The sequence below is a fragment of the Tamandua tetradactyla genome, chromosome 12 (assembly GCF_023851605.1).
Source record: "Tamandua tetradactyla isolate mTamTet1 chromosome 12, mTamTet1.pri, whole genome shotgun sequence".
NCBI classification, from domain to species: Eukaryota; Metazoa; Chordata; class Mammalia; order Pilosa; family Myrmecophagidae; genus Tamandua; species Tamandua tetradactyla.
In genome coordinates, this window is record NC_135338.1 from 35,393,246 (window position 1) to 35,537,424 (window position 144,179).

At 39.9% G+C, this 144,179-nt stretch overlaps 1 protein-coding gene and 1 long non-coding RNA gene across 10 annotated transcripts; both read left to right on the plus strand.

The window, feature by feature from the left end:
- Positions 1-10,586: 10,586 nt before the first annotated feature.
- LOC143651301 (uncharacterized) lies at positions 10,587-13,846 on the plus strand. The gene is made up of 4 exons (XR_013159956.1): positions 10,587-10,842; positions 11,573-11,720; positions 12,648-12,870; positions 13,642-13,846. It is a non-coding gene; the product is annotated as an uncharacterized LOC143651301 (long non-coding RNA).
- A 24,775-nt stretch (positions 13,847-38,621) lies between these two features.
- On the plus strand, positions 38,622-95,016 carry GPATCH2L (G-patch domain containing 2 like). 9 transcript variants are annotated; one of them, XR_013160373.1, is made up of 11 exons: positions 38,622-38,749; positions 40,947-41,618; positions 56,437-56,501; positions 61,048-61,224; positions 62,650-62,729; positions 65,421-65,488; positions 66,441-66,495; positions 68,388-68,473; positions 77,011-77,069; positions 78,276-78,402; positions 80,337-80,431. XR_013160373.1 is itself a non-coding variant. In XM_077123135.1 (10 exons), the coding sequence occupies exons 2-10, from the start codon at positions 40,957-40,959 to the stop codon at positions 94,775-94,777; spliced, it is 1,449 nt and encodes a 482-aa protein (XP_076979250.1). In that variant the 5' UTR covers positions 38,622-38,749; positions 40,947-40,956; the 3' UTR covers positions 94,778-95,016. The 9 variants fall into 9 exon arrangements, 7 of the variants coding, with proteins under 7 accessions (XP_076979250.1, XP_076979257.1, XP_076979255.1 ...); XM_077123135.1 differs by lacking the exons at positions 77,011-77,069; positions 78,276-78,402 and adding an exon at positions 94,617-95,016; XM_077123142.1 differs by lacking the exon at positions 78,276-78,402.
- Positions 95,017-144,179: the final 49,163 nt, after the last annotated feature.

Sequence of the window (144,179 nt, forward strand, 5' to 3'; positions counted from 1 at the left end):
GGCTCACCACTTTGAGGCTAAAAGTCCAAAGATGTCAGCAAAGCGATTCCTTTTCCCTGAAAATGGTGGCATTCTAGAAATCCTTGGGTCCTTAGCTTTTCTGTCACATGGCAGTGCAAATGGCAGTGTTGTCTCCTTTCTTTTCCAGCTTCCATTGACTTCCAGCTTCTCCTCCCTGTGATTTTTTCTCACCATTACTGAATTTCTTCTGCTTCTAAAGGGACTCTAGTAATCTGAATTAGGACCCATCTTGGTTCAGTTGGCCACACTTTAGAAGAACATCTTCAAATGTCCTATTTAAAGGTTCACACTCACAGACATGGATTAAGAATAAGAACATGTTTTTCTGGGATACATAGTTCAGCCTAGTACACATGTCTGCTCCATTGTCAGTGACATCCTGATGGTGGCTTGCTGGCAATGAATCTCTGCCTCTGTCATGTGGCCATCAACTTCTTTACTCTGTGGTTTCCACTCCTGTGTCCAAATCTCCTTTACTTATAAGGACTCCAGTCATACTGGATTAAGGCCCACCCTGATTCAATTTGGCTTCATCTTAGGCTCTTCGAAGATCCTATGAACAAATGAATTCACATCCATTGGTTTAGGGGTTAGCACTTGAGTATGTCTTTGAGGGGTCATGATTCACTCTACCACAGACCGCATGGGTGGGAAGTAGCTAAGCCAGGACTCTATCCCAGATCTTTGGAATTGAAATTTTATGTTCCTCCCTGCTTGATCTTCCCCCACCTGCATCTGTGCAGTCTCAGGACCAGGTGTGGGGTCAGCAGGCCCAACCCCTCTACCTTCCCCAAAACCTTGACTTTCTGAGCTAGGAGGGTATGCATAATGAGGACTGAAAAGGGAAAATTAGGTCTTGAGTTGAAGGGCATGGAATGACTGAGTGACAGTACAGGACTCTCTTTGTGGATTTGGAGATCCCTGAGCCCCCATGTTGCACTTTTTTCTTAGGAGAAAATAAAGGTGTGTGTAAAGGGCACAAACCTCTTTTAAGATCAAAAGCACAGCAGGGAACACATTTCCATGTCTGCTCACAACAGACCCATGACCACACTGGCTGAGTAGAGAGTGGCCCAGGTGACACCTGAGACAGCCCTTCCCCAGACACAGAGCAGCCAGCCCAGCTCAGCCCCTAGGAGGATGGTCCTCAGCGACCATTGGGGACCTCAGCAGTTTCCTGGGGTCCAAGAAAGACCAGAGAATGCAGACTGGACAACTCGATTGTGCCATTTCCACCAGCCCCTTCTAGCATGGGTCCCACAGTTAGTTGGCAAAAGAAAGAGTCAAACTTAGGCTAGTTTCTCATCCCCTAAATTTCCGAAAGTTTGGAGGGGTATCCCACCCCACCCCAGCCTCTCCCTGGTCACCTGCCTGGACCATCTGAAGCAACCCTACTTAGTCCCAGACACACTACTCATTTGCTACACCTGCGTTCTGCTTGGCCCTTGCAATTGAATCTTGACACCTGCTCCGTTCACTGGGCTTGGGAAAAAGGGCCAAAGTGCTGATATTTGGGAATGCTGGTGGTTAGGACAGTCTCCCTTCTCCTGGAAGATGAGGGAGAGAGAAATGGGCTGCCAGTAGCACCATAGGGTTTGCAGATAGAGTAGGGTTGGCCCTATGCAGACCAAACGGAAGACTTGCAAGGAGCACAGGGACCCAGCTCGCTGGGGAAGACCCAGCCCGAACCAACCAGCTCATGGAACCAACTTGTTCTCGCCCTTCAAAAAGCCCTGGTCTGGGGGCGGGTAATGGCAGAGTTCTCACCTGCCATGCCGGAGACCCGGGTTTGATTCCCGGTGCCTGCCTATGTGAAAAAAAAAAAAAGCACATTGACTAAAAACAAAACAAAACAAGCCCTGGTCTTCCAGTCTGAACTCTTGGGTACTAAACTCAATCTTGCCCTTTAATTATTGGGGTTTTTTTTGGGGGGGGAGGTGCATGGGCCAAGAATTGAACCCGGGTCTCCTGAATGGCAGGCAAGCATTCTACCACTAAACCACCTGTGCACACTTACCCTCTAATTAACTGTGTGACCTTGGGCCCTTTCCTTAACTTCTCTGAGCTTCAGTGTCATTATTATAAATAATCATTTACAAGTAATTCTGTGGCAGTGAGAATCAATAATGATATAATACATATGAATAAATATAGACTATAAAGTGCTGTGGAAGTGGAGGGTGGGTCTAAGCTTTTGCCTCATATTTTCCCTCTTCTGCCCCATCTACCAGCCAGCAGATGAAGTGTCACCTGGCAAGAGGTGGGCCTGTGGCCTGAGTGCGTATAGCAGGTATTACACTTGTTTTCCCACAGCCCGTTCCCCTCCTTTTCTTGAGATGCAGGAAGATTATATTTATTTACCTCCATGAGGTTGGACAAGATGCTGTCTAACTTATTATTAATACATTATTATTACTAACTTAATTCTGTGCAATGGCCATGGGCAAAAGTGCTACATGTTGCTTCTAGGCTGGAGCATTTATATGCTGATGTGAGACCCTGTTGGTGATCATAGAGATCTGGTGGAGATGGGGCTCTCTCGGCCTGAGGCTCTGGGTAACCTCAGCTGAACAGAGCCTCCTTGCCAACTTACACCGGGCGCAGAGTTTGGGCAAGAAATGTTTTAAGCCGCTGAGGTTTGGAGGCTGTTTGTTACCATAGTGTAACTAGAGTCATCTAACTGATATAGTACTCCACCAGCAAAGCTGCTCAACGTGGGGCTCAGAGGCTCAAAATCACATGGAGCAGGCTTGTTAAAAATGCAATCTCAGGTCCCACGCCAGTGGCTGAGGATATGAATGCCCATGGATGGGGCACAGAATCTGCACTTCTAACTAGAATCACTGTATCTTCCAAGGTAGCAGGCACAGATCCCAGGCCATGGAGGCGGTGAGGGGCGGCCTCTGCTCCCTCCTTCTCCTCTGCCCCCTCAGAAGCAATAGGAGCAGGCCTGCCCTGGGTGTAGCCTGGGTTCCTCAGCTGCTGGGCTCAGCTCAGCGTGGCCCTAGCCCTCCACCCTTTCCCCACTGCCTTCTCCTCCTACCTCTCAATCCAGCAAATCCCCTGGGCCCCAGGCTGGGGGAAGGGCCCCCAGAGTGGTTTTGGAGCGAGAGCAATAGAAACCCTGTGTGATGGATTGAAGGAGACGAGACCATTCCCAGCTGATGTTTGACGTGCGGTAGCAGTGACAGGCGGCGATGTTTGTGCTCTGAACCTGAGATCTCAGCTAATGGGAAAGATTGAGGGGTCCGGAATGAGACGTGTCATGTGCCGCAGCCCCGCGGGCAGAGATGCTGCTGCAGAGAATAGCATAGATTGCGGCTTCCTGCAGGAAGGGCTGGGCGACAGTCCTGCCCCAGCCCCTGTGCACAGGTGGAGAATGTCCCAGGCTGTTGGGAGCTGAGCTTATCTAGAGCTCTAGGCTGCCCCTTTCTCTGCCCGTGACCATGGGATCAAGGCCGGGCCAAGGAGCCGGAGGGGGAGTGATAGACAAGAGCATCTCTCCACCGGCACCCTGAGTGCCCAGTACAGGCACACACCTGATACAGTGCCCAAGTGAGGGGAAGCCCCCAGGTGGGGGTGGAGGAGGTGGAGACAGTGTTGAGGGCCCAGAATAGCCTATAAATAAGGTCCTCCCAATCTTAGTCTTCTCTCACCCCCAAGGAAGAGTCAGATGGTCTTCCAGGGAGGGAGGAGATGGGAAAGAATCAAAAGCTCAGCATCACTTCCTTCATCCCTTCACTTTCTCTCACTTCACTGCAATCACTATCACTTCTTTCTTGGTTTTGAAAAGCTATCCTGCCCTGGGCTCAAATTCCAATGCTGCTTATGTTAACAGCTTTTTTAGCCTTACTCATTTTTGTTTTAAATGAACTAAGATTACCAGGGGTGGGTGCGTAAGTAAAAGATTAAAAAGAACGTGTCAATGTAAAGATGCTCAATTTCATTACTCACCGGGAAAATGCAAAGCAAAGCCACAGTATCAGCCACCAAAATGAAAAAGATGGAAAATATTAAGTGCTGGTGAAGACACGGAGCAAGCAGAAATATCATACACTGCTGGTGAAAGCGTATTGATAGAACCACTTCGGAAAATTGTTTGTCAGCTTCCCTAAAGCTGAACATACGATTCAGTAATTCCACTTATAGGAACATACCTCTCAGAAATGCATACACATGTACCCAAAAGACATCTACGAGAATATTCATCACCTGTTAGGAGGTTGATGTGAGCCCATCTCTCCCATTGAGCAGCCTTGTTTTTAAGCAACAGCTTTCATGCACACCAGGCAAGTGGCCTTGGCTGGTCACACCTCAGGCTCATGAGGCCAAGTTCACGCACCTGCTACCTCCAAGGACAGTGTGTGGTGGTCGAGAGCTTGGACCGTGGGGCTGGACAATCTGGGTGTGAATCCTGGTGCTATTATTTACTATCCGTGGGGCCTGAGGAAACGTGTTTAACTTGCCTCCATTCCTTTATAAAGTGGAGCTTGTGATAGGATGGACGGCGGTGGGAGGTGGTTAGACGAAATATGCTCAGAGAAGCTTTGAAATTGCTGATTTTACTCATATTTTACCCTATCTCCCCAGCTTCAGAGGCTGCCCAGCTTAGATTGAGATGAGTGAGGTGGGTTGAATTGTACCCCCCCCCCCCCCCCCCCCCAGAATTCATGTCCGCCTGAACCTTAGAATATGACCTTATTCGGAAACAGATCCTAGCAAATGTAACTGCTTAAGATGAGGTCATACTGGGTTAGAGTGGTCCTAAATCTGATGACTAGCATCCTTATAAGAAGGCCACATGAAGATACTCGGGGAAAATGGCCAGTGGGTGGCAGAGGTCGTGACACTTCTACAAGCCAAGGAACACCAAGTGTTGATGGCAACCACCAGAAGCCAAGAGAAGCCAGGAAGGAGCCTTCCCAAGAGCCCTCGGCAGGAGCAGGGCCCCTCTGACACCTTGACTTTGGACTTCTATCCTCCAGAACTATGGGAGAAAAAATTAAAGTCGTCAACTGTGGGGTGATTTGTTACGGCAGCCCTAGCAAACAAATACACAAGACTAGTCCCTGGTTTTCAGGGTTTTATTTATTTCCAAATGATAGAACCATTTGACAAATTATTTTGTGTGGCACCAGTTTCGGGATGGGAAAGCAGAGTTGCCCTGATTGCAGCCGGGCCTGAGCCTGCAGCCCAGCCCTCCCCGCACAGCACATGCACACGCACACACACACATGTGCACATGCGCACACACACACACTTTCTCCCTGCCTCCCCACTGCCTCCTTAGATGGAACTTCTGAGTTCCATGGGATGGAGTTTGAAGCACTGCTTTGTGGAGAGGCCTCTCCTCTTGGAGAATCCTGGAGGGGCCTCTGGGGTCACTGTGAACAAGAAAATTCCACGTGTGGAAACATCTGCTGGGCTCTGCAGACTGGGAGGGCAGGGTCTCAGCTGGTGAGGCCTAAATGTAACCAAGAGCAGGCCTGTTGGGGCCTGAAGGAAGGTGTGGGATCTCCCCATGTCCCTTTGTCTCGCCTTCTCTCGGGACTTCACAAAAACACCTTTACCTTCTATTTTATATTTTTTAATTAGTGAAGTTGTAGATTTACAGAAAAATCATGCAGAATTTAGAGTTCCCATATACCCTCCCTATGATTAACACCTTGCATTAGTGTCAAACATTTGTCCCAACTGATGAAAGAATAACATTATAATTGTACTATTAACTATAGTCCATGGTTTACATTAGGGTTCCCTGTTGTGATGTAACTTCCTATGATTTGTTATTTTGTTTTTAAATTTTCATTCTAATAATATCTATATGCAACCTAAAGTCTCTCTTTTTAAGTACATTCAAATATATAATTCAGTGCTGTTAATTATATTTGCAACGATGTGCTACCTCACCACCTTATTTCTTTAAAGGAAACATAACTCAAAAAGCAAAGTCCCTGGGTCGGCTGCTTGAACTGAGGACAGTGTATTTGTTTCCACTACTGTAACTGAGCCAGCTAGAGGAAGGGGTTTGTCAGATGTGAGTGAGTGGATGTGTGGGTGTGTGCATACGCACATGCTATGCATGTGTATTTCTGCATGTCTGTACATGTGTGTACATGCCTTGTGTGCAAGTGTGATCATTTGTGTGCACGTGTGCTTGTACCTGTTTGTGTGCATATGTGTAACTGAGCATGAATACGTGTGTTTGTGTGTGTATCTGTGTGCATGAGAATTCTCTGAAAGGTCCTCATGCAGCATTCTGTTCCCCTGCAAAACGTCCCCTTAATTCATTAACCCACTCAGTTATTCATTCACACATTCCTTCAACAAACTAAATAACTAACCGTAAAATGATGAATTATAATTTTTCAAATGCGATAGTGCCATGAGAGCATATAATAGGAATAATTGCTTGTTTTTTTATGAAGTCATAAGCCCATGGGGTCTTGCCAGGGACCTGTGTCTCCCTGACCTCAAATACTGTCAGATACATCATCCCTGGTGCCTGGAACTTCCCCAGGCAACTCAGCATGTGCTCTCTGAGCTCTGGATCCTTGCCTTCCACACGGATCCTTGCTCTAAAAGCCTGCGTCATTTGCACACTTGACCCCATTTCTCCTGCATACCTGTGGCCTGGGCCCCCAGTGAGGGCATAGCGGCACGCTGGACCCTTGCTTCTCTTGCTACTTTCTTTCCATATCAGTCATATATGGGTTCTATCTCAGAGTTTCTGTGTCAACTCCAGCTGTGCATGTGCGTGTGTACACTTGGATGGCTGTGTATAAATCCACTTGGATCTGAGCAGGTGTGTTTTTGGACGTGAGGTCTGGAGAGATACTGAGGAACCTTCTGGGAAGAGGCATGTGGATGTCCCTCTGAGCTGGGTCTGGGCATGGACCCTTGGCAGCCTGGCCCAGAATCCCTCACTGCCATGTCCTGCCAGTAATCACAGCAGATAAACTGCTCTAGTTGTGGGCTGCTGTCCCCGGCTGGCTGCCAGCCGTGCGGCCCCAGGCTGCGCCGTGGGAGTCCATTCATTTTAATAAGAGGTACACCCTGTGTTATTAAGAAGAGTGTTTATTACTGTCGCCACGCACTGACAGCAGCTTCCATCATCGTTAAACGGCAGATGGGGGGAGGGTAGGGGGGCTGCGCGCTGCAGCTTTTCAGAGGCCCTGGCCCAGCTGGTGAGGCTGGGAGGGACAGTCTCTCTCTCTCTTTCCCTTTCTTACCCCAGGACTGGGTGGCAATCCCTTTCCAAGCAAGAAGGGAACCATTCGGCTGAGCCTACCCTGCTCCGGGCCAGGGCAGGGCAGGCGGAGAAATGACCGCGGGAACTCCCATTGGCATCCAGATGCTGCTTCAGATAGAGAAAGGGACCCTTGAGTTTGGACCTGCTTGAACTAGGCAGGAGAGACCCTTTAGGCCAACAGCCTGACTCTTAGCACAGCGAAAGTCAAGGCAGACTTTGGATCTGCCTGCAATACTCTACACCACCGCCACCCCCACCCCCACCCTCGCCTGCCTGGGCTTTGCTTGACTGCACCTCGGAATCGGAATCCCATAGTTTTAGCTCAGTCTAAGGTAGCCCCACCCCCACCCCACCCTGCCACCTGTCACTCATCCCACCAGCTTCAGTCCTCACAGTCCTCTTCTCTGACTCCTGTCTCTCTCTCTCCACCCAGCTGATGGAAGCTCTGCATTGGGCAGAAATGAATTCAGTCATTGAATAACTCAGTTATTGAAATGAACCTCCCCATGTTCCTTACCCTTATCGTTCAGGAGGTTTGGGTGGACACATGTCAGATGGTAATAGTGAGACAATGGAGTAGAAGAAAGAGCATTTTGGTAGAAAAACAGAGGTTTCCAAACTTTCTCTGTTTGTAGTGTCTTCGCATCTCAGTAATTTTTTTCATGAAGCCCCTAAGTTAAAACAAACATCTAAAGGTACTGCTCATTACATGGTTAGGTGTAAATAACAGAGGTGTATATATGTCTTAACCGGTTAGCCATTTGAAAAGATAATCACATATATTTAAAGGAAAGATTAGTTTTATTTTATTGTTCATTCCAATTACATTCCTCTGGGATATGGATGCCCGCCGGGCAGTGCAGCTTCTCAGACCTTGGAATCAGATTGCACCCTGCTACCCTCATTTCCACTTCCACATTGATATTTATCACAGGAGCCACCAAAAACCTGGGCTCGCAAAGATTTGTTAACGATGAAAAGGCTGAAGCACATTCTAATGTTGAAATTGAACGACCCTAAGATGGTAGTATGCTGATGCCTAACAGATGTCAGGTATTGCTGTATTTGCCCAGAAATTTTAAAACATCCTACAGACCTCTCTGAGTGCTCCTGTGCCCTCAGGATACCTCGGCACACTGTTTGAAAACCACAGTGATTACAGATATGGGTTCAAGTCCCAGTTTGTTTGTTTGCTTGTTTGCATATTTACTTAACACACACTTTCATAGTACTGATATTGTGCCAGACCCTGTTCTAAGAGCTTAACAAATAGTTACTCATTTAATCATCATAACAACCTCATAAGACAGGAACTATTGGTATCATCATTTTATGAACAAAGACACTGTCAAGTCACTAACTGTGTGACCGTTGGTGCATTCTGCTTTCAGCACATGGACATGGACCTCATTTGATCTTAGGTGATCTTTACTAAGATCTTTAGGTCTCTGATTTCTCATGGCCAAATGAGAGGGTGGGACAAGATGAATTTATGGTTACTTCCAGTGCCAATATCTAGGCTATGAGGGGGTTAGATAAATACAATTTATGATCTTGCCATGAACACTGTGGCAGGCCCTGTCAATTGATCACCCAGCAGCCATCTCTTCACCATTTTTCTATGCACTACAGATATACCCTTGTATCCCCTGCAGCTTGGATCAGCCATGTGACCTATTTCTGGCTGATAGACGCAAGAAGGGGAAGCCTACTGGGGGACTTCTAGAAAATATATTTTACTTCCCAGTGATCTTTTCTCTGAAAGGATCAGAAAAGAGAATATATTGGTGCAGATCCTTCCCTCTTTCTTTGTGATTTGAAGAAAGGCCATGATGCCTGGAGCTGCAGCAACTATCTTGTGACTAGGAGTTACAAACCAACAGCTAAAGATGGCAGAACAGCATCTGAGTCCATCATATACAGTTGTGTTGCCAAACCAGCCCTATGACCTGTCACCACTGGATTCCTTTTTATGTGGGCTATACAAATCCTTACGATTAAGTCACTGTAGCTGAGTGTTTGTTACCTGTATGCCACAGCATTTTCAATTGATGCAGAAGTGTTCCTTTATAGCAAGAGGCCATGGTTTAGCTTGGTGAGAGATCTACGGAATGGTTCTGACCATAGGGCCTGAAGGAAACTGAATTTGCACTTCTTGATTGACTCATAACTTTGACCCCAAGGAGGGAGGCACTAATATGTCCCCATTTTTTTTTTTTCAGGAGCAGGCACTGGGAATTGAACCCGGGTCTCTTCCTGCTGAGCCACCGTGGCCCGCCCTGTCCCAAATTTCTTGACTGATATGATTGAAGGTCCTAAATAGTTTTAGAACAGAGGGTGCTTATCAAACAGATGGTTTTGGAACTCATGAAAACCTGTATGGTGATCCCAATAGGACAGCAATGGATATTGCAGCCAACCCCATTTTCCCTGTTTTGTAAGTTTGATGAAGGAAAGGCCAGAGATACAGAGTTTTTGCATTTCAAGGTATTTGATAAAACCTCCCACATTAGACATGATAACTGCTACAAAAATGTGGGTTGAATAATAGCACCATTTTAGCTCCTATCTCTTGATCTGTCAAGTATCAGTTTGGTTTGTATAGCGAATACTTTCATATCACTTACCATCTTTCAGGTGTTATTCTAAGATTTTTACAAATGTTAACCCTTTAATCATCCTAACAATCTTATGGGATCAGTATTATTATTCTCACCAAAAAGGGCTGATCACTGGATTGACGTCAGCCTAGATGGAGGGTCCATGTGGCAGGCCACAAGACTCTGTTTAAATTAAAAACTTGGATAGAAAATACATGTTCTTTTGACCACAGTTTAAGACTGCCAAAGCTATCATACGTAAAATGATTCCGACGAGCTCAAATGATAGAGTTAAAACTATCAAGCTGAAATTGAACAGAATTATAAATAAAACCATGCATCTTTGTTTTAAAAAAACACCAATATTCTGCTATAGCAGCTCAAGAAGGAAGACGGGTGGCTAAATGACAGTACATGTGATGAAAGGGGTGTGTTAGTTACCTGCAGGGGTAGGGACTGTCAAAACTGCAGCGTGGTCACCTAAGATCAAATGAGGTCCATGTCCGTGTGATGAAAGCAGAATGCACGGTGGGGAAAGCATGGCACCCACTCTTCACTGTTCACACCACACACGAGAGGGTGTCCTTCCCGAACTACACCCCACAGGGAAAGAGCAGCACACAAGAGGGTGGTCAGGGATAGCTGCCAGGAAGGGATGCATCCTGAAACCATGGCAACTGCAAAAGACAATGGTTGTTTTGGTCCCTCATCCATTCCCTCTTTTTCTGGAAATAGCACCATGCACCATGATTTCCCTTAGAGGATCCACCCCAACCCACTCTTCCTGACCACAGGGACTGGTTTGGAGGTGGACATGTGACCCAAGCCAAGCCAGAGAGAGCCCTTCCCAGTTATCGGGAAAGAGTGGCTGTGTCTCAGCTGTGCTTGCTGAGCTGGTGGCATTTAGGCTGGGTCTGCCAAGGGCTACTGAATCAGGGGAACTTGCCTGGGAATCAAGTCAGTGCAGAGGTAAGCAGGGCCAAGATCCAGGGACAGGCTCCTGAGAACCTCATTTGAACCCTTGGGTCCCACATTGCCTAAACCTAGATTTTTCCAGTTTCGTGAGCCAGTAAATTACTTTTGGGTTGGGTTTTTGTCATTTGTGAAAGAAAGAGTTCTGATTGGCTCAGCCATGGAACCTGATAGGCCTGACAAAGTGTCTTCAAGTTCTCAAAGTGAACAAAATCTCACAGAGGATGAGATTGTCCATTTGGATCTCTGAGAGTAGCAGAAGAAAAAATGGCAGGTGACATAATAATGACTAGAGCTGGGAGGAGATGAAATGCCTGGAAAGCCTGTGAAGCTGGAGAGAGGCAATAGAATTAGAGAAAGGCCTGCTAATTCTAATTTGATGAGACAAATACAGACCAAATAAAAGACCCCCTTGGGCCGCATTTAGCTTCTAGGCCCCAACTTGCAGCCTCTGGACTAGCTTCGGGGAGTAGGTAAATAAGGACGTGGAAACCAACTGGTGTCTTATTACTACATGTGTTTCAGAATTATCATCTCATCCAGACCCAGGGTCCACCCACAGGGATGTGTTGTCTAAGTCAGGGCTTCCAGATCATCAGAATTCTATTTCTTCTCAAGCCTTTGTGGGGGCAGTTTCCTTCAAGCCAATCAGTGAAGCTTAGAAAGGCCCTGATAAGTCCCGCACACAACCTGTGAGGTCATCCCCATCAAAGCCTTCTGTTTCCAGGTAACCATTCAACACATGGGAGATGCCGGGCCCTATGGCATCTTTCTAGAACTCAGGAAGAGTTCCTGGCCTGGCAACACTCCTGACCTCTCCACTGTCTGGAAGAAGCTCCTGACTGAGATCTTCAGAGGGCCCCATCCAAGGAAGGGTTAGGCCAGGGGTTGTGTGGCTTGAGGCTGGTTCTCCTCCTTTCTTTCCTCCCCTCATTGGGTGAAATAAACCAGCCTCAGAGCCAGGTGTCTGCGGTCTTGCTGCCCTCCCAGGGGACTTCGGGATAGACATGACATTGGGACTTGTGTGGAGTCTGCTGGCTTTGGCAAGGTTGATTGGGACCCACATGTCAGCCTGGGCTGCTTCCTCACCGCCGTAACTCTGCGCCAAATAACAAGACCACAGGAACCTGCTAGCGCAGGCTTGGGGAGCGCACTCCATTACTCTCTTTTATTCACTCAGGAGATTTATGTGGCCTATCTCCCTTCCCTTTGTCCACCTGCGAGGCCCTATAAGTCATGTCCCCAGGCTGACAGGTCACAGGGCTGGTGCTGCTGCTCTGTCAGAGTGAGTGATGCTGGGGGGTGATTAAAAGAGAGGAAGGGTGAGAGGTCAGCAGCAGACGGCATGATGGGAGTTTGGGATGTAATTATCACTCCCGTGACATACTGCTGGGTTCTTCTCCCCCTTCTTATAATAGATATACACACTCGGGTGCAGCTTGGAGCAAGGAGGAGGGCGGCGATGCTAAGGAGGGTGGGAAGGGCTTTGCTTAATGGGCCTCACAGGTGAGCTTAGAGCACCGGGTTGCTGAGAAGAATCTGGGGGTCCCTTTGGAAAGCAGCACCCTCCACATAGAGAGATGGCTCCCCAAAGCCTCCGCATAAATCCGGGAAGGGGAGGACTTGTTTATGTTGCTATTGTTAGTGGCTCTGAAGGGAGTTCAGGGGAGGGAACAGATCAAATAGGCTCCAGGGCAGCTGGAAAGAACCCTCCTAAAGTGTTCTAGGCTGAGTGTTCACTAAGTCGCCAGACAACTTGAGGCTTCCCACTGGTAACAGCACATTCTTGGCATTTGCCGTAGAGTCAAGGAACAAGGAGCTGCCTGGGGGTGGCCAGGAGATGTCAAGCCCTTCCTTGCTTAATAAGCTCTGTCTCACCTGCTCACCACCATGCCTGGAAATGTCACCAAGAGAGCTGCTCCTTTGGACAAACGTGCTGCCTCAAGAGGACCACTGTGGCAGCCTGGGAGGTGGGAGAGGGCAGGCCGAGGACTGACTGAGGCTTAGGAGCACGCTGGACCACAGGTTAGCACAGACCAGCACGGTCAGTCGGATCCTGCGGGTAAATTTTAATGGGAATTGGAAAAGGTGGGAAAGGGTTATTCTGAAAGTGGGGCTGGAAGGGTTCTAGGGAGACCAGGCCTTATACAGAGATAGGGTGCTGGGGGAAGGCTGTGGAAGACCTGACTGAGAATCTTGGCTGCACAGGGCTGGCCATGCTCCAAGTGTAGGGGAGTCACAGTTTCAAGATGGCGCCACCGTGGGTGGGGTAGATTGGTTACAAAATCACCCCTGATGAATCACGCCTGTCTGAATTCACACTTTGGTGTGGTTCCCTCCCATACAGAATCTGGCCTGGCCTTAGGGCTGCAGCAAAAGTGAGGTGGCTCAAGTTTCAGGTTGAGGTCTGAAGAGCCCTTACAGCTTCTACTTTTACTCTGTTAGAGTTCTGAGCCCCCATGTTAAGAAGTCTGGGTCATCCGGGCTCAGAGGTCATGTGGAGAGAAAGGGCCTGGAGGATGAAAGTCCATAAGGAAAGAAAAGTCCCAGTGTTCCAGTCATCCCAGCCGAGGCACCAGGCCCGAGAGTGAGGCCATCTGGGATCTTTCAGTCCAAATTGCAGCCACAGGCTAAGCCCGGCCAAACTACAGGGAGCAAGGATGAGCTGTCCCAGCTGAGTCCTGCCCAGCCAACTTGCAGAATCATAAGCAACAAAGTGGGTGTTGTTTTAAGCCACTTTGTTTTGGGATGTTTGCTCTGTAGTGATAAATAATGGGTTGTCATCTGTGATCCTAGAGCCACTCCTACCTCTGCTACTTGTTTCCTGCAAAGGCCCTCACCTGCCACCCAAGCAAAGACCCCTCACTGGAGCAGATGCACCTTGCACCAAATGGAATTCCCATGCGTGGCTTCCCAAGGTGGAGAGGTAGAAGTGGTCCACTTTGAGTGCAGGCACTTGCAACCTAGGCCAAGAAGATCTTTTCCAAAGAGGAGTATTTGATCAGTGGTGGGTTTAGAATTGCAAGCTCACTGTAATAATAAAAAGCAGACTGACTTTCATTCCATTTCATCATTATTTTTAAATTATTTGTAAGAAACTACCCCTTTACTGTCTGCACTGGGCAGACCATGCTCACTGCTCCACCCTTGGCACACCACTATCCTTATTTCTTCCTTCTGATGAGATGAGCTTTGAGAAGAGAGAATTGGAAAGAGGTCAAATCTCTTTCCTAGAGTTCCAAGGAAGGAGGACAGTAAGGTTTTTCTTGGCCTCTATTATATGCACAGGTTTTTGCGGGTGTTTGTGCATTTAATTCTCACGGGGACCCTGCCTACCTTTGGACGTAGGAGGACAGAGAGGCTGTCCTGGCTGGGAGATTTGCCTGAGTTCACAGACCTAGGATGTGCTGGACCTGGGGTTTGGACCCAAGGCTTTTGGATTCTGGCCTCCAGAACAGAGGATGGAGAGAAGAGTGGTTCGAGGGAGGAGGGTGCTGTCCGACAAAGGTTAGCGTAGTCTCTTCCTAAATGTCTGTCTGAGGATGCTGAGTTTTTTTCCCCCATTTTTACAGCTACCCCCAAAAAGTGAAATCTAGCTCCTCCCTGTCCCTTTTGCAACATCAGCATATGGTACACTGGTTAAGTGGTGGGGAGAGCATAAATCCTACCTCTACCCGTACTAGTGGTGTGATTTCAGACAACTTGTTCAGTCTCTCTTCGCCCCAGTTTCTTTTTCCATAAAATGGGATTAGCAGTAGTATTTACCCCATTAAAACTGCTGTGAGGCTCAAATGAGTCTCTCTTTCTATATACATAAAATGTAGACTCTGGCATATTTTTTAATCATTTAGTAAACACTAATATAGTACTATGGGCAGGCACTTTTCGCTAAGAACTTTCCAAGTAGAAATTATCACAATAACTCTGTAAGTTGAATATTTGTTACTTAGCCAATATGCAGGTTGAGTTACTCACTTAGGGTCACACAGCTAGAAAGTGGCAGAGTCAGGATTCAAACCCAGGTATGTCAGTCTCCCAAACATTTGCTTGATATCTATTCAGGGTTGTGCTCAGAAATGTCAGCTAATAATTTTAATCAGTTTTCCTTAATGAACTCTATGTGTTCTACCATCTACCACTCCACTTCTCTTCCACAGCAATTATACTAGGGACCCTTTGGTATTAGTAATTGCTAATTAAAAAGAAAAAGCAGAAAGGTAGAGGTACCACTTTTCACCGATCAAATTGGTAAAAATAAGAATGGGTGGTAACATTAGGTATGCCAAGTGTATGGGGAAATGGGTACTTTCATAAGCCGTTGGTGGAAATATAAATTGTAAAGCCTCTTTCAAAGGGCCATTAAAATTAAAACCATATGTTCCCTATGATCCAACAATGCTACTTCTTAGTGTCTATCCTAGAAAACCACAACCACCTGTACACAGGTGTCATGGCCAAGGATGTCAGCTGTCGCATGGTGACAGTGATAAGCTAGCAACAACCTAAGTGCCCCTCAGTAGGGGAATGACTATGCAAAGAAGAGGCCTGCATCTTGCCCCACCAACTGTGGGGCACTATGCACCAGTGAAAAGAACTAGGTAGGCTTTCCAAGATTTAGTGTTCATTCATTCACTTAGCCAACCAACAAATATCTACTATATTTGTTGTACTATATGAGCACCTACTGTGTGCCACGTGCTGTTCTACATCCTAGAACGGAGCAGGAAATAGTGCAAAAATTCTTGATCTCATGGGGTTTCTAGTCACTGGTGAGTAAAAAAGCAAGTTGTGGAACAACACATAGAGAAGCCATTTATGTAAAAATAAAACCACATGACTGAATAAGAATATTTATTTTTTAAGGGTGCACATCTGTGCATGTAAATACACAGAACAAGAACTGCAAGGTTGTACACCAAACCCATAACCGTGACAACCTCTGGGAGAGGGGGAGAAGACCAAGACCAAAGGTTGGTCAAAGCGGGCTTTAGTCTGATCAATAATGTAACCGAGAAATTAGGATTTAAGGGATGATTTTAATTGCTAAATCATTATACAGATATTCCTTTTTGCTTTCTGGGATACTGCAGTAGACAGAGGGAAATACATGAAATCTTTGAATTATATCCAGCTGCCTTGATTTCTGATAATGATTGTATAGCCTTTATCTTGTGCCCTTGTGACTGTAAAAACCTTGTGACTAATCTTCACTTGGACCCATTTATCCAGTTTTTCAACTTTAAAGTTTGTGATCACTAAAGACAGACCTTAATGTTTATTAATGAAGGGTCCTGAGTCAGTCCAGAGCTAACTCATGCCAAGTCCAAAGTTATCTTAATAACTGAAACTAGATCTCATAAAAATGGGCTTGCCTGACATGCACAGTAGCTTAGATTTTAACCTGCAAGTCACCTATACCTCATTTACAATACTAAAAATCACACCCACATCATTTTAAGGCTGCCATTTTCTTACATAGGTTCTGTGACAAAGCATGTAATCAATCTGCGCATGCTCAATAATTAGATCACCTCTAATTGTATCATCTGGGGCCACTGTGTGCATTGTCCTAAAACCTGCCCTTCTTTTAATTCTATAAAACTATCAGCATTCCTGCAGTTCAACAAAACAGATTTCGGACTGATAAGCCATCTGATCTCCTGCTATGTGCCTGGTAATAAACTTTTTCTCTCTTTGAAACCCTCCTATTTTAGGAACTTCTCATGTGAGGGCATCAGGCAAATCTGCTGCCTTTGGTATCAATAATGTTTCTTTTTTTTTTTTTTAACAATGATACTTTTTTTTTTTCTGGCATGAGCAGACACCAGGAATTGAACCTGTGTCTCCAGCACAGCAGACAAGAACTCTGCCACTGAGCCACCATTGCCTGCTCTGATAATTCATTTTTTTTTACTTTTATGATTGCAATTTAATTTTAAAATGGGAAGGGTGAATAAATTTCAGTGTGTGACTTTTTAATAGGGTTAGACCTTGACATTAGATAAACCTGAGTTAGAAACCCAGCTATTTATTGTGTGTCTTTGGCAAATTTTTATTTCTTTCAGACTCTCAAACTCTAGTTACTCATCTGTAACTAGAGTTACAGAGTTCACATCCCTCACTTTGCTGGACTGGTGTTCCCTGATCTGGGAATCCAAATTCATACTTCCCTGCCAGACCCCACCACACCACTTACCTCCCCCCAACTTCTCTCGCCTTAGGCACATGATTTCCTCTCCTTGAGCCTCTGATTTTCCTGTCCTTTCTGTTTGTGAATAGAGGGAACTCCATGTAGGTGCCAATATCCTCCAGCCAAAGATCATTAGGAATCCACCTGTAGTTGAGCAAAGTTGGGTTTCTGGACTTGTTGCAAAGAGGCAGAATTGAGGTCTGGAGGATCTCTCTCAAGAGGGGGATGTTAGAAATGATTTATTATAGGATTTGGGCTTCTGTTAGGTGATTTGGCAGGAGAGGGCTCAAGGGAATGAAATTTTGCTCTGGGCTGGATGCTGTCAGGAAGTGGGGGGATTCTATCATGGTGTATCTTAATGAATCTTATCTGGAAGGAGAGAAGAATAGGTCTAGGCAAAGGTGTAGCTGGTAAAGAAGCAGCAGTCATCGCAGTAGCCAGAATAAGAGGACAGTTGATCATTTGTGTTTTGGACAATGCTCGTGTTTTTGTCTGTGTTCCAACATGATCTTGAAGTGCTCTTGTCTTTGCCCTGATACATCACAAGTCATGGAGCGGCTTTGATGTGGGTGTTCTGTGAAATTGTTTACAACCAATAAGAGAGCAGCATGTGCTGCTGTGAGTGCCAGGCCAGCTTTCTGATGTCAGACGCTGCCTTTCTCTATCTCATGTGTGAACAACACTGAGGTCTGTCAAGGTATTTGCAGGGCCCTTGATCAAAGAAAAGAAAGAAACTGTACAATTGTGACGTCAAGGATGTTACATCTTTAGAGACCTCGGTCAAGAATCCGTCTCTTCCCTGTTCTTCCACCTTTGCCCAGGAAAATGCCAAGGGCCCATCATTCAAATGGTCCCCCAAAGTGACAGGGTATGGAAAGGTCAGGAATGTACACTCTTAGAAGGTGCATGCTCAGAAGGCCTGAAGTCGTAAGGTGTTCACACTTAAAATGGGGATGTGGGTGGGTGGATATGGGTTGAGATAGGAAATGTTCTCTGTTGAGAAGATGTGAAGCTTAATCCCAGCATGGCAGGGGAATGAATGAGGGTGGGGGAGTTAAGAAGGTCCTGCAGGGATGGACAGTAGTCCTAGAGTCAATGTATGCCAGTGCTGCAGAGACCATCTGGAGCAACAAGGGCAGAGCAGACTACTTTTAGCTGCAGAACTTTTTCTTCAAATGAGATTCTTCACAGAAGCCCAGTAGATAACACAGACAGAAGCGGAGCCACTGAAGTTGAATCAAGGGGTGAAGAATCTGGAGGTATCAGTGACCCCCAAGGCAACTCTGAGCCATGAAGATCTAAAATCCCTGGTCTTACCCAACCATTTCACTTTTTAGAAGGCTGGAAAGGGGTAATTTATTTGCCCAAGGATCTCCCACCCTCACCCCATGCACACCACCTCCTAGTTCTGGGTCTTCTATGGCCTGAGAGTCTTGCTTGCATCTTACGTAGGTCTTTTGTCCAATAAAATTTCTACTCTGACAAGCCTTCCCTTGACTATTATCAGCACAATGAATACTTCTGGGCTTCTGGAACTGTTTTATATCATGATCTGAGTGGAGGTTGCATGAGCCAGTGGAGTCGGCTCGTACTGGCTCATATTGGTTTACACCAGCTCATAAAAGCCAATCATGCATTTTTTCTCAATTCTGTGTTCAGTGACGTTATATCGGTGGTTTGAAGTTGGCCATGATAGGAGTATTTACACCATGGGAATTAGCAAAACCTATAATCAGGGCTATTTTTTTCCCATGAAGAGCAGATTTTTAAACACTTAGAAGCACACTGCTGGGTATATACACGTGTAAATATTCACTGAGTGGTACACTTCACTGTACGCATGCTATTCCTCAATAAAATGCCAGGGTTTTTCAGAGTTTCAGTTTCATGACTGCAACCTAAAATCATCTTGGTTACTGTCTGTCTTCTCCCTCTAAGTCCCACAAGGGCGGAGACTTTGTGTGCCTTGCACACCACTCAATAATTAGGGGTTCTGTGAAAAAGAAAAGGATTTCCTTGAGGATGATGTGGAAGGCATTTTTATCTGCCTAGGTTTATGCTACTGGGGGCCTGGGGCTCCCATGGGGGGTCCCGCCGTTCTAGCAGCCTAGAACAGTAAGGCTGGCATAGCTCCTCACGCCCATTACCCTGCAATATCTGGGGAAACACTTGTGTTCCTTTTTCATCCTTCTCCCACCCCCCGATAGACAGCATTAGCTATTGTTTCCTCTCTAACTCTTTGCCTGAACTTCTACAGTGCTTAGCCCTGTCAAATGGGGAGTGGGGCTGATGTCTGTTTCCCTTGCAAGACGAGAAGTTAAGAAGGTCAGAGTCTTACATGCCTCTGTATGGATAAGACTGTGGCCTGATACCCACCAGACCCTCAATAAAAGTCTATTGAACAAAGGAAGTGACTTTCAAGAGATGCAAGGGGACTAGATGTGGAGGAAGAATAAGCTGCCGAAACAGACAAGGTCACATATTGCTGAAACAGGGTGATGCTTCAGAAACAGGAAAGGCCAGTGTGGATTAGTACGTGGCCCTGCATGGTGGTGGAGGCCTGACCACGTAGCCTTTTGAGCTTGCCTCCACCTCTGGGGTCCCACAGTTCTGAAGCAGATGAGACAGCTGCGGATGTGAGCACGGGGCCAGAAACCTGGTGCATGTGCCTCCTGGGATCCTGCACAGACACCTCACTGCCTCCCACTGCCTCCCACTGCCTCCCACCCCCTCCCACCCCCTCCCACCCCCTCCCACCCCCTCCCACCCCTGCCCAATCTTCTAGACCCTGCAGGGTTCTCCAGGGTTGAGGCACTCTGCTCACTTCTCATCCTGGTCTCCTTTCAACAAGGGTTTCTAATCTTAGAAGACTCTCCTTGACTGGGAGGAGGTCGGTTGGTGGGGGGCTTTGGGGGTGCTGAAAGTGTTCTATTTCTCGTACCCGGTAATGTACACAGGGGTGGTTCTAGAAGTAAAAATATTACTGAGCTGTGCACCTGAGAATTACACATTTTGCATATTAAACAGCTCTAAAAACTTAAAAGGAACAAACCCTTCCCCTGTGGAGGAAGGTCTCTAGCTCTGGCAGGGGACCCTGAGCCAGGGGCCAGCAGGGAAGTAGGTGGCTCAGAGCCTGAGCTAGCTAGGGAGAGAGAGAAGACGCAGGAGATGGAGAAAGGAAAACCCTCTAAGTCTTCCCAGAAAAGACAAGAGCGTTTGTGCTGTTCGTTGAGCGTGGGAGGCGTCAGGCCAGGGGAAGGCACTGGGCATTGAAGAAGTCTTTGGGAATTCGGAGAGTGGAAAGGGATGGTCGGGTGGGAAACAGGTGGCCCACGCGAGCCGCCGGGCTGTGTCGGGTGCAGCGAGAGCGAGTGCGCGGATCGCTGCGCCGCCTCGGAGGAGGGAGGGAGGGGGCGGGCTGGGGAGGAGGGGAAGAGAAAGACAGCGTGACTGTGTCTGATCTACAGTGACGACTACCAATGTTAACTGTCACCTCTCATCTCCAAACTAAATCACACCTGGAATTGGAGGCGCCGAGGAGCTGATAGAGTCAACCTCGCAGAGGCGACAAGTCAATCAGCGCGGAGATGCGCGCAGAGACACTGGCTCCACGAGGCCCGGCGCCTTCATTCATTCTGGGATTTACACTTGTCACGCTGCTGACTGGGGGATGGGCAGGGGCAGGGTGGGCAGGAGGCTGGTCTCACTTCGGCTCCACTTAAAACGGAATGAGTGGCGGCTTCTCTGCCAGGGTACCCCAGGCTGGGTCCCTTGCTCTTGCTGGCCCTCCACTTTATCCCCTGGGACATTCCACAGAGTCAGTGGACTTCAGGTTCAAGAAGCAGGAGGACACTTAGCTGCAGGTCCAGCTGTGGGCAGATGAGAACAGATGGGTGGTCTCAGGGTGAGGGGTAATGCTCCCAAGCAACCTCTCTCACTCTGGGAGCAAGTGGAATTCTGGCCTTTGGACCAGGTCATGTGTTGCGATAGGGCAGCGGGACCTCATGGGAAGGAAGCGTTGGCTTTAAACCGACTACTTTGGAGCAATTCTATCAGCGGTCAAGTGAAATGGAAAAGCTCTTTATTTTTTCTTTCATTTCTTCCTTTACTCATTCAACAAATGGTTATTTGGTCAAGCTCAGCTTATTCACTGCAGAGCCCCCTACATCATTTCTTGCAGAAAGGGGAAATTAAGGTGTAAACTTTCAGGCTGCCATTTACTATTGTGGAATTAGTGAATGAACCCCTACCCCCATCCCTCCACTGCTGACCACACCATCATAACCTTCAGTGCAGTCATTTAGAAAGTGCTTTTTCACGTATAAACATAACTGCTAAGTGCCATGCCAAGGAAAACGCTAGAGATACAAATTCCAGATGGAGAGGAAAACACTGACTTTTCATTGCTGTTTAAACATTTATTTTATTTTTGTCACTATGAGAGTAACACAGCTCCATTTCAGAAAATGTGGTGCAATAAAGAAGGGGAGAAATATCCAAAGCCAAAATTAGCATTTTGATGTACTTCCTTCTAGTCTTTTTTCTCTATATATCTTAAAGATTTTTGTTCCCCTCAAAAGGCCTTAGCCGATGGCACATCCTGTGTTAATGGATGTGGACTTAGGCTGGAAGCTTCATTTTCTCCTCTGACCTCTGCTCAGAGTGGCCCCTGAGGACCAGCTTCATTCTGCCTTGCGCCCGGGCAAAGAAATTGTGATACAGGCAGATCAGCAGGCTGATCTCTTAATCCAGATTGGTGTAGTCATTTGAAACTGAAAGCAGCTCCTCTTTATGTTGCCTGCTTCTCAGCATTAGCTTCTCTTTGATGTAATTTTTGCTTCTGATGCTCTTTCTCTTCATGGGTTAGATTAGTGTGAAATTGCCCTAGCTTCTCCAGAGACTGCAGTGTTAAGCTTCAAATACTTGGTCCTTATTGGAAATCCTTAACCCACATCAGGGCAGAAAAGTGGCAGTGTTACTTGGGAGTTACTTGGGAGTGAGAGAGAGAGAGAGAGTGTGTGTGTGTGTGTGTGTGTGTGTGTGTGTGCATGGTTGGGTATGGGGCAAGAGGAGAGGAACACATGTTGGCATGCAGTGGGTGGGAAAGTTGAGTTTCTTCTCCATTTATTGACTGCTGAATATCTTCTCACCTTAATCTGGAGAAGGGGGTAGGAATGGGTTTTAGAGAACTTGAAAACTTGATAATGGAGAAGAAAGTCTGTTTAGTTTGCTGGACATGTGGTTGGAGCTGTCCAGGGACCTTGGTGCTGAAGGGAAGAAAGAAAGATGCTGGTGTTTGGAAACGTAACAGGGCAATGCTACATTCCTCTAGGTAGATAGCTGGCATTATGTCTGCTCCTGTGGCATGCCATCTTGTTCAAAAGTGACCCTGAAACACACACAAGACTCTGTTACCCACATTCTGAGAGGACTTGCAAGAGTGGGTCCTTCACCTGTCCTGTCCTCCTGTCTTGCCTACCTTCTCTATAACAAAGAAGAATGGCAACCTATAATTTGGCCATGCTTCTGGAAGCAGGTTCTCAACTGCAGGGGGCACTTGTTAGAGCCCCTGACTCAGCAGAAGTAAAGTTTTATGGTGACATTTTTTCCACAATGTTGTGCAACCAACATCACTATGTACTTCCAAAATATTTCAATCATCCCGAACAGAAATTCTGTTCCTATTAAGCAATAAGTCACTCTTCGTTCTCCCCATAGCCTGTGGCAACCTGAACTCTATTTCTTTCTCTATGAATTTGCCTAGTCTGGATATTTCATATAAATGGAGCCACACAATATTGGTCCTTTTGTGTCTGGCTTATATTATTTAGAATAAGATTTTCAAGGTTCATTCATGTTGTAGCATGTATCATAATTTCATTCCCTTTTATGGCTAAATCCACAAAAATGTATATGGCACTTTTTTTAATCTGCTCATCTGTTGATAGACACTTGGGTTGTTTCTACCTTTCGAGTGTTGTGCGTAATGCTGCTATGAATATTGCATACAAACATCTGTTTGAAACCTTGTTTTCAATTCTTTTGGGCGCATACCATCTCCCCACTTTTATGCAGAACCGAGTGGCTTCCTTCTGTGATTCAACAGAGGGAAGAGAGGTATTCCAGGTTTTAGATTGCACCTCCAAATTACTTCCCCAATAATACAACCTCAGACCCTCTGCCCCCAAATTCGGCTTGCTGCCCAGGGCTATCACTGGAGAACAGAAGCTGCCAGAGAGGGTCTGTCACCCAAATTGGCCCCTGCTGCATGATGGCTAGGGTGCCCTGGGGGAACTTCAGACTCTGAAAATCAGATTAGTTCCAGATGTTTCAAGCCTGTTCTCAGCCAACATATACTCTTCCCCAGCAATCCCATCCAAATTTCTTTGCCAGACTAGCCTTGGCCTTTACTGGTATCCTCTAGCTTCTGCCTTAGTTTCTTTTCCCACGATGCCCCATCCTCAGGCCTGCACCCTTTGCCATCCCCAGCCCCTATACTGGCCTGTGACTTTTCTTTCTCTCTCTTTCCCTTGGCCTGTTCTCAGTTCTGTATCCTCACTCTTGGTGGGTCCTCACCTCACTTGCGTCTTCTGCTTTGCCCCTTTGTTCCCCTAGCTTTGTCCTTACTGTCCTCATGCAGTGCCCCTGCCCAGTCTCTGGGTCGTGGTGCCGTCTCAGGAGGGCCTTGGCTCACTTTGGCTTAGCCTTGTGCCTTCTCGTGCTGGGCCCTCCTCTCCCTTTCTTGAGTCCGCAAATCACTCCTTCCAGTGTCAGCCGGCAAATTGGTTTATCCTCCCCCCAACCCGGCTTTCATTACCTTGCCGAAATGAAGCGATATCTCCTCGGCGGAGGCTTCCGTCCGTGCCGCCGCTGGCATAATAAATGAAGACAAAGTGCCGGCGGCATAGACCATCTCTCCCATCGCACCACCAGCCGCTGCCAGCTTCATTATTCGCTTAAGTTGCCGGAGAGAATTACTTAACCCTGACCCGTGTATTAGGGGCCTGTATTAATGCCGCGACAGGCGCCTCTTACGGCAGAGAACAATTTATTAGTGCCGAAACAGGCTGCTTTTCTCTGTCATTTTTCCAATCTGAGCTTTGAACACACATCATTAAACTTGTCTGACTCTCTCCCCTTCTCCATCATTCCTTTTTCATTTTTTTAAACAGAAAGCACCGTAGAGAATGGAGATTGTTCTGAAAATCTCCCAGTGCCTCTCCCTCTTTTTGCTCTCTCTCTTCTCCCTTTTCCTCTTTTCCTGTTTCCTACTCCTTCCTTGGCCTCTTTCTGGTGTTGGTCTCTTTGCTGCTTGCTCGCCTATTTTCAGAGATGGCCATGCAGTGGCTGAAGCACCCTGAGCCCTGGAGCAGTGGCTGGCCGAAGCCTGGGGAGTCGGTGATCAGGCTGCCCTGCTGCAGGGCAGTACACACAGCACGCTGGAGTCAGGCAGACCCAGGGTCAGTTTCTGGGTAGTCTCGCCTCCGGCTACCCACGTGGCTTTGTTCTCACTACCCGAGCTTAATCTGTAGCTTCTATGTCCTCTCTGGCTCCTGGCCTTGGCACATGTCCCTCTTTCTAACACCCACTGCTACCCAGAGCTACATAGAGTCATCCTCTGATGCCATGTTTGCTACTTCTCCCTGGTGACCATCTCCTGCCCTTTGAACGAACTTAGTTATGGACAGTTTCTTTGAGAGATGATATCTGGAAGCCAGAGTGAGGCATGGGGAAAAGGAGGCAGATAAGGAGGAAAAACCTGTAAGAGTGCAGTGTGGAGAGGGCTGCTGTAGGCAGTGGGGCTCGAGTCCACCAGGCACTCCCAAAAGGGTTGAGAATGCTGCTCGTAATTGTCCTTTTGGGGAACCTGGGGTATTTATCTAAGACTCCTCCCCCACCTCACTCCATTGATTAAGGGTCGCCCCGGGTGTATAAATTATCCCACAGTTCTTTACTGTGTTGGAGAAGAGAGGGCAGGCTGCTGAGTACCTTCTTTTTGGAGAAGGCCCTGGGGCAGAAAAGTGGAGAGAAACTGGAGATTTCTGGTTGAGGTGAGTTTGGTTAGGCTGGGGTCAGGTGGGACTGACCACCACAGCTAGGGCTGCAATCAGAGTTAGGTCTGGAGGATGTGAAGTAGGTCTCTAACCCCACACTGCCCACTTCCTCTCACTATCTCTTCCTCACAACCTCCACCTGCCACTGCCTTTAGCAGGTCTCAGCTCTGAAATCTCACATCTGACTAGGGGTTACATACACAAAATGGCTTCACAGACTGGGCAGGGACAAAAGCAAGTAAGATAGGGTGGAAGCAATAAGCAGAAAATGATGGTGACTGGTGAATCGGAGAGTAAAGATTATCTCCTAAAGACAGTCACAACATTTACAAAACACGTGCTCTTCGAGAAAACATGTGAGGCTAGAAAATTTGACCTGCAAACTATCAGTTTACATTGAGTCTTTAAAGGAGATATAACTTTTGCAAATTTTTTGCTCAATTTTTTGCATTCTTTCCAACTCCAGCTGATGGTTTTGGGGACTCTGGATGTGAATACCAGGGAGATGTGCCTATTTAAAGCTGTTACGTACCCCAGAAAAGCCATGTTTTTTTCCTGATCCAATTTTTGGGGGCAGACCCATTGTTTAGGGTGGAAACTTTGATTGGATTGTTTCCATGGAGATGTGACACACTCAATTGCAGGTGTGACCTTTTGATTAGATGGAGATGTGACTCCACCCATTCAAGGTGAGTCTTGATTAGTTTACTGGAGTCCTTTAAAAGGGGGGACATTTTGGAGGAAGCTCAGACACTTGGAGAACAGCTGCTTCTGAGCTGACAGAGATGCAGACATTTGGAGATGCCTGGAATGCCATCAGAGAGAGCAGATGCCTAGACACAGACATTTGGAGATGCAGAGCCCAGCGGATGTCACCTTGTGTCTTCCCATGAGATGCTAAGCAAGCCAGAGCCCAGAGTTGTGTCCCAGAAGAGCTAAGTGGAGGCCTACAGATGCTTAGAGAGGAAACGCTCTGGCATCAGAAGATGGAAGTAACAGAACCGGAACCAGGACCAGCAGGCATCAGCCACATACCTTCCCATGTGACAGACATCGGCCTTTCTCGACTCAAGGAATCTTTCTCTGTATGCCTTAGTTTGGATACTTTTATGGCCTTAGAACTGTAAACTTGTAACTTAATACATTCTTTTTTAAAAAGCCATTCCATTTCCTGTATATTGCATTCTGGCAGTGTTTAGCAAACTAATATAGGAGAAGAGCTGAAGAGGGAGAAAAGCAGGAACGCACATCTCAAAGGCCAGTGGCTTGCCCCCTGCCTAGTCCTCCCCAAATTCCCTGGGCCACCAGATCACTGCCACCCTCCCTCCTGCTTTGCTCAATAGCTCTTGAAAGTTCTCTAATCACCTCTCTGCTTCCTGCATTAATGAGCCTCTCATCTCACTGATGGCAATCAGAATATTTGCTTATGAAAGGGACACGGTTTAATAACACGACCGCTCCCTTCTGCCTCCTTCCTTCCTCTCCTCCCCCCTCCCCTTCCTTCGCCCTCCACACAATTCTCTCAATTAACGATAGGCAGAAATTAATTTTTCTCCTAGATCGAAACAATTGCAGGGAAGCGGATTGCCAGCGTCGCTTCAGATAGGGACCGCTCCCAGCTGAGCGGAGAGAAAGGAGAGAAGATGGAGAAGATATGCACAGCCCTATCTGCAGGCACAGGACAGAGTAATACAAATGTTATCCTTAGAAATGTACTTAAAGAGGATATGTTTATAATTCGGAGGGGATTTTCAGGGCTCCTGCCCTCCCTCTCTCTCCAAGACGCTCCATTTGACTCACTTCTGTATAGCAGAACCCAGAGTTTGTTAGGCATTTAGCTTCTGCTGCCTCAATGAGTGGAGCGGGCCTAGAGTGAGAAGGGAGATGGGATTAGCCGGTGGGGGAGGGGCGTCACGGCCATGGTCCAAGGGTCAACGCTACGGCCACCACACACAGACAGTGCTCATTTTGTGGCTAAACGTCCGGTGCCAGGGCTGAAGCTTATCTGCCACCTTTACCATCCTTTCTATGCCTGCCTGGACATTTTGCCTTGGATTTCCCTCCCGTCCCATTCCTCCGCTCAGGCAGAGGGGACATCTTAGAAGCAAGGATTATATCCTAGCAAAGCGGTTTTAAGAACCCAGACTCTGGAGCCAGACTGCCTGGGTTTGAATCTCAGCTTTGCTGCTTAGTAGCTGTGATCATAGGCAAGTTGCTTAACCTCTCTGCGCCTTGGATTTCTCAACTGTAAAATGGGGATCACACCTACCTCATAGGGTTGTTAATGAGGATTAAATGAATGAATATTTGTAAGTGCTGAGAACAGTACCTGGCACATAGAAAGTGCTATTAAAACGCTTGATAAAGAAGTAACTGACTATACCCCCCTCTGAGGCAGCCAGGAATTTGTTGATTGATTGACAGATTCATTCATTCAACAAGTATTTGTTGTACACTGGTCCCATGGAGGACACAGACATTTTAAAGAGGTGGTGATCTCCACAGTCGAGCTGTAAGCAGTCACAATGTAGACAGAATTCCCCATAATAATGGTGTGTGAAGAAATGCTATGGGGTTTCAGAGAGAGGAGGAGGAGGAGAAATTCAGCCAGGTCAGTCAAGGAAGGCTTCACAGAGGAGGTGGTGTCTAAGTTGAGTTTTGACAAGTGAAATTGGATTTTTATAGTTTGGGGAAAGTTGCTGCTGGGTAGAGGAAGCAGCAAGAAAGAGATAATCTTAATTGCAATGCCAACAGTTCAGGCAGGACAAATTGGGAAATTAGGATACGTGGGGGGGGGGTGTTGGGGGGATAAGAGCCCCTTCTGTGTCACTGGCCCCCACCCCACTCCAGCACCCCATCGCCTGTCTCTCAAAATCCAGGACATTTCTCAAAATCTGAGACAGATTGACTTCTCTCAGTGCCAGAGAGAAAGTTATCATTAGCAGAGAATTAAGAGTGATGAATAGTGCACTCCCCCTCTCAAGCGGCCCCCCGGCCTTATCTGGTGGTGAGGCCGAGCTGGACAATGCGGAGGGGTGGGAGGAGAAATCGAAGGAGAGGGAGAAAATGAAAACAATAAATACTAAGTTCAAGAAAAAAGGGAGCGCAGCGCTGTTCCCACTTGTTAGATTGAAGGCGCCTCTCCAGAGGGGGGAAGGCTCCAAATTGCTAATTAGCGCCTCTGAAAAGGCCTTGCTGTGATATGCGCGCCGCTGAAAGGCGGCTCTTAATGAAGTCGCGGCGAGCCCTCTTCGCTTTGACTGGCCTTCATCCCTCCTCCGAGCCCCGGGCCCGCCGGAACAATGAGGCGGGGAGCGCCCGCTCCCCCAGGCCTCGCCGGGACTGCCGGGGCAGCGCGCGCGGGGAGCGGCGCGGCGCCGGCGAAATGTGGAGGGGGAGATAAGGCCGAGCAGAGGGAAGAGGCTCACTCCCAGGGGCCCAGGGAAAATTTGCAGTTATTATGAAGGAGATGAGACAGATTAAAAGCCCTTGTGTTCGCCGCTCTGCCCCTTTATTTAGTGGCTTCATCTATGAGATGAAAGAAGTTGGAAATGACTTTCTCTGCTTGGAGCTGCAAGAAGCTTCATGGCACATTTCTTGACTTTATTCCTTCTTTTGTTTCTCTCTCCTTTGCCTTTAACCCCTGAAAGGCTTCCCTGTGAGCCCGTAGGTGCACGAGGCCGGGAAATAGGGACTGCCAGGGGCCTCCCACGCTGACCACTGGCAGCCAGACCTTGGGGGAGGGGTGTATGTGGCTCCGGCCCCGCCCTGGGGCAATGGCTGAGCTAGTGAGAGATGTAAGCTTGTCTTCCCCAGAGAGCTCTACGAGGAGGCTGGATGATCCATTACCCACTTGGATCAGGGGAATGCCCTGGGCCAATTCCAGAGCTGCAGCAGAGCTTGTGTTTAATTAAGCACGGGGAATTGGCAACCAGACCACCTGGCTTCATACCCAAACCCCACCATACGTTACCCGAGACCTTGGGTAACATTTAACATCTCTGTGCCTCAGTTTCCTATCTCTAAAATGGCAATGATGATAGCAATACTAATACCTTCTTTATAGGGTGGGGTAGACATTTCTCTGAGTTTTTCATGCCTCCTTGTCTCCACACCCTTTGTTAGTGCCTCTCCACACCAACTCTGGGCTTGGCCACAGCACTCGCTTTAGCCAATAGGAAAATTACAAACTTGGTACAAACAGAGGCTTGGAAAAGTGCTTGTGTGTTTTCTGCTTCCTTTCTTGGAATTCTACTGCAGACATAACATGCCAGGGCTAGCCTCTGGTCGTGAGAACATGCCTGTGCCATCCTGCTGGAGGCATGTGAGAGGTGTGTAGAAGAGAGTCAAGTTGTCTTGGACAAAGACATTCTAGAATGCTAGCTCCTAGTTGACTGCAGATGCATTAGCAAGCCCAGCCAAGATCAACCAACCCTTGTCAGATAGGCAGAACTTCCCAGCCAGTCTATGGACTAGTGAAAAATGAGAAGTGGATATTGTTTTAAGGGATTAAGTTTCGGGGTGGCTTGTTATGCAGCATTATTATGACAATATGTAACTGACAGACAAATTGGTGCCTGGAAGTTGGGTGTTGCCAAAACAAAACAAGATTTAAAAAACACAACCCTAACATATATGGCATTGGCTTTGGCACTGTAAAGTAAGTGGAGGCCAGAAAAGATGGTAAGGAAGCTACTATAGTAGCTGGAAAAAAGGTGACCTGTTATGTATGGTAAAATAATTGATAAAACTGCTGTCTGAGGTAATGCGGGTGTGGTAGTTAGGTTCAGGTGTCAACTTGGCCAGGTGAAGGTACCTAGTTCTGTTGCTGTGGCCATGAACCAATGATATGTGAAGCCCATCTGTTGTTGATTACATCTGCAGTCAGCTAGGAGGCGTGCCTGCTGCAATGAATGTTGTTGATTTAATTGACTGGAAGCTTAAATGAGAGAGCTCAATGTAGCACAGCTTAAGTAGCTCAGCATACCTCATCTCAGCGCTTGCAGCTCAGCCCAGGCCTTTGGAGATGCAGAAAGGAATCACCCCGGGGAAAGTTGTTGGAACCCAGAGGCCTGGAGAGAAGGCCAGAAGAGATCACACTATGCCTTTCCATGTAAGAAAGAACCTCAGTTGAAGGTTAGCTACCTTCCTCTGAAGAACAATATGTTTTAACGAAATAAATCCCCTTTTATTAAAAGCCAGTCCATCTCTGGTGTGTTGCATTCTGGCAACTAGCAAACTAGAACAGTGGGAGATAGAAAAAATATTTAATAAATGCATGGGATTGAGTAATGAGATTTACAGGTAGAATGTTGAAAGGATAGGCTGGCTCTTACTAACTGAATATGTTAAGGTACAAAAAAGAAAGAGATGAGCTAAAGCTGGAAATGACCAGTTTTTAGCAGAGTTTAGAGGAATTATAAATTTGGAGGGCCCAGAATTTGCTGATTAAGACTGTTCCTCATCCCCAGTCTCCCTAGGCAGGCTTTGTATTTTTCAAAGTAACACAAGGCCTGAAACTTTTGCTCCAGCATTAATGGAATAATAGGAGACAGGACTTACCCTCCAACTTTAAATGGCTGTAGGAATACAAAATTTTCAGCACCTAAAAACTAACATTTGCAATGTCTGAAAAAAAACGATAAAAAGATTACCAAGCACAAAGCAACAGGAAAATCCACACAGAATGTAATGAAAAGAATCAATTAATAGAAAAAGACCCAGAAATGACACAAATGACAGAATTACTAGACAAGGACATTGTACAGCGTTTATAGCTATATATCTTATGTTTAATAAGGTTCAGAAAAACATGAACATTTAAAGAGAGATATGGAAATTATAAAAAAGTCCCAAATCTAATGTTTATAAAAATTCAGTGTTTGAGATGAAAATATATTGGACGGGATTAATAGCAGAATACACATATCAGAAGAAACGATTAGTGACCTTGGTGACATAGCAAAAGAAACTATCCAAAATTAAAGAGAGAAAAAAGATCAAAACAAAACAAAAAAAGCAACTTAAAGTAGCCTCATATATATGTAACTTGGAGTCCAAGAAAGAGAAGTAAAGTGGGGGAAGAAAAGATATTTGAAGAAATAATAATTGGAAGTTTTCCAAAGTTGATGAAAAATTTAAAGTCACAGACCCAAGAAACTCAATGAATCCCAAGGACAATAAACATGATGAAATGACACTGACAATCATATCAAATTGCTTAAAACTAATAACAAAGAGAAACTCTTAAAAATAGCTAGAACATAAAGACACATTATATACAGAGGAAAAAAATATAACAATGACAGAAGTTTTGTCTCATAAATAATACAAGCCAGAAGACAGTGGGGGCAACATCTTTAAAGTACTAAAAGAAAAACCCTGTCTACCTAGGATTCTCTACCCAGCAAAAATATTTTTCAAAAATGAAGACAATATAAAGATTTTTTGAAACAAACCAAAGATGAAAGAATCATCACCAGTTCACCAGAACTACAGGAAATTTTAAAGAAAATACATCGAGCTGAAGGAAAGTTATACTATATAGAGATCTGGATTCTCACAAAAAGGGAATGAAAAGCACCAGAAAATTTAAGTATTTGTGAAACTATAATATATATATATATATATATATATATATATATATATATATTTAATTTCTTTAAATGATAGTTGACTAGTTAAAGCAAAAAAATATTATTGTGAGTTTTATGCCATATGTAGGCGCTGAATGTATGACAACAATAGCACAAAGACTGGAAGAGAGGAAATGGAAATATTCTGTTGTAAGCATCTTATACTAGGTATAAAGTGGTACAAAACTGCTGAAAAGTAGACAAAGATAAATCAAAGGTGTACAGTATATACCTTAAAGCAACCTCCAAAAATACAAAACAGAGATATAGCTAAGTTAACAAAGGAGACAAAATGAAATCATAAAAAACACTCAATCTAAAAGGAAGCAGACAAGAAAAAGGAAATAAGGACAGATGGGAAATAACAAAATAGCTTGATGGTTGATTATAACCTAACCATAAATAATCTCATTAAATGAAAAGTTCTAAACAACCCAATTAAAGGAAATTGTCAGATTTTAGATGAAAAGGCACAATATATGCTGCCTACAAGAAACACACTTGAAATTTAAAAGCAAAAGTAATTTAAATGTAAAAGGATGGAAGTGATATACTATGTTGTGTTAGGTTGAATAATCACTCTCAAAGACATCCTAATCCCTAGAACTTGTGCATATCACCTTACATAGCAAAAGAGACTTTACAGATGTGATTAATTTAATGATCTTGAAATAGGGAGATTCTCCCTGATTATCTGGATGGGCCCTAAATGCAATTATAAGAGTTCTTATAAAAGGGCGGCAGAGGGAGATTTGATCACAGAAGAAAGCAATAGGACCACTCAAACAAGATGCTATACTGTTGGCTTTGAAGATGGAGGAACGGGCCACAAGACAAGGGGTGCAAAGTATGCAGCTCTAGGAACTAGCAAAGGCAAGGAAATGGATTCTTCTCTAGAACCTCTGGAAGGGGTATGGCCCTGCCAACATCTCAATTTTGGCTCGGTGAAATGGATTTCAGACTTCTGACTCTACCCCTTGTTTGCTTCCATTGCCATCCACTAAAGAACAAGCTCATCCAAGCAGAGAGGGTGAGTGATCTATGCTGTTCCTTTAGACCCTCATTACCTGCCCTTATGGGTCCTGCATCTTGTGTGAGCCCCTCTCAACCACAGAACGCCAGCAATTTGTAATGCTAAACTTTCAGTGGAAGAATGATTTTTTACACCAAAGGGCAGAAGTTTGGGTACACATTTCACTGTCACTTCTATAAAGGTATTATAGAAAGGGGGACATGAGCAGAGGAGTTAGGAGTTTTGCTAGACAAAGAGGCAGCAGCATCTTTTGGTCCTCAGGGTGGGCAGCAAGATGAGGCGGTGGTGGTGGATGTGGGAGGGTGGCCGAAATAATGGGCAGGTGTAAAAGCTAGGATGGTCTCAGCTGTAAGTAGAAAAAAAAAACTTATGCCAAAGGTGCTTAAGTAATAAAGATATTTGTTATGTCACATAGCAGGAAGTTATGGATTAGATTCTTCAGTGTTTGCTTCAGGGCTTAGCAGTGTCATCAGGGATACGGGTGCTTTCTGTCTGTCTGCTCTACCATCCTCAGTGTCATCTCCATCCTCAAGTTGGTAGCAAGAAGGCCATGGCATTTCTAGATGTCACATCCAGACACAAAAACTTCCAGAAGAAGAGAGACTTTCTCTTTCTGAGACTCTAAGAGAGGAAACATCTCAGAAGGTGTCTCCAAAGCCCTCCCTGCATTTCTTCTTGGTTCATTATTGTGTCGTATGCCCATTCACAAAACAATCTGTGTGGAAAAAGGATTGGTCATCCCTCGAGATGGTAGGAAGGGTCAATATTCCCTGGCACATGGTCTGGTGGGGGAAGGTTCTGTTCGGAAGAAGAACGGGGAGGTTGCCTGGTAGGAAGCCAGTAGGTCCACCACAGTAGCAGCGGCAGAGAGAGGGAGAAGCAGGGTTAGATGAATCTAGCTTAGAGATAAAGTGCACAAGCTTTGGATGCAGAGGAGATGGGTTTTGGTCTTGGTTCCACTACTTACTAATCATATTTTCACCTATAACCTGGGGATGATGTAACACTGTAGTAGGCCGGATAATGGCCCCCTGGAATCTGTGGACATGTTAACTTCCCTGGCAATAGAGACACTAAGGTTAAGACCTTGGCATGGAGAGATTTTCCTGGATTACCGAGGATAGGTGATTAACCCTTTCTAACCACATGAGTCCTTATAAAAACAGAGACCCTTTCCCAGCAGTAGTCAGAGAGAGATGTAAGGACAGAGGAAGGGTAAGAGAAAGGCGATGTTGCTGGCACAGAAGATGGAGAGAGGGGTCACAACACAAGGAATGCAGGCAACTTCCCCTACAAGTTGGAAAAGATAAATGAAGCAGATTCTCCCCTAGAGCCTCCAGAAGGAACACGGCCCTGCCAACACCTCAATTTTAATCTGCTGAGACCCATGTCAGATTTCTGACCTCAGAACTGTAAGCTAATACATGCGATTTGTTTTAAGCCACTAAGTCTGTAGTAATTTGTTACAGCAGCAATATAAAACTAATACAAACCCCTAGGTCAAAACGATTATTGAGAGGATTACATGAAATAATTTTAAAGATCTCAGCATCATTTCTGGCCCATAGTAAGTCTTCAATAAATGCTACCTCAACAAAACCCCAGACTCAACAGGGTTGGGGAGGGTAAGGGCCTGAGAGGTGAGGCAAACTCGGCTGCCCATTCTGGACCAGGGAAAGTGTGGTCCCTGACGCAGTGTGTTCTGTAAGAGTTCTGTTTTTCTTACTGCTGCTGCCAAGGAGTACCTGGCAGGTCCCCCACCCCCAATCCCTGCTTCCAAAGAATTTTCCTATAAAAGAGAAGGTACCAGGTGTGCTGGTTCCAGGGAGGAGGCGAGTTGCTGAGTTAACTCATTTTCCAAGTACATGCTGATGTTTTCTGCCCTTCTTGGGGCACTACTTGATCAGTAATATATCTCCAACATTTGTTAGGTGTCAGCTGCTGGAAAAAATTCTGGAAAGATGCCAGGAGGTCTTGGATCAGTTCAGAGAAGAGTCAAGGCAGGAAAAAGAGAAATGGCAAAGAACTGTGGAGATGAGAGAATGAGGAATTCATTCCTTTATCAAATGTTTACTGAGCGCCCTGTGATGTGCCATGCACCGTTTAGGTACTGGGGGACGGGGAGTGGGGGTGGGTACAAAGGCAAAAGGACAGACAATGCCCCTGTTCTTATGGAACAGGAATAAACAAGGTAACGTTGGTTTATGGTAAGTGCCATAAAGGAAATAAAACAAGGTGGTAAGATAGGAAGTACTTTAGATCATATTAGGAAGGGACTCTCTATGAAGGAGACATTTTAGCCAAGTTCTCAAACGTGAGAACCAGCCTCCCTACCCTCCAAAACTCTGTAGAAAGGTCTTAGGAGCATGACAGCATATGCTAGGGCCCTGGGATGCAGGGAGAGAGAGTTTGGCTTGCTGCACAGGGAACAGGGCCAAGATGAGGCTGAGAAGAAGGTAGGGACCAGATAGCATCTGGTTGTGCAGGCTATGGTGAGGACTTCAGTTTTATTATAAATGCAGGGAATCCAGTGAATCAACAGTAGAACTTTTTTGTTTCTTTAAAAAATGTTTTCGTGGGGAGTTAAAAGGAGAAACCTCTTATTTCTTCCCCATGTGCAAATCCTTTTTCAGTGGGGATTTCTTCATTCAACTAAGACCTTCATTCTAATGGCAAATTGAGGGAAAATTCTGTTTACTAAACTCTTTTCCTCTTCTCAGTAACTACTAATCTTTTTGGAGGACTGCACCCAGCTAGTCAGTCTTTGAGCGTCACCCACCCTCTTCCACCCACCTCCCCCAACTTCCCCTTGCGGTCGGTTCAGAACTCTTTATCATTAGTGATTTCCTTAATCATTATGTTTGATGACCTTTCCTTAGAACTGCTCATTCCCAATTTTCCTTTTTTTCCTCTTAAAACTCTGCTCTTTGGCTTCTACACATGATTTTCTTCAAATGCTCTCTGCCCCCTTGAAGCTATCCCTTTTGTCTCCTTCTTTGGCTACCTTCTTCCCTCCAGTGGCCCTGCTTATGGCTTCCAAACCACCTAAAGGTGGATTTTTAATTTAAATTTTCTCTTAAGATTGGAAGAAGTACTTCTAACTCCCTGCTCCAGCCTTTATTAACCAACAGTTGTTTTTTTAATTGACAGTAGTTACTGAGCACTTACACATGCAAAGCACCATGCCAGGGTCTGATGTGAATATGATGAGTAGACAGGGAACCATGGGTTTCATTTTTGCTAACACAGGTATATCTCCAGAGCTTAGCATTGGGCCAGGCATGTTGTCACTGCTCAGTAGATATTTGTGATTTAGGTGGGAAGGTAAACTTGCCCATAATTGACTCTAGTTCAAGGTTGAATGAAGAAAATGCTGCAATAAAGGTGCTGGCACATGCTGGAAGAGCACAAAGGAGGAGCCAGAGAATGGGAAAGAACAAGGAAGGCTTCCTGGAGGTGGCATTGGCACTGAGCCTATAAGTCATCCCAAATCCCAGGGGTGTTCAAGAAATGGCAAGTGGTCTGGTGTGGCTCAACCATGTGGCAAGAAGTAGAGGCAGATGGATGAAGTAACATGATCCAAATTGTATTTTAGGAAACTCAGTCGAGTGCCAGTGTAGAGAATGGCTTGTTTGGGAATAAACTGGAAGCAGGAAGAACAGTAAGGGGGCTGCTACATCATCAAGAAGAGAGGCTGTCTATCCAGAGGAGGTCAATGGCAGAGCAAAAGCAAAGGAGGGAAGATGGAGGCAAGATTCCTGTAGAAGTAGAATCCACTAGGTTTGACATTTAACTAGTTGAAGGGGTGTAAGGAGGAAGCAGAAACTAAATGTGGCTTTGAAACTTCTCACCTATGTAATTGCATTAGGTGATTTCCTAAAGGGAACACTTCAGAAAGGGCAGATTTGGTAGGGATTGGTGAAGAAACTGAGCTTTGTTTTGATATCTTAAATTGGAGATACTGGTGGAGTAAACAGGTGGAGCTATCTAGCAGAAAGCTGAAAATAATAGCTGAATTTCAAGAAATTTAGGAGCTCTCAGTTTTGACACTATAGGAACTAATGTGATTTGCCAGAGAATATCATCCAAGCAGAAAAGAGGGCTGAAGGCTGCAAAGACCTGTTGAACATTTCCACCTCTCTGTCGTGTGAGAGTCATAAATTCAGCATGTCCAAAATGGAATTAATCGTTTTCCCACCATACCTGTTTCTCTTCCTGACTTCTCTAGTTGGTTGAATGGTACCAACCATTCTCTTAGTCATTCAGGCTCAGAACTGCAGTCATTTTTGTCTCCTTCCTTAACTCTACACGAATTTCATTTACTGACGATCCATAAAGACAACAGTTAGGAGATAAAGCCATTTATAATGGGAGTAATTTGGACACTGTGTAGTTTATTATTTTGGTCATATTCCTAAGCAAGTTAGATTTAATTTCTTTTATACATGAAGTGTCATAGTATACATTTTTATCAAAGCATACAGCCATACAGAATGTAAACAATCATAAATCAGTGACTTTCTATGTCATTAAATAATTTTCCACAATCTCAATTTTAAAAGGCTGCAAGATATTCGATCCATAGATGGAAGTTACCATAATTTTGTTAATTAACCCTTGTAGCAGGATTTGACTTTTTCCTGTGTTTTCATTCCTCTCTATGCTGCAGAGATAAGCCTACTTATATTTAACACTTTTGTCCCCATTGCTGATTTTTACTTAGAATAAAACTCCTACAGAAGCAGAATTGTGGAGTCAAAAGGTACGAGCATTTTAAAAAGGAAATTTTTAACTTTGAAATAGTTTATATTTACAGAAAAACTGCAAAGATACTGCAGGTTATATATAGCCCACGTCCAATTTCCCCTATTATTAATATCTTATATTAGTATGGTACATTTGTCACAGTTAATGAACCCATTCTGATTCATAATTATTAATAAAATCGATACTTTATTCAGCTGTCTTCAGTTTTTACCTATCCTACACTTTAGGATACCATCTAAACAGCATTACATTTAGTTGTCATATCTTCTCAGGTTCCTCTTGACTGTGAGTTTCCCAGATTTCCCTCGTTTTTAATGACTGATAGATTTGAGGACTACTGGTCAGGTATTTTGTAGACTGTCCATTCATTGGGATTTGTCTGATTTTTTTTCTTATGATTAGACTGGGGTTATGGGCCTTGGGGAGGAAGGTATTACAGAGATAAAGCGCTATTCCTATCACATCCTATCAAGAATACTTACTTGCAACATGATGTCACTGCTAATTAGTTAACCTTCATCACCTGGCTGGAGCAGTGTTTGTCAAGTTTCTCCACTGCGAAGCAACAATTTGTTTCTGCCCCTTTTCATACTGTGCACTTTAGAAGGAAGTCACCATGAACAGCCCACCCTGAAGGAGTACAGGTACCACCTCTCTGAAGGTGAAGAAGCTGTATCAATTATTTGGAATTCTGCCTGTACGACTTGTTTGCGCTCTCCCATTTATTTATTCAATCACTTATTTGTATCAGCATGGACTTATAAATATTTCTTTTATATTTTATTACTACTTTATTAATTTTGTTGCTAAAGCCATGTTCATTTGTAATGCCCTGAGTAACTCACTGTAAAGCTACTGGGGCCAAAGATTAAACCATCTCTCATAGATAAGAATGTGGATCCATTCCCCCTGCAACTTTACACATTCTTTGTAAAAGTAGGTCAGCAAGTAAGTGCGCCGCCAACGCTTCTCCCCAGCACCCGGTTTACTGACGCCTCCAACAAAGGCGAGGACAGATCCCTGGTAATTCTCCAGGGCGGAAATGGGCGCGGTCGCAGGGCGGAAGCACCGGGTAGTGGGCGGGCCAACTGTTAGGGTCAGCCCCTCCCACTCCGCCACTGCTCCACCCCTCCGGCCTAGACCGGAAATGAGGTCAGAGAGGGAAACCCCGGCGGGGAGACTCGGCCCAAAAAGCTGTGGCCGTCGGAGGTGGCTGTGGCAGCCGGTGAGGGGAAGGAGTGGGATGAGAGGGCTGGAGTTTAGGGGGCCCGTGCCAGCAGGGATCTGGTCTTCGGGCTTTGGCTAAGCAGCTAGGGGCACCGTGGGGCCGCCGCCGCCGGTGGGAGGGGCCGTGGTGGCGGGGCCTTGCTTTTCAGGGCCCATCGTCCCCATTCCTGGGTGTAAGGGTCGAGCCGTCTCAGGGACGATAGTCCCCTCCTTTTCCTTCTCCTTTCTGTCTCTTTTGGGCCGGCGATAGCCTGAAGGCTGGTGTCCCGAGCCTTGGTCGTTCTAGCTCTCGGGGACTGGCTAGAGCCTAGGGTACAGCCCCCCTTGACACGCTTTTCGTCACGTATGCGACCATATTGCGATCCTCAACAGAGGGAGAGCGCAGCCGCCAGGACTTATAATTTTTTTTTGGCAGCTTCTGCCCTAGAAGTGCAGATCCCCTACCCCTGCTGAGCCCAGAGAAGTTGCCTCCTGTCTTCATCCTCCCTCACCTCAGCCTTCCTCTCTTCTGACCTCCTGTCCACAAGCTTCCTCTTCCTTCCTGAGCGTGACTCAGGCGGCCTCACCTCACCTTGTGTTCTTTTCTGGACCTGGGGGCTCCGCTCGTAGTGTGCACCCGAGACTGGAGGAGTTGGAATCCCAGGGTTTTTCTATCGCCCACTGCAGGCACTGCAGTGGTGGGGGCAGGAAAGAATTCTGTACACGTTCGAATAGAAGTTGTTTGATTGAATTCGCTCCATGTTAAAGTTGGTATAGTTCTGCCTGACTTTTTAAAGGAGTACTTTATCAGGGAAGTAGACTTAGACATGCTGCTCCTACTTTTTTTTTTTTTTTTAATCTGTTTTGGTCTGAGGGAAAGTTGCTTCCCAGACACAAATCTTGGCGTTTTAATCCACTTCTTATTACTTAAAGGGATGTGGTCTTTTTATGTGTGTGGCTTGTAACACTTGGAGTTTTGTTTGGTTGGTAGTTTTGGAACCAATGTCCTTATTGCTCCCACAAATGTGGCGATTAAGCCAGCAGACTGTTTTCTTGCGTTTGAATTCTCTGGCATAGGCACAGCGTGAAAACAGGTTTTAGAAAGCCCTTTGCAAAGTGTAAACTGCATGGACAGAAATATAGTCTGAGTGTGGCACCACCCAGGGATTTAAGTTCTAATTATGGTTCTGAAATACTTTGGGCTTAACAAGGGCTAGGGAAAAATGATCATTTAATTCGTATTATAATTAAACGTTGTACAAATTATGCTAGACATTTCCACTTAAAAGGGAATTTTGACAGTTGCTCCCATTACTCTCATCCCTTGAAGGTTTGTACCTGGTGATCTCTGAAGTGTGATGGTTTGATGAAAATGAGTAGAAAAATAGGAAATTTTAGAAGTCTTAGAGAGTCCACTTCATTCCTATAATCTTATTTCAGTTATATCTTGTTTTTGTATGACTGTGTGGTGCTAAAACAGTTGATTAGGATGATTACTAATTTATTTTTTGAGGGATGGGGAGAAGAATATAAAATCTGTTAATTATTCAAAAAATGTATGACCCACTCTAAGGTGCTATACCTGGTAGCTTTCAGGTAGTAGTTGGAACCAGAAAGGTGGAAATTTAGCCTTTTTTTTCTTCGGTTATGAATATAAACCTGTTTCATTACAAGTTTTTGAACCACTGAAACTGTAGTCTTTAAAATGTCTTGCTAAATTGTCTTTCTGTTCCCTGCCACATGCATTCTCTCCAGTAATCCAAGACTACAGAAAAATCGTTCATCGTGTTCAATATCATGGTGAGACTGGGTCCTATCCTATGTTACCCCAATTTTGCTCCTGTCTGATAAGACATTCTGTAATCTTTTTGTGTATCATCATCAAGTAATTCAATAAGTTTAATGGAGGAAAAGAGAAAGAGCTATTGCTCTGGGTTTGCTTGTTTTTCTTAATACTCCAGTTGTCTCCTGGTGAGCATTTGTGTTTTTGTGGTTAAGAATGTGTTGACTTTAGGTATTTAACAAGGGCCAAACACTATCTTTAGTGGCTTAAAGGAGCATGGATAGTAGGAACAAGGTCTAAATGTTAAAATGGCTTTATTTTCTATAGACAGTAGACTCTGGTAACATGATCTATTTTATAAAATTATTTTTAACCATCAAATCCTATTCAGGCTTTCTTTTTTCTTTTTTTTTTTTGAACTTCTTTTTGGCAGATGTTGCCTCATGGATGAGTTGGTACATGACTTGGCCTCAGCCTTGGAACAGACATCTGAACAGAGTAAGCTTGGTGAGCTGTGGGAGGAGATGGCCTTGAGCCCTCGGCAGCAGAGGCGGCAGCTTCGAAAAAGAAGAGGCCGGAAACGTCGTTCAGACTTCACTCACCTGGGAGAGCATACCTGCTGCTACAGTGAGGCCTCTGAGTCAAGTCTGGATGAACCCATTAAGGACTGTCGAGAAGTGGCCCCAGTCACTAATTTTAGTGACTCTGATGACACAATGGTAGCCAAAGGGCACCCAGCTCTCAGTGCTGTTGTTAAGAATAAGCAGCATTCTTGGCATGAATCTGACTCCTTTACTGAAAATGCTCCTTGTCGACCACTCAGGCGCCGGCGGAAGGTGAAGCGAGTGACATCAGAGGTGGCTGCTAGCCTTCAGCAGAAGCTCAAGGTGTCAGATTGGAGCTATGAGAGGGGCTGCAGGTTCAAGTCTGCTAAGAAGCAGCGTCTCTCCCGCTGGAAAGAGAATACTCCCTGGAACTCATCGGGCCATGGGTTGTGTGAATCAGCAGAAAATAGGACTTTCCTAAACAAAACGGGAAGGAAAGAAAGAATGGAGTGTGAAGCAGATGAACAAAAACAGGGCTCTGATGAGAACATGTCAGAATGGTGAGATCTCCCTTACTGAGACAAAAGATTTTCCCAGTTAATTTTACCCAAAGGGCCAATCCAATCTTGATGAATCCAATTTTCTTTCAAAACAGCCACTGTAGACTTAACTTAGTATCCCTCCTTAACTAATAAGCTTGTATAACTCTAGCTTTTTAAAGAATGATTTATCTGTTTCACTGTGTCAAGAAGGCTATATGCAATAGAAACACATTTGTTCCTAGAAGTTGTTTAAAATGTGTACCTCAAATGTATAACCAAGAAGTTTACTTTAAAAACAGTATTCCGCTGTTTATGCTGTGTAGTTCATATGTAGATGTCGTTCTTTAAAACCAGGGTCTCAGCAGAAGCTGGTGTGTTTGTACATGTGAGAGAGAGAAGCCTGTTGCTGGGCATATGGAGTTTGTAAAAGTTCCTAGTGAACTGCCTTTACCCATTAAGAATCATTGCTTTAGATACTTTGAGGCTATAATGATGCTATCTGTTATATACAATTTGACCAAATTGATTTAAATTTTATGGCTGACATTGATTGTCAGAACACATGGTGTACTTTGAACAGTGCTGAATTCCATTAGTTGTAGAACTAACAAATGTGATTGAGCCAGAAAAACTTGTTTCTAATTGGTATACATTTGAAATATCAGTATAGTTTTTGGAAACTTTTTTTTTAATGTCTCTGATAGCAGTCCTAGGAACATTGATACCCCCAACTTGATACTTTGATATGATTCTTAATAATCCATGGTATCTGTTTCTCAGTGAGTATGCTCTTGGTGTTTTGGATGGAATAGTTCTTTGTGGTGAGTAACAGTTCCATGCATTGCAGTTTATTTAGCATTTCTACCTTGTTCCCCACCCCCTTTTCATTGTATCAACCCACTTGACCCTCTAGATGTTCCCTAGCGGTTGAGCACTTGCAGCTGAGAACCATTGCTGTTATTCATTAACAACTAAGCATCAACCGTGTACTATGTGCTTGACATATGTTCTCATTTGATGTTCATAACGCCACTTTATGGTGGGTGGGTATCACTATTTGTATTTTGTAGACCAGGAAACTGAGGTAAAGAGAGTTTAGTTTGCTTAACGTCACCCAGTGGCAAAACTGGGAATTCAACCTGATTCTAAAGCTTATGCTTGTTAATTTTTTGCTGCCTTTTGAATTTGCCTTCTTATGACCCTTTTTTGTCTCATCTTAACTTTTGCAACTGCAGAACATCTGACCTCTCTTAGGACTTTGCTTCCTCTGAAGTTTGTGTTAAAAACAAAGACATAAATCTTAGGAAATCTGAGGTGAGGCTTTGTCAGTAATTGGAAAAGCTGTTTAAGTCTGTATGCCTGCACCTTTCATGGATGATTTTTAATCCAACTTTTGAATTTAATACGTATTTTTATATTTAAAATATAAGCATATATTATATATTATAAAACTTTTCAGAACGTGACTGAAGTGGGCTCATTATTTGACCTTGCTAATGTACTTCTAATGTATATTCTAATGCCTGTTGATCAGATTTTTATGTACATATTTGGATTCTAAATATATTTTTTCCTTGTGCTATTTTTAATCAAACAAGACAGGTCTAATTAACTTCTGGCCTTTTATAATATTGAAATCCTCTCTTGAGGTGATCATTTGTTTTTAAATCCAGCATACTATAGAGAATAGTGATATTACAAATACCTTTTTGGGATGTTCGCTTGTTTATGTTTCTTCCCCAACATTTCTTGTTAAATCCTGGCATAATCATGTTTATAAAACAGCTAACTCTGCCTACTCTTAAGATGACAGCCTAAGGATGGCTCCAAATGCAGACCTTATAATCTAGCAGTGACATGCTTTAGTCTTTCTTGTTCCTTCTTATTCCAGACACAGCTATTGCATATTTACAGTCAGGTTGTGATAATATAAATTCTAGTTATCTGAGAGCATGAGTAAATTGAAGTAGGCAGGAATTCTTATGATATTCCTACTCTTTTCAAATTGAGACCGTCTTCCCTATCTTGGCTATCTTTCTGTTCCCTGACTTTGACGTTCTTTCGCTAATGTAATTCCAAAGTCTTTCTAGTTATGAAGTATAATGGGTGGATTTGAATCTTCTAATTATTAAGGAATCCCAAATTCCCCTTGATTTATGTAAATTCAGCTGTAGTTACAAACAAATGCTTTATATATATATATATATAATATATAAATATATATATATATATTTTTTTTTTTTCCTTAAATTCAGTCCTTGGAGGAAAAGGGAGGAATTTTACTTATTCTTTGACTGCATGTTATGTTCAGCCTCTCCTCAACAGTAAAATGGAAGTAAAATCCTTTTTGTTTTCCAAGCTGCTCTCTATTAAGTTTATCACATTATGGACTAGCACTAAAGAGTATTTAAGTAGATAATAGTTACAATTTGAATATTATACCCTCTTAGGGAGTTGATTTTGTCAAAATTTTCCTTTTTTTTCTACATTAAAAGAAATTGACACTTCCAAGAATCCTTTTTGTTATTCTTTCATAAATCTACTTGGATGTGCCACAGTATAGAACTTTATCAGAGTGTATGATCCAAATGATAAAAATGGTAAGATGAAGTTGATGGTTAAGTTTAGCTTAACCTAGTTAATGAATAAAGTTCTCTTAAAAAGCATATATTAGGTGTTTTATATTAGAAAATTTGTGTTTCAAAGAGCTTTATTTCTAATTTTCTCAAATTCATTCTTTGTTAACTAAACATGGAGTAGTTTTAATCTTATTCAGTAATTCTTTTCACTTTTCCTCTTTCTGTTCTTCAGTTGTACACCATCCATGCTCTTAAGAGTTCTGAGGAACTAAAAGTGGTTACGGTATAAATGTTCTTTTTCTGCCTAAAGATCAAACTATTGTTTTAACATTTGTTGTGCCTGTGTGTTTGTGAATATTGTAAAATGGAAAAACTCTTATCGAATTACTTTATACTAATTTTTGTTTAAATTGTCTATAGACAATTAATTAGGTGATTCATAGCCTAATTTTGCTCTGTTTTTCACTAACACATCATTCATTTGTTCTCCTTCAATATAATTCAGCTTCTCTTCCTTTCATAAGTGGATTGGTTTGGTGATGGCCTGAAGTCACAGGCAGGAGCCTTCCTAAGGTGATGTATTAGAGGCCGATTTCATAGGAAAGAAAATATTCCCTTCTCCTGGAAGGCAAGTGACAGAGATAGAGTGCTAAACCTCCCCCTCCTTTACCAGCCCAAGCTGACCTTCTGCAGCCCCTTGGTGCCTCTTGTTTTCTTATTTTTATAGAAAATCAATATCCCTTCTGACACAAACAATAGCTCAGAAGCAAGAATAAATGGGAGAAAGCTGAGATCTGTGTCCATCACCTCTCACTTTAACTCCTCCAAACTCTTTAATTATGAGTGTGCTTTGCTCCAGGTGTTTGCAACAGTGAAATTGCTAAATGAGGACCATTTTAACCAAAGATTGGGTGATCAATAACACTGTATAGCAGTAGCTTGTTGGATCAATAGGATTCATTATTTCATGGTTAAGGTAAGTAGCCTCTTTTGCAAGTGGAGGTCATTAATCAGGGCTTACTGGAGCTGTGGAAAAGAATATATGTGATAGGGTGAGGTTGTTCTATTTTCTATTCCATAAATAGGGATGCTGATCAAGAGTATATTTACCATTGTTGAAAATAGTAGTATTGCATCTGAGAGTATTAAATAGCTAGCAGAGTGTAGTTTTATTTAAAGTTCTGCTCTTAGAGTCTTAGGAACAACAGAAAAAGACAACTTGGTAGGGGAATATGATATTATTATATTTGAAGGTCTATCTCTTGAAAAAAAAATGTTAGGATTATTCTGTGTGGCTCCAGAGGAAGGAACTAGGATTCATGGATAGAAATTACAGAGTTATATGTTGGTTCAGTATAAAATATGACATTCTAAAAATTAGAACTTTGTAAAAATGGAGTGAATTGTTTTACCAAGTAATGAGTTCTAGATTGCTGAAAGTATTCAAGTGGAGACTTGGTACCCACTTATTTGAGTTATTGTAGAGATGATAATGTTGAATTGCATGACCTCCAAGTTCCCTTACAACATTGAGATTCTGCACTTCTTTTAAGTCAAAACCTACCTTCCTTTATGTACCTTCTAATTCAAAGAGGCCTAAACATCTTCAACTGCCTGTTAAGATACTTATGAAGATATAAAACTTTGTAAACTTACATGATCAGAAAATAGGACTTAAAGTCAGCCAATTGCCAAGATTTCCTCAAACTACAAGGCTCATAGAACTGGATCAGAGAATACAATTGGAAGTCCACATCAGCAGTGCTTTGCCTGCTCTGAAGGTACATAGCAGGATCCTTCATTCCTTCTGTAGTTTACCCTTGGCTTAGAAATGCAGGTCTACTTCAGTCAGCAGACTGGGCAGCTGTGTAAGGCACTTCCCAATCAACATCTTTCAGCTTCTGTTTGGAGGGTGCAATTCCCAGAAAACACTTGGATAGGGAGGCTTAGTGATTTGTGTGTATGTGTGTGTGTGTATTTCTGTTTGAGGGCAGGGGCCAGTCAGGTTATTGAGTCCTGGGAAGTATAATCTCTTAAGAATAAAATACTGTTGGCATGGGCAGAGGAGAATGTAGTGTCTTACATACCTCTGTATATTGCAAATTCCTGGAATAGTGTCAGAATCAGGCGTTGATGGTTAGGGAAAGATCCTATCTCAGTCCTGCATAGGTGTACTGGATAAAACCCTACCAGTAACACTGGGAATTAGGCTAAGGCTCTGCATAGCCTTCTGGTTAGTTGTAGGCCTAAGAAGGGCACAAATCCAAGAGAATGAGACCAAGTGTAGTTTATATACCTTTTCTGTTTGCAACACCATATTCTGGGTAAACCAGTTTTCAACAAGAGGCCTTTGAACAAGTTCTGCAGAATAAAGAAAAGGAAACATCATCCTGTAAGTTCAGAGTAAGAACAAATTCTTGAAAATGATTACTGGTGGTAACCATAAGAGCATTTCAGATAATTTTCATGAGGATTCAGGAAGATATAATATCCCTTTGAAACAACAGCAGAGAGTCATAAGGAGAAAAGATGGCTATTTGAAAACACAATACTGTGGGAGAAGTAATTGTAGGGAAATTTGAACTGTACTTGTGATCTTAAAATGAAGAACAATTCACTGTGCAGAATATTGAGTTGAGGATGTGGAAAACTTTAGAAGCTTTCCCAAAATGCACTGGGGAGGAGATAATGAAAGAGAAGATGACCGATCTGGAGGACAGAATGGAGACCTAGTCTGCGAATATGTACATATCTGAGGAAGAAACCAAAGGAATTGTAACAGAATAATAATTAAAAAAATAATAATTGAAGAGAAAACATGCTCCTCAGTTAAAAAAAATCTGAGTGTAAAGATTAAAAGGGAAAGCTAATGAAAAGAAATCTCTATCTAGAGATATCTTAGCAATACTTTTGCATTTTGCATTGAGGGTGGGAGTGAAAGAGGTATAAAGAAACATTTTAAAAGGGATGAAAATAAAGTTGGTTTCCTGGACCATATCCCCTCGCCTCCCCCCCCCCCCAAAAATAAGACTGGCATTCATCCCCACAGTACTGAATGTGAGGAGCTACATTTGCCTATAGACTTTTTTTTTTTTTTTTGCATGGGCAGTCACCAAGAAACAAACCTGGGTCTCTGGCATGGCAGGCGAGAACTTTGCCTGCTGAGCCATCATGGCCCATCCTTGCCTATAAACTTTTGAGAGGAAAAAGGTTGCTCTTCCACCTTACCACCTCCTGAATGTATAGCTAAGATGTCTTTAATATGAAAAGGTGGCAGAAAGATATTCTCAGATATGCAGGTCTCAACATATGCTCTTTAAAACTTTTCTTTAAAAGGATATTTCATGTAACTGAAGATGAATTCCTACTAACTCTGAGAAAAGGTAAGTCATTAAAGGAGGGGTGGACTCCTCTGAGGCACAGCCCCCGGCTCAATAGCAGAGTTCTGAGCAGAATTAACATCTCTGCAAAATATATCTGATTGGACTGACCATGTATGAACCTATAAAACTGTAGAACTGCCTTCTTTCATGGTGTCATCTGAATGAAACTTGAAAACAAACTCCTTCATTATAAATTCTAACTTCTTATGTGAATAATTTTGGAATTTTTTGAAATGTTTCTCTGGAAAACCTCCCTTTCAGTCGTGTTTACTGTCAGGATCAGAAGTCTGAGTAAATTTTTCTTTCTGATTTTCTGAATTCTAAAGCTATTTTTATTTTTGTTAGGTGCATTATTTATTGAAAAAAGAATTTAATAAAAAAACTAAAATGACAAAGGAAAAGACTTTGTGTTTAGAATGATAATGTAAGCCATAACTCCATCCTGTTGTTTCTTTTAAGAGATTACTAATTACATGTAAAAGATACTCTTATTCAACCTACTTGATTAATATGATCTTAAATGGGTGAGAAGCTCAAGTGGTAACTTACTGATACCAACTTTTGGTTGTAGTTGGCAAACCAGTTCTGTACCTTCTTATTGTAATTGAGATGATAGAAACTATTTTTTTCAGTCCTAAACTTGCAGTCTTCTCTTTTCTGGTTGAAAATATGAAAGAACTAGCAAGCTCTTAGAGCAGAGGATAAGCTGTGATCTTCTGAAACTTTTTCCTAATCTAGTGTGAAGCTAAAGTATTCTTAGCCTTTAAAATTTCCCCAGAACTTATTAGAACTTTTTACTTTGATTTCAAAAGAGGAAAATTCAGGACCTGAAAGGGCAAGGTGTAGGCCCTTGAGAGCATATTTTAGTGGCCTTTAAGTAAAAATGCTAAAGATGGATGTTTGTTTTTTAAATTCAAGATAATGGCATTAAGGGGAAAAGACTCTTTCCAAAGTGAGTTGTAATTAGTTTTCTTGGGGGTACAGCATGTATGATGCATTTTTAGCCGACAGAGTAGACGTAGTCAAAGCACAGCTGGAATTTCAGCTGCAGTTGAATGTTTTAAATAGCAGAAAGCCTAGGAATGTTTCTTCCTTCCTTGGCTAAATTAACCTGTTGCATTTTCTGTGAAATGAAGATGCGATGAAATTTAAAGTTATCTTAAAGAGAAACATGGATTGACTTAGTAATTGAGGTGAATCTATCTGTGCACCATCCATGTTTTAGTGACTGTTCCGTGAGAGAGCATGGGCTTTGGGGACATACCACCCTGACTCCAGCGCTTACTGGAATTTATAATTTCATGAGTAGAAGATGACAGTGATGAAATTACTAATGTCTGTCAGTCTCTAAAATATTTGGGCACATTATGTGAATTGATACCCTAGGAGTAGCTCTTTAATATTTCATCCTTTGCATTTATATAATGCTATAGAATTCACAGAATAGATTCACATGTCCCATATCACATCCTCAGAAAAATCCATCCACGTTGTGTGTCTGGGGAAATAGGATTAGAGGTGAAGCGGCATGCCACAGAAGCCACACAAGAGAAATGAGCAGAGCTGAGGCTAGAATGAGTTCATTCCATTTATATAGCATTTACTGAATGCCTGTTGTGTGCCAGGCACTGTGCATTGGAAACAAGATATTCTTTCCCAGCCTGAAACATTCTCTTCCATGGTTGTTAGATTATCCTGCTTGGGCTAGACAGAGTAGGGTGAGCTGTACAAATCTGAAAAATTGCAGTGCTTCCAGTTTGCCAGAAGATTCAGTTTTCTTCTAATGGGATCTAGGGGCCTCAAATTGTTTGAGGCCTTGGCCCATTTTGGCCTTGAAAGTGGTATTTCTGCTTCTAAGGGATGTTGATCTCTGCCCCTGAGGGCTAGATGTACTCAGCTTGAGCACACAGCTCCTGTCCTTCTCTGAAGTGATCTCCCTTAACATGCCCTCCCCTTCCTCCCCCTTATGCGCCCTACCCCCTGCCTCCATCCTTCTGCTTTGTTCATCACTCTAGATCAGAGTTTCTTAACATTAATACTACTGACATTCTGGGCCAGATAATACTCTGTTGGGGGGATTATATTGTAGAATGCCCACATCACTGGCTTCTACCCACTGGATGCCAGTAGAATGCTACTGTGCCCCACTCCCCAACGATGGGGGTGGGAGGGTAGAGTGAGCAAAATTGACCCAGTTGACAACCATTGCCTTAGATGTTTCTGGTACTGAGATAGGCTTTTCATTTCATTGAGTGCTTTTACCAGCAAGTGTGAATTTTAAGTTTAGAGAACATAATGAAGCTTAAACATTGATCTCTTCTGTTAAGTAAAAATACAGTTTTAAAACAGAGTTTTTGCTAATTTTAAAAAGATACCCTTTAATTGTCCCTTAAAATGGCAAATAGTTCATTTTCAGAGCTTCCAAAGAAGAACATGAAGAGATGAAAGAATTTTAAAATCAGTACCAAAGTCTGATTATCACTATTTTTATCACTGTATTTAACTAACACTATTGGTCTTAGAACTGTTTAAATGAACAAGATCTATCATTAGTGTTGTATTAGGCTTGGTTCCTAATGATAATCTACTCTGAAAGTAGATGCCATGCCAAATCACCTGGCCTACCAGGAGTGCCGCTAACTACAAAGAATCTCTGATGGAATGCTTAGATGGATAGATGTGTGAGAAAGCAAATAGAGCAAAAAATTAATTGCAAAACCTATGTGATGGAGTGTGGATGTTAACAGTATAACTACTTTCAACTTTTTTGTATGTTTGAAAATTTTCATAACTTTCAAACATAACAAAATCCTGAGCATGTGGGGGGAACCTCTGGAACTTCTGGTTAGGTTGACTCTCTTTACACTTCTGTAATTTCATTTGGCTGTGGTTCAGTTACTTTTCTAACAGTACTGTATTTTCTAACAATACTAATTAAGTAATACAATCGGTAGTCCAAAATCCAGACTTTAATTTTGTTCGTACCTGTGGTTATGCTGTTGAATGCACTGTGGGAACATTTTTGAGTAGAATTTGTTTTAAAGAAGTGTGATGACTTATTATTATTTCTACTCTCACATGATCATTTTTGAGACTTTTTTTGCTTTTATGTTTTAAGGGTAAATTCTAGGCTTGAACCATCCTTTAGTAATGCAGAATATTCTTAATTGGCAAGTATTCTTCCTAACTCTTCATACCCTTTCCACATAGTCCAGACTGATAGTTATTTATAAAGTGGATGAATTTAAATTGTAATTGGCATGTTTCTTTGTTAGTTTTACTCCTGGTTATATAGCACAATGTCTGACATGATAAATGCTTAATAAATGTTTTCTAGACAAATCAGTGAAGGTTTAGGGGAAATGGGAGTGGAAGGAAGGGCTGGATCTTTCTGCCTCCTTTCCCCGTGAGAGACATTTTATTTCACCAATTGGGGATTGAAAATTTTTGAATGATGAATAAATTATTTATAAGCTTAATATACTTCTGCTCCTCTGATGTATTTTAGAAATACTCCAGGAAGGATTTTATAAGCAAACTATTTATAGATTAAAACCATGTAAATCATAGGAGAGCAGATAGTACACTCACACTTCTGAGGCAAGACAGGAGGTATTGATGTCTCTAGGAGTACTGCCGTTTTAGGAAAAGATTTCTTTTGCCTTCTTTTGGGCTTTGTCTTGTTACTTTTATCTAAAGACCAATAAAGGCTGGGTTTCTGTCTTCCTGACAAAGCTTCAGAAGACCATGAGTGGAGTGAACACTAGAGGTAGGATCACATTTTTTTCTTACAAAAATGAAACCTAGTAGAAAGGCTCATAGAAAAGTTTTAAACATATTTAAATGTTTAAAATTTAGACATATTTAAATTAGGAAAAATATAGGAGCCTAGCATTTTTGAGATTCTAGACTGTGAGACCTACAAAGGAAATTATCTTTATTGAAAGGTAGGGGCTTATTTTTAGTAAATATTAATCTGTGCATTAGCTAAATTTTTTATGATTGACTAAATCATTATTAAAATCCTACTGATCTGACTTTTTGTTCTAAATCACAGGTTCTAAGCCAGAAGTGAGTGAGAACTGTGAGACTGGAAAATAGGGGGTTATAACTTGGAAGGGGAAATATTTGCTTCCAATTGTATAGCCATCAGTACATGTTTGCATGCTGCATTATAGCGTTAATGTGCAAGTGGTGTCATGAAACTACCTCTCCCACTTTTTTCTCCCTCAACAAATTGTGCTCACAGTTTGTTATACTTGATTATATTTCAATGATGCAAATTATTCAGAAGGAATAAATAGAATTAGCAAATGCCATCTGATGAAATATTCATTTCCAGTTCATTTCCATGTACTGGTAGAATGATGGCATTTTTATGTAAGAAGTGTTCTGTAGACAAATTTTTTTTTCTTCATGAGGAAAATGCTGTCTCCTCTGTTAAGAGTCTTAAAATCCTGGTGCTGTTTTTCTATGACACCACTCTCATGATTATGATTATCTAGATATGAGAAACTGTTATGGGCAAGTTGAATCCAGCTCTTTCAGGAACAGTGATTTTCCTGAAATGCTGTTGACAATAATTGAAAATGTAGTGGGGCAGTAAAGTTTTAAGTTACTAATACCTTTCTTGTTCCAGCAGACATTCTTTGAACGTGCCTTGTCCCTTTCATTTAGACTATGAAAAGAGAATGGAATCCATGCATAAAAGGACTTACCTTGTAGTGCTTACAGGTGGCTGGAATTGAATAGGAAAAAAATGACAGATTTTATGATAAAGCAGTGGTTTTTTTTTTCAATTGGAAAATACTCAAAATATTAATCTTTAGATAAAATATTTTATAGTTTTGAATATTAAAAATGTTTGTAGTCATTGCGGAGTAGAACTTATAATACATAAATAGAACAGGGATTGGTAAACTTTTTCTGTGAAGAACCTGATTAGTTTAGTCTTTGTGAACCACACATTCTTTGGTATAGCTACTCAACCCTGTAGTTGTATCATGAAAATAACCATATGATACTTGAATGAAGGTGGCCGCATTCCAATTAAACTTTATTTATGGACCTTGAATTTGAATTTCATATCATTTCCACATGTCACAAAGTATTATTCTTTTGAATTTTTTCAATGATTTAAAAATGTAGAGCCATTCTTAGCGTGTGGACCATTATGAAAACAAGTGATAGACCATTGTTTCCTGATCCCTAAATCTCAGGAGTGATTCTGGTAACCAACCAAGCATATAACATGAAGGTGAAGTGGAATATCTGTCCCATGGCCTGGTATTTTTTTTCTCAAACTGTATTTTATGCCTTTGTGAATGTTTGGACACATGCTTAGATATGGGCATATTATATAAATGCATTCCATAAACACAGAGGAAAACGATGTGACAATATACATGACATTTATTCATAGTAGAAGTCATGTTCCTTATAAGTGGTCATGGATGGGACAGAGCAGATATGTAGTCCATGAATCTGTGTCTTTTCTACAGGTTAAAGATTTCCCAGTTCCATCACATAGTTTGCAATGCAAGTATCCTTGACCATCCTGAGTTTGGATAAATTATATTTGGATAACATGGGACACTTGTGATCCAGATTGCTGAAAAAGACCCAGCCTCTTCCAAGGCTAAGCAGTCCATTGGCAGACTCTCTTTTGCTGCTGGCTAAAAAGTTCCTATTTTATTTTTCAACATAGGATCAATGAAGAATCAGTTCTGCTTCACCGTTCCTTAGAATTTAGAGCAGTATTTATAAAAACTGTACATAAAATATAATACCTAATATTCTGTACCTTGTTTAATGGTCATTGTTTATTTTCCAATCCTATTTTTCATTTTAATCAAGAGTATATCATGAAGAATATATCAGTTATAATAGTGCAAAAATAAAGCAAATAAAAAGTTTGGAAAAAATTTTTAATACATATTCCTAAATACTACTTTTGTATAAATTATCTGATGATAAAACATTCATATTTTTTTGACTGTCATAAACTGAGGTATTATATGACTTTCAAGAGGGTCCACTAACCATATTTTTGTTATTTATGGCTACACGTTTTAATTAAAGGAAATCTCAGAGTATTTGAACAACATGATATATTATTTTTTTTAGTAAAAACTGAAAAGGGACCTATTTGGTAACTGGAAAGGATGGCCTCAAGAGAAGATTACCACCCCTCCCTGCCCCTTGAAAAAAAAATCGAGAAAGTCAAGTTTATTATAAGTAATTTGTCAGGTAAAATTTAAATGCTTTTTAAAGGAATCAATAAATAAATCAAGCAGTTATAGAACAGATTTTAGGGACAAATCTTTTAAAGAGAACAAATGCAATCCTATAGCTACAAGGCAATTACATATAACATACCTGGTGTGCTTTTTAGCTCTCTTTACTATCAAGAGATGTTTAAAAATATAGAATTTGCCTTATTTTTGAGTAAAGATGAAAATAAAAGTAGTAATAAAAGATTCTGTAGTAAGACTTGATGGAGGTAGAACACTAAGGTCCTTTGGTATTGCTAAAAATACAAAAATACACCATTAAGTTCAACAGACATGGTTCCTTGAACTTGAAAGTAGAAGAAGACTTGGCATCTTCTGGATTTAACTTTAGAGATTCTAAATCCATCAGAATTCAACAGTATTGCTTTGTGAGATATTTCTTACAATGACTCTTGAGAATGTTCCCGTTTGTAAGTACAGAAGAAAATAAAATGGAAGAACCTATAAAAGGTATATTTTATTGGCTCTTGTTGCAACAGATCTCTTGGATCCATTTCTCAAAAATAAGTATAAGTAAGAAAAGCATTGTTACTTAACCAGCATTTTTAGAATTTAGTGTTGGCAAGATTTTTGGAAATGTTGCAAAATACAAAATATTTTCAGGTTTTGTTCCAAAGATGTAGGCTGTGATTTTGTTTAAGCATATTCCTTTCTGCAGCATGGTGAAAATGCTTTTAACTTGCTTAGGTTTCTTCTATCTTCTGTAGAAGATGAAAAAAAATCGACTAGCTTTGAAGGAAATATTCCCAATCATGGAAATAGCCAATATTCTAAAGGATAGAGAAATTATTCTTGAATGAGGTGAATCAAAATCAATGAAGATTATTAGATGGAAGAAAAGCTGCTTTACAATAAGCAAAATCAACTGTTAGCAATAGCTCAAAAAGTGAAGCTGGTTATATGGAATTCCATGGAGCAAAAGCTTTATTTCAGTTTGTTGAGTGAAGTTTATTTTTAATTCCTTTTTTTTTGAAAATGAGTTTTGTGGTATCCATTGATATCAAGGAAGATGTTAAATTTACAAAATATAATTTTTGTCATTGGTATTATTTTCTATTAAGAGATTTTGCTTGCAGTTTTGTAAATGGGAGAAAACTTGAGAGATGTTAGATATTTCCAAGTTTGATAACTTTATTTGGCACTGATAGTTGGTAATATTTAAAAATAAAATTGATACTTTTTTTGCATGGGCAGACACTGGGAACTGAACCCAAAATTGGTACATTTTTAAACTTTTGTTATTTAATATACAAAACCAGGTTGAGATTGCTTTTATCAACTTTCTATTCCTGAACTAAAAAGTGAATTTAAGCATTTTAAAGTACTTTGAAATATAATTCACAGTTTTAGAATTCTCCTGTTTTTATATTAAAAAATGCTTTTTCTCCTATGACTTTACATAGAAATTTGCCGGTCTATTTGACTAATGGACTAGAGTGAAAGTTGGGAAACTTGGGATTTTTTTTTTTTTTAAATATTTTTATCGATAAAACTTAACATACAAGCATACAAACATTTCATAGATAGTATACAGTCAGTGGCTTGCAATATCATCACATAGTTGCATATTCATCACCATGATTGTTTTTTAGGACATTTCATCACTCTAGAAAAAGAAAAAAGAAAAAACTCATAGATACCATACCCCTTACCCAACCCTCTCACTGACAACTAGTATTTCCACCTACCAAATTTATTTTAACCTTTGTCCCCTCTATTATTTGTTTATTTTTATCCATATTTTTTACTCATCTGTCCATACCCTAGATAAAAGGAGCAGGCACAAGGTTTTCACAATCACACAGTCACATTGTGAAAGCTATATCATTATACAATGATCTTCATGAAACAAGGCTCCTGAAACACAGCTCTACAGTTTCAGGTACTTCCCTGTAGCCACTCTAGTACACCATAAACTAAAAGGGGATGCCTATATAATGTTAAGAATAGCCTCCAGGATAACCTCTCGACTCCATGTGAAATCTCTCAGCCACTAACACTTTATTTTTTCTCATTTCTCTTTTCCCCCTTTTGGTCAAGAAGGTTTTCTCAGTCCGTTGATGCCAGGTCCTGGCTCATCCCAGGATTTCTGTCCCATGTTGCCAGGGAGGTTTACATCCCTGGGAGTCATGTCCTCTGTAGGGGAGGAGGGCAGTGAGTTCTCTTGTCATGTCAGGTTAGAGAGAGAGGCCACATCTGAGCAACAAAAGAGGTCTCTGAGGGTGACTCTTAGGCCTAATTTTAAGTAGACCTAGCCAGTCCTTTGCAGGAATAAGTTTCCTAGGTGCAAACCCCGAGATCGAAGGCTTGGCTTATTGATTTGGTTGTCTCCACTGCTTGTGAGAATATCAGAAATTTTCCAAATGGGGAAGTTGAATATTCCTCGTTTTCTCCCTATACCCCAAGGGGACTTTGCAGAGACTTCTTTATTCACTGTCCAGATTACTCTGAAATTTACTGGGTATCACACTAATTTGGACAAAAAACTTGGAATCTTTTGATTTGAAAACTAGGAGAAGAATGTATAGTGCTTTGTTTTTTCTGGGGCTGATAAATTCTCTTGTGTTTTACTCTTTTTCAGTGATACCAGCAGTGTGTGTAGCAGCAGTGACACAGGGCTCTTCACCAATGATGAAGGTCGGCAAGGTAATCTTGATTCCAGCCTTGGGGCATTGGTTCAGTGTATTTGGGAAGATTCTAATGATTGTAGGAGAGACCCACTGAGAATCTGATGGTTGTCTGTGGCAGTGGCTCTCAAACTTTAGGACATTTAAGAGCACCTGGTGAACTGTTAAAACTGCAAATTCCTGAGCACCTAAAAACCAGATACGTCTAGAGTTGGCCCCTGGAATTTGCAGTTGTCACAGGCACCCTAGATGATTCTGGTAAAGATAGTTCAGACTTTGAGAATCATTGGTCCAAGGGGTTACGCTATCAAGGATTGGACTTTGGAAAGTTGCTTGTTATCAGAACCAACAAATATCCTCATATGTTACTCTTTTTTTGAACATTGATAAAACATTCTTATTTTCACATAGGGAGATTTTAGTTATCTTTATAAACATATTTATGACATGATTGTACTGTTCTGGGTAAATATATTAAATGAAACATCCTCTTGCTAAAGTTAGGGCTCCTAACTTACTTCACAGTATACCGTGAATAAGACTGTTGCATTGTTAATGACCAGTGCCTCATTTTTACAATCTAAACAGTAATTTGAAACTTTGTCTTGATGCAAAAGACAAAGGGCATTCTGCAAAATTCATACTCTCTAGACTTGTTTGGGGCCATACTGTGCTTTAGTTTTCTTAGTTTTGTAAATAAATGATTTCTAGGCACTCTCTAAAGTCCCTAGCTCAGAAATCCAGTGATCTTCTCTAAGGCTTAAGTGATTGAAGGACAGAGCCACAGTGGCTATGTGTCTAGGTTGACCCAGGGAGACTCCCTAGTTGTTGAAGGTATCTGAGACTGTGAGACAAAGGATCTAAGCCCTGATTTTGCATTGGGACTGTGAGTGAGGATATCTCACCCATGCCTCAGAGTTGTAGATATGGAGATTGTTTCATCCCCATGGAGTTGTTGAGCTTCCTACTGTGATGTAGATTGTAAGTATGTTTGTATCCCTTTGTGATCCTGAGGGAGTGAGATGTCAATAGAGGCTTTGTGTGTATACCCAGGTAGGGTCTAGCTAGGGTCTTTTATTTTTTAGTACAATAAAATCCAAGTTTTATTAAGGACTTCAAATTACATTGTATTTCAAATTTCTATCTAGTTAGGGTCTTGATTCTGTCATTTCTTATCCAGAAAGTCTGGTTGTCTTTCCATGAATGAGCTGGTGCGTACATTTCAGAGTTACTGACAGTTGCTCATTTTCTTTACTTTTACTACACTGCTATAAAATATAATGCACTTCTTAAAAGTTATGATGCCTAATTATATAAAGGTGAAAGAAATTGTGGAAATGTGGACCTATTAGAACAGATATATTTGGGGGCTTTGGAAAGTTTTCCACTGATAAGGATTCCTTGGTTTATCAGGAAAGATTACAGAATATTTTCTCTAGCCCCATCTTGCCTATATTTAGATGCTGACTCCTAAGCACAAAACTGCACTTTTCTGCTTCCATGCCTTTGTTTATGCTGGTCTCTCTGCCTGAAATCTCATCCTCCCCTTTCCTTGAATGGCTCCTCATCCACCAGACATAGTTCTTCTTTTGCCCCTCTAGGTCTACATTCTGTCCTTCTCTTGCCATGGATATGACCGTTCTTGCCCTCAATTTCTTATTAGGATCACCTGATAGGAGGCATCAGCAGATGATCAGACAGAGGGAGATAACTTAGTCAAGCTTTATTGTAACAAAGCTTAACAGTACTAAAATTTCAGTGGTTTACAACAACATCCATTTATTTCGTGGTAGGTGTTGATTAGCTGTGATTTAAGTCATCTTGCCTGAGCTCTGCTGGTTTCTAGGCTTTAAGTTAGGTTTGTATCTACTCTGGGACTTAGGCTGTATGAAACATGGGCTGTCTGTGGTGAAGGGCATGAATGCCAATAGACCAAGCCAGACCACATATATATATTTAAAGTCTGCATGAATCACGTCTGCTCATGTTTTACCGCTTAAGGCAAGTTATATGATCAAACTCAATGTCGGTAAGATGAGAAAGTGTACTCTGCTTTAGGGGAAAGGTGCTACAGAATCCATGACAAAGGGCTAAAGGTGTGGATGTATCATTCCATTATAAAGAGGTAGTGAAGAATTGGAGACGATAATGCAGTTTACCACAAGAATTATCCCTCTCCCTAGCTCCTTTTCTATTGAACTACTGATTGGCAATGGTTGTATTCCTCTGCTGAAGGCCGTAGTTTCTGTATGGCAACTTCTACTACAACCACAGTTCTCTCTCTGAGCTCTGATAGCCATTCATTCCCTAAAGATTAGGTCTAGGAATGGTAACGACTCCTTGCTGTTGCTAGTACCAGAGGACTTCACCATCCCTTGTGGTTTTCTCTTAATGCTGTGTATGCCTTTGTGGATAGTCATTTCATTAAAGTCTCCTCTGTTACTCCGTTCAGATGTGCCATGTATTTCCTGGTGGGATTCTAACTGATACACTCAGCTTAGACATCATCTCCTAGAAGCGTGACACCCTTTTTTTTTTGCTCTTGAGGCTCCCTTTTCTTAATGCTTTCTTATCACTTAACAATATTTCATTCTTATTGTTCATGGATGTGTTTCCATTGAAACTTTTCGAAGGCAAGAATTATTTTTATTATCTGCAATCACAATACTAAACACATTGCTTGGCTTATAGCAAATTTTTAATAAATAGTTACTGAGAAACTGAGATGGGGAAACCTCTTGCCCCTTTCCCAACAAATTTTTACTTGGAATCTCAATTATGAAACAGCTTAACATATTTTGGTTAAAGCAAGATTCTAGAGGGGCGAGAAGTAAGGAACCTGATCTATGCAGCTCTTCCTTGTTCGCTTGAGGATCAGGCCTTCTGGTGAACCCAGATTGAAGACGGTTAATGTAGATGATCCCACAAGACTCCTTCGGTTCAGTGAGTCCCTTTTTGTATTATTAAAAATCTTGAGTGAATGCTTGAGAACTAAAAAACTTCCATCATTGTCATCATTATCAGAGGATAATCTGTCTAAACATTCTAGTTTAATAAATGGCTGAAGGAATGCTTATGGATAAAAATAAAGGTATTCATTCATATATTAAAGTGCAGAGGAACTAATCATTGTTATTATTGATACCTATCTTTAATTTATCTACATCTGTGGTTTGGTGAGATGTTTTTAGAGTAGAGGTTCTCAAGTCCGCAGATGAGCTAAGCACCACTAGCGAACCTGTTAGAAATACAGTCTTAATCCTGTCTCAGACCTATTGAATCAGAGACTTTGTGGGTAGGGCCTACCAGTCTGTATCTTAACAAGCCGTCCTGATACTTATAATGCACACTGAAGTTTGAGAACCATTGTTTTAGAGAGACAGCTGTTTGTGGTGTGTTTTTATAAGGGTACACTTCGAGTAACTTTTTTAGTGGTAATATCTTCTGCTTTTCACCAATACATAACTTTCATTGCACCTTTTGGAGATCTTTGTAGTGGTTTAAGAGTTATAAATATCTTGGCTTTTAGCAGCCCATGAATCTGATGTTTCAAGTGATTGGCATGTCCTGAACACCTTCCCTGGCACCCAGTATACTTTAGAGAATGAATGCATTATCTGCTCTGTAGATGTTCTTGTAATAATTTCCTTAATCCTTGCTATTTTGAAAGAGGGGCAGGGTTGCAGACATGAAGTTATCTATTTTATTCCTTATTCAAAGGAATAAACTATAGTGGAAATTGAGATGCTATATTGTAGTCAATAGAAAGAAGTTTGAACGGAAAGTCTAGATATGTGGTTCTAGCCCTTGACTTTGTCAGTAATGAGCAGTATGGCCTTGGGTAAATGGTACAACTTCTTGACAAGCTTTGGGGAATTGTATTGTTTGCCTATATCGTTAATTTTTTTCTTGATAGCTTAGATTGCTAGTGTCAAGATGATTTTCTGTCCCATTAATGAAATACCATGAGGTGAGGAAATGTATGGGCACACATTCTTTATTCGCTTATTAAGAGAAATGCAAATATAGCAAGAAATCCCTCAGGAGCAGTTAGTTTTGAATTGAGAAACATTATGGGCTTTGAATCTAAATTCATTTATAACACTGGGGATAGTATATGAGCGGTAGTTCAGCTTTGTAGTAAAGACCTCAGGCTTTGGAGTTAGGCAGGCTTTGGGTTCAAATCCTGGCTTCCGCATTTACTGAGTTGACCTTCGCTTCTCTAGGTTTTAGCCTTGTAAATTGGAGGTGGTGTAAGGTTTGGAAGAGATAACATGTTTGTAAATTTTTAGTATGGATCCTCGTACATTGAAAGGGCTTAATAAATGTTAGTTTTGTTACATTTTATTATGAAAAGCAGTTCAGTCTATTCAGTGTGACACGTGATGATAGTTTGATGTCTTAATTTTCATCATAATGTGGATCTAGAAGAAGGATCAAAACAGTTTTTTTTGAGCTTTAGTTTTATTTAAAAGTATAACCAAATCTGTAGCACTCATCCTCCCATTTGTTTTTTCATAGAGCCTGTTAAAATTCCAGCTTGCTATGTGATCTCTTTACTTTAGGGGATGATGAGCAGAGTGATTGGTTTTGTGAAGGAGAATGTGTCCCAGGATTCACTGTCCCTAATCTTCTACCCAAATGGGCTTCTGATCATTGTAGTGAAGTAGAAAGAATGGATTCTGGACTGGATAAACTTTCAGATTCCACATTCCTTTTACCTTCTCGGCCAGCTCAAAGAGGTGAGTTCTGTTGAAACCAAAATATACTTCCTGTCTTTCTGGTTCTCTCTGGGAAGAAGACTCATTCCATGACCAATATACTCTTGCTTCTAGGCATAGGATAACTTTCTGAATTTTGGAGCAGGTCCAGGGACTTTTCTAAAGGGTGAATCACAAAGCTTGAGGTTCTCTCCATTACTACTTTAATCAACATGGAGACTCTCAGCATATATTCAGTAGGACATTCCTTCAGCTTGCCACTGTCATTTATGCCACATTATGGGAATGCTGGCAGCAAGTCACTGCTGCTTATTCTGATGTGGAACTATTGGTTTATTGAGTACTTAGTGGAAGCCTGAAATACTAGATTTTGGAAAGAATGAGATTTCAGTAAGAAAACAAGGGAAATATAATGACATTTTAAAAATAGTTGATTTAAAGATATTTCTTTAATTAATTAATTTTGTTTGCTTTAACATAAATATACATCCTTTCCCTTTGTTATCCCTTCAATAATGAGTTAGCAAAGTGGGATGGAAAGCACCTAGGATTGGGAAGGAGGAAATAATGGTGGTAATAATTTATCTGGTATTATCTACCTAGTTCTATGACTGTGACAAAATCACTTCATTTCCTTGAGACATCAGGGTCATCCCTTGAGATATGTGACATTGAGCAAAACTGTTTCAGAGGTTTCATTTAGCTCTATAAGTTTATGATTGTAGAATTCTGAGTAATCAATTATCAACCACTTATAGTCAGTCATCAAGTATTTGTTGAGTGTCTGTTATCAGAATTCACTAGTAGCTACAAACTGTTATTATATAGGATTTTGTTATGAATTTGGGTGATAGAAAGACATTTTGCTTTTTCAAAGCAGTTGATTCTTGGTAAAAAAGCCCATTATTCAGTAATTTAACTTGTATTGAACATTTCTGAAAGTTTTTTATAGATCAGTTAAAAATATATAAATATAAGAGTAGCAAGAAGAAGAAAGTTAAAATGGCCCTATAATCCCATACCTGGAGGCATTGTCACCAATGACATTGTCATTTGGATTAGTGTTCTTTTTACCATAATTCATGAATTTGAGTGTTTTTGAGGTAGTAACATTTAATTTAAAACAAGAAATTGTTAATAATACCTTATATTTGTGTAGTGCTTTTCAGTAGGTAAAGCACCTTCCTTGTGTTGTTTCATTGGGTCTTCAACACAGTCCTGTGAGACAGAACTGAGCAAGTGAGTTTTCAGCTTTTATAGATTAAAATGCCCAGGTCAAAGATAAATTGCAAACCTGAGATCATACTGCTGGTGACAAAGACTGGGAATAATATATCCTTGGCTAAATCTAGTAGGATCCTGAGGTTAAGGCTTTCTGTGTATTAGAAGCAGATGTTTGCTTATGAATTTTCTGCATTTAGTAATTGAGGACTTCTTTATTTTTAGGGTACCATGCTCGCTTGAATCGTCTGCCTGGAGCTGCAGCCCGATGCCTCAGAAAGGGTCGAAGAAGACTTGTTGGGAAGGTGATAACTCTCTCTGTTTACTGGACTCAATGGGAAGATAATATTCCATATGGGATTTATATACTCTTTTTAAACAAAGGTGCTACAGAACTCCCTGGACTTAATGAAGCCAACTAGAATATTTTGTGAGTTCACAAGACTGAACATTAAGTAGGATAAGAATGGATACATGCAAAAAAAAAAAGCTTAATTCATGTAAAGGTTTTTGACAAAGCAAACACTATTATTATGCTGTCTGTCTCTAAACATGCAGGCCTGATTTTGTCTCTTTTGTACTTTTGATTATTCTTGTACAGTTATTGCAGAAGTTAAAATACTTCTGGCTTCTTAAATCCATGCTTCCATGTTCTCACCTAATTTTGGTCTTTCATTCTGGAATTCATCAAAATAAATTGGAAACAAATTTCTCTGTTATCAAATTTCAAGAACCTTTTCTTGGCCAAGGGAGCAGGAATATCTAACATTTATTCAGTTTTCCCTTTGCTGTGGGAACTATGTTGATCAGTTCATTTAATTCTCCTGGCAACTTTGATGAAAAGGTAATATTCCCCTTACGCTCAAAGAAGTTAAATACTGAGTGACATCTGATATTATGCAGACCAAAGTGTCACAACCCAGGCCTACTTCTCTTTTATCTTTGTTTTTATATCTTTGCTCTAGCATGGAGATTGAGAAATAAGATGAGGTTAGGGTTCATACCCAGTGAGAGAAGATGGGGGTGGGCAAATAGTAAGGAAGGGAGAGGCTGTGAGAGCATTACTTTGTTCATTCAGTAAGCATTTAGAAGACTACTCTGGTAGGCTCCATGCCAAGCCAGGGATATGGGGTCAGAGCCACAGACGGGCTGCTCTTAAGGAGCTACTATTTTATAGTCTAGTCAGGGAACTGTTCTCTGAAGTTTTAGGTATACAAAATAAATGAGGCTGTTTCCAAATGAACTCAGATTCTAATTTTTATCTGTAAATTTAAATTAGTATCTCTAAGTAGAAGGGATTTGATTATAAGTTTTGTTCCTTTTCAAAACTTATTTTGCAGACAATAAAATTCTGCTTTTGCTGTACTGGAAGCTTATTCCTAAGGACAGCTAGCAGAATAAGAGTGCATAGGAGGGAGAGGCAGGAGGTCGGGAATGGAGAGATGGTTTTAGTTTTTATCTTTATTGGCGAGGCTTGACAGGTAATGTTCTCCCCACCACCTACCTTACTTTGTTTTAATTCCTATAAAATAAGAACCTTCCACTTCCAGGGAAGTAAATCAGTTCATATTGAAGGCTCCCTTTAGCTTGACTGGAAGGGAATTAGAACCTATTGGATGTGCTGCTAATGATTTCAAATGAATAGGATAATATTTACTTGTTTAATTTATCTTCATCACCTTAAAGGGATATTTGTCATTTCTAGCAGAGGTCACTGCTCTGCTCCCCTTCTTCCCCTCCCCCATCTCTCGTCACTTTTTCTAAATTGTAATCATAAATAATGAGTTTCATTCACAGCTTCCTGCCAGCGAGCTGCTAATTACACAAAGTACTGCTTGTAATTTACACAGTAATAAACTGTAAATTTAAACATTATGGCACTTTAAGTTAATAATTTTTCTGCTGTAACAAATAGCTCATTTTTCACCCATCTTTCCTCTTGGCCCCCCTACCATCTCTGTGTCTGTGACCAGGAGGTGGCTGTAAGGGATGAAGAATATGAAGAGTACAATATATGAAACCTTTTTTATTCTATTTGCTCCCAAAATCTGACCTCAAATTAATTTTCTGTAGTTAATTGTTTGACTGAAAAATAAATCCACATGTTTAAGCTAATCCACTGTGTACGTGAATACACACTAGGCGAGATAACACTCGCCTAGAAACAACTGTGTTTGGGTAAGAGGCTTGACATTCTTGATATTTATGCCCATGACTTTATGTTCTCCCATCCTAACACTTTACTTATATGTACATATTCATATTCATACATATTCATACATGTATGGGTATGTTTTCCCAGGTACTGTGAGATTCATTCTAAATGTACTCAGGTTAGTTGAAGGGTGAGGGCCTTCTGCCATTTTCCAGTTTTTCGGAAATCATTAGCTTCTGAATTGCTTGTGGTGTTATGGGTGAGCATTCACATTACAGTCTTGAGAATTCCAACTTTAAGAACCAATTTATGCAAACTTCTATCTTTATTTCATTAAAGAAAGATGGTGTTTAAGGAACAAAATATAAGGTGTAAGTCACAGAAGTCCTTTGAAGTTATGCATTTAATCACCTGATATTTAAGTCTTTACCAGTGGGGACTGCATGAATGTTCCATCATGAAGGCTGTTGAGGCTATCATGACAGCAGGGACTGTACTCACTTGTTACCAATTGGCTGTTGTAGGACTTTTAAAAAAAAGTGTTTCTACTATAAATTTTAATAACTGTAGGAGATATCACTTACTATATTACAGTAAAATATATAGCAAACAATGTTTATAATTTTTCTTTATCATTATAGAAAAATAAGATTAGGTTAACATGTAATACTTTAAAGATAGATTCCCAAAGAAGGACTGATAGCTGCTTTTGGATTTTAAGATTGATTTTTGACATAGCCTCAGCTGGCACAATTATGGGAAATAAGAACTGATATCAGATTGTGTTTTATATATTTGTATTTGTGGTTGATTGATACTGTTTTCTTCCCTGTCTTTTCAGGAGACCAGCATAAGTACTTTGGGTGCTGAAAGGATAGGCCGTATCATTGGTGATCCTCGGCAGAAAGAGTAAGTACTGTGTGTTTACCATCTGTCCTAGCTTGTTTCGTAGGGAAGGAGTGAGAAGGAAGTTTTATGAAGGAAATTGGAAATCAGACTTAAGAGCTGAAAGAGAACATCTTAAAAATTTGTATTATGTAAGCATCAATGTGGCTAATACATTAAACTCCTGACTGATTTTTTTGTCCTTTTTAGTCTAGTTTTTCTTATTTCTTCACTATAGGTGCTACATTATAAAAGTAGCCTCTAATAAGGATGTTACATTTTAAACTCATTTTTCTGCCTCCTAAAAACAATTTTGTTTAATATGGGTGATTGCCTCTATATTCTTTTCCCAGTTTTAGACCTCTATATAGAGATATGTCTTTTTGTCCCTGTTACTGTGGTTAAGTGCAACTGGAAAGCCTTTATCTAGCTACAGGAGAATCATTCCGCCCTTTCTCGTCCCCTGACACAGTTGGCTCTTTGATGTCCCTGTATGCGTCATGGTCAGTACGCAATTATGATCCTATATGCATCTAGCCTGCTCTAATTTTTTAATTTACAGAAATGTGCATGTGGTTTAGGTCCTTGCTGAGTTGGGAATCTTGTTGTTACTGTGCAGTCAAGAGTGCATTCATGGCACACTGTAAGCTTGGGTTTATTTCTAGTCTGCATAGTCTTTTACATTCCATTACAAGGCTTTTCTTTTGAAGAGTTATTTTTCAGCAAAAAGCTTACACACACTCAATATCTCTCTCCTCTCCCTGGTTCCCGTTTCTTTGTCTTCATGCCATTATTCCAATATTTTCTTTCTTCTCCTCCCCCCTGTATTTTCCTATCACTTCTTTTATTGTTTCTTTCCTGTTATTTTCCCCCTCTTTAGTTTCTGGTTACCATCAGCTGGGAAAAGAGAACGATATCAGGTAAGATCACTTTTCCTCATCATCTTTATTTTATCATTTGATTTCCTTTTCTCTAGAAAGAACAAAGCGTTGACTTCTGATTTTCCTCACATTTCTGCTTGTACACATGAGGTAAGGTTCTCTGTTCCCTATGCTATTCTGATTTTCTTGGAAGCCTGTTTTCCAAGAAAATAGCTAGTTTTCCTCTTTTAGGTTCAGCTGTGGTCATAGGAATCCTGTTTTTATTTTAGTTTTGATTTTTGTAGTAAGATATCAGAACGAGTCTCCTTTGCTTATGGTTTAATTCAGCAACAGAATTCTCTGCTAAGAAGAACCATGTTGAAGCATAAACATGTGAAACGGAAGGTGGAGTTGCTCTGAGTGAAATGGAGTTTAGTTCTTGGGGCCTAGCCCTCCTAGTCTTTCTCTCTAGCTATCCCCTTGGCATATCTAGCTAGACCTTTGTGGAGGGTGGTGATAATTTAACAACTAGTGACAGTGGCTAGTGATATGTTACTTTATGTTTGAAGCTTTTTGATTTGGGGAGGGATGCTTTATCTTTTGTGATTAGCTATAAAATAGATGTAAGCTGAAAGGTCAAAATTCTCAGGTTTCCTAATGTTCAGTATTGATTTTTTTTGACTAAGTAGCATGTTGAATTGACATACATTTTAAACTTGGAATCTTCACGGTGAAGTTGCTGTTTCAAAATATACTAGAGTAGTGGTAGACATAACTGATGTAAATTTGTGAGATGATTTTAGGTGGTGTGTGAGCACACATTTTTAAATTTGTTATGTAATATGTACATTAGAAAGAATGTAATCATTGCATTGAGCTTAAAACCTAGTAAGGACAGGGCTAAGTAAAAATAGTGAGATAATGTAAAATATTAATAAACAGTAATGCAGATGGTATGTAGATATGGAAAAAGTCATTGAGAAGTATATGAGAGATTGCAGTTTGGAGAAATCTGGGCTGGAATGCTAATCATGTTTGCATCAGAGAATCTAAAGAAAAAAGGGGCCTATGGCAATTCCCTAATCCAGAAAGTCATTTACAAATGAGGAATTGGAAGTCCGTAAGATTCAAGTTTTTTTGCCCAGAGTCACACAGCCAATAGAACTGGGATTGAAACCTCTATCACAGAAAAGTTGCTTAATTTGTACTCTTTTAAAATATTTTTGAAGTCACTGTCCAAAGTCATGTATTTAGTTATGAACTTTTTAGGGAGGACCATATATTATGGAAAAATCCAAAGCAAGCAAGCAAGTGAGCAAATACAAAGTGGGGCACTTTCATGTATAATTTCCCATTTGATTTTCACAACATTTTGAGGCCAATCGATGTTTTACAGATGCAAAAACTGAAATTACTTTATAAACTGCAAATAGTATTTTCATTTGGCCCTCACAATAACTCTCTAAGAGAGGTGGGACCCATACCAATATTCTATTTTACAAATGAGGATAGTAAAAGATGTAAGAGACTATGGAATTTTTAACACATGACAAGTCAGTGGTAGACTGGAACTAAGTCTTAGGCACCCTAATTCTGTCTAGTTCTGTGTTCGTTGTGCTATGCTGCTGGTATGTATGTGATAAATGGTATGTATTTACTGGAAACATTTGCCAAGATAAGGAAATGCAAAGATCATTTCATGTTAGTCTTCTTGGGAACAAGTGCTGATATTCAGTTGATAATCAATAGGCAGCATAAATTCCTGTTAATATGAATTAGAAAGGGCTGCTGTCTTCTGCCATGTAAGTGATTATTATATAAAAAGTTTTTGAAAAATAATTGTTTACCAAGGAATAGACTTTTTTTGAGCTGTGCTAGATGAGGTATGCTACATTCACAGGCACAATATTGAATATGTGCAATGTTATTAAAGGGTGTTTGTAGGTGGTATGGCAAAATCGTTGAGCAGACAGAGGGAAAAAGTAATCAAATAACAGATTACCCTTTAGAATGAAGTCTGTTTGGTATAAGCCTTACCCAAATAATCTTGTTTATTCCTGCAGTTTAATCCCCTTTCTCCCCTTTATTCCCTGGATGTTCTTGCTGATGCTTCTCACCGAAGATGTTCACCAGCACATTGCTCTGCCAGGTACTGGTCTTCTGGGCGTTATTTTCTTCTGGACAATAATATTTCCTTTTTTTAATAACATTTTTCAAATTATAAATGTTTATGTATAGTATCCCTTTTGATCCTCACAATGACCTTTTGAGGCTGATAGATTGTTTGTAGTTTACAGATGTAGAGACTGAGGTGGAGTGGTAAAGTATCTTTCCTGCAGTCACATGGCTAATATGTGGTTGTCTCAATGTTGACCCAAGTATTTTGGCACATATTTCATATAATTTCTACTGCTAAAAGCCCCATCTTCAGAGAGCATTATTAATGTTTCTTGCCATGATCTGCAAATCCCTGCATAATCTGACTTCTACCTACATGTCTACCCGCCTTGGTTTTTATAATTCACACCTGTGCCCCCTGCCTCCCTGCCCACAGAGGAGAGATCCACCTACACCAGGGAGCTCCATTTTGTTCTTTTAATATAGCAACCATTTCCTGCCTCTAAATTTTCACACTTACTCACTTTGCTGGAACACCATCTTCTCATGATTGGCTTTTTCTCGTCTTAGCTCAGACTATACTGTGGCTCTCTCAGAGCATCCTATCCAAAGGGCCCTCTTTCAATACTCTGCTCTTATTTATTTTCTTTATACCTCTTATCAGTCAGTAATGAATTTGCTTAGTAGTTTTTCCTCACTTTCCCCCATTTTTCTGAGTAGAAAATAAGCTTCATAAGTGCAGGGGCCTTTTCTTGTTCTCTGACATATCCCTAGTACTTAACACAGTGTCTGGCGCTTAATATGCATTCAATATATATTTGTTGAATGAGTGAATCCTGTACCTCTCAATGTAAATCGCTTAAGCAAGGTGATATGGGAAGTGAATATACTTTTAATGGTAGTATCCCTTAATAGGGTTCTTATGCACAGAATAGCAGCTAATAGGCCAGACTATAGAACCTTTATTATTTTTGGTGGCATGAAGAATCTCTCTCCAAGGTTCTGATGATTTTTTTTTCTTTTCTCTATTTCTTCTAAATAAGTTCCTAAATGTACAATTCATAGATTTGCAGGCTGCATGAAGAAGTTTTTTTCATGGATAGAAATTAGAAGTTCTTCTATGGGCCATGATATATTAGTTATGCGCCATAACTTACTGCTACATCTTTCTGTTGAATTAGTAGTATTTCAGTGGGGAAAGTTCTGAAGAGAGGGATCATCACCAGTGGTATTATTACTAAAGATTTGGAAAATTGTAGTATGGTACTACAAGTACTAGTGTAAGACATTTTCTTATGCTGTCTTTTCATCATTCTTTCATTCATTCATTCAACATTTGCCCACTCTATTCTGTGTGCTAGACTCTTTGTTTAGGAACTGCCCTCAAGGAGTTTGCAATTTCATGCAAAAGTCAGATATGAAAATAATATGTAGTGATAAGTCCTATATAATAAAGGTATATACTAGAATGATGGAAAGTACATGGGAAAGACTGCTAACTTCGAGGCTCAAGGTGTCTTGGGAAACCCAAGATTTCAATACTAGGAAAGCAGTCCTCCAGTTTTTTGTCTTAAAACTGAATATTAAAAAAAAATGACCATGGGTACTCTTTGGGAAGAGTACATGAGTAACACTGTATTATAGCAGATGCTAAAAGTGGATTTCTTTACCCCCTCTCCTTACCTCTACTACTAAGAGTTGTGTTGTTTTGAGATTTGTATCTGCACTTTTATCGGGTTTCCTGTTTCCTTTAAAAACCTCATCCTATGACAGGTCTGGGAGGCAGCTTCTTGTTACTTTATGTGTCTCATTATCCACATCATCTTCATTCTTGCCTGGCGGTGCTTGTGGATGAACTTGAAGGAAGTGTAGGCTGTGTTTTTAGTGTACACAGCTCTAGGGAAATATTGCTTATTGCTTTAGATCATTCATGAAATCAAAGGAGAGAGAAAGTGGAGGATTATAGCTCATCTTTCTCCTTCCTTCTAGACATCATTCCCAGGGTAGTGGAAACAAAGTGGGTTGCATGAATGACAGTTCTGTGGAGTAGGAGAAGAAATTTTAAAACTTGCATTTATCTTATACTTAATTTTTATTTTGTTTTTAATTACACATATATAGGGCAGGCCACGGTGGCATAGGGTGGGTCACGTTGGCTCAGCAGACAGAGTTCTCCCCTGCCATGCCTGAGACCCGTGCTTGATTCCCAGTGCCTGCCCATGTTAAAAAATGTATATACCTGTAGAGTAACAGTTTTCTCTGGTTTTTTCCTCATGAGGGTACATAAAGTTTGGCCACCACTGTTCAATAGGGAATTATTGGCACAAGTGACCTCTTTGCAGTTTTTTGAATTACAAAACACTGAGTCTTCTGGGCTGTTTGTCACTTCTTTGAAATAGTTGGGTCCCTTTCAGGCCAGGATTCAGTTGAGAAGGAGCCATCTAGGCACCACAGGATTTATCCAGTTGCAGATTTGGCAGACTGATGAGATCAGATTCAGATCTGGACAGTAGGCTTTCTGAAGATGAACCATTTAATTAAAAAAAATTCCCTGCACTAGGAAAGGAATGTTCTAGAGCAGTGATGGTAGGAAAAAGGCAGGTGAATGACAGTATTAAAAACTATTTCTAAAGGAAATTTTATCTTTTTCTTGTTTTATTTTAGTAGGAAAAGATTTTGTAGTAGAAAAAGATTTCTTTCAAAGCATCTGGGCAGCATTGGGAATTTCATACCCACCATGAGAACGATTTGTGTGTGTGTGTGTGTGTGTGTGTATGTGGTGACTATGTTATCATTAGTGGTATAATTTTATTTTGTGAAGAGAGAAGTGTTTCCTGTTTTATCACAGCTTTCCCTGAGGAGGGCTGGTGTATTAATTTGCTGTATTGCCTTCTGGCTGTTCCCAGGCTGTTTTTCCTCTTCATCATGGAATTTTTAATGGCCCCAGTGCCTCTTGGGAAGCATGTGAGGGAGAGTTCCTTGGGGAGTGCTTCTCTTTTTTCACATGCCTATAATTATCCTCCTTTAAGAGCACAAAGAGTTTGATAATCATGCCTGAATTGTGTGAAGGTATCCTTCTGTCAGGTTACTGAGTGGATGCTGCTTCCTGCCTAGACATTGCCAATTCCATTCTCCCAAGTGCTCAGCCGCTGCATGAGAGCCAGGGCTTCTCAAACCACTTCCTCACTGCTAGAGCCAGACAGCTCTGGTTCTCAGAATGAGGCCTAAGTGTCCCCGAAGGTTAGGGGTTAGGGAGGCATGAGTGACCTCAGAGTGTTCTCTTGTTGGTCAGTGCTTAATGATTCATTGCCATAAACAAATAAATAATGAGATGGTAATTTTAAGAGAACACTTTGATGTATCATTTTGATATAGCATAGATGGCAGGTATAGTGGACGGAAGAGGGAGTCTTTGTGGTCTTTGTATCATTTGATAGCACTGGGATTTAAGAGGTTTTCAGAAATACCATCCTAGAAATGCTTTGTGATTGGTGGTTTTCAACCCTGGCTGTACTTTAGAATCATCCAAGAAGCTTTAAAATATCAGTGGGTGGTATGACGGTGGCTCAGTGGCAGAATTCCCGCCTGCCATGTTGGAGACCCTTGTTCGATTCCCAGCGACTGCCCATGTGGTAAAAAACAAAAAACATCAGTGTTAGACCCTGACTCCCAAGATGCTAATTTAATTTGGTCTGGATGAGGCCCAGATGTTAGCATTATGTTAAAGCTCTCCAGGTGATTCTGATATATAGCCAGGGTTAAGAACTATTGCCCTAAATGTGTATGGTTTTATGACATGTGCTTTGTGATTTGCTTAATGGGGAATCCAGTTTCATAATTGGCAAAAGCTCTGTGCTTTGGTATCCTGTGCTTGGTTCCTTATGGGGGGAGACCTCTGAACTTCTCTTAGTCTTGGAGAATGTGCTACAGGTAAAGAGAGTGTTAGTATCTAACATTGTGCCCAGTACGCAGTAGATTATTGATAAGTGAGGTTGTTGGGTGGATTTTGGGTGCCAACTACTTAACCAACTGCTTTTGGTTCTGTTGGTTGCTGTTACTGGGCTGTTGCTATGTGAGTAGCAATACTTGGTATTGGTGTTAATAGTTACTGCTGCTCAAACAGCAGATGGTATGATGGGTGTTCTGGTAGAGAGAGTGGTATTGTTGGCACTAGATTATAATAAGGACACTAATCCTGTAGGCAACTTTTTCCACACACACAAAAAAGCTTTCTTTGATTGTGAAAGAGCTTTTCTTGTCATTATTGCCTTAGAAAAACAATAACTGGAACTCACAATGACCAGATCTCTCTGTATGTTGCACAAGTCACTAGTTAACAGTTTTTTAGTGTCTCATGGCAGTTTTGAGTTTTACCCAGTTTCTATAACCTTTGCTCTGTTTTGGGAGAAGATTTGGTAATGTGTCGCCATTTCCATTTATTTTTTTCATGTCTTTAAGTTCTGAAATAGCAAATCATTTGTTTGAGATCTTTTTTTCCATATAGGTCTGCTTCCCTTGCAAATAAGCTTTTCTTTTTGAGAAATTTTATTTCTAGGTCTAGTAAAAGGCATCAGACACCTGCCTGGCATGCAAATATTACACATGTTCCTTAATGAATTAATGCAAAATCCCAAAGCTTCTATTATTTTCTTCATAGTCATTAGAATGTTCACATAGGCAATATGTTCCTTAATGAATGAATGTAAAGTCCCATAGTTTCTATTATTTTCTTCATAGTCCCTGGGATGTTGGCATAAGAACATGGATATTGGAGTGAGAAGGGCCTAGGTGACAGTCTTTGCTTTTCCTGGGCAAATGACCCAACCTTTCTTTACCTCGAATTCCTCATCTTTAAAAGGGAAATGTCAGTACTTTTCCTAATGGACTAGTAGGGATCCAAATGAAATAATGTATGTAAAAGCTTAACATACTGGTAAGTCAATATTATTTTTGTTACATATTCAGTACCCTACTGTGTGTATGTCATAATTGCAGTGTTAAAAACTTTGAGTTGGCTTCCAGAGTCATTTGTTAATGACTAATATTATAGATTCTTAAGGTGCTTAAATGGACTATAGGAGGAGGCAGTTGGATGGTGTTTGGTTAAGAAAGAGAGAGACCTTCCTGCTGTTAGAGGGCTGAAATATGATAGGCTGAGCTCATTGTAATTCACTTTGTCTGTTCACAAACCTTATGATCTGCATATCAGAGTTCTGTGCCCAGCTGGCTTTGCCACTTGACAAGGAGTTTCAAAGAGCAAGAAGGAGATTCAGTTCATGCTATTAATTTTGACCTTTGGAACCACAGTAAACAGCCTCAGGTTTTACCTCAGGGCTTGGGGAAAAGAACCTTTTATTAGTCCTATATCATTTGGGGAAGCTGTGATGCACAGTAGCTCTTGCTCAGCTCTTTAGTTCCTTAATTTTGGTCACTGGTGAGGACATGTTTCTGCCATAATATTATCTATAAGATGCTGCATTCCTATTGGAGCTTCCTGTCGTATAGTATGCAGCTCTTGAATCTTTTGTCTTCTTGGATGGCCCTGTTTACAGCAGCTCTCAGCTGGCTGGCATCTTAACTGTCTAAGTAGAGTGAGGAAAGCATTTTCTCTGTTTTTCCATTGTAACAAACCCATCTTTCCAACTGACATGAGACTGTTCTGCACCTGTTGGTAACATAAAACAGCTTCATGTTAAATCTATCTTCCCCCAGGCACAGGAAATAGATCATGGAGAATTTTGAGATGTAACTGAGCAGTGAGTGGGTCACAGACTGCAGAGGGTTAGATTTGAGTAAAACCGTTAGTGGAACTGCCAGGGTCTTTTCCAAGTAGATAAATCTCCTCTGTTTCCTATGATAATTGTGAAGTGGTTTTCTCTCCCTCGCTGCTTCTAGTGTCATAGGATCCTTTCCCAGGTACACGTCTGTGGAAATATTTCCCCTACTGGGTGTTTAATGGATGTCAGTTGACCCTGAAGATAAAATCGCCTATACAAAGGTAGGATCTCTACTTCCCTAGATTTAATCCTCTCTTCTTTCATTTTCCCATTGCACTTTACTTCTTCCTTGAGTCCAGCTCAGTGTCTCCTATCTGTTAGTTCTTTATTTATGAATCGGCAGTCCTCCTACACTGTGAACTCCTGAAGGATGGGCCTTCTGCTCAGTCATCATGCATCTACCTTCTCCACATCAATATAGTGCTTTACATATGTCGACTTCCATACATTTTTGTTAAAGGGCCATGCAACGGCGGTGCAGTGCAGAATTCTCACCTGCCATGCTGGAGACCCAGATTCGATTCTCAGAGTCTGCCCATGCAAAAAAAAAAAAAAAAAAACTTTAGGTAACTAGATTAGTAATTAGGGAAAATAATTGCAATATATGAGATAGATATATGATCGTTTTGGTCCTTATAAATATCAGTATTTTTTTCCTGATGTTACTTATTTGTAGGTATTAAGGAAAAAACACGTTAAATAAATACCTTTTCATATTAAATTTAATTTTAATTTTATATAAATAAGTGAACCTTTCAGTGGATTTGTTTGTTTGTTTGTTTTTGCATGGGCAGGCACTGAATCAAACCCGAGTCTCTGGCATGGCAGGTGAGAACTCTGCTTCCTAAGCCACTGTGACCTGCCCTTTTTTTTTGTTTGTTTTAATGAGTTATTTTTAAAAAGTGAACGGTTCTTTAGTTTGCCATTGGCAAATAAAGAATGTTTTTTCTCCTTGGGAGTGATTCTAAACATCTTTGTTCTAAATCTAAAGCAGTTGTTTCAGTTACTTTCGCATTGGAGCTGTTAAACATGCATGTAGTTCTCAAAGTAATTTTTTTCCCCCTAAAAGTACATTTCTGCCCCAGGGACATAGTGATTTGCCTGGTTTCCTGAGTAACATTGCAGTCTAACAGCTCACCTGATCCTTCAATTATATTCAATAAAAAATAAAATTGAAATGTTGAGTTTATTCATGGATATACAAAGTACTCTTTCACTTGATTGTTAATCTTCAGCATTCACGTTCACATTTAGGGTATCAGTTTAGTGACTTTTCCCCCATATAAGAATTTTTAGAGAGTGTATCTATTGCTTTTAATACTTGGCTTCCTTCCATAATTGTTTTGGCAAATACAGCCACAGTTGAAGAATGGAGAATGGAGAATGTGACACTCTTAGGGGAAGTATTGATCCTAGCACTCATGCTGTGAGAGAAGCACATGTCCAAAGTCTTCATGGGCCTGAATGAAGAGCATCCCCGAAACCTCCAATAAATGAAATATGACAAGCATAGCCCATCTTTTTTCTCAGTTAATTGCTTATATACTGGGGAGCAGTATTTTATCTAAATCTATGTTCATTTAATTCGTCTATCATTCTTTAAGTTAAATACTTATATCTCTTTTGACTAGGTTGGTTTTGGGAATTTGGTAGATTTTTTAACTCAGTAATTTTCCCCATAGGTGGGTGTTTATCAGAATTACCTGAGGAAAAATTTCAAAATAAGCATATTTCTGGTTCTGCTTCCACTCCAGCACAGCCTACTGAAATAGGATCTTGGTGGAGGCATTTTTTTTACTTTGTAAAAGCTCCTTAATGATTCTGATTACCACTTGCCCCTCCAATTGAGAAATGAAGTTTTAACTTGGTAGAGGGTTTAGCCTAACTCATACTTAGTTGTTTTTTTGTCCCTTTATAATTAAAAGATCCCTCCTCTCATATACTGTATGTTTTGCAGCAGAAAAACGATGATACATTTCTCTTGAAAAAGAGCTAAAAAAAATCTTGTTGAATGTTCTATGCTTTTTTCCTGTGGGGGATGGGTGGGGTGGAGGGGGTTCTGTGGGTTGGTGAGAAGAAAAGCTCAGACTCTTTTTCCTTGCCCTTTCCAATACCTCACTTGTGTGTTGTACCTTTTCATTTTCTGTCTTATGAGAGTAAATAATGTTAGTGTCAAAGTAAAATCTCAGATCCATTCCTATCCCCATCTTCCCCCACTCCTAACACATACACTTAAAAAGAAAGGGAGCCAAGTGGTTAAATCCCCCCACATGAAAATGGGGGAAGGTGACTGGGAGGAGGCTATTCTCTTTATTTTTCCTTCCCTTCCTAATTCTTATTGTCTGCAGTTGACTGATACGGAGTTATTTGGAGATAAACAGAAAACTGAAACTACCTTTGAATAGGAAGTTGAAGCTGCAATGATTGCCTATTCCTATGCTCACATTCCACAAAATAACACAAGGAACTCTTCTAGCCCCACTCATAATATTCTTTACTCTTAAACAGGACTGTCCTAATGTTCTGAGTGTGCTGTACAGCATGGCAGATTCTATTTCCTTTCTCCCTTAAAGCTGCTTGTTCTAAACACCCAGCTTCCTGCTTGCTCTGGGTCTTCTTCCTCCTTTGTCATTTAAGGATCTTTCTAAGCAGATAGAGCCCCCACACTCAGTCCTTAAATAGATGTTCCCAAGTTGTAAACCCTGCTAATACTAATGTTCAGTTAAAGCTAAAAAGAAAAATGTTCTGTCCTTTTATAATAGCTTGACTTTTCCTCTTCCTCCATTCTCAGATCTTCACTAGGCAGGGACAAGGGGAGAGAAAAATATCCTTCGTGCACTCAGCCCTAAGGTATGATGCTCTTCTACCTCCTTTAAAATAGCTCTCTAACCTGGAAATGGGCTAGAGAAATGTTTTTAAAGGAAGGAACATTAAATGGAGTTTAGGAATGAACATGACTTCCCTTTATCCTTGCCTCATTTTCTCTGTCGTTTGGGTTCTGTAGTCAGAAAAAACTGTGCAGCTGAAAATAGGACTACCCACAACATCCATCAAGGCAGAGATGATCTGTCTGGCTCATCGCTACATCTTCAATGTCTAGTATAGTGCTTGGCACACAGTAGGTGCTCAGTAAAAACACAGTAGACAATGAAAGAAACAAAAACCTTGCTGAGTAGAAAGAAAGTAGTAGTCCACAGAAAAATACGTACTTTTACAAATGAAATAAGGTTGTTGATTTGACAGGTTTCAGTATTTTGCTTCTCTCAGAGGAATTTACAAAATTAGAATGACTTAGGATATTCAAGGTAACAATTTGTAGTAGCTGGAAATGGAGCCACAGACCATTTACTGCAGAGACAAGAAAAATACAGTAAGGCCTAGCAGAAGTCTAGCAGCTGGCGGGGGTGGGGGGGGGTTGTTTAATGTAGGGACAATTAGCCCTGAAGCCCTTCACATTACTGAGCAGCAAGGCTGGGTATCAAAGAACTGTTGTGCAGGGGGTCAGTATTGTAAGGAGCACCTGAGCCTTTGAGTCCACAGTCATCTGTAACGACATTGCAGATAGTAGTGCAGCATAATAACCTATGTATAGACTGATCGATGAGTAATATTTATTATTTTCCTTTTACTAAAGTAAATAAATGTTGAAAATCCACCATGTTTCCATTAAAATGGTGAAAAATGTAGACATTTTGATTCATAAATGGTTTCATCTTTTTACTCCAAAATATAGTCATTCCTTGAAAATGTTAGATAAATGTTACTGCCCTTAACCATCTCACTAACATATATCAAATATACAAAGATGTAAAAAATCATAGATATAGAAATAAAAGGCAGTATATTTTTAGTTCAGCCCAAGTTAATACTCTGAGATTAATATCTTAATACCCTTTTGAGCACTTTTCTTATACTTCTCTGTGCTTATTTCATAAACTCAGCGTATTGTAAACATTGGTCTGGAAAAAGCAATGTCTTTTAAAACTTTTTATTGACGGATAACATACCACATCCAGAGAAATGTTCAAAAACGTCTACAACTTGGTGAATTTTCAGAAAGTGAACAAACACATTCAAGTAAACAGCATCCAGATGAAGAAACAGAACATTACCAGAAAGAACCCCAGATGCTTCCTGGGCCTCTTCCAGTCACTGTCCTCCCCTAGGCTCCCACAACCCTGGGGTAATTATTATCTTGAGAACTAATACTATAGATTAGTTTGAAGCCATGGTGTTAACATTTAATCCAAAAATTTTTGGAGATTTTCCTTTAATGAGCTTAACATAAAAAGACAGAAACATGAGTATAATCTATTATCCTTTGACTTCTTTCTCTTTCTGAAGTAATTTAGGCTAAACATGATTGAATTAGATCACAGTGCTTAGACAGTTGATTTTGGGTCTCTCTGTACTCAAGTACTTTGTTTCTGGAAACTCCATTCTGTACATTATTTTGTTCTGATGAAAAAAATTCCATAGTGTTACTTCATTTGCTACCTGTTCATTGGCTTCAAAGGGAATTACCACCACTCCTTTTGGACTGAAGATCTGTCTACTTTTGGCATTATGTAATCCGTGTTACTTATTATTAAATTAATATGCTGATTTAAACTTATTCCTAGGATTTATGTAAGGTATGAAAAAGGAACTTTTCCCAGATTTACTCATTTATACTTAGATTTCTCTTTGAAGTTTCAGAATTAACTATTCATGGGGTACTTAATTTAAAATCTATTGCTTTTTACGTACAGGAGAGAATGATCACTAAAAGGCAATTTGGATGGAATTTTCCAAAGACAGGCTCCATATTCTCTACCTGTCATAGTAATCTATGCACTCTTAAAAAATTTCTTAGCATCCCTCTCAAATTCTTACTTTTCCTGTTTATAAATTGAATTGACTCTTAAGCTTATGGTATTTAGTGAAATGAAGGTGCATGTGTGTGCCTTTTTTTAATGATAGAAGATGCCAGCTTGGGGCCCTATGAATAAGAAAATTTGTCCATTCAGTGGTTGTCTTATTGCCTTCACTGGGTCTTCCTGGTTTTGTCTGAGGTTCCATTTTTTTTTTTCCATTTATTTAAAAAATTTTTTTTAGATTTTGAAATATACAGAAAAGTGATACATTTTAAAGTACAGTTTAACAAGTACTTATAGAGGAAATTGCAAAGTATGGTATGTGTTACGGTTCTATAGTTTCAGGTGTTTCCTTCTAGCTGTTTCAGTACACTGGAGACTAAAAAGAAATATCCTATATAATGATTCAGCAGTTACAATCAATTGTTAAACCCTGTCATCTGTTATAACTCCTCCCTCTCATCTGATCATTCTCTCAACCTTCAGGGTATTTGAGCAGTGACCATTCTAACTTTTTCATGTTGAAAGGGATGTTGACATTATGGGGTGGGGGGTACAACTGATTGATGTTTTTGAAGAGACTGGTATGAAGTTCCATTTTTAAGTCTTAAACCATGAGAATTAATCCCCATTTGGGACTACCAGCTAGGAGGTCTTCTGCTATAATTTTATTGGATTCCTTGTTATCTGTTATATACCTTGGCTATTTGGTTTTTAGAACTTGATTCATTTATCTCAATTCTGGTCAACAGATACAGAGTGGTAATCAGCTATGTGCCTTGTAGTGAGGTTGGTAGGTCACTGGAAAATTAGGAAAGAAACATGAATATGGTCCTGTTCTCAAGGGAATTAAACCTCATTAGAGAAATATATATTTATACCAGTTAAGTAATGATTCATGGTAGATATGGCTTCTGGCCTTAAATGTTCAAGGAAAGCTTTATGCATAGGCGGCAAGGCTCAACTTGGGTCTACAATTGAGGGTAGAATGTATTTAGATTGAGAGGGAGGAGGAAGGGAGGAACAGTAGCAAACTAAAATACTTTGGCAGCTGTTTCAGTGTTAAGTCCATTGTCTTTCACAGAATCTCTTGCTTTTCTAGCTTTAAACCTTTTAATGTTTCGTTTCCAAAATAAACTGAATATTCCAATGAAGGGACATTCTACTGATGCATAATTAATAGTTTGAAAAATCACAGAAAACAAACATACTCAACTTGTGATATAGATAAAGTAGTATCTTCTCTTTTTTATATCTGCAGGCAGACAAACATACATTTGGGACCACCATGTTCACGTGATATCAAGAGGAAACGGAAACCTGTGGCCACAGCATCTTTGTCTAGCCTAAATGCAGGTAACTATATGTAACTATCATTTATGGAGCTCCAGGCATTAAACTATGTGTTTTATATACCTTTTCATCTAGTCTTTATGATAAGATAGGTCGTTTGATTGCTGTTTTACATGAGAAAGCTGACACTGAAAAGTAATTGGCCCAAGGTCACACATTTTAAGAATTCAAACCCTATTATCTCCGTGAGACCTATACATTTTCACTCTTGCATGGCTTTCTTTAGTTTGAATCCTTACTTTCCAATATCAACAATCTACAATCATCTGAAGTTGTGTTCTGACTCAGAAATTAGTTAGGTTTATGTTAATGAAAATACAGTTGGGGTGGCAGTTCGGTCAGTAGTCAAGGAGATACAAGGATTTATTTCACTTCTTTATTTGGTGTTCAGTAAAATACATTCCCACTGCTGTTATATATAGTTGCATGGTAGTACTTTACTGGTCATGGTTTTTCTAATTAAAAAACAATTTTCCAGGTTAAAATTTTGTAGTTTTCTGGGTAAAACTAATGCTAGTTGGTAGTCAAAATGGTGGTTATCTTTGTGGGGGTGTTGACTGAGAAGGGGTGCGAAGAAGCCTTCTGGGGTGCTGGAAATGTTCCATAGCATGAACTGAATAGGATGTTTGCACCTGTCAAAATTAATTGGGCTGAACAGTTAAGATTTTTGCCCTTTACTGCATGTATGCTACCCCTAAATGAAAATAAAAGGATAGTTATATACTTATATCGATGAGAACACTGGGTAAATTTTTTTATTGTAAAAAATAACATATATTCAAAAAAGCAATAAACTTCAAAGCTCACCACAACAATTAGGTATAGAACAGATTTCAGAGTTTGGTATGGGTTATAGTTCCACAATTTTAGGTTTTTCCTTCTGGCTGCTCCAAGATACTGGAGACTAAAAGAAATATCAATATGATGATTCAGCAGTCATACTCATTTGTTAAATCCTATCTACTCTCTTATAACTCCACCTTCTTCTTTATTCTTTCTCCCAATCTTTAGGGCTATTTGGGCTATGCCCATTCTAACCTTTTCATGTTGGAAGGGGCTGTTGATAATAGGGGATAAGGGGAATGAAGTAGTTGATGTTGTGGAGAGGCTGGCCGCTCTGGGTTTCAGGACTCATCTGGCCTAGGAACCCAACTGGAGGTTGTAGGTTTCTGGAAAGTAATCATAGTTCATGGAATCTTTGTTGAATCTCAGATAAAGCCCTAGGTGTTCTTTAGGGTTGGCAGTAATGGTTTTGATTGGGGTTTGGCAAACCATGATAAATAGCAATATCTAGCTAAAGCTTGCATAAGACTAGCCTCCAGAGTTGCCGCTTGATCCTGAACTCTGAACAATTGATACCTTACTTGTTACAATTCTTTTCCCCCTTTTGGTCAGGAAGGAGATATTAGATATTTAATTTGGAATTTAAAAAGATAGTTAAACATACTTAATCTTAGGAAATCCTTGATATTATTTCAATATAATTTAGGGTAAATGGCTCTGAATAAAACAGTCATATCTGTTTGTAGCACCTATTGGATATGCCTATTCGCTTTTTTGGTGATGATGAATACACTGTGATGGAATTAAGTCTATCATAGATCATTTTATTCTCTTCAGAAAATACTATATATTATGCACATCAGAGCAATTGATAGCTAAGTAAGGAGTAGATCTCAGACAGATACAGAATTCTGCCCTCTAACATTTATTTACTAAATTTCAGTGTACTCTGAAATTGACCCCTTTGAGCTTCTGTTTGTGATGACTACTTGGTGATAGTCCATACTTGGTCTGTCTGGACAATCTTGGTCACAGGTCTGATGATTACAGTAAATGTTTTGTTTTTTTTTAATTTTTAAAAAAATTTTTACTAATAAAACCAATCAACATACAATATGAACATTCTTTTTTATCACATAGTTGTATATTCATCATCACAATCATTTCTTAGAACATTTGCATCAATTCAGAAAAAGAAATAAAAAGAAAACAAAAAATATTCATATATATTATACCCCTTACCCGTCCCTTTCATTGATCACTAGCATTTCGGTCTACTAAATTTACTTTAACATTTGTTCCTCCTATTATTTATTTATTTTTAATCCATATATTTTACTCATCTGTCCATAAGGTAGATAAAAGAAGCATCAGATGCAAAAGCATCAGACACAAGGTTTTCACAATCTCACAGTCACATTACAAAAGCTATATCATTGTACAGTCATCTTCAAGAAACATGGTTACTGGAATACAGCTCTACATTTTCAGGCAGTTCCCTCCAGCCTCTCTGTTATGCCTTAACTAAGAAGGTGATATCTATTTAATGCATAAGAATAACCTCCAGGAAAACCTCTCAACTCTGTTTGGAATCTCTCAGCCATTGATGCTTTATTTTGTCTCATTTCTCTCTTTCCTCTCTCAGTTAAGAAGGTTTTCTGAGTCCCTTGGTGCTGAGTCCCAGCTCATTCTAGGATTTCTGCCCACGTTGCCAGGAAGGTCCACACCCCTGGGAGTCATGTGCCACATAGAGATGGGGGGGCAGTGAATTTGCTTGTCGTGTTGACTGAGAGAAAGAGGCCACGTGTGAACAGCAAAAGAGGTTTTCTTTGGGGTGACTCTTAGGCCTTATTTTAAGTAGGCTTAGCCTATCCTTTGCAGGGTTAAATTTCATATGACCAAACCCCAAGATTGGGGGCTCAGTTTATTGCTTTGGTTGTCCCCACTGCTGTGAGAATATCAAGAATTCTCCACCTGGGGAAGTTGAATTTTCCCCCTTTTTCACCGTTCCCCCAAAGGGACTTTGCAAATAGTTTTTTATTCACTGTTCAAATCCTTCTGGGATTAATCGAGGCATCACTCTGGACAAACCTACAGAATCTCATGCCCTACTCAAGGGTCCATGTACTTATGGTGTCCAATTAAGCTGTCCACATAAGTTATATTAGGAAATGCACTAGTCAAACTATAAATTTTGTACCAAATAAACATTTTTTACTTTAGTTTCACACATAAATTAATATTTTAAAATGTTAATTACCATCTATTTTCAGCACCCTGCAGTAATGACATTCCTTTGTTCTTCCTCATGCAAAGACATTTTTAAATTTGTACATTTAGTCACTATCGTTATGCACTCTAGGCATTCCTAGATTGTAACATCTCAGTATTTATCGTATATCTTTCCTTCTGATTTCCTTTGTGCCCCAGGCCTCCTCTATCATTCTTACATTCAGCTTCATTCAGTGTTCTAATATTATTGCATTATATTAGGTAGTATTATACTATCCATTTCTGAATTTTTACTATCAGTCCCATTGCACAATCTGTATCCCTTCAGTTCCAATTACCCAATATCTACCCTATTTCTATCTCCTGATGACCTCTGTTCTTAACTTAAATTCTCCAAGTTCATTCCTTATGTTAGTTCATATCAGTGAGACCATACAGTATTTGTCCTTTTGTTTCTGGCTAATCTCACTCAGTATAATGTCCTTAAGGTCCATCCATGTTGTTACATACTTCATAATTTTATTCTGTCTTATAGCTGCATAATATTCCATCATATATATATATATATATATAAACCGCAGCTTGTTTAGCCACTCATCTGTTCATGGACATTTGGGCTGTTTCCATCTCTTTGCAGTTGTAAATAATGCTGCTATAAATATTGGTGTGAAGATGTTTGTTTGTGTTTTTGCCCTCATGTCCTCTGAGTAGATACCTAACAATGGTATTGCCGGGTCATATGGCAATTCTATACTTAGCTTGCTGAGGAACTGCCAAACTGCCTTCCACAGCAGTTGTACCAGTTGACATTCCCACCAACAGTGGATAAGTGTGCCTCTTTCTCCACATCCTCTCCAGCACTTGTCGTTTTCTGTTTTATTGATAATGGCCATTCTGGTGGGTATGAGATGATATCTTATTGTAGTTTTAATTTGCAGTTTCCTAATAGCCAGGGAAGTTGAGCATCTTTTCATGTGCTTTTTGTCCATTTGTATTCCCTCTTCTGAGAAGTGTCTGTTCAAGTTTTTTGCCTATTTTGTAATTGGGTTGTCTGTCTTTTTGTTGTTGAGTTGAACAATCTCTTTATATATTCTGGATACTAGATCTTTATCTGATATATTGTTTCCAAATATTGACTCCCATTGTGTAGGCTGTCTTTTTATTTTCTTGATGAAGTTCTTTGATGCATAAAAGTGTTTAATTTTGAGGAGTTCTCATTCATTTATTTTTTTTCAATGCTCGTGCTTTGGTTGTAAGGTCTAGGAAACCACCTCCTATTATATGATTTATATTTCCCTACATTTTCTTCTAACAGTTTTATGGTCTTAGAGCTAATGTTTAGGTCTTTGATCCATTTTTAGTTAATTTTTATATAGGATGTGAGATATGGATCCTCTTTCATTCTTTTGCACATGGATATCCAGTTCTCTAGGCATCATTTATTGAAGGGACTCTTCTGTCCCAGGTAAGTTGGCGCGACTGTCTTATCAAATATCTATTGTCCATAGATGAGAGGGTCTATATCTGAACACTCTATTCTATTCCATTGGTCAGTATATCTGTCTTTATGCCAATACCATGCTGTTTTGACCACTGTAGCTTCATAATGTGCCTTAAAGTCAGGTAGTGTGAGACCTCCAACTTCATTTTTCTTTCTCAGGATACTTTTAGCTGTTCGGGGCACCCTGCCCTTTCAGAAAAATTTGCTTATTGGTTTTTCTATTTCTGAAAAGTAAGTTGTTGGGATTTTAATTGGTATTGCATTGAATCTGTAAATCAATTTAGGTAGAATTGACATCTTAACTATATTTAGTCTTCCAGTCCATGAACATGGTATGTCCTTCCATTTATTTAGTTCTTCTGTGATTTCTTTTAACAGAGAGATCTAATTGCTCTGGCTAGAACTTCTAACACTATGTTGAATAACAGTGGTGATAGTGGACATCCTTGTCTTGTTCCTGATCTTAGGGGGAAAGTTTTCAGTTTTTCCCCATTGAGGATGATGTTAGCTGTGGGTTTTTCATATATTCCCTTTATCATGTTGAGAAAGTTCCCTTCTATTCCTATGCTTTGAAGTGTTTTCAACAGTAAAGGATGTTGAATTTTGTCAGATGCCTTTTCTGCATCAATTGAGATGATCATGTTTTTTTTCTGCTTTGAGTTGTTGTTTACATTAATTGATTATCTTATGTTGAACCATCCTTGCATTCCTGGGATGAATCCTACTTGATTGTGGTGTATAATTCTTTGAATATGCTGCTGGATTCTATTTGCTAGAATTTTGTTGAGGATTTTTGCATCTATATTCATAAGAGAGATTAGTCTGTAGTTTTCTTTTTTTGTGATATCTTTGTCTGGCTTTGGTATGAGGGTGATTTTGGCTTTGTAGAATGAGTTAGGTAGCTTTCCTTCCTCTTCAAGTTTTTTGAAGAGTTTCAGCAGGATTGGTACTAATTCTTTCTGGACTGTATGGTAAAATTCAGATGTGAAGACATCTGGCCCTGGACTTTTCTTTGGGGGGAGCTTCTTAATAACTGATTCAATTTCTTTACTTGTGATTGGTTTGTTGAGGTCTTCTATTTCTTCTTGAGTCAGTGTTGGTTATTCATGCCTTTCTAGGAAGTTGTCCATTTCATCTACAGTGTCGAGTTTATTAGCATAAAGTTGTTCATAGTATCCTGTCATTACTTCCTTTATTTCTGTGGGGTCAGTGGTTATATCTCCTCTTCCGTTTCTAATCTTATTTATTTGCATCCTCTTTCTTCTTTTTGTCAATCTTGCTAACGGTCCATCAATCTTATTGATTTTCTCATAAAACCAACTTCTGGTTTTGTTGATTTTCTCAATTGTTTTCATGTTCTCAGTTTCATTTATTTCTGCTCTAATCTTTATTATTTCTTTCCTTTTGCTTGCTTTGGGGTTAGTTTGCTGTTTTCTATACTTCTTCCAAGTGGACAGTTAATTCCTGTATTTTTGCCCTTTCTTCTTTTTTGATATAGACATTAGGGCAATAAATTTCCCTCTTAGCACTGCCTTTGCTACATCCCATAAGTTTTGATATGTTGTGTTTTCATTTTCATTTGCCTCGAGATATTTACAGATTTCTCTTGTAATTTCTTCCTTGACCCACTGGATGTCTAAGAGTGTGTTGTTGAGCCTCCACATATTTGTGAATTTTCTGGCACTCTGCCTAGTATTGATTTCCAACTTCATTCCTTTATGATTTGAGAAAGTGTTTTGTATGATTTCAATCTTTTTAAATTTATTGAGATTTGCTTTGTGAGCCACCATATGGTCTATCCTTGAGAATGATCCATGAGCACTTGAGAAAAAGGTAGTGTATCCTGCTGTTATGGGGTATAATGTTCTATAAATGTCTGTTAAGTCTAGCTCATTTATTGTATTATTCAAATTCTGTTTCTTTATTGATCCTCTGTCTAGATGTTCTGTCTGTTGATGAGAGTGGGGAATTGAAGTCTCCAGCTATTATGGTAGATGTATCTATTTCTCTTTTCAGTGTTTGCTTCATGTATTTTGGAGCATTCTGCCTCAGTGCATAAATATTTATGATTGGTATGTCTTCTTGTTCAATTGTTCCTTTTATTAATACATAGTGTCCTTCTTTATCTCTGTTAACTGTTTTACATTTGAAGTCTAATAGTTGGGTATTAGTATAGCTACTCCTGCTCTTTTCCGATTGTTATTTGCATGGTGTATCTTTTCCCAACCTTTCACTTTCAACCTATATTTATCCTTGGGTCTAAGATGTGTTTCCTGTAGACAGCATATAGATGGGTCCTGTTTTTTAATCCATTCTGCCAGTCTATGTCTTTGGATTGGGGAATTTAATCCATAAACATTTAATGTTATTACTGTATGGGTAGTGCTTTTTTCTACAATTTTGCCTTTGGATTTTATATGTCATATCTATTGTTTCTTCTTTTTGCCTTTACTGATAGTTTTCATTTCTACACTCTTCTCCACACCTGTCGCTCCTGTCTTTTTGTATCTGTCTCTAGTGCTCCCTTTAGTATTTCTTGCAGAGCCATTCTCTTGGTCACAAATTCTCTCAGTGATTTTTTTATCTGAAAATATTTTCATTTCCCCCTCATTTTTGAAGGACAGTTTTGCTGGATATAGAATTCTTGGTTGGCAGTTTTTCTTTTTTAGTAATTTACTGGATATAGAATTCTTGGTTGGCAGTTTTTCTTTTTTAGTAATTTAAATATATCATCCCACTTCTTCTTGCCTCCATGTTTTCTGCTGAGAAATCTATCCGTGGTCTTATTGGGCTTCCCTTTTATGTGATGGATTGCTTTTCTCTTGCTGCTTTCAAGATTCTTTCTCTTTGACATTTGACATTCTGATTAGTAAGTGTCTTGGAGTGCGTCTGTTTGGACCTGTTCTGTTTGGGGTATGCTGCACTTCTTGGATCTGTAGTTTTAAGTCTTTCATAAGAGTTGGGAAATTTTCAGTAATAATTTTCTCCATTAGTTTTTCTCCTCCTTTTCCCTTCTCTTCTCATTCTGAAATACCCATAACACGTATATTCGTGTTAAACATTTTGTTTAACAGAGCAGAATTTTTCAGTTCATGTTTTCTTGTTTCTTGCCCTGCCTGTATGGTGCCTTTTTTCCCCTCTTAGGAAGTACTACTTAGGTATTATAGACCCCAGCCAGACTTTCCCAGACCAAACTGGCCTCCTGTTAGGAGGAAATAGTCACATGCATCAGTTTTCACTGAGGGTGAGATCCAGTAGATTGAAAGGCTGTCCTATGAAGTGTCTGGGCTCTCCATTTTTCCTATCTTCCCCAGTATGTGGCGCTTGTCTGCCTGCAGGTCCCACCAGCATTAGGTGATGCAATACCTTTAACTTCAGCAGACTCTCCCTGCTGGGGACATGGTGGAGATAGAGGAGAGGTAGTAGTCTGGTTTTAATCACTCTACTTTTCCAGACCCTGGAGTCTGAACTCCTTGAGGGAGGCATTCCACCTGAGCTGGGCCCCACCCCTCTTCTGGTGAAGGCACAAGCTCCAGACAAGCACTCAAAGAAGCTTAATAATTTTGCCTGTACCCAGGGCAGTGGAGCCTGAGAAGCCTTTCAGCTGTATCCAAAGAGCAGTCAAGCCATAGAAAAAGCCAACAAAATGAAAGAGAAAAATCCTTTTCAGAGTAGGACCCCTGTTCCTTAGGTTTGCCGATCAAGAGCTTAAGTTGGTACATTGCTCTGTGTATCTCCAGGTCCTATGTGCCTCTTCCTTTCCTTCAGGACTCAGACCTTTTCAGATCCAAAAAAACAAAACCTCTTTTTTTTTTTCTTTTTTCTTTTTCTTTTTTCTTTTTCCTTCAGCACTGCCCCCTCTGTGCTGGGACAAAAACCAAAGACCTCCACTTTTACTCGAGGTTCAGCTGAGCCTGAACTATTTTTAGTAGTCAGAGTTTGTGAATTAATTCCACAATTGGTGTTTGGTTGCGTGCAGCCCTTGCTGCTGGTGCAGTCCCTTTCATTTCCCCTCTGGGAAGCAGCCTGTGGGGGAGGGGTGCCGGCTACCTCAGCTTGGGGTACTTAGAGTTCTGGGGGGCTCACAGCTGGTCCAGCTTGTCAAGACTGGGGTATGCTGTGTGTCCGGTCACTGATGTGGCCCCAGCAGTTGGTCTGTACTGTTCCTGGCTATTTATTAGCTGCTCTGGAGGACGAACTAAATCCCACACCTCACTAAGCCACCATCTTGGCACCCCTGCAGTAAATGTTTTATTTGTTGATTTACATTTTTACTTTTCACATGATCAGGCCCAGAATGGAACACTTTTGCATGTGTTATTTCAATTAATCTTTGAGATAGATACTCTTTTCATTCCCAATTTACGCTTAAGAAAACTGAGGCAAGTCACATCGTGATGAGCTGCAGAGTCAAGATCAGTCCTAGCCCCTTCTGACTCTTTGCAGGTGCTATTGTTCTATATGCAATAGGTTGGTTCCAAACTGTGACACCCCCCCCCACCCATCAAAACCCAGATCCTCATCTGAGGTTTTCAAAGCATTAAAACAAATTTCGCCTCTTTTATTTCTGTCCCCCCCCCCCCATCTCAATATCTAGGTCCTGCTTTTAACTTTTTGTTCTTTGTAAGAGAAGAATTATTGGGAAGAGTTTAAAGTTCTTAATCCATATTCAAATCAGGAAGTATTCAGGGAGGTATTAAATAAGACTTGAGCACTAAAAATTTCTCTTACTGAGGCCAACTCCTTTTCTCTCACTTGTTGAGAAAAAACAAGCCCCGCTTCACTGAGTATTTTCTTTATTTTTCCACCCACAACCTGAGTGCCCCATGGAGGTGAAGGACATAGCCTGAGCCTGTGCCATCAGTCAGTAGAACAAATGGGCTTGCTCTGCCTAGCATCAGGCCATCTTGGATTCCACCTCTTTTATAGAAATGAGTGATGAAGAGAGGTACGTTCCGCTTTGCTGCTGTATTAATACACATCAGGGGCCAGCTCCTGGCACTAAATCACGCTACTGCATACATCTGTTATCGGACTCTTCACCAGTGTGATGAACAAGACTGTAGATAGAGGCTTCCACATGTCATTCTTTATAGGATTTTCCTAAAAGAATAAATAGCTCAGATCTCTGCCAGCACTCTCCCCCTGTCACTAAGATGAATTCAGCTTCTTTCTTAAACATGCAGCCACAAATCTTTTCCTTTTCTCCTCTTCCCCACTGGTAGAAAGTTTTGAGTTGGAATTGACTGAACTTAAAGATATTAACAAGGCTAGTAAAATGAAGAGCAGCAAGGAGCAGCATGTCTTCCTTGTCTTTTTGTACAAACATACTTCAAAGATATTACAGATTTGGGTCCAGACCACCGCAATAAAATGAATATTATACTAAAACAAATCACATGAATTTTTTTGTTTCTCAGTACATATAAAAGCTAGGTTTATACTATATGGTAGTCTGTTAAGTGCGAAATAGCATTATGATTGAAAAAACAATGTATATACCTTCATTAAAATGTGACACAAACACAAAGTCAGCATATGCTATTAGGAAAATGGCACCGATAGACTTGCTTGATGCAGCATTGCCACAAATCTTCAGTTTGTAAAAATGTACAATATCTACAAAGTGCACTAAAGTGAAGCACAATAAAATGAGGTATACCTGTACTAATAATAACAAAAGGTCAGGGAAAAGGACCCTTTCATAGTGTTGCTAGGTGATCCTTCTTGAAAGTGTTGCACTTTTATTTTCTTTTTCTTTCTACCCCTCACTTTATGACTTTACAGCTGGCAGGTGTGATGCACAGAGCCACACCCTGGCATCTTAGTAAGTAACCCTGTAAACTTGAAACATCAGAATGAAGAATGTCCAGTGAGTTTCTACCTCATGCTGAAATGAACTAGCTGTCATGCTCTTAGAGGTTGTAACGGGAAAAGAAAAAATGGATTATTTTCTCCAGAATTCAGGAGTAAGTTGCTATTAGAAACAAAGAACTGAGTTGAAAAGCAGAGTTAATTTCTTTAAGATGATTTTCTTTATAGAATGGCAGAACAGATCAAAGCTTGAATTTGGAATGTAAATTCTAGTCCTTCAAAAAGTAAGCAGATGGCTTTAGGTAAAGAAGAATTGGGATGGTAAGAGGTTCTATTCAGAGCCCTGACTATTTTGGTTATTCCAAAAGCCTTTTCTGACATTCTTCTCCTTGGAGTAAGATATGTGCCCTTAGAGCATCATTTGGAAAGGTGTCTGACAGTTAATCTGTTAATTAGTGAATATCAGATTTTGTATACCAGGCCAGTGATACTAGAGTTTCTAGTCACAAGGACAGGGATTTTTTTTTTATTCTGTTTTGCTCAGTGCTGTACCGCAGCATCTAAAATAATGTCCAGTATATATAGAACAAATTCAATAGATATTTTTTGTATGAATGAATGAATATAATCTTTAAGTTGAAACAGTTATCCTCATTATTATTCCAACTCCACAGTTGGATTCAGTAGTTCTATTTTAGGTTGGCGCTTGTCCTGGTCAAAATCTTATTGCCTACTGTGTTTAAAAAAATTTTTTTTTTTAGTAAATGTTGAATGGCTATAAAATAATACAGAAAATATGTAAGGTATAAGGAATAATGGTCCAGCAAATATCTAGCTACCCACTACCTACTTTAAGAAAAAAGGAAATTACCTTTGAAATCTTCCCTCTCTCTTCAGGGACACATATTTTGATTTTGTGTTTACTATTTCTAATTCTTTGGTTTATTCAAATAATTTTAACATCTCTAAGTGATATGTTGTCTAGTTTTGCATACTTTTGAACCTTGCTTAAATGGAATCAAACTGTACCTCTCTTGTGCAAGTTACAGGTTTCATCCAGGTATGTTCTTGAAATTCATTCATCTTTCATCCTGCTGAAGTCCATTCATTTATACTACCGTATGTTATTCCATTGAATGCGTATGATGAATATACTACAAGTAAACATCTTGATGGACGTATGAGTTGTATTCTATTTTGTACTATGGTGTACTGCACTGAATATTCTTATACATGTCTCTGGGAGAAAATAAACAAAAGTTTGTTTAGTGCAGGGTTTTCCACTGTGGTTTGTGACCATGTAGTAAGCGTAGGTGTGATTTTGTGAAGTTTATTTTCAATTAAATATGAGTGTGAGTGCGTATGTGTATATATGAGAGGGAAGGAGAAATTTGTATTGGGACAGAAAATATGTTTCTTGCTGCTGTCGTTGAGGGTTCTGAACCTCAGCTGCCATACCCTCAAGAAATTCTTTTATATGTGTCATAATGGTAGCTTAAAGGTTGCTTTTACTGTAACCCATAGTAAGAAATTCATGTTTCAGTATATGTGGGTATAATGTAAATCTGCAAAAGACCCTTGGGTGTGCTATGCTATTTTCTATTTTTTTTCTTTGAGAAAAGAAGGTGCTGGTCATGACCCACTAAATTGATTTGGTAACTCATAATTTAAAATTACTGTTCTAGGTTTCATTTCTGGGAGTGAAATTATTGAATAATGGGAGCAACCTTTAATTTTGCTATATTTTAGTATAGAGTGGTTCCGTACAAGCTGGCGTTGGTGGTTGCACTACTACTCTCAGGGTGCATTTGGAAATGTGAAGATAATTTTTGGTTGTCACAGTGACTGGGTGTATGCTATTGGCATTTAGTGGATGGGGTCTCAAATGGTGAGTGTTCTAAACTGTACAAGACAGCCTGTACAAGCAATGATAATACTGTCCAGAATGTTGTTAATGTCCTTGTTGAAAAACACAGCTTGAATGTGTTATTTTCTCCCATTTTCCTTAGTGTATGGTTTTTTGGTGACACTGTCAAGTTGGAGGACTGGGGTGTGCTAGAAAGAGCACAAGGCTTATAGTTCAATATCTGAGTTTAAATCTTGCAACTTCACCAGCTCTGTGATATTCCTGAACAATTTATTTGATCTTTTGATGCCTCAGTTTCTGATCTGTAAAATGGAAATGACATCTTCAAATTACTTTAAAGAGTTTGATTTAAGAAGTAAGATCATGAGTGTGCAGTGTTTAAGCATTCAGTGCATGGTTCATGAGTGCTTAATCAGTGGTTGTTACTATGTATGAATTTTACTATTGAGTTTATTTATTCATTCAGTTAAACCCATTTTCTCAGATGTAGAAATTCTTAGTTAAATCTTGCTTTTATTTATTTATTTTTGCAAAGAAAAAAGAGAAATCTTATGTGGCCACTTGAGTTAATAGGACATAAAATATAAGAGTTAACAGCTCTGCAGGTGAAATCATTACCCTCCCTCTACATGGGACATGACATCCATGGGTGAAAATCCGCCTGGCAACATGAGCTATGACTCCCAGGGATAAGCCTGGCCCTGGCATCATGGGATCAACAATGCTGTCCTGACCAAAAGAGGGAAAAGAAGTGTAACAAATAGGGTATCAGTGCTGAGAGAGTTCTAATAGTCTAAATACTACTCTAGAGGCTGTTTTTATGTAAGCTTCTGTAGAAATTGCTAACTATCATGGTTTGTCAAACCAAAATGATCCCTGCCAACCCTGAAGAATGCCTAAGGCTTTATCTGAGATTCTGCAAAGATTCCATGCACTGTGATTACTTTCCAGAAACCTACAACCTCCAGTTGGGTTCCCAGGCCAGATAAATCCTGAAACCCAGAGCTGCCAGCCTCTCCAAAACGTCAACTATTTCCATCCCCCTATCCCATGTTATTGACAGCCCCTTCCAATATGAAGAGTTAGAATGTGCATAGCCCAAATATCGTTAAAGATTGGGAGAAAGATCAAGGGAGAAGGTGGAGTTATAAGAGACCAGATAGGATTTAACAAATGAGTATGAGTGGTGAATCATTAAATGATATTTCTTTTAGTCTCCAGCATCTTGGAGCAGCCAGAAGGAAAAATCTAAAATTGGAACTGTAACCCATACCAAATTCTGAATCTGTTCTTAAACTAATTGTTGTGGTGTGCTTTGAAATTTATTGTTTTTTAAATATGTTATTTTTCACAATTAAAAAAAGAGAGAGACAATGACCATTACATGCAAGTTTTGATCCTGGTCACAGTATCTATCAAGGGAGGAAAAAAGACACAAAAAACATTATTGGGACATGTGAGAGTTGGAATATAGCTTTATACCTATGTTAAATTTCTTAAAGTTGATAACTACACTTAAGGTAGTTAAATAAATATCCTTGGTTTTAGGAAATGCATATGGTAGTATTAAGTGTTCAAGAACTGTGACATATGCAACATATACTCAAGTGTTCAGAAACTGGATTGCTAAAAAGACAGAGACAGAAAGAGATGGATAGATAGAATGATATGGTAAATGTGATAAAATGTTAGGATTGATGGATCCATGTATCTGTTAGATACGTAATATCTATAAATGATAGATATCGTGTATCTGTTAGATACACGATAGACATAGGATTATGTTGGGGTTTCTGTATGGGCTCAGTTTCATTTTTGTTTCTGCCCTTTAAGTTTGAAAGCATTTCAAAATAAAGTTTAAAATTAAAAAATATATATATATATGTTAAGAAAATTTTCCTGTGATGTGCCTCTTATTCTAATTTGCCTTATTCCAATTTTCCCCCCTTGATTTTTTTTCCTCCTTACTTTTGTTGTAATAATCTTATCAGTTCACATGGAAGCAGTGGAGCTAGGCACACCAGCTTTACAAGCTCAGAAGTCACCAAACTCTGAGTGGATGATCAGGACTTCGGCAGCAGAGAAAGGCACTGGCTCAACTACAGCTACATTTTTTAAAATGCCACAAGAAAAAAGCCCTGGATACAGCTAGAGAGTGATATGTCACATACCAGGAGCCAACTGGGTGTTGTTGAAACAAATTTTAGACTTTGTTTTATACAGTCTCCCATATCTTAATTGACATTCCCAGTCCTTTCACCACTGGGACTGACTTTTCTTCAGAGCTGTGGACTCTTTCTCTTAGAAAATCATATCGTGGGAATCTTTTTTTTTTTTTAATAGTCAAGTATTGGACAGCAATTTTTTAAAAATCACATCTTGCTATGCTTATTTGTTACGTTATTATTTGCATCATTATTGCTGTCCCAGCATCTACCAATAGCTTCATTTACAAAGCTGTTGCTTTTTTTGAAGGTCTATCTTTGTTGAAAAACTAGTGAATGCTTTTACTTACCCTTTGTATAAAGCTTTTACTATCATTTAAGAAAGATGTAAATTTTCAACCAGTTCCAGATGAATTTAAACACTGAGTCAAAGCCTCTATGGAATTGTGTTTGTAGGAGGTAAGTCTTGCCTTTCAGCCTGGTCTTGTCACTCAGAGTGCCAATAAGATAAATCAACCAAGTTCTCACTTTGGGACCTCAAAAGAGACACCGGTGGCATGGGCCTTGGGAAATTATTCCATTTTTCCGCAGATGATCTTGTGGAATCGCCAGCAGCTGCATTGTACATTGCCTCTTCTTCAAAGTTCCTTTTCTACTGAAAAGCACCTATAGATACTGTAGTGATTGGTGTAATGAGGAAAATGATTTTGGTGTACAGCAATTTTAAAATAGTCAGTGGATTGTTTCTTAATATGTCATGTCACAATGTAAGCCTTTATATACTAAGCAGGACTTTTATTGTTAGTATTATAGGTCAGTAACCTGAAGCAGAAATCCATACTCTACTATAATAATGGATTCTTGGGCCATACTTTGGGGAGCAAAAATGTCTGTTGTCATGGCTTTATACATGGCGTGTTTATGATGGCTTAGCTGCATGAAGAGTTATATATATAATCATGTCTGAAATTGGATGCAGCTTTGTCAAAATGAGGAATAAGTGACTGCTTGAAGCTGCTGGAGAAAAGCCACCCTTTCAAAAAAGTATTATCAAGACTCCATGTCATCTAGGGGTCTGATCAACAGTTGTGCTTTTTTTTTTTTTTATTTGAATTGAGTGCTTTTACTCTGAAACATGTGGAGGCTGTTCTCTAAGTGCACTGTACTGCTCTGTGTTCTGGAGGAACTCCCACTCCTGCACTTAATCCATGCAGAGCAGGGCATAGCCTCCTTTTGCCATAGTGTAATTGCCATTTTTTTCACAGGATGTAATGGTGGCCTGCTCTATCTTGTTCCCTTTAAAAATTATAGTCTTTATCAGTGGTAGTTCCATGATTTCCTTGTCAGTGAGTGACAAGTAGAGGCAGATGGGGGCCTAAATCTACTTTGAAAGGGGAACTTGAAGCTAAGTATACATAGCACTTTATGTAAGACTGAGAATATGTCCATGGTCCATAACAAGCAATATAGTGGAGGCGGAGGTCACAGATGGAGATTATGGGGTGAAAGACAGTGCTGAAGCCAACCCAGGCATCCCTGAGAGCCACCCTGGCCTCATTTGGTAGTGTTCTTTCAGAGGGTTTCAAGGCTGCTCTTCCTTTCCCTATGGGCTGCACCCATAGAATATAGAAAATATGTCTGCTGAATATAAAATGACATTACTGAGTTGCTTTAGTAATAACTGTGGGTTTCATTGTCATATATGCTTTTTCATCTATTTCCCACAGTGACCATTACATACTTTTCTAACATGTTTGTTGCATTGGAGGGAGAATCTATTTTTCTTTGTTGTGCCAAGGTCCCATGTCTCATGCATAGATTGGTTCTGTAATCATGGCCTATAAAGACCTCTGCAGTTTAGGTAGCTAAGGTGTTTCAGCATCTTTTCCTCATGACATGTTGCCTAATAGTTCTCCTTTCTACCCATAATTATAAAGAATTTATATATACGTTCTAATTTATACTTTAAACATTTGTGATGTAAAGGTAAGTGACTACTGCCATCTTATAGAGCAAAACAATCACAGGGTTTAGTGACTTGCCTAAAATCACAATCAAGTCAGGACTGAAATCTGGACTTTCAGACTTTTTTGCCATGGGTTATAATATGTTGATTTCCAGTAATAGACCTGAGTCAGTCTGAGAGCCATATTTATGAAACAATATGGCATGAATACTTATCCTTTTTCTTGGCCATGCTTTTCTGCACAGTTTGAAAACTTTCATACAGGGATCACCCAAGAATGCAACATTTACCTATAATAAGCTGGGAAGAGAATGATTATTAAGCACACACATGCTTCCCAACCCATGGTTGTAAATTTTGTTCCTCATTTAAAGTGCTGTATGTGCATGCTTAAGGAATTATTAATCAACTGCTTTTATTCTATTTTCTGTATTAATCAATTCAATGGGAATAATCATAAAATTCAGTGTACTTTGAATCTTAAAATTTAAATTTCCTTTTTAAATAGTACAGTATATAATGTTATAAATTAAGAAAATTTGTTACCTTTTAGGAAAAGATAAAATTTCATAGTCAAGTTTTATAATCAGTTTTGAAGGAATTCTGATAGCATGACTTACTTTGAGAATGATCCTTGAGCTTACATACGTTTATCTGCTCAAAGTAATAACTGAAGCTGAGCTCCACAGTCCTTGTTTACTTCAGGGTTCTGATTTATCCTAGCTGGTTATGCAGATAACCTGTCTGAATCATAATTTTTGTATATTTTCTACAATGGTAAATATCGAGACATCTACTTGCATGAGGATCGTTCATAAAAAGTTAGTTTTACTTAAGATTTTGAGGGAATTAAGGTTATTTTTTCAAGAGGCAGTATTTTAAAAGAACAGCTTCCTTTGTATCACAACTCTTGTGTTGCTTTTGGTAAGAACTGTTCAGAAGAGGAAATAAGGAGCTGTTTATTGGTGCCAAATTGGAGGTGGGAGGGGGGAGAGCTATGGTATAATCTTTATGAGTTGCGTGTGGTTGGTAAATAGGCCACATTTAGTCTTGAATTTTTTAGAAATCAAGAACAGCTGAAATTTCCTGAGGCTATTGTTTTGTTGGGCCATGAAACAGGCAATAAAATAATCAAAAGCCTGAAATCAAGCTTCTTAATCTGAGATGCTTATGGCATCCTTTGTTAAGTAAAGCTCAACACTTAGGACAAGTAATTAAACTATGAATCCCGAATGATGTATCTTTGCATTTTAGAATTAGAAACACAATCTGTACTACAGCTTGGGAAGTCCTAATGCTGCACAGGAGCTGAGTTATCACAGAAGTCACTTAGAATTGAGAAAGTGACAGAATGCCAAGAGGAAGGAGCTAGGCTGGCAGTCATTGATGTGACAGGTTCTGCATGTTGGCGCCTGGTGATGCATGATTCCTTTCAGGTCTTTGCTTTATTTCAGCTTCATTACTGGGGTTCTAGGCTACTTGTTTCTCTTCCTGGGTAGAAGGCTCTGTAAAAATTACATTAGAGGCTGTATTCAGTATTCTGTATGCCTTGTAAACCCTGTCTGACCTCGGATGAGAACTGGGTGGCTTAGCAGCTGTGGGTTATTCTAATTAGAGACATATCTTAGAAGATGTATCATGGTTCATGGGATGGCAGGAGGGCAGTTTGCTCTTGCAAAAAAATATATTTGCTTTTGTTTCCTATGTAAGTGCTGGACATGCCAGTTTTATGTGCCAGTATTTCCTTATTACTCAGTCTGGTTGAGATAGTGGAGTTACTGATGGTGTCAACAATCAGGATTGAATTTAACCCACCAGAAAGCTGATACAAAGGGGAAAAGCGAGGAAAATATGTGTCGCCCCATCATGCATTAAACACAAATGGCACAGTGATGCCCTGGCCTATGTTAACATCCTAAAACAGATGAAATTCAGATGCCTAGAAACAGCAACATTGAAAAGACAAGAAAATAAATGAGCAGTGGTGCTGAAGAGTGTGGATTATAAGATTTTTAACAAGCTTGCAGCACAAACATGGCCAAATGAAGAAATATTCCTGCCACTGCAGTTTCACTGCCACTGCAATGATAAAATTGCTGGACTTTGGAAATAAAAAATGATCAAGCACAGCATTAAAGAATCGAACAAATCCTGAAGATTTTCACCAAGGAGAGGGATCTTCGGAAGGTGGAGCAGTGGAAGGCAAAAAGAGAAGGGGAGATGCTTAGTGCAAGGATTCTCAGAGTAGGGTCTCTGGACTAGCTGCATCAGCACATTCTCACCTGACCAGGCCTACTGAGTTATATCAGGATGGGGCTCAGCAATCTGTGTTTTAAGCTTCCAGGGGATTCTGGTGTACACAAGTTTGAGAACCACGGCCTCAGCAATTTCAATTTAAAAAAAAGTTTTAATATATTAATATCACCCTAAACACTGAGGTGCTCTTACGTTTCCCCTTCATAAGTAAAGAGATGTTCTGTGTATTATTCTTGGTAAAAACTGTTAATGTCTTTATTCCCCATACTTTTTTCCTCAATAAGATCCTGAAAGATCCCCTGGAAATATTAATGAGAAAGGATGGTATGACGGAAAATGCCATTAAGACCATATTTAGATGGATGGAAATAACCTTTTAAAAATGGATTAAAATGTAACAACAATGAATTTTTAGGCTATGAACGATAGTCATTTTTCACAATTGACAGTAAAAACTTAATTTGTATAAGATATTGCCATCCATGGTTTTTGTTCATTAGAACTTAGTTTCAAGGGAAAGAAAGTCTCATGCATTTTCCAGCATGGTAATAATGGATCCTTTAAAGTATGGCTCACAAAAATGAAAAAATAATTAGGAAGAAAACCCAAACCACCCTGGGTACATAGCAAGTGTGTAATAAATACCTGTTGCATTATTGATAATCTTTTGTTAGGACTTAATCTCAGTACTTCAGAGCATGTAAAAATCAATTTTAAATGATTCCACTTAATTATATCCTATTGTCTTTGTTTTACATTTCTGCGAATGATACTGCAAGAGTTGGAGAACAATAGCAATCTCGTTGTTATATCATTGTCTGATTCCCGGATTCAGCATTTCAAAATATGATATTCTAATCTTAAAGCTTTGACATGAAATCATAACCACATTTTCTCTATATTTTATCTGGATCAACTGGGTTCACTCTCAGATTGTTGCTAAATGTGCGGCTAAGGAGTTCATTGTTTGTAATGGTCTACAGGAGTTAGATCATTACAGTTCCTCAGATGCTCATGTGTAGGCTTTTTAGCGTTCATTTCATTTTTTTTTTTTTTTTACATTGAGAAAGCTTCTTTATTTCTCATTTCATTTTTTTGCCATCTCTTATGATACAGTTTTTCTTTTCCATCTTGAAGATTTAATGCAAAACAATATATTTAAAATAAAAGGCTAGTTCTTGGGTCTTCTTTAATTGAACTTCAAGTAGCCATTGCTACTATCCACTTTTTGACCCACCCTCTTCCCCTCACAACCTCAAGCAGCTAATCTGGTTCCTTCCTTAACACATCCTTTAGGCAGGAAATTCCTTACTTACACATCTTCACAGACTTCCTTTCCCCCTCTTTCCCTTCTTGCAAGTATCTGTCCTGCCCTACTCCTGTGCCTGGGCTCTTTGCTCAGTGCTCAGTCTAGCCACAGTCTCTCACTCTGGCATGTACAGTTTTGCCTTTAAGCATGTTGAACACTGCCTCTTCAAGCAAAAATGCCCTTCCTTAGCCCTTTGAACCCCTTGATTACTACTGAAGTGTATACTGTCACCTGTACTTTTCTGTCCGTTAATTCCTCAATCCACTGAAGCAGTGGATTTTAACCTTGGCTGCACGTTAGGGTCACCTGGGAAACTTTTAAAAATCCAAATTCCCAGGCTGAATCACAGACCAATTGCATCAGAATGGAGCAGTGGGGACAGACTTCAGCATTCTCAAAGATTGTAGCCATGGCTAAGGGAACCATCATGCTAAAACCTGGCCACCACCTTCACCATCTAAATTGTTCTTGCTGGATTAATCAGTGTCTTCTAGGTGCCAAAATTTAAACCTTAGGTTGGTCTTTATGACACTTGATACTGTATAACTACTTCCTTTATAGAATTCCATTTCTAATCCTGCTTTCTCCTGATTTTTCTTCTTTGCTCTTTATCTTCACAAGTGGGCAGATTGGTTGGTAGGTAAGTCACACAATTGTGATTGTCTGTCCCTGCTTCCACATCTATTAATTCATTAAGCACATATGCTGATGAGTTCCTTCTCCATACTATCATAATGCACTGATTTCCAGACTTGAACTGCAGCATTTATAATCATTAATAATTATTATAGACTTATAGCAAAGAGTCTACTCCAGGTCCTCTCACCCTTTTCTCTTTGTTTTTCCTCCAAGCCCACTGAGGTAGGAGGAATTACTAATCAGATTAGTCATACTCTAAAATGGGTGAGCCTTAGGTACTAGTGGGTGGAGTTGCTATTCATGAGAAGTCAGTCTAGGACTGTGGTCCTCTCTTCTGCTTTCTCCTTTCCAGGGTCTTGGAATGGCAAGGAGGCTTGGATCTACTTTTACATAGGAGGCTCCTAGAACTATCATAGTCTGCAGTATTTGACTTTGTGCTGCTGGTAAGATTTCTAGTTTGGATTTAGGGGATGTAGCTGAACCACTTCCTCACCCCCCTTTTGGCCTTGGGTAATATGTTGCAGTTTATTTTATCAAAGAGATTTTTACTGGGTCTTCAGTCACTAGCCTTACTACTAAAGTGGATTTTGATTTCCCACTGTATGCTGCCCCTGGACACTGGACATAAGAGTTCTACCCCCACCAGAATAGATATTGTATGTTCCTAGCTTCTTTGAATTACTTGTTTCTGATTCAAACTCTGGAGTACTTGGATTTTATCAGGAGAGCCTGAGTCATATTCCAATGTTCTAGCTTTAGGAAGTGAGAATGAGGCTATCTGGAGTTTTTCTGTTTTAATTCCTCAAACATAGGAAAGCATGTCAGGTGCTAGACAGCCAATAAGAATAACAAAGGTCCATAGAGTATTTACCCTATTCACTGATTCAACAAACATTTATTGAGCACTTCCTAAGCCAGTCTTCTTCAGGACCTTTTGGAGAACAGGGTTTAGCTGCCTAGAGCAGGATATGCCTGGGTCCCTTGGATATACTCTCCTTTAAACCTCCAGAACCCTCTCCAGAGTCCCTAATAATAATTATGGTGAATATTTACTGAGTGATTTGTAAACAGCATCTCAAGCCTCAGCTCTAACGTAGGTACTTTTATCTCTGGTTTAAAGCCATAAAATATACTCACGGATAAAGGTTAACTTGCTCAAAGCCACATAGCTAATAAGTGTCAGCCAGCATTCATACACAAGTCTTTTTGATGCTAGATTTTCCATTCCTAACTAATATCCTATGCTGCCTCTTTGTATAATATAAATGAATTGTTGGTATCATGCATATTTGAAATAAATTGGGCCACTGGGCCCAGGGCCAGGAGTATGGTGAAGCCCCTTAATTCCATTTACTCATTACTTCTGGTGAGTTGTTTCTCTATCAAGACAACTATGAAAGGACTCATCCCTTCTCTGTGCCTGTGAGATAGCCAGTTTCTGTGGCATCATCTTGAAATGTTCTATTGTTTGCTTTTGAAAGTGACCAGAGCAAAAGAAAAATCAATAAAATCTTCTAAACTTATGGCAATAAAAACACTGCCCTTTGTGTACCACAGGACAACTGATCCCTAAGCCGTGAGGATACATGCTGTGTGTCGTTAAAGGCAGTGATGGATGATTCTGAGCATTTTGCTAAACATCTCTTAGAACAGTCCTAACAGTCTTGGCCTCCGTAAATGTCCATTCATCAGATGTTTATAGAATACATTTTAGGTGAAGCACTTTGTTGTTAGAAGCTGGATACACAAAGAGGAAAGGCATTCCTTCATTTCATGAAGTCCAGGGTATCCTGAAGAAGAGAGGGAAAGCAACTATTACAATGTACAGTGAGAAATTTTGAGTTAAGAATATTGGGATAATTTTAGCAACAAGGAGGATGTTCAAACTGGGCAGAGGGAGGAGTAAAAAAAACAAAGTCCTAAAGGATGAACAAGAGTTAAAATGAAGAAGAGAGAATAAAGCCATCCAAGAGTAAAGCGCCTCATTTGTTCAGGAAACTGCAAGTATTTGGTATGGCTGACATAGGAAATGTATAGAGGAACAGAGAGTTGAGCAGGGAGAGGTAGGGAGGAGAAAGAAAGGGAAGGGCCCTGTGTGCACTGACCTGCTTATTGATTAGGAGAGCTGTTGTGGTATTCCTCTGTTGAGCTCAAAGTGCAGTTGTGGAAACCTTATTGCAACTGGACCGTTATGCAAACACAGCTGGAAGTGACATGAGAACAGGTTTGCACTCTTGGTCACCTTCCTCAGGAATTACCAGGTCACCTTTTCAGAACAAATAACTGCCTATTGGTAGGAACTACTGGCATGCATGCTTAGGAGTAAATTTCACTGAATTGGAAATATCAGTTTTACCATGTCTAACTGATTCCCTTATATGTTCTATCATGACATTCAGTTTAGGTTATTGCCTTTGAACCACCTCATTTTGGTAGAATTTTTAATGTACTGCATGGTGACCCTAGTTCCTAGTACTGTACTTCCCTAGCAAAGTTGCCATTATTAGCTACCAGTTATGCATTTTAGGCTTTGTTTCCCAATAATGGCAATAAATTTATAAAGAATCTTTGTAATATTTGATATTTTGAGGTGGCAGAAGGTACCCATAGAGGAAAAAAAATCCAGCTGGTTCACACTAAGACTTGATCCAATGATTTTGAGCTCATTAATACCATGTTATAAATAAATGAAGCTATCCAAACTCTTTGAAGCTGTGCAAAATAGTTATATGTTTTGAACAACTTCTAGACTGTATTTTAATTTAGGAGATTGTCTTAGTTTGCAAGAGCTGCTTGTTCCAGTTTGCTAGTTGCCAGAATGCAATATACCAGAAACAGAATGGCTGTTAAAAAGGGAAATTTAATAAGTTACAAATTTACAGTTCTCAGGCTGAGAAAATGTCCCAATTAAAACAAGTGTATAAAAATGTCCAATTTAAGGCCTGCAGGGACAGATCCTTGGTTCAAGAAAACCAATAATGTTCAGTGTTTCTCAGCTGGAGGGGCACATGGCGAACTTGGTGGCATCTGCTGGCTTTTTCGTGGCTCTACCAAACGGGGACTCTCTCCAAAATGTTTTCTCTTTTAAAGGATTCCAGTAAGCAACTCCACCTTCAATGGGCAGAGACACACCTCTGTGGAAATCATCTAATCAAAAGTTACCACCCACAATTGGGTGGGTCACATCTCCATGAAAACAACCAAAATGCTCCCACCCAGCAATATTGAATGAGGATTAAAGGACATGGGTTTTTTGGGGCCTACCACAGATTCAAACTGGCACATTCCACCCTTTGGACCTCAAAAAGTCATGCTCTTTCCAAATGCAAAATACATTCATTCCATAACAATATCAGAAAGCCTTAAACCATTTCAGTAACAATACATTTAAATACAAAGTTAGAAACAGTATAAAATCTCATCAAGTCAGTTACAGGCATGGTCTGTCCTGAGGCAAAATTCTCCTCTGGCTCTGGACCTGTAAAACTCAGAACATGTTATTTACTGCCAACATATAAAAGAGGAACATTCATAGGATACATATACCCATTTCCATAAAGAGAAAGAACACAGGGGTCTCTGGGCTCATATAGTTTCAAAAACCTGCAGGGCAAAGACCATTAGATTTCAAAGTCTGAGAGTCATTTATCTTTGGGGCTTCTGAAAGAGGCATTCCCACCCTTTCCAAGGGCCTACACAGAGGGCTGCCTCTCTCTGAACACATCCTTGGTGGACACTGGGGAGACCACCTTTTTCTTGGCTCCACCCTCTCCAAGCATCAGCGCCGCACCCACGCTCTCTGCCATCTCCGGGGCTCATGCTCAACCCTTCCATGTGGTGACAGCCAGGCTCTCCCCAAACCCCAAGGAATGTGCTTCACCCTCTCCAAGGCCTGAGGCGGCATGACTCTTCCACTGCAATGAGGTGGAAGGCCCATCCTCTGCCTTTGGGCAAACTCACCCTCTCCATGGGCTTGGGTGGGTCTGCTCTCCTGGCCCGAGGTTTCTTGAATTCAGACCTCAGCCTCAATGGTTTTGCCTCTGAAGTTATTTTTCCTCCAGTGTGTCCCTTCTCTGTCCCTCTCAGTCCCGACTGGCAGTAGTTCTCTTTATATAGATCCCACAACACTCTCATTGGCTTTCTATGCAGTAACCTTGGATCATGCCCATCAGACATGAGTTTCCACAAATCCTTCCTGAATAACTCCATGTCCAAGCCTGGCTTTCTCTAATGGCTGGCTGGTTGGTCAGGGACTTGGAAAGACCATAATTGGAAATTTGGCGACAAAGAGGTCTGGGGAAGAGGTATGTGGATAGACCTTTCTGAGTGGGCAAAAAACATGAAGATATTAATGTCCCATGTGAATGCACACCAGAGGGTAACTTCATCAGAGGAAGGTTTTAATAATCAAGTGGATAAGATGACCCGTTCTGTAGATACCAGTCAGCCTCTTTCCCCAGCAACTCCGGTCACTGCCCAATGGGCTCCTGAACAAAGTGGCCATGGTGGTAGGGATGGAAGTTATGCATGGGCTCAGCAACATGACTTCACTCACCAAGACTGACCTGGCTACAGCCACTGCTGAGTGCACAATCTGCCAGTAGCAAAGACCCACACTCAGCCCCTGATATGGCACCATTCCCCGAGGTGACCAGCCAGCTACCTGGTGGCAGGTTGATTACATTGCACCACTCCCTTCATGGAAGGGCAGCGATTTATTGTAACTGGAATAGATACATACTCTGGATATAGGTTTGCTTTCCCTGCACACAATGCTTCTGCCAAAACTACCATCCATGGGCTTACAGAATGCCTTATCTTTCACCATGGTATTCCACATAGCATTGCTTCTGATCAGGAAACACACTTCACAGCAAATGAAGTGCGGAAATGGGCACATGCCCTTGGAATTCTCTGGTCTTACCGTGTTCCACATCATCCAGAAGCAGCTGGGTTGAGAGAACGGTGGAATGGCCTTTTGAAAACTCAATTACAGTGCCAAATAGGTGGCGGTACCTTGAAGGGCTAATGTTCTCCAGGAAGCTCTCTATGTTCTGAATCAGCATCTGCTGTATGGTGCTGTTTCTCCCATAGCCAGGATCCATGGGTCCAGGAACCAAGGGGTGGAAATGGGAATGGCACCACTCACTATTACCCCTAGTGATCCACTAGGAAAATTTTTGCTTCCTGTTCCTGCAACCCTGAACTCTGCTGGTCTACAGGTTTTAGTTTCAAAAGGGGGAGTGCTTCCACCAGGAGAAACAACAATGATTCCATTGAACTGGAATCTAAGACTGCCACCTGGTCACTTTGGGCTACTCATGCCCCTGGATCAACAAGCCAAGAAGGGGATTACATTAACTGACTGGGGTGATTGACCCTGACTATCAGGGGGAAATAGGACTGCAATACACAATTGAGATAGAAAGTTTTCCTGGAACATAGGAGATCCTCTAGGGCGTCTTAGTACTACCATGCCCAGTGATTAAAATCAATGGAAAACTGCAACAACCCAATCCAGGCAGGGCTACCAATGGCTTTGAAACTTCAGGAATGAAGGTTTAGGTCACCCCACCAGGCAAAGAACCACGGCCAGCTGAAGTGCTTGCTAAGGGTAAAGGGAACATGGAATGGGTAGTGGAAGAAGGTAGTGATAAGTATTAACTATGGCCACGTGATCAGTTACAGAAATGAGGACTGTAATGCCACTTTGTTCATGTTATTTAAGTTGTAAGATATCAAGATTATGAATGAATATTACCAAAGGACTTACACCGTATTCTAGAGAGGTTTCATGTGTTTCCAGTTATATCCAGGACAGTTGAGTATTGTTAGGTGAAAAAAAAATGTCTTTTATTGTTTTCTATTTAGAAATTAGGTATGGTTTAATGTGATAAGTATAGCTGCCAAGTTGACAAGGGGTGATCAGGTTCATGTGTCAATTTGGCCAGGTGGTGGTACCTGTTTGTCTGGTTGGGCATGTGCTGGCCTTTTACTATGAGGATATTTCATAGAATTGAATCATGATCATGTCAGCTACATCCACAGCTGATTCTATTTGTAACCAGCCAAGGGGAGTGTCTTCTTTAATGAGTGATGCTTAATCTAATCACTGGAAGCCTTTTAAGGAGGATTCAGAAGAGACAGGCTCCTGCTTCGACCAGCGAGCCTCTCCTGTGGAGTTTGCCCAGACCCACCATCGGAATCCTCAGCTTCACAGCCTGCCCTACAGATTTTGGACTCTACATTCCCACGGTTGCGTGAGACACTTTTATAAATTTTATATTTACTAATATTTCCTGTTGATTCTGTTTCTCTAGAGAACCTTTACTAATACACTGCTGTAACAAAGCACTATAGACAAGGTTGCTTAAACAACAGGAATTTATTGTCTCACAGTTTTAGAGGCTAGAAGTTCAAAATTAACGTGTTGGCAAAGCCATACTTACTCTGACGTCTGTGGGGTTCTGGGGCATAACTCAATCTCTGTCCTCATATGACCATCTGTCTCTCTCTCTCTCACTCACTCTCCTTATCAGTTGTCTATATTTCTCTCCAAATTTTCTCTCCTTATAAGTATGCTATTCATATTAGGTAAGGACCCACTCCAATCCAGTTTGGCCTCATCTTAATAACAACTTCAATGTCCAGTTTACAAGTGAGTTCACTCACACAGGATTGAGGTTAGGATTTGAACATGAATTGGAGGGCATAATTCAGCCCAGAACAGAGATATAGTCTAGCTTTTTGTAAATAGAAATAGAAAAGTGACTGTTATATTATTAAAATATTATAGTAGGAGGACAAGTAATCATTCTTCATAGTAGAGAATTAAATACTGAAGAAAGGAATTTAAGGTGAATATATGAAGCTTTAAAGAGAATCAGTAGAAGAAAGATAGTCTTTGCTAATGGGAAACAGCATGTACATACACTAAAGAAGCTACAAAAATGAGGTCTTTTTAAAGCTATAGAATAAGACCAAATATATCTGTCATATTAATAAATATTACATATTTGTAAAAGGCAAACAAAAGCCAACTCCATGTTGTATGGTTCCAAAAGGCTCAGAGAGGTTGAGCCCAGGTAAACCAGGCAAAACAGAAGTAGGGGTTGTGGTGTAAATATCAGCAAGGTTGAATTCAATGTAAAGAAAAAAAAAAAAGAAAAGAAAAGGCACTTTGTAATGCTAAAGGGTGCAACTCACAATGAAGATATAGCAGTTAAAGATATTTGAGTATCAACAGAATAACCATGTAATTATCAAAAACTATAGAAGGTCCAGGATGAAACAAACTGTTAGAGACTTCAAGTCAACTGGGTCAGTTCATGACAGATCAAGTGCATAAAAAAATTTGGATACGGGAATATTGTAGATCTACTTGCTATTAGACTTTACCCTAAAATCGAAGACTACACTTTTTTTAATTTTCTTTTTTAATATTCTTATTGACAAGGCTTCACATACATACAGTCTGTTCTAGTTTGCTTGCTGCTGGAATGCAATATACCAGAAACGGAATGGCTTTTAAAAGGGGTGATTTAATGAGTTGCTAGTTTACAGTTCTAAGGCCGAGAAAATGTCCCCATTACAACAAGTCCATAGTAATGTCCAATCAAAGGCATCCAGGGAAAGATACCTTGGTTCAAGAAGGCCGATGAAGTTCAGGGTTTCTCTCTCATCTGGAAAGGCACATGGTGAACACGGTCAGGGCTTCTCTCTCAGCTGGAAGGGCACATGGCAAATACAGCATCATCTGCTAGCTTTCTCTCCTGGCTTCCTGTTTCATGAAGCTCCCCGGGAGGCGTTTTCCTTCTTCATCTCCAAAGGTCGCTGGCTGGTGGACTCTTTGCTTCGTGGTGCTGCAGCATTCTCTGCTTTCTCTGAATCTCTCATTCCAAAATGTTTCCTCTTTTATAGGACTCCAATAAACCAATCAAGACCCACTCAAATGGGTGGAGACATGTCATCCCCTAATCCAGTTAAACAACCATTCTTGACTAAATCACATCAACCAGGGAGATGGTCTCATTACAGTTTCAAATATACAGTATTGAATAGGGATTATTCTACCTTTATGAAATGGGATTTATATTAAAACATGGCTTTTCTTAGTGGGCATATATCCTTTCAAACCAGCACACAGTCCATACGTGGTGTACAGTAGGGCTAACAATATCATCACACAGTTGTGTATTCATCACCATGATCATTTTTTAGAATATTTGCATCACTCCAGAAAAAGAAATAAAGAGAAAAAAACTCATACATCCCGTACCCCTTATCCCTCCCTCTCATTGACCATTATTGTTTCCATCTACCCAATTTTACTCTTTGTCCCTCTATTTATTATCCATACTTTTTTTACTCATCTGCCTATACCCTGGATAAAAGAAGCATCAGACACAAGGTTTTCATAATCCCACAGTCACATTGTAAATGTTGTATCTTTATGCAGTCGACTTCAAGAATCAAGGCTACTGGAACACAGCTCAACAGTTCAGGTACTTCCCTCCAGCCACTTCAATACACCAAAACCTAAAAAGGGATATCTATATAATGCATAAGAATAACCTCCAGGATAACCTCTTGACTGTTTGAAATCTCTCAACCACTGAAACGTTATTTTGTCTCATTTCTCTCTTCCACCTTTTAGTCAAGAAGGCTTTCAAAACTCCTTGATGCTGGGTCACACCTCATTCTGGGAGTTCTGTCGCATGTTGCTAGGGAGATTTACAACCCTGGAAGTCATGTCTGATGTAAAATGAAGGGGAGTGAGTTCACCTGCCGAGTTTGCTTAGAAAGAGAGGCCACATCTGAGCAACCAAAGAGGTTCTCTGGGGGGTAACTCTTAGGCCTAATTTTAAGTAGGCTTAGCCTATCCTTTGCAGGAATAAGTTTCATAGGGGTGAACCCCAAGTTCACAGACTCGGCCTATTGATTTGGTTGTCCCCCTGCTTGCAAGAATATCAGAAATTCTCCAAATGGGAAGTTGAATATTTCGTCCTGTGCTGGTTTGAAAGGAAGTATGCCCCCTAGAAAAGCCATGTTTTAATCAAAATCCCATTTCATAAAGGTAGAATAATCCTTATTCAATACTGTATGTTTGAAACTATAATCAGATCATCTCCTTGGCTGATGCTGGATTAGGTGATGACATGTCTCCAGTCTTGATTGGTTTATTGGAGTCCTATCAAAGAGGAAATGTTTTGGAGAATGAGATTCAGAGAGAGCAGAACGACATAGCCATGAGAAGCAGAGTCCACCCGCCAGCGACCTTTGGAGATGAAGAAGGAAAACGCCTCCTGGGGAGCTTTATGAAACCAGAAGCCAGGAGAGAAAGCTAGCAGATGACGTTGTGTTTGCCATGTGCCCTTTCAGCTAAGAGAGAAGCCCTGACTGCGTTCACCATGTGCTTTGTCACTTGAGAGAGAAACCCTGAACTTCATCAGCCTTCTTGAACCAAGGTATCTTTCCCTGGATGGATGCTTTTGATTGGACATTTCTATAGACTTGTTTTGATTGGACATTTTCTTGGCCTTGGAACTATAAACTAGCAACTTATTAAATTCCCCTTTTTAAAAGCCATTCTGTTTCTGGTATATTGCATTCCAGCAGCTAGCAAACTGGAACACCTTTCTCCCCATTCCCCCAAAGGAACTTTGCAAATACTTCTTAATTCACTGCCCAAATTACTCTAGGATATATTGGGAGTATTACACTAACCTGGACAAAGAAACAAGTTCTCACACCCTATTCAAGATTCCATGTACTTATGGACTTCAACGAAACTGACTGTACAAGTTAAATTAGGAAATGTACTACTCAAAATATAAATTTTGCACAAAATAAACATCTCTCCCTTTAGTCTCAGACAGAAGTTTTAAAATATGGATAATATCATCCTTTACCCTGTATTCCGATTTACCTTAGTCCTTTGCAGCTTAGCTTCATTCATACCTCTAGTCAAAGTTTGGCTTCATTCATACCTCTAGTCAAAGTTTGATCATTTTTTAAACTTTTCAAATAGTTCCTGTATGAGGTATTGCTGATTCTTATAGTTTCAGAGCTCGAACTCTGAGTCTCAGGTGTCACATAAATACTCGAAGTTTCTGGGATACTGAACTCACAAACAGCTCAGTATCTCAGAATTTAGAAATAACGGTTGCAACTCCTAAATATATGTGACTGTATAAGAGCTTACAATCTAGGACCCTTTACAATAGGCCCTACCTTATAACCCATGCACTTGACTTCAGTTCACAGATTTTTAGTATTATAGTTAGTCCATGTGAGTGATAATATTTGCCTTTTTGTTTCTGACATTTCATTCAACATACATTTCATTGAGGAAGAAGGACTGGGGGCACTATGAACCAGAAGGAACCTTAAGGTTTATTCACCTAGTTGCATGCCTCACAACTTCATTCTTGTAGCCGCACATTAGCCCATTGCATGTATACACCACAGTTCCCCCTTCCATTCTCAGTCATTAAACCCTTAAGCCACCTCCATCCATTGTGAATTGTGAACACTTCTGCCATAAACAGCAGTGTGTAAATGTCCATTCATGTCCCCACACTCAGTTCCTCCAGGTGTATACTGAGCAACCGGGTTTCAGGATTATATGGCAACCCTACCCCAGCCTCCTGTGGAACCACCACCACTACCCTCCAAAGGGGTACACCTCTAAATTTCCCTACCGACAGTGAATTAGGTACATCTCTTTCTCAACATTTCCTCTAGGACTTGTTTCTCTCTGTTTGTTTTTAAACAGTTTTATTTGAACTTCATACAATTCAACCTATGTAAATAGACATGCCTTTGCCACCATAATCCATCTGAAGACATTTCCATTCCACAAAGAATCCATACCCTCCCCCAAGTCCATGCCTGTTGACATTTAATTTTGCCATAATACCTTTGTTACATTCAGTGGGAGCATATTACAATGTTACTGTTGACTATAGACCCTAGCTTGCATTGATGGTATTTTTTCCTGTATACTATCCATTTTCAACACCTTGCAATGCTGACATTCATTTGTTCTCCCTCATGCAAAAACATGTTTTTATTTGTACACTTAATTACCATCATTGTCCACTCTAGGCATTCCTAAGTTATACTGTCTGTCTTTATCCTCTACCTTTCCTTCTGGTTCATAGTGCCCTGAACCCTTCTCCCTCAATCATACTCACATTCAGCTTAATTCACTGTACTTATATATTGGGCTACGATCAGGTAGTATTGTGCTATCCATTTCTGAAGTTTTACAATCAGCCCTGATGTACAATCTGTATTCCTTCAGCACCAAATGCCCAATCTTTACCCTGTTTCTATCTCCTGGTAACCCGAGTTCTTAACTTCAAATCTCAAAGTTCACTCATTAATGTGAGTTCATATTAGTGAAAACATACAGTATCTGTACTTTTGTTTCTGGCTAATCTCACATAGCATAATGTCCTCAAGGTTTATCCACATTGTTACATACTTTATGATTTTATTCTGTCTTAGAACTGTGTAACATTCCATCATACGTATATACTACAGCCTGTTTAGCAACTCCTACGTTGATGGACATTTGGGCTGTTTCCATCTCTTGGCTATCACAAATAATGGTGCTGTAAACATCAGCATGCAAATGTTGGTTTGTGTTCTTGCCCTCAGGTCCTCTGAATATGTACCTGGGAATGGGGTTGCTGGATTATATGGCCACTCTATACTTAGCTTCCTGGGGAACTACCAAGCTGCATTTCAGAGCAGTTGTACCATTTTATATTCCCACCAACAGTGGCTAAATGTGCCTCTTTCTCTAAATCCTCTCCAGCACTTGTCACTTTCTTTCTTTCTTTCTTTCTTTTTTTTTTGATATAAGCCATTCTAGTAGGTGTCGCATTGTGGTTTTTTTTTTAATTAAAAAAAAATAACGAACAAACAAAACCATTCTTAACATTTGATCATTCCACTCTACATATATAATCAGTAATTCACAATATCATCACATAGTTGCGTATTCATCATCATAATAATTTCTTAGAACATTTGCATCAATTCGGAAAAAGAAATAAAAAGAAAACAGAAAAAAATTCATACATACCATACCCCCCACCCCTCCCCCTCACCGATCACCAGCATTTCACTCTAAATTTATTTTAACATTTGTTCCCCCTATTATTTATTTTTACTCCTTATGTTTTACTCGTCTGTTGATAAGGTAGATAAAAGGAGCATCAGACACAGGGTTTTAACAATCACACAGTCACATTGTGAATGCTATATCATTATACAATCATCTTCAAGAAACATGGCTACTGGAACACAGCTCCACATTTTCAGACAGTTCCCTCCAGCCTCTCCACTACATCCTGAATAACAAGGTGATATCTACTTAATGCGTGAGAATAACCTCCAGGATAACCTCTCGACTATGTTTGGAATCTCTCAGCCATTGACACTTTGTCGCGTTTCACTCTTCCCCCTCTTGGTCAAGAAGGTTTTCTCAATCCCTTGATGCTGAGTCTCAGCTCATTCTAGGATTTCTGCCCCACGTTGCCAGGAAGGTCCACACCCCTGGGAGTCATGTCTCACATAGACAGGGGGAGGGTGGTGAGTTTGCTTGTTGTGTTGGCTGGGAGAGAGGCCACATCTGAGCAACAGAAGAGGTTCTCTTGTGGATGACTCTTAGGCCTAATTTTAAGTAGGCTTAACCTATCCTTTGTGGACTTAAGTTTCATATGAATAACCTCCAAGATTGGAGCTCAGCTTATTGCTTTGGTTGTCCTCACTGCTTGTGAGAATATCAAGAATTCTCCACTGGGGGAAGTTGAATTTTCCCCCTTTCTCACCATTCCCCGAAGGGGACTTTGCAAATGCTTTTTTACTCACTGTTCAAAGAGCTCTGGGATTTATTGGGGCATCGCTCTGGACAAACCAACAAAATCTCATGTCCTTCTCAAAGTTCCATGTACTTATGGTGTTCAATTAAGCTGTCTACATAAGTTATATTAGGAAATGCACTAGTCAAAATATAAATTTTGTACCAAAAGAACATTTTTTTGCTATAGTCTCACACATAAGTTAAAATTTTAAAATGTTAATTACCATCTATTTTCACCACCCTGCAGTAATGACATTCCTGTGTTTTTCCTCATGCAACAACATTTTTTAAATTTGTACATTTAGTTACTATCATTATACACTCTAGCATTCCTAGATTATAGCATCTCAGTCTTTATCATCTATCTTTCTTTCTGATTTCATTTGTGCCCCCAGCACCTCTCCCTCTATCATTCTCACATTCAGCTTCATTCAGCATTTTAACATAATTGTATTACAGTTAGGTAGTATTGTGCTGTCCGTTCCTGAGTTTTTACATTCAATCCTGTTACACAGTCTGTATCCCTTCAGTTCCAATTACCCAATATCTTACCCTATTTCTATCTCCTGATGGTCTCTGTTACCAACGAAATTCTCCAAGTTTATTCACTAATGTCAGTTCATATCAGTGAGACCATACAGTATTTGTCCTTTTGTTTCTGGCTGATCTCAGTAAGCATAATGTCCTTAAGGTCCATCCATGTTGTTACATACTTCATAACTTTATTCTGTCTTATGGATGCATAATATTCCATTATGTATATATCACAGTTTGTTTAGCCACTCATCTGTTGATGGACATTTGGGCTGTTTCCATCTCTTTGCAATTGTAAATAATGCTGCTGTAAACGTTAGTGTGCAAATGTCTGTGTCATTGCCCTCATGTCCTCTGAGTAGATACCTAGCAATGGTATTGCCAGGTCATATGGCAATTCTATATTTAGCTTTTTGAGGAACCGCCAAACTGCCTGCCACAGCGCTTGTACCATTTGAGATTCTCACCAACAGTACATAAGTGTGCCTCTTTCTCCACATCCTCTCCAGCACTTTTCATTTTCTGTTTTATTGATAATGGCCATTCTGGTGGGTGTGAGATGATATCTCATTGTGGTTTTGATTTGCATTTCTCTAATAGCCAGGGAAGTTGAGCATCTCTTAATGTGCCTTTTGGTCATTTGTATTTCCTCTTCTGAGAAGTGTCTGTTCAAATCTTTTGCACATTTTGCAATTGGGTTGTCTGTCTTTTTGTTGTTGAGTTGAACAATCTCTTTATATGTTCGGGACACTAGACCTTTATCTGATATATTGTTTCCAAATATTGTTTCCCATTGTGTAGGCCGTCTTTTATTTTCTTGATGAAATTCTTTGATGTGCAAAAGTGTTTACTTTTGAGGAGTTCCCATTCATTTATTTATTTCTTCAGTGCTCGTGCATTGGGTGTAAGGTCTAGGAAACTGCCTCCTACTATAAGATTTATAAGATATTTCCCTACATTTTCTTCTAACAGTTTTATGGTTTTAGATTTAATGTTTAGGTCTTTGATCCATTTTGAGTTAATTTTTGTATAGGGGGTGAGATATGGGTCCTCTTTCATTCTTTGGCATATGGATATCCAGTTCTCTCAGCACCATTTATTGAAGAGACAGTTCTGTCCCAGGTGAGTTGACTTGACTGACTTATCAAAGATCAATTGTCCATAGATGAGAGGGTCTATATCTGAACACTCTATTCTATTCCATTGGTCAGTGTATCTATCTTTATGCCAGTACCATGCTGTTTTGACCTCTGTAGCTTCATAATATGCCTTAAAGTCACATAGCGTGAGACCTCTGACTTCATTATTTTTCCTCAGGATACTTTTAGCTATTTGGGGCACCCAGCCCTTCCAGATAAATTTGGTTATTGGTTTTTCTATTTCTGAAAAGTAAGTTGTTGGGATTTTAATTGGTATTGCATTGAATCTGTAAATCAATTTAGGTAGAATTGACATCTTAACTATATTTAGTCTTCCAATCCATGAACATGGTATGCCCTTCCATCCATTTAGGTCTTCTGTGATTTCTTTTAACTATTTCCTACAGTTTTCTTTGTATAGGTGTTTTGGCTCTTTAAATTTATTCCTAAATATTTTATTCTTTTGCTTGCAATTGTAATTGGAATTTGTTTCTTGATTTTCTCCTCAGATTGCTCATTACTAGTGTATAGAAACACTACAGATTTTTGAATGTTGATCTTGTAACCTGCCACTTTGCTGTACTCATTTATTAGCTCTGATAGTTTTGCTGTGGATTTTTCAGGGTTTTCGACATATAGTATTATATCATCTGCAAACAGTGAGAGTTTTGCTTCTCCCTTTCCAATTTTGATGCCTTGTATTTCTTTTTTTTGTCTAATCACTCTGGCTAGAACTTCCAACACAATGTTGAATAACAGGGGTGATAGGGGACATCCTTGTCTTGTTCCTGATCTTAGGGGGAAAGTTTTCCCTCATTGAGGATGATGTTAGCTGTGGGTTTTTCATATATTCCCTTTATCGTGTTTAGGAAGTTCCCTTCTATTCCTATGCTATGAAGTGTTTTCAACAGGAAAGAATGTTGAATTTTGCCAAATGCCTTTTCTGCATTCATCGAGATGATCATGTGGTTTTTCTGCTTTGATTTGTTGATATGGTGTATTAGATTAATTGATTTTCATATGTTGAACCATCCTTGCATACCTGGGATGAACCCTACTTGGTCATGATGTATAATTCTTTTAATGTGTTGCTGGATTCGATTTTCTAGAATTTTATTGAAGATTTTTGCATCTATATTCATTAGAGAGATTTGTCTGTAGTTTTCTTTTTTTGTAATATCTTAGTCTGACTTTTGTATGAGGGTAATGTTGGCCTCGTAGAATGAATTAGGTAGCTTTCCCTTCTCTTCAATTTTTTTGAAGAGTTTGAGCAGGATCAGTACTAATTCATTCTTGAATATTTGGTAGAATGCACCTGTGAAGCCCTCTGTTCCTGGAATTTTCTTTTTGGGGAGCTTCTTAATGACTGATTCAATTTCTTTACTTGTGATTGGTTTGTTGAGGTCATCTAATTCTTCTTGAGTCAAAGTTGGTTGTTCATGCCTTTCTAGGAAGTTGTCCATTTCATCTACATTGTCATGTTTATTAGCATAAAGTTGTTCATAGTATCCTGTCATTACTTCCTTTATTTCTGTGGGGTCAGTGGTTATATCTCCTCTTCCATTTCTGATCTTATTTATTTGCATCCTCTCTCGTCTTCTTTTGGTTAATCTTGCTAAGGGTCCATCAATCTTATTGATTTTCTCATAGAACCAGCTTCTGGTTTTGTTGATTTTCTCAATTGTTTTCATGTTCTCAATTTCATTTATTTCTGCTCTAATCTTCATTATTTCTTTCATTTTGCTTACTTTGGGGTTAGTTTGCTGTTCTTTCTCTAGTTCTTTCAAGTGGACATTTAATTCCTGAATTTTTGCGCTTTCTTGTTTTTTGATATAAGCATTTAGGATAATAAATTTCCCTCTTAGCACTTTGTTGCCTCCCATAAGTTTTGATATGTTGTGTTTTCATTTTCATTTGCCTCGAATATTTACAGATTTCTCTTGTAATTTCTTCCTTGACCCACTGGATGTCTAAGAGTGTGTTGTTGAGCCTCCATATATTTGTGAATTTTCTGGCGCTCTGCCTATTATTGATTTCCAACTTCATTCCTTTATGATCTGAGAAAGTATTTAGTATGATTTCAATCTTTTTAAATTTATTGAGACTTGCTTTGTGACCCAGTATATGGTCTATCTTTGAGAATGATCCATGAGCACTTGAGAAAAAGGTGTATCCTGCTGTTGTGGGGTGTAATGTTCTATAAATGTCTGTTAAGTCTAGCTCATTTATTGTAATATTCAAATTTTCTGTTTCTTTATTGATCCTCTGTCTAGATGTTCTGTCCGTTGATGAGAGTGGGGAATTGAAGTCTCCAACTATTATGGTAGATGTGTCTATTTCCCTTTTCAGTGTTTGCCACATGTATTTTGGAGCAGTCCAGTTTGGTGCATAAATATTTATGTTTGTTAAGTCTTCATGCTGAATTGTTCCTTTTATTAGTACATAGTATCCTTCTTTGTCTCTTTTAACTGTTTTACATTTGAAGTCTAATTTGTTGGATATTAGTAGAGCTACTCCTGCTCTTTTCTGGTTGTTATTTGCATGAAATATCTTTTCCCAACCTTTCACTTTCAACCTATGTTTATCTTTGGGTCTAAGATGTGTTTCCTGTAGACAGCATATAGAAGGATCCTGTTTTTTAATCCATTCTACCAGTCTATGTCTTTTTTTTTTTTTTTTTTTTTAAAGGAAAGACAGAGAGAAGGAAGGAAGGATAGAAGGAAGGAAGGGAGGAAGAAAGGGAAACATCTTTTAAACATTTTCTTGTTTTATTGTATTTTGTTTCTCCGTTTTTGTTACATGGGCTGGGGCCGGGAATCGAACCGAGGTCCTCCGGCATAGCAGGCAAGCACTTTGCCCGCTGAGCCACCGCGGCCCGCCAGTCTATGTCTTTTGATTGGGGAGTTCAATCTATTAACATTTACTGTTATTACTGTATGGGTAGTACTTTCTTCTACCATTTTGCCTTTTGGATTTTATATGTCATATCTAATTTTCCTTCTTTTTACCTTTACTCATAGTCTTCATTTCTACACTCTTCTCCACATCTCTCTCTTTTGTCTTTTTGTATCTGTCTCTAGTGCTCCCTTTAGTATTTCTTGCAGAGCTTGTTTCTTTGTCACAAATTCTCTCAGTGATCGTTTGTCTGAAAATGTTTTAATTCCTTCCTCATTTTTGAAGGACAGTTTTGCAGGATATAGAATTCTTGGTTGGCAGTTTTTCTCTTTTAGTAATTTATATATATCATCCCACTGTCTTCCTGCCTCCATGGTTTCTGCTGAGAAATCTACGCATAGTCTATTGGGTTTCCCTTGTATGTGATGGATTGCTTTTCTCTTGCTGCTTTCAAGAACCTCTCTTTCTCTTTGACCTCTGACATTCTGATTAGTAAGTGTCTTGGAGTACATCTATTTGGATCTATTCTCTTTGGGGCACACTGCATTTCTTGGATCTGTTATTTTAAGTCTTTCATAAGAATGGGGAAATTTTCAGTGATAATTTCCTCCATTAGTTTTTCTCCTCCTTTTCCCTTCTCTTCTCCTTCTGGGACACCCACAACACGTATATTCATGCGCTTCATATTGTCATTCAATTCCCTGAGTCCCTGCTCATATATTTCCATTTTTTTCCCTATAGTTTCTGTTTCTTGTCGGATTTCAGATGTTCCATCCTCCAGTTCACTAATCCTATCTTCTGCCTCTCGAAATCTACCATTGTAGGCTTCCATTGTTTTTTTCATCTCTTCTTCTGTGCCTTTCATTCCCATAAGTTCTGTGATTTGTTTTTTCAGACTTTTGATTTCTTCTTTTTGTTCATTCCTTGCCTTCTTTATATCCTCCCTCAATTCATTGATTTGGTTTTTGATGAGGTTTTCCATGTCTGTTCGTATATTCTGAATTAATTTTTTCAGCTCCCATTTCTCATTTGAATTGTTGGTTTGTTCCTTTGACTGGGCCATATCTTCAATTTTCCTGGTGTGATTTGTTATTTTTTACTGGCATCTAGATGCTTAATTACCTTACCTAGTTTATTCTGGAGATTGCTTTCACTTCTTTTACCTAGGGTTTTCTTGCTGGGTGTATTTGTTGTCTATCTGTTCTTTGACATTCAGTTTAGTTTTTTCTGGACCTGTAGCTTAGGTTTTGTTTAACAGAGGATAATTTTTCAGTTCTTGTTTTCTTGTTTCTTGCCCTGCTTGTAAGGTGCCTTTTTACCCCCACCCTTAGGAGGGTCTACTTAGGTATTATAGACCTCAGCTGGATTTTCCCGGACCATCTGGCCTCCTATCAGAGGGAAGGAGTCACCTGCATTGGTTTTCCCTGAGGGTGAGACCCAGCAGGTTGAAAGACTTTCCTGTGAAGTCTCTGGACTCTGTTTTTCTTATCCTACCCAGTATGTGGTGCTTGTCTGCCTGCAGGTCCCAACAGCATAAGGTGATGTTGTACCTTTAACTTTGGCAGATTCTCCCTTCTGGTGGCATGGTGGAGACAGAGGAGAGGTTGTAGGCTGGTTTTAATGGCTTCAAATTACCAAGCTCTGGTGTCTGAATTCTTTGAGGGAGGGATTCCACCTGAGTTGGGCTTCACCCCTCCCCTGGGGAAGGTACAGGCTCCAGATAAGTCCTGAAACGAGCTTGTTTCTGCCTTTGCCTGGGGCAGTTGCAGCCTGAGAAGTCCTGCCACTGAATCCAGAGGCAGTCAAGCCTTTGTAGAAACACAGCCACAAAAACCTCTTGTTTCTTTTCTTTTTTTCTTTTCCTTTAGCCCAATAAGTGACCTCTGCTTTGACCAGGTTCACCTGAGCTGGGGGCCTATTTTTAAGTAGTCAGAATTTGTTAATTAATGCCACAAAAAAAGGTGGTAAAACATCCACAAAGGAAAACTAACAAAATAAGGGAATTTTGTTTAGTATAGTTATAAATATGTCTATTAAATATATCAGTCTAGGGCAGGCCAAGAGTTCTTGCCTGCCATGCCGGGGACCTGGGTTTGATTCCCAGTGCCTGTGCATGCAAAACAAAAACAAAAACAAGATAGTCTATAATTTTCCTTTATTTTAATATACTTGTCTTCCTCTAGTAAATTATAATGATTTCAAAAAGAACTGGGTTTTTTTTTCTATTTTTTTGATGAGTTTGTGTACACTGTCATTTCTTTCAATGTTAAAAGATTTGCTAGTGAAGTAATAGGACCTCAAGATATCTTTATATGGGAAAGTTTTAATTATCAGTTCAATTTCTTAAACAGATATAAGCCATTCAGATTTTCTGTTTCTTCTTGAGTTGGCAAATTGTGTTTTCCTAAAAACTTATTCAATTTTATGTGGAATATCACTTCATTGGCATAAAGTTCTTCATAATACTGTCTTAGGATGTTTGTAAATTGTGCCTTCATATTTTTCTTTAAGTAGTCTTTCTAGGGGTTTAACATGTTTTCTAAAGTCTTTTCAAAGAGCCAAGCTCTGTTTTTATTGATTTTCTGTCTCTTTTTCTATTTTATTAATTTCTGCTTTGCCTTCATTCTTTTCTTAATTCTTCTGGAACAATTGGATAGCCACATGCAAAAGAAAGAAGTTGGATTCCTGCTTTACAACATATACAAAAATTAACTTGAAATGGATCAAATGCCAAAATATAATAAAATATAAGCTAAAACTATAAAACCCTTAGAAGAAAACAGCGATCTTGGGTTAGGTAATGGTTTCTTATATATGACACTGTAAGCACAAGCATCCAAATTAAAAATTGGTAAATTGAACTTCATCAAGAGTAAAAACTTTTGTGCTTTTTGTGCTTTAGAGGATGCCACCAAGAAAGTGAAACAACTCACAACAGAATGGAAGAAAATATTTTCAAATCATATATTTTGTAAGAGTCTATTATCCAGAATATAAAAAGAATTTTCACAGCTGAACAATAAAGATAACCCAATTTAAAAATGTCAAAGGATTTGAAAAGATTTCTCTTCAAAGAAGATACACAAAGTTTAATGATTATATGTAAAGATGTTCAATATCATTATTCATTAGGGAAATGAAAATCAAACCACAATAAGATACCACACATACCCACTAGGACATGTATAATAAAAAAATAGTAACAAATGTTGATAAGGATGTAGCAAAATTGGAACCTTCATACTTTGCTGGTGGAAATATAAAATGATTTAGCCACTTTGGAACACAGTTTGCTAGAATTACCATAAATCCAGCAATTTTACTCCTAGAGAATTGAAAACCTGTGTCCACACAAAAACTTGTGCATGAAATGTTCATAGCAATATTATTCATAATAGCTTAAAGGTCGAAACAGCCCATATATCACATCAACTGATTAATGGATACACAAAATGTGATTTATTCATATAATGGAGTATTATTCAGCCATAAAGAGAAATGAAGTACTGATTCATGGTACAAGATGAATGAACCTTGAGAACATTATGCTAAGATAAGGGAGCTAGACATATAAGGCCATATACTGTATGATTCCATTTATATGAAATGTCCAGAATAGACAAATCCATAAAGGCAGAAAGTAAATTAGAGGTTGTCAGGGGCTGAGAGGAGGAGGGTGTTGTACTCACATAATGGGTATGGATGTCATTTTTTGGAGGGAGGATGAAAATATTCTGGAAGCAGTGCAACCTTGTGAGTATACTAATAACTACTGAATTATACGTTTTAAAAGGTGAATTTTATGGTTTATGAATTATATCTTACTCTTAAAGGCCAATCAGTGTATTTCAACAAATTAGCATAATACTAGGGGGAACATCATAAGAAAATCTCAACAGATAGATGCAGAAAAAAATCATAAAACTAAATACTTGTTTATTATAAGCACTCAACATATTAGTAATAGAAGAAAACATCTTTAAACTGGTAAAATCATCTATTATATTAAGATCTTACAGAAAACATCATAGTTAATAGTGAAATATTGAAATGTTTTCCCCTGGGATTAGGAATGCTTCCTAACATCATTGCAATTCAACATTATACCAGAGATCCTAACCACTGCAATAAGGCAAGAAAATAAAAATAAAGTTACAAGAACTTGAAAAGGAAGAGTTAGAACTGTCCTTACTCACAGATGATATGATTGTTTATATAGAAAAGTGAAAAGAATCTACAATCAAATCTATTGGAATTATAAAAAATAATCTGGGTGGGCCACGGTGGCTCAGCAGGTAAGAATGCTTGCCTGCCATGCCCGAGGACCCGGGTTCAATTCCCGGTGCCTACCCATGTTAAAAAAAAAAAAAAAAAAATCAAATTTAGCAAGGTCACTGGATTCAAGGTCAAAATACAAAATTCAATGGCATATATTTATACACACACACACACACATATATACACACATATCTATAGTAAACAGAAAATATAATTTGAAAATACTATTTATAATAGCATAAAAACCATAAAATACCTAATATTAAATATAATAAGAGATATGTAAGACTATTATATAGAAAACATTATTGAGAAAAATCAAAGGAAATATAAATGGAGAGATTTGCTGTGTTCAAGAATTTAAAGGCTCAATATTGTAAAGATATCAGTTCTTTCCAACTTTATCTATAGAATCAATGCAATCCTTGCCAAAGTCACAGTAGATTGTGGGTTTTTTTGGAATTAATAAGCTGGTTCTAAAATTTACATGAAAATGTTAAACACCACCAAAAAAAAGAGAGAGAGAGAGAGAGAGAAGATCATGTTGAAGGAACAAAGCTGGAAGACTTACTTTGCCAAATATCAAGACTTCTTATGAGGCTATAGTAATGAATACCATAAGGCACTGGTGCAAAGACAGACACATAAAATAATGAAACAGAATAAAAAGTCCAGAAACAGACTCACACACATACAGTTGATTAAGGACAAAGGTGACTACGTAATACAGTGAGAAATGAATGACCTTTTCAAGAAATTGTGCTGAATCAGTTGGATATTCATACGCATTATAAATCCTGATCTTCACAACTTAAAACCAATTCCAAAGAGATTGCATAAAAAAGTAAAAGGTAAAAACAATAAAACATCCATCCAAAAAGGAAAATATCTTCATAATCTTGAAATAGGCAAAGACTTATTAAACAGAATACAACAAGCACTACCCAGAAAGAAAAAGATCACAGCATTGGATTAAAATTTAAATTTTCTGTTTATCAAAAGACCACATTCAGAGTAAAAAGGCAAGCTATAGGGTGGGAGATTATAATTTCAGTACAAATGTCTGGCAAAGGACTTGCATTAGAATCTCTTTTAAAAACGATTACAAATAAATTTTAAAAGGAAAAAGATAATACAACAGAAAAATCGGCAAATGACCAGAACAATACATCAAAAAAGAGGATATCCAAATGACCACGAACATGAAAACGTGCTGAAACATTATTAATCATTTAAGAAATGCAAATTGAAACCACAATGTGATACCATTACACCTCAACCATATGAGAAATTAAAAAGACTGACAATGCCAAGTATTAGGAAAAGTGTGGAGCAATACATGCTCCCATAAAACAAATGATGAGGCAGTAAATTGGTACAACCACTTTGGAAAGTTACTTGATGATATCTATTAAAGTTGAACACATGGAAACTTGATGCAACAGTTTCACTCTTTTAAGTATACACTCAACAGAAATGTATATATATGTGCATCACAGAGCAGCTCTATAACATAGCAGCCCAAATTGGAAATGACACAGTTGTCCATCAGCAGAACTCATAAATGAGTTCATAAATTGAATATTTATACACTGAAATACTATTCAGAAATGAGGATTAGCAAACTAGAAGAACATGTGGAAGCATCTGCCTGAATCTCAGAAACAATGTGGAGTGAAAGAAGCCATACATGAGAATATCCTGTATGGTTGCATATATATAAAGTTAAAGAATGAGCAAAACTGAACTTTGCTATTAGAAATCAGGGTCATGCTTGCCTTAGGTGTGAGTCATAACTGGAGAGAGATAAAGGGCCGCTGGAAGTTTGGGTAATGTTCTGTGCCTTCATTTAGGCGGTCTTTATTCTTGGTGTAAGTTCATCAAGTTGGACACTTATGATTGTTCATTTTTATGGAACTATATTAAGCATCAATGAAAGCAAACAAACAAAAAAAATGTGTGAGCATGGGTAAATGTTTCTGAGCGTAGGGTGAGGAATGAGAGCCAATGTCAGGGCATTTGCTGATTTTGCCTCCAGCTCAGGTCCTGGGCGGGAAATACTGTCCTTCCTCTCGGACTGGCTGAGGAGTCTGCCCAATCTTCAGTTTGTGTTCCCTTGAGGGTCCCTGGCATTTCCTTTCAGAAATAGACCATTATAGTTCCCCATATTGTTTGAAAAGGAACTTCAACTGCAAAGGACATGGAATAGTCAGCATCTATTCTGATTAGGATAATGACACTCTTCCCACATGACACCCCTGGTGTGGGACTAAAGTCAACGCCCATAAATGCTTCTAGCATCCCCACCCCCAACCTCAAAGGGCCTGAGCACATTTCTGGCCAGTATGGAGTACTAGAAAGAGCCCAGGTGGCAGGGAAATGAGATGGATGGTGCCCCAGAGCCCAAGGGAGAGGGACTCATGGGCAGAAATGACTGATCAGCTGATCGGTTAGAGCTCCAGGCAGGAAGTCTATCCCCTGTGGGGAGATGAATGTCCAGGATGTGTGGAGGCACTGCCTCAAGACCCTGCACGTTCTGCAGCCTCAGTGGCAGCATTGCTTGGAGGTCATTTGTAAATTGAGCAACATGAAATGAATCATGTTCCTGCTAAGATACAGGCTTTCAATTTATGATATTAAAAAGTAGCTCATGTTTTTAATATGAGACATAATACTATACATTTAGAAATGCCCTGGGAACAGTACTGCTTATTGGAATTCTAGTCGAATTTGTATCTACATTGTATATATATATGTAAAACAGGGCTTACTCAATTCCACCTACGAGCAGAAAAACAGATTCTTGGGCCCAGCCACTCCTGTACCTCAGGAACCCTACACTGAAAGTTGCCTGGTCCAGTCTCTTCCAGGCAGAGGGCTCTGTCCACCATGCCCCAAGAAGCATGGTGGAGAAAAGCATCTATTCAGTTCTCCCAGGGGAGCTTCTATGTGAAAGGGAAATAGCAGTAGACAATCCTGGAGCTTTCTAGCAGCAGCACTTCTTTATGGGCCTACATGGCTGTCCTCCTGAAGAGGTTAAATGCAAATGGGAAGCCATGTCTAGAACCAAAGGATGAGCATTGCTCTAGGCATCAGGATATTACTATTTTGCATCTCTGTTTAAACAATAACATAGTAGTGTTGCTTCCTCTTCACCATGAGATCCCAGAGGGAACAAGTCCCCACCACCCCTTTCTATTAGATCCAAGATTGTAGAACGTTTGGTCTTGAATGATGGGCTGCATTTAAAGGGAGGAACATAAATACGTTTGGTGTTTGATGTGCGTGCACGCGCACACGCGCGCGCGTGTGTGTGTACAAAGAAAGAGGTTGCTGCTTCTCTCTCACCTCCCTACATGACAAGTCCTTTGCTTCTTTCTCTGAACTTGTGACTAGCAGCCTTGTGCCAGGGGGCATGCAGTTTCTAGGTTGTCAGTTTTCCAAGGTCATCCTTTGACATTAGCTGACTGCCAGATGCATCTGTAATAAGTCGACAAGGGTCTCTTCAGCTGACTTAGTAGGCTCTTCTGTTCTCAACTGAAACTGCTGAGGAAAGTCTCATACACTCTGTAGCCTGTTTAGGTACTGTAAACTCCTAAAAGAAAACGAACGTAGAGGGTACCTGTTCCTTACCTCCTCTATCTCCTTCCTCCCTGTCCTTTTTGAGTGTGCAAAGGACAAGTCAGTGTCTGCGAGTCGATGGAGAGAAGGGTTGAGACTCAGAGAAAGAGGTTATCCTAGGATGAAATATCAAACCAAATCACATTGATTTTCCCTTTGGGAGGGCCTGGATATCACATCCTGCCATTTCCCTCTGTCCCTGTCCACCATCGACAGGGAAGCATTAACAGGGAATAATCAATGGTGCTCTGCCCTGAAAATAAAAGGCTTGTCATGTTTCTCCATTTGGTGGAATGGATGGAGAACTAGGGGTCATGTGGCCAGCTTCCATCTGTCTCCTGACAGAGGCACTGACTCAGACATAACTTCCAGCCTGCAGCCAGGTGATTGTGAACTCTCCATGGGCTTCAAGACAAACAGAACTTTCATTTTTTTCAAATCTTAGGTCAGGAACTTGACTAACTATCAAAGATGGAAGCCCAGGAGTAGCTTTACTGAACTTTAATTTCTAGGTTATATAATTTATTGAAGTTCCCTAATATGCAAGATACTATGCTTGCAGTCAAAACAAGGCCATACATTTACAGTACCCTGACAGGATCACAGAAATTCAGAGCTAACAGGAACATAAATCTGTGGTCAGCCCCATTTCCCATAGGATGGATGAATTGGCTACAATTTTCCTGGTAAATGGTCATCAGATAGTGCTTGAATACCACCACTGCCTCCCAATGTGGCTCATCTGTTGTCAGAAAGCTCAATTCTTAGACAATGTTTTCTTATACCTAAACAAAATCTGTTTTCTGATGCTCATGGCCATCATTTATTATATCCTCTCCATATGTTTCCACCTCTCCCACTTAAATCCAGTTCCCTCTTGGTTCCCAACTCCTTGCTGTCTCTCCAAGTCATGATCCCACTAAGTCAATTTAGATTTAGCCCTTTTATCTGGTCCTTAATCAAAGGCTCTGACTTAGAAGCATTCCGATGGCTCTTCCCCATTCATGCTACTTGGCTTGTGTCCTTCTTCCTGCTCCAACTTTTAAAAACCTCTCTTTAGATTAGCATGTATGAGGTAATCTCATTGGATTAGGTAGTTACCAATCCCCCTAATTAAACTAGCATCTCTCCTGTATTCTTAATGATGACGATTGTTTACTGAGCCTCACTATGTGCCAGGCAGTGTTCTAAGTGCTTTAGGTCTCATTGAATACGCATAGTAACCCAACAGGGTTGCTACTAGTATTATTTCATTTAACAGATGAGGTAACTGAGGCACAGAGAAGTTAAGTAACTTGCCTAGTGACAGAATCATGATTTGGACACTAGGATTCTGATTCCAGAGCCCACACTGCTCTGTCTTATTCACGGCAATGTGAAATACCTTGTCCTGTGCCTATTGATTCTCGATCCTTTATCAGCTGTGTGCTTGCGCAAGCCAGTGTGAAACTGGATAGAGTCACCAGCGGCATAGGTATCCCACATGGTGGACTCCCTCAGCCTTGCCTTCCACGGCTCCTTTCGCTATTTCTGACTCAACAGCTCCTCTGGTTTCAGCTTGATTAGTTTGCGAAGGGGCAATAGGTAAGATATGTTTTCCTTCCCAAGTTGGGAACCAAGAGAGATAGTTACAGTGTTCAGAACCAGATGTCAACTCTGTAACTGAATAGAGTGCAAAGTTTCAGCTCTGACAAGTGAGATGGTTCAAATGTAGCCCTCTTCTGGAAGGCCAGCTTACTTGTAACAGGGGCAGAGCCCCATCTCCCAATAGGTTACTACATACAGTCAGTTGGCTTGTGCCCCCCACCAAAAGGTATGTTGAAGTTCTAACTTGTAAATATGACCTTATTTGGAAATAGAGTCTCTGCAGATATGATCAAGTTAAATTGAGATCATACTAGATTAGGGTAGGCCCTAAATCTAATGACTGGTGTCCTTATAGGAAGAGGAGAGTTCACACATACACACAGGGAAGCTGGCCACATAACTTTGAGGCAGAGAGTGGAGTGATACAGCCACAAGCCAAGAACATCAAGGATTGTGGAAGTGACCAGAAGCTGTAAGTGGCAAGGAAGGATTCTTCCCTGGAGCCTTCAGAGGGAGCATAGGTGTGCAGACACCTTGATTTCAGACTTCTACTCTCTAGCACTATGGGAGAATGCATTTCCGTTGTTTTAAGTCACTTGATTCATGGTACCTTGTTATAGAAGCCCTAGGAAAACTAATATGCTGCATAGCAGAGGGCAGTGGCTGCAGACTCCCTCTGAGTGGACAGGCAGGCTTCAAAACAGCCCAGAAAGGGCTGGGGAAAGCACGCTCTGTTCTGCTTCTCACAAAATCACCGGCAAGGAAGTTACTTCTTCTCCTGTCCTAGCAATAATGTTAGTAAGTATCCGTATGGTTACTAGTTCTTCTTTTGTTCAACCCTAAACTGTTTAGTGGGAGGACTGTTCTTCTACCTGAAGTCCCTCTACATGTTCACATGGGTCCTGAAAATAGAGATTTCCCCCCCAAAACCACCCTCTCTGGGCCCTATATCTTGACTCTTGCTCTTTTGGATTGTGTGGGGATGTCCATTCACCTTACTTCCAACAACAGAGCTGGTTGCTTTGGGGGCTCTGCCTTCCCATCCCTCACTTTGTGAGGTTTAGATAAAATCTCCTCTCTTCCTCTGAGCTCAAGCCAGTGGGACCCACTGTCCCAAATTTCAGTCTCCAGCGGAGTAATGTAAGGACGACACTCAGTCTGCATTCCTGACAAGATAGTTCTGGCTGCTCTGAGCCCTGCCTCTCCATCTTCTCCACCTTGTCACCATTCTTTGAGTTCTCTGATATCTTTCCAGTAAAGTCTGTTCTTTCTCTTAAATGTGTTAGTTTCTATCATTTATAGTATAACCCTAACTTAAATGAAACACAGATTTGGGTACTAATCAGGTTCTGAGCCAGCCTACCCTGGCTCAGTTTCTAGCCCCACAATACAACTTGCCAATTTTCTGGTTTCCTCATCCTCTACCATCCAGTAGGGGACTGCCCGGCCTTGTGCCTGACAGGCAGATGAATAAGAAATCCTTTGTTGAAATACAGATATACCATATCCAAGAATCTGGTAATCACGGCAAAAATAGAAATGATGCTTGCTTGTTGCAAAGAACAAACAAGAATTTATGTGAACATACTTAGCCTGTAGTTGCTATAAAAACACCAGCCTTGATTTTCCAGCCCCTTCTAGTCTCTTGGTTTCCTCCAAGATTCCTTGACAGCAATTTAGCAATCCTATTTACAAGGGCTATCAGCATCCTGGACAAGTAATTCATCGGGATAAATGACTTTAATTCATTAGAGTAGCTAGAGAACAGTTGCATTTTTTATAATCTCTTCACTTGGGGCTTTTAATTCCCTCTTATCAACACTTGTGTTATCCACTCTATGGTAAAAGATTTTCTATAGCAAAGAAGATGGAAGCAAATTAGGGGTGGAAAAGTTCTACCTTCTTTCTGATAAAAATCACCACCATTCCTAAACAGTGGCCTGAGCCATCTTTTTAACCTATTTGCCCTAAACTTAACCTTAAAAAGCAGGAACCGTTTTTGATGCCCTTAGCTGTTTGCGCAAGTCTCAACTCATTGCTGGCTTCAGCCTCCTGACACTATTTAAACAGAAAATCATCTTGCCTATTAAAGTTTTATTCATGTCATTCTGCCAAGATTTTAAATAACAGCAGCCCCTGAGAATAGCGGCACTATTTGGGAAAGTGTTTTGAGAGCACTGTCAATTCTGGGTTCCCATTTCCTCACTCAATGACTGAAGCATCTGCTGTTGAGATTAACCATGAAGTGACCTGAAGATTCACCATGTTGAAGCCCTTTACTGTAGACTTTTTTTTTTGATAGTTAATCAAATGGTATTTAAGATACTGTTTAATATTTAGAATTCAAATAACTCTGATATCTGTATTTGTAGATTTTTTCCTTGCTTTAATTTTAAATCGGTTTATGAAACATATTGTACAAAAAGACTTTATGATGATTATTTAGATATATTTTTTAATATGCTTATGGATAAGTTAACTTAGATATCCATTTTAGGGGGTTAAGATTTCCATATGTTAATTGTAAAAATGTTTGTATATTCATATTTTCCTGAAATCAGGAAAATATTTGGTATCACAGGTCATTACTGTAACAATGCAGATGTTTGTATAAACTTTCTACTTCATTTTTTTATTTATTAATTTTTTTAAATACCAAAAAACACCAAACAAACAAAAACATTCGTAACTTTTGATCATTTCATTCTACATATATAATCAGTAATTCACAATATCATCACATAGTTGCATATTCATCATCATGATCATTTCTTGGAACATTTGCATCTATTAAGAAAAAGAAATAAAAAGAAAACAGTAAAAGTTCATACATACCATACCCCCCACCCCTCCCCCTCACCGATCACCAGCATTTCATTCTAAATTTATTTTAACATTTGTTCCCCCTATTATTCATCTTTATTCCATATGTTTTACTTGTCTGTTGATACGGTAGATAAAAGGAACATCAGACACAAGGTTTTCACAATCACACAGTCACATTGTGAAAGCTATATTGTTATACAATCATCTTCAAGAAACATGGCTACTGGAACACAGCTCCACATTTTCAGGCAGTTCCCTCCAGCCTCTCCACTACATCTTGAGTAATAAGGTGGTATCTACTTAATGCGTAAGAATAACCTCCAGGATAACCTCTCGACTCTGTTTGGAATCTCTCAGCCATTGACACTTTGTCTCATTTCACTCTTCTCCCTTTTGGTCGAGAAGGTTCTCTCAATCCCTCGAGTCTCAGCTCATTCCAGGATTTCTGTCCCACGTAGCCAGGAAGGTCCACACCCCTGGGAGTCATGTCCCATGTAGACAGGGGGAGGGTGGTGAATTTGCTTGTTGTGTTGGCTGGATAGAGAGGCCACATCTGAGCCACTTTACTGTAGTTTCTTAAGTTATCATTTACTTCCACAGCACCATCTGGCACAGTTCTGCGGGCTTCAGGCCGCCTCATATGTATATTCTTGGTTTTGTATTCCTTTTTTGTTTCTTTAAATTTATATTTATTATGAATGGTCAATGTTAAAAATGTGAAACATATGGAAGCAGTTACCTGTGAAGTCATTTGCGTACTCTAGCTGCAGAGATGCAACATCTAATGCACTGCTATAAGTGAGTACAGATTTTCTTCCTGCGTCAGATGATTTGGAGTTTGCTCTCCAAGTCATAACAGTAAAATCATACTATATCTGTCCTTTTGTGTCTGACTTTATTTCACTCAAAATTATATCATCTTGGTTCATCCATACTGTCATATGCTTCAGGACCTCATTTCATCTCACTGCTGCAGTAATATTCCATTGTATGTATATACCATCTTGTTTATCCACTTGCCGGTTGATAGCACTTGGATTGTTTCCATCTTCTGGCAATTATGAATAATGCTGCTGTGAACATCGGTGTACAAATGTCATGTCATTGCTTTCAGCATTTCTGGGTATATACATAATATTGGTATTGCTGGATCATAGAGCACCTCGATATTTAGTTTTTAAAGAAACAGCCAAACTGTATAATGGCTGTACCATTATACGTTCCCACCAGCAGTGAATAAGTATTCTAATTCCTCCACATCCTCTCTAACATTTGTAGGTTCCTACAAATTCTTTAATAGCAGCCATTCTTATAGGTACGAGATGATATCTCATTATAGTCTTGATTTGCATTTCCCTTATAGCTAATGAAGATGAGCATCTCTTCATGTGCTTTTTACCCATTTGTCTTTACTCTTCGGAAAAATGTCTATTCTTATCTTTTGCCCATTTTGTAATTGGGGTATTTGTTTTTCTTTTGTAAAGTTGTATAATTTCTTTATATATACACGATATCAAACCTTTATCCAATAGATGATTACCAAATCTTTTCTCCCATTGAGTTGGCTGCCTCTTCACCATTTGGACTAAATTCTTTGAGGCACTGAAGCTTTTAATTCTAAGGAATCAAAATTTGTTTGTTTTCTCATAGCTGGTGCTTTGGGTGTAATGTTCAAGAAGCTACCTCCTATCATTAGGTCTTGAAGATGTTTCCCTATATTTTCTTCTAGAAGTTTTATGGTATTTGCTCTTATATTTAGGTCTTTGGTCCATTTTTAGTTCATTTTTGTATAGGGTGTAAGATAGGGGTCCTCTTTCATTCTTTTGGCTATTGATATCCAGTTCTCCCAAGCCCTTTATTAAAAATGCTATTTGTCCCAATTCAGGGGGGTTTAGGAACTTGCAAAGATTAATTGACCATAGATTTGATGGTCAATCTCTGCACTCTCGATTCAGTTCCATTGGTCAATACTTCTTTCAGCCCATACTATGCTGTTTTGACTACTGTGGCTTTATAGTAAGCTTTAAAGTCAGGTAGTGTTAATCCTCCCACTTTGCTCTTCTTATTTTAGGATATCTTTAGCTATTTGAGGTTTGTTTTTCTTCCAAATAAATTTGATAACTAGCCTTTTCAAGTCTTCAAAATAGGCAGTTGGAATTTTAATTGGTATTGCATTTGTAAATCCATTTGGGTAGAACTGACATCTTAACGACGTTTAACTTTCCTAGCCATGAGTGCAGACTATCTTTCCATCTATTAAGATCTTTGATTTCTTTTATTGATGTTTTATAGTTTTCTGTGTACAGTTCCTTTACATCCCTGGTTAAGTTTATTCTTAAATACTTGATTCTTTTAGTGGCTATTTTGAATGGAATTTTTTCTTTAATTGTCTACTCAGTGAGGTCATTATATATAGAAACATTATTGATTTTTTGTGTATTAATCTTACATCCTGCCATTGTGCTGAATTTCTTTCTTAGATCTTTACATAGATTCCCAGGATTTTCCACATACAGGATCACGTCATCTGCAAATAATGAGAGTTTTACTTCTTTCTTTCCTATTTGAATGCCTTTTATTCCTTTTTCCTGCCTTATTGCTCTAGCTAGAACTTCTGATACAATGTTGAATAATGGTGATGACAATAGGTATCCTTGTCTTGTTCCAGATCTTAAGAGGTATGCTTTCAATCTCTCACCATTGATAATAATGCTGACTATGGGTTTTTCATATACACCCTTTATGATAGTGAGGAAATTTTCTATGATTTCTACCTTTTGAAATGTATTTATCAGACAATGATGCTGAATTTTGTCGAATACTTTTTCAGCATCAATCAATATGATCATGTGATTTATCCCTTTCAATTTTTTTAATGTGCTGTATTACACTGATTGATTTTCTTATGTTCAATTACCCATGCATCCCTGATTGTGGTGTATAATTCTTCTAATATATTGTTGAATTCGAGTTGTTAAAATTTTATTGAGAATTTTTGCATCTATATTCATTAGAGAGATTAGTCTGTAATCTCTGTAATTGCTATTCCTTCTTATGGCATCTTTATCTGATTTTGGTATTAGAGTGATGTTAGCTTCATAAAATGAACTAGGAAATGTTCTTATTTCTTCAATTTTTTAAAAGAGTTTCAGCAGAATTGATGTTAGTTCTTTCCGAAAAATTTGATAAAATTCCCCAGGAAGCCAACTGGCCCTGGACTTTTTTTTGTAGGAAGATATTTTGTAAGTAACTGAATCTCTTAACTTGTTATTGGTTTGTTAAGATCTTCTATTCCTTCTCGAGTCAGTGTGGGTAGTTCGTATGTCTCTAGAAATTTGTCCATTTCATCTAAGTTATCCAGTTTGTTAGCATATAGTTATTCATAATATCCTTTTTTTTTTTTGCATGGCACCAGGAATGGAACCTGGGTCTCCAGCATGGCAGGCAGGAATTCTGCCTGCTGAGCCACCATAGTCCGCCCCATAATATCCTTTTGTGATTTTTAAAAGTTGTTTCTTCAGAATCCCTGATAACAATTCCCCTCTCATTTCTGATTTTGTTTATTTGTACTCTCTCTCTCTCTTTTTTTTCCTTTGTCATCTAGCTTGGAGTCCATCAATTTTATTGATTTTCTCAAAGAACCAATTTTTTATTTTGTTGATTCTATTATTTTGTTTGTTTGTTTGTTCTCTAGTTCATTTATTTCTATTTTAATCTTTGTTATTTCTCTTCTTCTATTTGCTTTGGGGTTAGTTTGCTGTTCTTTCTCTATTTCCTCCAGGTGAGCAATTAGGTCGTCAATTTTTGCTTGTTCTTCTTTTTTAATATAGGCATTTAAGGCAATACGTTTCCCTCTCAGCACTGCCTTTGCTGCATCCCATTAGTTCCAGTATGTTGTATTTTTCATTCGTCTTTTCCAGGTATTTACCAATTTCTCTAACAATTTCTCCCTTGAGCCACTGATTATTTAAGAATGTGTTGTTTAATTTCCATGTATTTGTGAAAGTTCTGGTTCTTTTGTGATTATTAATTTCCAGGTTGATTCTGTCATGGTCAGAGAAAGTGCTTTGAATAATTTTAATCTTGTTAAATTTATAAAGACTTGATTTATGCCCTACCATATAATGTATCCTGGAGAATGTTCTATAAGCACTAGAGGAGAATGTATATCCTGATGTATTGGGGTATAATGATCTGTATGTATCAGTTAGGTCTAATTTGTTTATTATAATCATTTAAATTCTCTATATCCTTATTGATCCTCTGTCTGGTTGTTCTATCTATCGAGGGGAGTGGTGTATTTAAGTCTTCTGCTATTATTTTTGAAACAACTAACGCTCCCTTCAGTTTTGCCAATGTTTGCCTTATGTACTTTGGAGCTTCTTGATTGGGAGCATAAACATTTATGATTGTTATTCCTTCTTGATGAATGGTCCCTTTTATTAATATGTATAGTGACCTTCCTTGTCTCTTATGACATCTTTACATTTAAAGTCTATTTTATCTGATATTAGTACAGCTGTTCTTGCTTTCTTTTGGCTACAACTTGCATAGAACATTTTTTTTCAACCTTTCACTTTCAATCTATTTGTATCCTTGGGTCTCAGATGAGTCTCTTGTAAGCAGCATATAGCTAGATTATGTTTCTTAATCCATTTTGCCAATCTGTATCTTTAAATTGGTAAATTTAGTCCATTAACATTCAAAGTTATTACTGTAAGGGAAGTTCTTTTTTTTAACATGGGCAGGCACCGGGAATCGAACCCGGATCCTCTGGCATCACAGGCAAGCATTCCTACCTGCTGAGCCACCGTGGCCCACCCAGGAAGTTCTTGAATCTACCATCTTTTCCTTTAGTTTTTGTTAGATCTGTATTTTCTTTTCTCTTTCTCTCTTTTTATCCTTTAAGTTATCCTTGCTGATACTGTTCAATTCTGAACTTTGTATTTCTTTTCTTTTTTGGGGGTCGTGGTGCATGGTCTGGGAATCGAACCTGGGTCCCCCACATGGAAGGTAGGCATTCCCTATGTTTCCTTTTGCTACTATTTAAATTTGTTCTTTCACTGTTATGTTTGGCTTGTCAGAGCTCTTTCTGCAGTGGCTTGGATTTCCTTACGTCCCATCTCCCTTTCTTCTCTTTTGGTGACATTTTTAACTGCATAATCAAACTTAGGTTTTTGAGAGTTTCCTAATGGTGAACTACCTTACTAATGCTATGAAACCATCCTTGATATGCCTGAAATTTAGAAATCATACACACATGCATTTCTTATTATTAAAGTATTTTACATATTGGTATATGGTTGACCTTATACCAATATAAGGTCAGGTATATGGTTGACCTTATATATGGTTGATCCTTAGATCCAATAATTCCACATCTGGGAATTTATCCTAAAGACTCAAAATGGATGAAGCAAACAAGGCATCAATTACAGGTCTATTTATAAAAGTTAACAAAAGCCTGGGAACAGCTTCAATGTTCGATAATAGAAGCGCTGTGTGTTTCATGCAGTCTATACCAGGCAGCCATTAATATGGCACTTACGAAGAATTTTTATTAATAGGAGGAAGGCTATATATCATGTCAAACAAAAAAATGATGTATGGTATGGTTACTGTATACATGCAGATTTCAAAATACATGTAGAATAATGTCTAGATGAATTATACCAAAATGCCAGTGAGTAGCTGTTTTGGGGTGGCAGGATTATAAGATTTGTGTGTGTGTGTGCATTTTTTACTTCTCTAAACTTTTCAAATTGTCTACCATTTATCAATATGTAAAATATTTTGATAATAAGAAATGTGTGTATGTGTATAATTTCTAAATTGAATTTGTTTGTTTGTTTTTGCTTGTTTCTTTGTTTTTTTGGGAAGTGCATGGACCGGGAATCAAACCTGAGTCTCCTGCATGACAGGCGAGAACTCTACCACTGAACTACCATTGCACCCCCTTGCCTATGTATATATTTTTTCTTTTAAGGAAAATTTTGAACATCCATAAAAGTTGACAGAGTAATTTAATGAATATCAATATATCCACCATCTCAAGCCCACAGCCACCAATCTTTGAGACCCTTTCCTTGTCCATAGCCTCATCTCCTTTGCTCACTCTCATAGTTTTTTTTTTAAAGAAAATCTACCAGATGTATCATTTTATATTTAATACTTCAACATGAATTTCTAAGTGATAAGGGATCTTTATATTTTAGATATATACAAATACCATCACATTCTCTTAAATGAACAATAATTCCTTAATGTCATCACATATCCAGTAGAAATTCAAATTTCCAATTGTTTCATAAATATCAGTTTTTTAATATAGATCAAGAGCCAAATGAAGTCCAGATATTGAGAATCACAGATCTATCTTTTAATCTAAGATGTGTTCTTTAATCTTCAAATTCTTATGTATCTTCCCCTCTCTCTGTTTACAATTTATTTGTTGAAGAAACAGTTTATTCTTCCACAGAGTTCGCTTCAATTTAGATTTTGCTAATTGCAATTCCATGTATTTTTTGGATAGTCAGGTTTTCTTTTTTAAAAGCTATCTATTCATGCTCTTTTTACCTATCATGAATCTCAGTGTGTTTTTCTTAATTTTGTACTTAGCCTTTTATCATCTATATTTGCAAAAACTATTTTTCCCATTTTGTGATTTTTTTCTTTGTACTTTGATCATGTTTTGTTGAAAAGGCTTTAAAATTTTGGCATTATCAAATAAATCAATTGGTCTTTTCTTTTGTAATTTCCTCCATCACTCTTAAACTTATAAAGTTATCTCCACTCATGATTTTCATGGTTTCTGTTCTTACCTTTAATTTGTAATCTATTTGAACTTCCTTTGGAGATGTATCTATCAATTGCCCCAGCACCATTTGTTAAATAATTCCTTGCTCTTCCATTGATTTCTGATCCTTCTTTTGGTACACATTATATATTCCAGGACAGTAGGATCCTCCCTGTCATTAATAGTTGCTCACCATGGATTGCTACCTGATCAGATGTGGGCAATTAAAAAAATTATTGAGAAATATTCATGCATGTACAGTCCAGCCATATTATACAATCAATGGCTCACAATATCATCACAGAGTTGTATATTCTTCACCATGATTGTTTTTAGAACATTTGCATCACTCCAGGAAAATGAAATAAAAAGAAAAAAAGAGAACTCATACATTCCATACTCTTTACCCCTTCCTTTCATTGACCCACTGTATTTCAATCTACCCAGTTTTTATCCTTTATCTCCCCCATTATTAATTTATTTTGCATCCTTATTTTTTTTCTTACTCATCTGTCCATAACCTGGATAAATGGAGCATCAGACACAAGGTTTTCACAATCAGGTGGTCACTTTGTAAAAGCTATATACAGTCTTCTTCAAGAATCAAGGCTATTGGAATACTGTTCAATGGTTTTAGGTACTTCCCTCTAGCCACTCCAATATACCACAAACTGAAAAGGGATATCTAGATATTGCATAAGAATAACTCCAAGAATAACCTCCAGACTCTGAAATCTCTCAGCCTCTGAGAGTTTATTTTGCCTCAATTTCTCTCTCCCCAATGTTGGTCAAGAAGTTTTCTCAATCCCATGATGCCGGGCCCCAGCTCATCCCCGGGAGTCATGTTCCACATGGCCAGGGAGATTTACACCCCTGGGAGTCATGTCCCATGTAGTGGGAGAGGGCAGTGAGTTCATCTGCAGAGTTGACTTAGAGAGAGAGGAGATAGCAATTTTTAAAGCCTCCACCTCTTTCTTTGCACTACTCTAAGACATATGAGTGCCCCACAATCCTAAGGGAAGATTGCTTTCCCAGGTGGCCCATGTCCTGATTCTATGTTCTTGCCCTCGGGTATCTCAGAGTTATTCAGTTCCATCCCTCTAATTTTTCAGCATCTAAGTCTGATGGCATCCAGCATTCTTTCTGGCCATGGTAAACTCCCAGACGACCTGGTTACTTTTTGGAGCTCATATCACCAGATTTCACAGCTAATCTTTGCCAGGTTGTTGAAAGTGGTTTGCAGTAGAGGTTCCCCAGCTGCCTCCCTCTAAACCACGACTTCACTGCTGTACTCCTGCTGCCTACAAGGCTCACAGAAGATGTGGTGGACAGGTTCTAAGATGCCCCTCCTGACCCCTGCCTGCTGGGACCAGGCCTTTGTGTAATCCCCTCCCCTTGAGTGTGGGTGGGATCTGGGACTTGCTTCTTTTTAAAATATATATTTTTATTGAGAAATTTTCACATACATTCAGTCCATCCATACTTTACAGTCAGTGGCTCACAATGTCACCACGTAGTTGTGTATTCATCACCATGATCATTTTTAGAACATTTGCATCACTCCAGAAAAACGAAATAAAAAGAACAAAGAAAAAACTCATACATTCATACCCCTTACCCTTTCCTCTCATTGACCACTAGTATTTCAATGTATCTAATTATTTTTACCCCTTATCCCCTCCATTATTTATTTATTTTTTACCCTTATTTTTTTTCTACTCATCTGTCCATAGCCTGGTTAAAAGGAACATCAGACATAAGGTTTTCACTATCTCATGGTGTGACTTGCTTCTAACCAACAGATTATGGCAAAGGTGATAGGATCTCATGCCCATGGATAAGTTATACAAGACTCTGTCTTGCTAGCAGCTGCACTCTCTGTCCACAACTGGCTCTGAAGAAGTACGCTGCCATGAAGTAAGTGGCCATGTTGGAGAAGCTCACATGGCAATGAACTGTGGCAGTCTCTAGGAGCAGTCTTACTGGGCAGACTCCAGTAAGAAACTGAAACCCTCTACCAGGAAATGAATTCTGCTAACAACCTGAGGAAGCTTGGAAGCAGATCTTCTCTCACTTGCGCCTCTGCTGAGACCACAGGCCCAGGTGATACGTGAATTGTAACTTGTTGAGACTTTTGAGAAGAGGCATCAGCCAAGCCTTGTCCAAACTTCTGACCGACAGAAGCCATAGATAATAAAGTGAGTTGATTTAACTTCTCAGTTCGTGGTAATTAGTTACACAGTATAAAAAACTAATACATGGATGCTCTCTAAGGCCCTGTTGAATTGATTGAATGAACAAATAAGGCTAGTTAAGAACTGGTCACTCTGCTAAGCGCCCACCAGCACTGGCCCCCTCACTGCCGCTTCTGGGGACCGCATGAACACGGAACCCGCCGAGCCATCCTTCTGGACAGGCAGAGTGCGCCGCACTGCAATAACAGTGCCTCACAACCCCTCACTTCCCCTTCTTCCATCAACTCCTCTAAGCCTGCCGACACTGGCCTTAGGATAACTCTCCAGGTGGTTGAGCCCCTGCAGGAGAGCTCTGCCTAAAAGTTTGAACCTTTTCAATAGACTGTGTGTTCCTTCTCTCACCTGGACAGCTCTGAGCATGTGGTCTCCGAGTTCCTGTCTGTATTTTCCTCACCTGTGAATATTTTTGCCTGCGTTATAATTTGCTTCTCTCCACACCGCTTCCCTAACCTGATTTCTGGGCGGTTGTAAATTGCTCCCAACAGAAAGCTTTCAGATGGGACATAAGTATCCAGCCTTGAGCTGACCAGTCCACCCTGGGACACCTTCTTACCCTTCCTCCTTGCACAGACAGTCCTCTTTGTCTCCATGGGCCAAGGCTTCACAAACCCTCTTAGGTTTTCTCTTTCTCTAGTATTCTTTCTCCCTCCTCCCATATTCCACCTGGGAGCTTAAAAACAATCATTGTCAGAAAATGTCATTTAATCTGTTTTCATTTTTTATTTTAAGACATGGAAGAGAGAACCAGCAGTGAGACTGTGGATGAATAATGAAAGAATTCTTCCCAGCTGTTCAGGGATACATATTTTTCCTGCAGTACAGCAGGACGGATTCCTAGCATAGCTCGGGGACTTCATCCCCAAAGCCCCTCATTTGTCATGCTCCCGGGGGGGGGGGTTGAGGAGGGCTGAAAAGTGTCCTTATGGAGGTAACTGGGCTCTGAAGTGACTGGTCAGGCTGGATGCTGCAGCCCTGACTGAGCTGTTTATGGAATGTCCCTGGGAGGGGCCGCCGGGGGTGGAGGGGGCAGCTCCAAACAGCCTCCGGATTCTGTCTGGGTCCGGATTCCTTTCCAATCAGTCTGCTCTGATGCTGCTTTAAAGACTTCATGAGTTCCCCTCCAAGGTAGCTACCCAAGGAAAATACCCTTTACCTGTTCCAAACTGGATAGGTAGGAAATCAAAACGAAAAGTATTTTCTCAGCTTTTGCAATAAGCCTGGATCCAGTACCCCCATCAGTCTTTCTTTCCCATCCTGACGCTGCCAGGTCCTCTGTCAGGGACCTCTTTGCAGCGTAAGAATCAGGATGGGTTCTATCTGTGGCTATTGCATTATGCCAAAAGGGGACAATGCTTGGGAGCAGGGGGGCTTGCATCAGGCTTGCTGATCCAGTGTGGACACTGATTTAGTCTTACAATGAGTGGAAGAGGACAGGTATTGGTCTGTCTCATAGAAGAGAAAAGGTAGATGTCAATTTTCTCTCCTTATCCCCCTTCTTAAGGTCAGGAAACAACTGGCAGAAAGAGCTTTTCTTCCATGCACAGCTAGGTGCCCCTGCTCTCTGCTCCTGCTCTCAGGCTCTCCCACCCACCCCCTGCCAAAGACAGAGAAGAAGCTGAGCCTGATTGCAGGGCATGCAGCCCCCGCTGCTGGGAGTGGATCAGGGAAGCCCAGGGAGAACCCTTTGTGCCTCTTGGATCCGTGGTGTCACTCTGCCTACCTTTTCCCCCATGTTTGCAGCTTGCTTGTTCCCCTTTTTGAATTCATTTACTTATTCACAGCCTCATTCCTAAAAGGATTTAAAATGTCTGACAAATAAATGAAAGGTACAGCAAGGTAACAGATTATAGAGGAAAGTCAGGCAGGGGGAAACAAAGGCAGGAAAAAGAAGACAGAGACATGCAAGGCTGTTAACGCTGAAGGCTGATGTTCCCTGGCTAATTTGGTTCTGAGTTTTCTGGATGAAGGAAACATAATCAACGGTTCCTTCAGAGTACCTATGAGATAAAAGCAAACCAGCTATCTTGGAGAACGTCCTGGAGTAAGAGCCAAATATCTCTGGAATGATGTTTGTTGTTTTAAAGATGTGAACGTTGAATCCTGTATTTGTCTTTAGAAATAACTGGTGTCTTATGAATTAAGTGTGAAAATATCCTATTTTTTTCTTCCTCCCCTTCTTCCTTCCTCCCTTGTTCCCTCCCTCCCTCTTTCCTCCTTTCCTCTTTTTTCCTTCTTCCCCTTCCTCCCTTGTTTCCTCTCTGCCTTCTCCCTTTTTTATGGAAAGAACACTAGATACCTTCCACTTCCTGGAATTAGGAAGCCTGGTCCCAGTGCTGGCCCTAGAAGCACTGTCTATAGGATTGCACTTTGCATGTCCTGTGCCCAGATTTTCCTTTCTGTATGTGTACCTGTGATGGTATGTATGAACAAGAATAAATAAAAATATCCACCTCAGCTACTTTAACAAGTTATTAAATTAAATGAAGTGAGTTGGGGATAGGGATTTTCTAAAGCAGTGGTTCTCAAACTTGAGCATGCATCAGGATTCCCTAAAGGGATTGTTAAAACACGAATTGCTCAGCCCCACTCCCAGAATTTCTGACTCTCAGAAGGTGGGATTTTAGAATTAGCATTTCCAAAGTTTCCTGATCGGTGTTGATGCTGGTGGTCCAGGGACCACATTTTGAGAATCACCCTTCTTCCTTACTAAACCATCCTCCATTGGAGAGTTCCCACTTCATTTCTTTTATCCCAAGCAGACAGAGATGCCACCTCGCATAAAGTCCCTAAACAAAACCCACCTGGACTATCTACTCTGCCCAAACCCTCCTCAGACTTTCATACCTCTGCCCACCAGGCTGAAATTGTCCCCCAGCGCCCATGTCCACCTTTTAAAATTGTTACGTCCTACAACTCCTATTCCCAAAGCCACCTTCTTCATGAGACCATTTCTGAGTCTCTCAACCAAATGATCCCCTTTTCATCCAACCCCCCATCGCACTTTGTGTGCCTCTTGGTTCCTACCCAGCAACCACTGCCCCTCGGCTCCGGCCAGCAGAGCCCTGAGTTAGCATGGGCGGCCGCGGGGGAAATCCTGATTAGTTGTAGGGATTCATGATGACCTCAGTCCCCTCGGCAATGATTGATGGAGGCGTGGGCATGTGATGAGTTCTAGCCAGTGAGTGATGGGGAAATGCCGACTAGAGAAGAATATAATGTTCTAGGAAAGGCTTTTTAAAAAAAAAATATTTGAGAAGGGGTCTTCTGGATGATAATCTGTCTGGGTATGGTTTTTAGAATCATAGCAGCCATGCTGCAAACACAAGGGGAGCTAGCCCAGCGACAGATGAATGGGAGATGGGAAGAACCTGAGTCCTTTGTGACTTTGTCAGGCTACGAATTAGCCAATCTTGTTACTCCCCTCCCTCTGGGTTTCAGGGAATGTTAAGTCCTTTATTAGGTATTTTAGACTAGCCAGTTAAATCAGGTTTGGTTATTATTTACAGCTGAAAATGTCCTAATTAGAGCCAAAATTTGGTGATATTTTCTTTAGGATAATATTAAAAGTATCCTTGTACTAATTCTTTTCTTGTGTCATGTTACATTCTTGAGGGCAAGGATTGTATTTTCATTGAACTAAAACATACCTACGGAAAAAGACATAAAGTCCAGGTTTTAGCTCAATGAATGTTTACAAAGGAAAGACTCCTGTGCACCCAGCACCCAGTATTGCCAGCCCTAGAAGTGTCCTTTTGCCACCCCCTTTTAGGGGCCCTCCCAAAGGTAACTGCTCTCCTCATTTTTAACACCATAGATAAGTTTTGCCTGTTTTTGAACTTTACACAAAATGGAATCTAACAGCATGTACTCTTGTGTCTGGCTTCTTTAGCTCGTTATGTTTGTCAAATCCGTACAGCTCATCACATCTGCCAGCAGTTTGTTCATTCTCATTGTACTATAATATTCCATTGTATAAATATACCATAATTTATGTATTTATCTCCCGCTGATGGTCATCTAGGTTGTTTCCAGTTTGGGGCTATTATAAATAGTGCTGCTGTAAATTCTTGCACATGTCTTTTGGTGAACATTTGAACACATACCTAGTGGCTGAATCAATGGGACAGAGGGTAGGTTCATGTTCATTTTAGTATGTGTATTGCCAAACAGTTATTAGGGTGTTTTATATATATATTTGTATGCTGTGTGGTGAAGGTCACATTTCATTCTTTTCCATCTGAATATCCCATTGCCACAGCACCATTTTGCTGAATTTTTTTGGAGTGCACAGGCCGGGAATTGACTCCGGATACCCCGCATGGCAAGTGAGAGTTCTACCACTGACCTACCCTTCTTGGGTTTTTTTTTTTTTTTTAATTCATTTTTGTGTTCGTATTCACATTCTTTACTC

Bases quoted from the DNA above. Each gene is read 5' to 3' on its own strand.
- GPATCH2L (XM_077123135.1), top strand. From the start codon at position 40,957: ATGGATGAGTTGGTACATGACTTGGCCTCAGCCTTGGAACAGACATCT. The intron at 41,619-56,436 runs GTGAGATCTCCC...ACTCTTTTTCAG, and splicing joins GATGAGAACATGTCAGAATG to TGATACCAGCAGTGTGTGTA. The intron at 68,474-80,336 runs GTACTGGTCTTC...TTATATCTGCAG, and splicing joins CCAGCACATTGCTCTGCCAG to GCAGACAAACATACATTTGG.